This window comes from Mesocricetus auratus, unplaced genomic scaffold, assembly GCF_017639785.1.
Source record: "Mesocricetus auratus isolate SY011 unplaced genomic scaffold, BCM_Maur_2.0 Super-Scaffold_15014, whole genome shotgun sequence".
Taxonomy (NCBI): domain Eukaryota; kingdom Metazoa; phylum Chordata; class Mammalia; order Rodentia; family Cricetidae; genus Mesocricetus; species Mesocricetus auratus.
The window spans coordinates 35,181,494-35,308,979 of NW_024429186.1; the positions used below are offsets into that span (position 1 = coordinate 35,181,494).

At 46.4% G+C, this 127,486-nt stretch overlaps 1 protein-coding gene, 1 long non-coding RNA gene and 1 pseudogene across 3 annotated transcripts; 2 read left to right on the top strand and 1 right to left on the bottom strand.

The window, feature by feature from the left end:
* The first annotated feature begins 6,970 nt into the window (after positions 1–6,970).
* Positions 6,971–77,911, top strand: Map3k9 (mitogen-activated protein kinase kinase kinase 9). 2 transcript variants are annotated; one of them, XM_040742814.1, is made up of 12 exons: positions 6,971–7,488; positions 13,997–14,410; positions 47,575–47,755; positions 57,444–57,592; positions 58,275–58,450; positions 60,589–60,829; positions 62,694–62,816; positions 63,342–63,495; positions 65,738–65,806; positions 67,100–67,212; positions 68,087–68,899; positions 70,228–77,911. In XM_040742814.1, the coding sequence occupies exons 1-12, from the start codon at positions 7,101–7,103 to the stop codon at positions 70,710–70,712; spliced, it is 3,306 nt and encodes a 1,101-aa protein (XP_040598748.1). In that variant the 5' UTR covers positions 6,971–7,100; the 3' UTR covers positions 70,713–77,911. The 2 variants fall into 2 exon arrangements, with proteins under 2 accessions (XP_040598748.1, XP_040598749.1); XM_040742815.1 differs by lacking the exon at positions 65,738–65,806.
* On the bottom strand, positions 44,780–49,033 carry LOC121139306. Its single transcript, XR_005876229.1, has 3 exons — positions 48,878–49,033; positions 47,544–47,582; positions 44,780–45,445 (listed from the first exon to the last, which is right to left on the bottom strand). It is a non-coding gene; the product is annotated as an uncharacterized LOC121139306 (long non-coding RNA).
* Positions 77,912–109,415: 31,504 nt separating the features above from the next.
* On the top strand, positions 109,416–109,513 carry LOC121139666 (annotated as a pseudogene).
* The last annotated feature ends 17,973 nt before the right edge of the window (positions 109,514–127,486 follow it).

A 127,486-nucleotide genomic window follows, 5' to 3' on the forward strand; every position in this document is an offset into this window, starting at 1 on the left:
ACTCAGAAAGCTAAGATTTTGATACTACTTATGTTTGTGATACTGTAAAAAGTGGTTTTCACTACTCTTTAGCCATCATATTTGTACACATTTTCATGTCATTTATTTAAATGCTTTATAATGATATACTACTACTTTTTATGGTAGCCTCACTTTTTAAATAAGTCTATGTATTTATTTTGAGATAGGGTCTCCCTATGTAGTTCTGGATGTCCTGGAACTCTCTATGTAGACCAGGCTGGCCTTGAACTCAGAGATCTGTCTGCCTCTGCCTTCCAAATGAGGTTAAAGGTGTGTGCCACTACTCCCAGCCTCTGTTTAATTTTATTATTTTAAAAAGTGTGTGTGTGTGTGTGTGTGTGTGTGTGTGCGCCTGTGTATAGGAGTGTAGTGCCTGCCATGACCAAAAGAAGGTTTCAGATTCCCCTGGAACTAGAGTTACCGGCAGTTGTGAACCTATGAGCCTCCTGATGTGGGTTCTGGGAATCTGACTCTGGTTTTCAGCAGAAGTATGTGCTCTTAACCTCTGAGCCGTCTCTTCAGCCACCATCTTTTAAAATATTTTTTGGAGGTGTTTAGAGACTGGGTTTCTCTGTGTAGATTTGGAGCCTGTCCTGGAACTAACTCTTGTAGACCAGACTGGCCTTGAACTCACAGAGATCTGCCTGCCTCTGTCTGCTTCCCGAGTGCTGGGATTAAAGGCATTCACCACCACCACCTGGTCTTTTTTATATTTTAATTAACAAAATTTGTATGCGTATGATGAACAATGTTTTGCATCTTGTGGAATTTGTGGACAGGCTAAATCAAATCCGTAATTGTGTGTTCTGTCACACACACTTGTGGTGAAGACAGTTAACATACTCGATGATTTCCAAGTGTAAAATATATTGTTACTAGTTAATATTCACTCTGCTTCACACAAGATTTCTTGCTTCTTTCTAACAGGGATCTTGCATGCTTTGGCCAGCATCTCCCGGATTCTCCCAGCCTCCAACTCCCAGCCCCTGGTCTCTTGTCATTTTACTGTTTCACGAACTGAACTGTTTCAGAGTCCACATGTAACTGCAATCATGTAGGTATGTGTCTTTCAGAGTCTAACAAACTTCCTTTCTACTTAGAAAATCTGTACATTTTAATGTAGAAACTACTAAATAAGGTAGGATGAGGAAAACAATTGCTTCTAACCCCCTTATTATCTAGACGGAGGTGGCTGCAATTTGCATTCAGATACATTTCTTTCAATAACATTGGTTATTGACACCAATTTTCACAAAGCTAGGAATATATCTCCTCCAGATTTACTGCATTTAAAAGTATGACAGAGTGTGAGCTTGTCTTCACTTTTTGTGATTATTTCCCCAGGCAATACATCTTCTTTATTATTAGTTATGAGGGTGACTCCTTTGTGGGCCTCTCTCGCCCTTCGATTGGACCTATTTGACTTGCAAGACTCACACGAAGTCCCGCAAGCCTAGTGTTTCATTTCACAGAGAGTTTTCACCGGGGCTGGCTCTGTGTGGCACCCACTCCTTCATTAAAGGCTCTGATCATTGCTAAGATGGGACTCTTTGGAGAATGAATGCATGAGACGCTCTTGTAATCTGTTCCTTTCCTGAACCTAGGTCTTCACGGGCAAGATTTGTTACCATGTTGATGATTCGAGGCGCATGAACCCAGACGATAAGCACACTATCAATTGCAACGAGATCTATAAGTACTTCATCTACACGAGTGATTCTCAACCTGTCTAACACTGCGGCACTTTAACACAGTTCCTCATGTTTGTGGAGACCCCCCGACCATAAAACTGTTTGCCTTGCTACTTCATAACTGTCATTTTGCTACTGCCATGAATCATAATGTAAGTATCTGTGTTTTCCGATGGTCTTAGGTGACCCCTATGAAAGGGTCGTATGACCCCCAAAGGGGTCAGACCCCACAGGCTGAGAACCACTGATCTATAGAAACCCATTTTTATATACCTGCCTCTTGTGAATAGTGAGGAAAGTGGGAACGTGCCTCACTGGACTCTTCTCCCCAGCCAGGAACCTGAGCAGGTGTCCCTGCGTCCCAAACTTCTGTTCCACCATCCTGCCCCACACATGCGCTTCAAGTCAAGACCCATACACGCAGCGTTTCTGAATTCAGAGCTAGGAGTCCTTCCCTGAGGTGGCGACATGTGGGGAGTGAGGGACACATTGTCGACTGTGTTAGAAAAGGTCAGTGTCTGCTTGAGAGATTTAAGCACCAAAGCACTCACTTAAAACTTTCTCCCAGCACTGGTGGGAAGTTAGCGCAGACCCTGTGGAAACCAGCAGGCAGTTTCCTCACAAAACTGAGAGCAGAGCTACCGCACAACCCAGGCAGCTTGCACATCCTGTTTGCTGCAGCATATTTGCCGTAGCCAATCACAAACCAGCTGGAAGTCCATCAACAGGGGACCGGATAAACAAAGTGTAGGATATGCACACATCAGAGTTCAGTCTAACCACAAACCAAATCAGGTCTTTTTCAGGGCTGGTGAGACGGCTCAGTAGACAAAGGCATTTGCCATGCAAATCTAATGACCAGAGTTTTGGTTCCTGGGACCCACACAAACGTGGAAGGAGAGAACAGGTTTCACAAAATTGTCCTCTGACCTCACACACACACACACACACACACACACACACACACACACACACACACACACGACAGGAAGGCAGAGGGTGATTAGGAAAGGGTGAAGGGAGGGGAGAGTGAGGAGAAGAGAGGGTGGGTGATGAATGTAGTTAAAGGTAATGTTACAGAAGTCTATGTATGTACAATGAATATATGCCAATATAAATTAAAATAAGATGTTCCCTAAAAGAGCTAAAGGGAGAGTGGAATTCACTTGCTAAGTTGAATTTTAGGATAAATAGCGATAATTAGGTGCTAGATCCTGTACTAAGTATAAATCATACATCATGTCCCTTAATCAGTCTGGGAGACCAGAGGTATCACGTTATTATCCTTGATTTTCACATGCGGGATCTGGGCTACAGGGTTTAACTTGCCTATAAATATCAATCAGAATTCAAATTCAAAGCCTCATTCACTTATCAACCTCTCTCATCCCCCCTTCCCTCTTTCTCTTCATCTCTTTCCTTTTTCCTGTCCTGCTTATTTTTAATTTTAATATTTTTTTGAGAACGACCCGAGGTTAGCTTCCATTCTTTTTTTTTTTTTTTTTTCTTGACTCATTACATTCTAAGGTACTGCTAAGGTGCTTCTGAGGGTGGGAACTGAGAAAAGGAAATAGGGCCACCGGATGCTAAATAGCAAGCTTTGGGCATCATGTCGTGTTTAACCCAATAACATCCAAAAAAAGCATGTTCTGTTACTCTACAAATGAGGAAACAGCATCAGAAACTTGTCTGGCCATTTTCGTCAGTGAGGTAGCCAGGGGAAAGGTGGCCATGATCCTGTAAGCAATTCTTTTTTTTTTTTTTTTTGGAGGCTGTCCTGGAACTAGCTCTGTAGACCAGGCTGGCCTCAAACTCACAGAGATCCATCTGCCTCTGCCTCCCGAGTGCTGGGATTAAAGGCGTGTAAGCAATTCTAATAGGCTCAGTGAGACACACACACTCACACACACTCACACACACTCACACACACTCACAAACATGAATGGAGAGGGGACTAGCTAGGAGTGGGAAGGGAACAAGAGAGAGTAATGGGGGTTGATGATAAAAATATGCACAAGTATGAAGTGTCATAATGAAACACATTATGTATAATTAATATATAATTAATAAAAATAATAATTAAAAACAAGACAATAAAATCTTGTCTTGTACAAAGTCAAATGTTTTCAGGCTATCCCACAGTCTGACCTGTTTAATGCTGACTATGACACTTGTCTTCTTCCTGTTTGATTCTGTTCTTTCCAGTGTGGTGGAAAAAATGTTGCTTTTCTGGGGTGACATTCATCAGCCCCAGGCTGAGGAACCTAAAGATGCCAAAAATCTGTCATTTTATTCCAAAGACCTGTTCAAAACCTCCTAGTGCTTCAGCAAGGCTGGCCAGCCCGTGAGCTCTGCCAGTTGCCTGTCTGGCCTCCAACACGAAGGGTACAGGCACACACAGCCACATCTCACTTTTTACATAGGTGCTCAGGGTCTGAACTTGGGCCCTGTGTTTGTGGAGCACACATTCCTACCCACCGAACCATTTCCTTGGCCCTGTGATAACCTTGGGCTGCTAAACAAAACCCAGACTTCCTAGGCTTGTAGCCAAGTCAGCCATCAGGTGTGACTGTGTCCAGAAAGGTGACTAGCTATGAGCCAGGCACTCTGAGATGCCAGGAAAACTGTAAGGAACAGGTTGGACCGGTTCCTGTCCTTATGGCAAACACTTTCGTCATTAAATAATTTCAAATGATCAATTAAATAATTATTAATGTGAATCAAACAATTACAAAGCTCTCTGCAATCCTGTCTCAATAGGTTTCTAGCATTCTTTCTTATCCTTTCATGCCATCAACATGGGCTCACTGTCCCACAATTTCCCACCTCTCTCTGTCCCTTGACTCTTTCCTGCTCCGCCCTGGACCTCTCCGGGACAAGTTCTGTTTCTGCTTCTACCACTGAGCTCTGCCAGGCAACCCTGGTCTGAAGAATCTTCCCTGATTTGAATTCTTAGCACTTATCCATTCAACAAATATTTATAGGGTGATTTGTTTGAATGTTTGGTGAGTGACTCTTCATGAGATCCTAAGTCCACGCTGTGACATTAAATATTAAATTGTGTAGGAAGTTAGTTTTCTTATTCTTAGGGAGCGAGGATCGTTCTCCTGTGCTTCACGGGAAAGAGGTGCTTGTAAGGGCATGCTTAAGTACAAGAACAAAATGACAATTAAAAGTCCCACTTACTCATAACCCTACTACTTGGAGACCCACAGCTAATATTGTTCTTTCTAGTGTTTCGTTCTTTTTAAAAATATTCTGTAAAAAAGTCAGCAATGGTGATATATGCCTTTAATCCCAGCACTCAGGAGGCAGAGACAGTGGGATCTCCGTGAGTTTGAGGCCAGGCTACAGAGTGAGTTCCAGGACAGCTAAAGCTGTTACAGAAGGAAATCCTGTCTTGAAAAACCAAACCAAAATTTCTATGTGTGTGCACCATGTACCTTCCTGGTGCTCATCACCAGTAGAGTGTTAGCTCCCCTGAAGCTGTAGTTACAGGTATTCAGGAGCTGCCTTGTGAGTGATGGCAACGGAACCTGGGTCCTGCGAAGGAGCAGCAATGGTCTTAACCACCAAGCCATCTCTTTAGCCTCTCTAGTATGGAACTTATGTTCCCTGATCTGCTTTCTAAAAGCCCTTTTCACCCATATGAAAATTCTATTAAGTATCTGTTAAAACACTAATTATTTTTCCATCTTCCTTTCTCTTACAGGTGGAACGGTTTCATCTTAATATCAGAGAACCTGCCCAGACTTCCAGTTTATTGTGCACCCCTATCTAACAAACTTGAACATGTTGGGGAATTCACTTCCGGGACTCCATCCCTGGGACTTTCTGGATGCTCATTTGAACGGCACCAGCTCATCTCTTTCCTAAGACCTTAAATGCCCATAGTCACAATCACCTGCAAACCACCTGATGTCCAACCTAGAACCCAGGAGACCTTTCCCTCCGCTCCTCACTTCAGGGGTGAGCATCCAGCAATAAGTGTTCAAACGAATGCCCAAGGTCATGTAGCTGCCTGGCTATTTTTCCAAATTGCTCCAGTTTGCCTAATAATAAACCTCAAACTAAAATTAAACAAAATAATAGTCTGGCTGGGCATGGTGGCACATGCCTGTAATCCCGGTACTCAGGCAGCTGAGGCAGCAAGATTTTGAGTGTGAGGCCAGCCTGGGCTACACAGTGAGACCTTGTTTCAAAAATACAATCAGTGAAGAATAACTGTTGTTAAATAAATCACCTCTATTCCTGCCTTTGGAAAGCTACAGTTTGGTAGCTATCAGGCTGAATTCCTCAGTACTGGTTTGTTTTGAAATATGGAAGCTTGAAAGCACATAGGATGGGTTAAGGTTCACTTATCTTGTTCTTTCTTAATTTTGGGGGAGGGGAGGTTGTAACAAAAGGACATAGCATAAGCTAGCCCTTGCCCAAGAGTGGCGGTACCAGTCTTTACTCTGCTTTAGTCCTTGGTGTGATCTATGTAGCCGTCACCAGGGTCCTCGGTACAGCCAGCTCCACAAGGCAAGCGCACGACTTCCTCAGCCTGCGGAAGCCCTGCTAGGTGACCTCCCTTTCGGAATTATGACAACTAAGGCCTGGAACTTCTTCTCAGAGAGATGTGTGCTACCTTCATCAAGGCCAGTAGTGCAATCCGAAGAGTTCTTCCATCGCGAGCCATAAGGTTCCGCAGTGAGAGTGTGTGCGTGGAGGCGGGAGGGAACGGAAGCGGGTCCCCAGGGAAGATCGGGGCAGAAGCAGATTTAAGAGTTTGGCCATCTGAACCTGGAACTGGTGCAGCCCGTAGCCCCAAGCCACGCAGACAAAGACAGCAGGCTCCGCCGCCGGCTCCCACTGTCCAAAAGCACGTTCAACCTTACCTTCGGGAGCCACCCAATGAGACCTCAGCCTCTCCCAGGAAACGGACAGCAGCGGCGGGCCAATGGGAGGACACACTGGGAGGGGGGGCGGGACTGGCCCACAGGCCCCACCCCCGGGTCCGCAGGGCTGGGGCGGAGCCAGGCTCGCGTCAGGTGGTCCCGGGCGTGCGGGGAGGCGGGGCGCGCGGGGCGGGGCGGGGCGGGGCGGGGAGGGGAGGGAGCGGCCAGCGGGCGGCGGGCACGGGCGGCGCGAGCAGGTGGGAGCCGCGGAGGGGCGAGGCCGCCCGCGAGGGCGCCAGGCGGCGGGCACTGCGCCGCTCCCCCTGTCCGCGGTGCGCGCTCGCAGTGCGCACCGAGCGTCCGCGGCCATCGCGCGCCCCGCCAGCCCGGGTCCTACCTGCGGCGGCCGTCGGGGGCGCGGAGCCCCCAGCGCTGCCGAGCCGCATGAACAATAGGCGGCGGCGGCTCCTGCGGGCGGCCGCCCCGCACCCTATGGACCGGCCGCTCCATGGAGTCCTCCAGATCGTTTCTCGGCTGCTTGGCGAGCGCCGCTGCCGCCCCGCCGGGGGAGGATGCCACGGGCACAGGGGCCGAGGAGGAGGAGGACGAGGAGGAGGCGGTGGCCACAGAGCTGGGCTCCCACGCCGCGCTGCCTTACTGGACGGCTGTATTCGAGTACGAGGCGGCGGGCGAGGACGAGCTGACCCTGCGGCTAGGCGATGTGGTAGAGGTGCTGTCCAAGGACTCGCAGGTATCCGGCGACGAGGGCTGGTGGACCGGACAGCTGAACCAGCGGGTGGGCATCTTCCCCAGCAACTACGTGACCCCGCGCAGCGCCTTCTCCAGCCGCTGCCAGCCCGGCGCCGAGGACCCCAGTTGCTACCCGCCCATTCAGCGTAAGGAGAAGGCGGCACCGAAGCCCTGTGGGGAGGGGAGGCTGAGGCCTGGGGTGGGCGAGGAGAGGTCAGGGGTGGGGAGCGATTGGCCGGGGTGTGGGTGGGTGTGCGGGCTTTAGCTGGTGCCACCGAGAAGCTCCAGAGCCGCAGGCCCTGCCTTGGTCACTGGGCTTCTTTACCTTCACCTGACTCGCTCAACAACTCCTGAAGCCCCAGCGTGAGTCTCCCCTCCCGTCCCTCCTTGTGCCCCTTCAGATCTGGAATGGTTTCTAGAGAGCAGGTGGTTACTGTCACCAGTAACCTTAGTCCCCCAACCAAGGACCTGGCGGACCTCTTCTGTCGCTTGTCCCCGCCTCTTAAAGGTATTTGTCCTGAGAGAAGTGGAGGTGTCTCTCGCCTGCCTGGGCAGGCTCACAAGTCCCGGAAGCATGTGTGAACGAACTCAAGAGTCGGGTGCCTTTGAAATCTCGTGTTGATTTCTTGGGTTCTCGTACTGTATCTCAAAGTTGTACCTTGAGGAGTCTCACCAAATAATATGTTAGAAAAGGTGTGTATGTGTGGGCCAGGGCACAAAGTCATGAGTGGAGAAATAGAGGGAGAAAGTATGTCTCTCCCTCGTGGGAGTTTAGGATCACCAGGTACAGTGGCTAAGTCCCTGCCCCTTACAGCCAAACCTTGCAGACAACACATATTTTTCTCCCTAGAGCCTTGCCTGTACTTAGCGTTGGCCAAATCTCGGGGGGTGGGGGGCGGGCAGGCCCGGGGTTCCCTCCCAGGGCCTCTCTCCCTGTGTCCTGGTTTTCATCAGTTTCCCAGGAACCCCCTATTCCATGCCCCTAGTGAAATTTCCTTTGCTATTTTTCAAAGGAGTTAAATTGCTATTATAACTTCTTAATCATTTGTATCTACTTGGTTATTTTAGAAGATGTGAATATCTCCAAGTGCAGTTTATAGTATTTAAGTTTCCATAATTCCAGTTAGAAGACATTCTTACTATATACTTAGTAGTTAGTTAGTTGTTTTATATACTTTGCATCCTACTATATTTTTTAAGTCACTACAAAGGGCTAACTTTGATACTTAGTTTTACATTTTCATCTTTAATAGTTACCTTTTTGACTGTTATTTATTTTTACATGAACAATTACATTACTTTAATATGAGTTTAAAATACAGTTACAACTTCTTTTTTTTTTCTTCCTTTCAGCCCTTGACTGTCAAATTGTTCAGATCTCTAGTTCTACTTAGATTTGTCCCCTTTCATTCAAAGTTTCTCGTTTATACATTTTGGTATGTATAAACAAGTCACTTTAGATTGTTTCTGGGTGCTACATATTTTTGGCATATTTGACAATACTGGTCAGACAAAGGCCAATCAAAGGTCCTGGCATGGTGTTTGGAATTAATGTTGGAGATGAACTTGGCCATATGTTGAATGAGGTCACAGCAGTCAGGAGCGAACATGACTTAGGTTAAAAGAACCTTTCGGCTGAGTGCCAGACATGTCAACAGCGGGTGCATTCAGAGACAATTCCCTATAATGTGGCCAGGACTCACCTTATTGGAATAGACAGTACCTTGGATAGAGTGGTTTCCTAGGTCTGGAACCCAGATGGGAGGATCTTGTGCTTGGGGAAAGAATTCACTTGAGGAGCTTGGCATTGAAAGTTCTGGTAAGTGCTCTAACTTGGCCTTACTTGGGACTGGCATTATTCCTGTAGTTCACAAAACTCCAAGTCAAGCTGCATTCTTGAGTACTTGGTGAGTGGTGGCTACTATGTTAAGAACTAAGGGATGAAAGGGTGGCAGGAGGTACTTCTGAGCAGGCCAGGGAAACTGGTGAAGTAAACATGAAATTTCGGCCAGTGCTTTGAAGAGATAGGAATATCTCATCTGGGAGCTCTGTCTGCCAGTTGAGTTAGTGTTACTCAGAAAATAAAGATGATTGACAAAACCTTGTCCCCCAGGACTTGGAATAGTAAAGCCACAGACAACTCTTCCCCAGGGCTACCCTTTTAAACGTCCCCCCTGGGGCTTACAGCATGTGATATGTTCAGGATTGCGAATGGAATACCTATGTCTAGTCAAGCAGTGAGAGTCAGGTTTAGTTATACAGTGTTATTTTCCAGTGAAAATTTTGCTTCAAGCTTTATTCAATACAGAAGGAGAAATTAATCTTTTATCAGAGGAAAACATGCTAGTGATAGTATAAGCCATTTTATATCCTGCTTTTATCCCACCGCTGTAGGTATCAGGGGTTGGCTCTCCATGGATGGCATATCTATATAACCTGAGCGATCTCTCATCCTCTGTTTTGTAAAAGGTGAAAAATGTAAAGCTCCAGTTTGGTGCCCTGGGAGATACATAGTCATTAAAATGTTTCTTCTACACTAGTGTTACTCTGCAACACAGAGTTAAAGTCACTGCTAAGTTACATTTGTTTCTCCTGAATTCACTACAAATGTAAGGATTTATTTTTAGATATGTTTAAATGTCTAGAAAATGTATGTGTGTGTGTGACATACATGTGTTTATGCAGATGCATGTACCCGTACACAGGTGTACCCATGAATGGAGGATGCTGGGTGTCCTCTAAAGATCTCTGCCTTATTACCTTAAGATGGGCTCTCACTGAAACTGAAGCATTTTTAACTAGATGGAGGCCAGAAGTTCTAGCAATTCCCACATCTCTGTCCCCTGCCCTAGCATAGGGTTATTTAGTCATTTATTTATTTGCCTTTCTTTTTGAAACAGGATCTCACTATGTAGTCCAAGCTGTCCTTGAACTTACAATCCTCCTGCATCTGTCTACTTCCCCAGTGCTGGGATTACAGCTGTGTTTCACACACTTGGCTCTGTATAGAAGACGTCAAAATGAACAAAGTACACCATTCCCTTGCCCCCAGTCCCACAAGATGGGCTGGTTCAGTCTCCACCGATACAATCTAGAGGAAATAGCATCTTGACTCCAACATGAAATAAGGTTTTGTTGATATTCCTAGAAATAGCCTCCCACAGAAAATTAAAAAAAAATGTGCTGAATGCAAGTTGACCTGATTCTTGCTTAAAACCAGGTCTTGACTGGAGCAGAGACGGAAAGGAGAGCCTGCATGCTTTCTGCAGCTGAAGGTCTAGTCCCTGGAAGTCCTTCGAAGGGACTTCTGAGTAGGGAAAGAAAAAGAAAGTCCCTGCTTCTGCTCCAGGTTCTCTTCGTCCGTTGAAAAGTGATCTTTTATACTTCTCTTGTAGGCTAGCTTCCATATGTTTCTTAACTTAGTAGGGAAAAGCTGAGATATTGGCTTCTTCTACCTAGAGAGAGGTCACTGCTTTCCCTTCGGCTTCAAGCCTTTGTCTGCGCGGCTGCTGCAGGAGCTGTCCTTTTCAGCACCCTAGACTGGTGTCCCATCTTTTACAGCCTCGGGCAAACAATGAACACCTACTGTGTGTTGACAACTAAGCTTCAGAGCCAAGAAACAGAGGATGAGCATTAGAGAAGTAGTATAGTTAATTAATTAATTCAACGATTTAGTTGAAGAAATAAGATGATCAAAAAATTCGTTCAGGAGGCACAGGGCTTTACATCAGTATAAGGGCTGGTAGAAAAATAAAAAGAACATTCCTTGCCTCCAAAGACCAAGTAGACATGTATCTTTCAAAGGGGTTTCTAATTTCTCTTTAATGTCTGCATGTTTTCTCATTCATGTGGATGACATCAGGCAAAAGTTAGTAATTAGGATTCATTTTTAGGACTCAGAAACATTGCAGCTATTTTAAGCAAGAAATGGATTCAGCACAGGAAATTGGGTGCTCACAGAATTGTTGGGAGGGCTTGGAGAAGAGGCTCTTATGGGGAGAGCTCTGGGCACTGCAGAGCTGAACCAGCAAGCAAGTTGGCACTGTTCTCACAGACGAGGGTCAGCATCTGGAGCTGCTGCTGGAGATGGCAGCTTCAGGGATATCTTCTTGTGTCTGCAGCCTGGAGAACAGGCAGCCACTTCACTATGGAGCATTCATTACACAGCTACAGAGCTAGTGACTGGACACTGGCATGTTGCTGCAGTCAGCCATTCTTGCCAGGAGAGGCAGCCAGAAGATGGTCTTCATCTCTCTCTGCTTTGCAAATCTTGAATGTCACTTAATTCACATCCCAGTGCCTTTGCCATAAGGAATCCTGGGATTTGTAGTTTCTTAGCTCTCTAGCCTCTGATATTAAAAGATGAGATTCCAGAAGGATATTGGGATGGGTGCTGATTGCTAGTCTGCAGCTTCTGCCACATTATTTGTTTTTCAGGGGGACCACTCCACATACCCCACAATAGCTTTCCCCTCTTTTCTGTATTTCCTGGTATCAGGGATTAAACACAGGACTGTGCAAATACTAAGTATGTACTTTGTCAGTAAGCTAGACTGCATCTCCAAGGGGTTAGTTAGTCTTATGTAACTTTGAGGGTTGAGATAGAGTCTGCATCTTGTGTACTTTAAAGATAGTCCACATGACTTTTCCTGAGTTTTCTTTGTGCAGATTGGCAGTTGCTTCTCAAAATACAAGAAAAGAAGATTAAAGGTATTATGGTTAAGTAAGAGCAAAAATGTGAGCCCCATCAGACATCCAAATAGTGGGGTGTGATGAGGCTGGCCATGTAAGGAAGAACAGCTGTCCAGTTTGCTCTTGCCAAAATCTAGAAATACATCTTCGTTTTCCTAGGTTTTGTTTTTTGTTTTTGGTGGAGTGTGGGTATTCTCTCTTCCAGAAACCCTGTTCATCACTTTCCCACTCCTTTTAAACAGATATAAATTTGTTTATGCTCTACTTAAGTAAATTCCTTTTATTGGTCACCTACTAAATATTTGTCACGATGAGCACAGTCGTGGCAGATAGAATCGCTGCCCTGTGGCTGTCATAGTGTCACAGGTGATAGGCAGTGAGTGAGTAATTAAATAGTGACAATCTTGATGAATCTTGTAAATGGAATTTACTGCAAAGTTGTTTGATGGCAGCTTACCCTCATTTGGTCTTGAGGTTAGGAATTTGTCAATGAAATGGGCGTTTAAGTTCAGATATAAAGGATGAGTTTGATTCAGTCAAAAGAGAGAAGAGAACATGCTTTTAGGAGAGACATGTGAACCGGTGCCCTGCTCAGTTAGTTCTTAACATTCCAGCTCACCTGGGATTTATAATCACTGGGAGTCACTGTTGTCTATCTTTTCTGAACAGCACTGAAGGCTCAGATTCTATATCTTGGGAGCAGAATGAATGGTTGAGGTGACTCGAGGCACCGAGATCCGCAGGAGTCAGATGTTTCACATGAGGCTCCCTCCTTTCCTGTACTTCTCAGCAACCAACCAGATCCTGGTAGAACCAAGTCCTGGAAGTCTTTCACATTGACTCAGGTCTTTCCGTATTGCATACTCTGAGGCTCAGTAAGCTGAGATCACTGCAAGGGCCTCCTTCATGGCTCTTCCTTTTGAGACAGGGTCTCCTTTTAGACCAGGCTAACCTCAAACTTGCTACAGAGCTTAGGTTGACCTTGAACTTGCGATTCTCTCCATCTCCATAGTGTAGGATTATTGGCATGCACCACCACACCGTTTTATGCAGTGCCGTGGATTAAACCCTGAGCTTCATGCATGCCAGGCTCTACCGACTGAGCTGCATCCTGGTCTCTTAGTGGCTCTCTAGTCCAATTAAGAGCTCCAATTACAGGCTCCTTGCTCCAGACTTCCTTTCCCATTTTATTCTGCATGCCTGTCAGGGTTGGCGCCCTTTCTGAGTTGCTTCTAGAGTAACTCTAAGTCCTTCAAAATTGCTCAAAGGCTTCTTACCACCTGGTTACCTTCTACAAGGCTTGAGTCTTAATCTCTTATCCCAGAACAACAGTCCAGCCGCTGTGGACTCCCTAATGCCCTTCAGGCGTCAGGTACCCTGATGTTATAGTACCATGTGCCACGGCACTGCTCATGTCCTTCTCTCTGCTTGGATTGTCCTTACCCCATCCCTTTCATTGCCTAATGAGACCCCCTCTACTCACTCTCCCTCTAGGGCTCTTTTCTCACGGCCCATCCCCCCCTCCACTGCAGGAATTAGTGCCCTTCTTTATCCACTGATGCTATTTCTACAGAGGCTGTTTACCAACCAAACTATAGCTGCTGTGTGGCTTCTTAGCCCTGGGTTGTGTACCTCTCACCACCAAGAACAAATGAACCTAAGCGATTTTCAAAAAAGGTTGCCCTAGTATTCCCTTGAGTTAAAATGGGGTGGTCTTGGTACAAGATTCTCTGAGCAGGATTTACTTTACAGTAAATACCTATCAGATGTCTGCTGTTTGCTAGTCACTAAGAATAATGCACATGAAGTTAACTACAGTCTCCACTGCTTATGGAGTTTACGGTGGGGAGACAGGGAGGCCCTGCTTTCCTACCTTGGCTGTGTTTGCCCATCCAGTGGAAGTGTGGTTAGTTACACAGAGTTCAAAGGGTATGACTGACTTCCTGTTTTCTTCTTTCTCAGTATTAGAGATTGATTTTGCGGAGCTAACCCTGGAGGAGATCATCGGCATTGGGGGTTTTGGGAAAGTTTATCGTGCTTTCTGGGTAGGCGATGAGGTCGCTGTGAAAGCAGCTCGCCATGACCCCGATGAGGACATCAGCCAGACCATAGAGAATGTTCGCCAAGAAGCCAAGCTCTTTGCCATGCTGAAGCACCCGAACATCATTGCCCTCAGAGGGGTGTGCTTGAAGGAACCCAACTTCTGCTTGGTCATGGAATTTGCTCGTGGAGGGCCTTTGAACAGAGTGTTATCTGGGAAGAGGATTCCCCCAGACATCCTGGTGAACTGGGCTGTGCAGATTGCCAGAGGGATGAACTACCTACATGATGAGGCCATCGTCCCCATCATTCACCGAGACCTTAAGTCCAGCAACAGTGAGTATGGAGAGCTTGGCTGGTCTGGGTGTGAAGAGCAGCTACCCCTCACTTTGGCTTCAGTAAATGTGGATTCCTGGTGGACCCTTATATCAGAGCGTTCTGCCATTGAGTGTCGATGCAGGGAAGGGGATGAGGATCTGAAGGGTCTGGGAGTAATTGTGAACTGATAATTAGCAGGCAGTGTTTAAGACTGGTATATGCAGAAATAGATTTATTTTCCTACTTGTGGGAAATGTGTATATAATCCCCCAAAAGAGGATATCCCCTTTCTGGAGCAGCAGAGAAGGCAAGCTGTCTGTCTGATGTCTACCTCCACATTTCAGCTCCCTGGAGAGGGAGCCATCGGAAGAAGTGTGTGTTTAATTGGGACCCAGTACAGGTGGCAGTGTCAACTGGAGAGCATAACCTGACTGGTGGTGTTTTAGACCTCCTGTTAGCCCAGGGGTGCTATTAATGGATTCCACAACTAGTGTGTAATTGCAGGGAGTTGGGAAGTAACTGGGTGTTAAATACTTGGAATCCATAAACTGGACTATAAAGTCAATGTTAGGTATAATTAAATGATAAGTTGGTAGAGACTTCAGTCTTGTACATGGGCTGACAGAACAGCTAGGAATATGCTTCCTGGTGCTCTCACTTGTCCAAACCGACTGCAGAGTGGATACATGTGATTAATGGTATGCATTTAAGATTCTTTTGAGTAGGGTATTTTAGAACTTTAGGGGTGACATGGGATCTTGGGACTACTCTCTGAATCTGTGTGCTTTGAGCCTAAACGTTCTTCAGACTTAGTGTTTGTTTCTTTTTCCTCTCTGTCTCTGTCTCTCTCTCTCTGTCTCTCTCTCTGTCTCTGTCTCTCCCTCCCCTGACTCCTGCATGTATGTGTGCTTGTGTGTGTGTGTGTGTGTGTGTGTGTGTGGCCTTGGAACTTGCTCTATGGACCAGGTTGGCCTTGAACTCACAGCCAGATTTTATTTTCATCTGAGCTGTTCCTAACATGGTTTTTATTTCTCTGTGGGTGCTGTTGTAAGAAGGGATGTTTCCTTTTTGTTCTTTTTATTTATTTTTTTATTTTTTTGAGACACAGTTTCACTTTATAGCCCTGGCTGTCCTGGAACTTGCTCTGTAGATCAGACTGGCCTCAAACTCAGAGATCTGCCTGCCTCTGCCTCCTGAGTGCTGGGATTAAAGGCGTGCGCCAGCACTGCCTGGATGCAATTTCTTTAAAATGACCTGCATTTCTTTTGTCCCTCTGTCTGTACTCTCTGCGCCTTTAGTAATAGAAAACTTCCTTGGTGAGAATATGAACATATACTTTAATGGTGAGTGTGAAAGATTTGAGTTGCATGAGGGAAAATCTTAACCTCCCCTTTTCTCTTTGCTGTGATTCTATGGTTTTCTCATCCCTTCTCCAAAACTATGTTCTTTAAGTACATTAGCTGAGTTGAAACTTTTGGTGTCTGAATGTCAGCCCAGAGGCTATTTGGGTGGTGGAATAAGACCCAGATGAGTTGGTAGAAAATGAGAAGTAGAAGTTGAGTTCTCTTTAACTTTTCCCTATGTCCTTACTATTCTGAGAGAGCTAGGCAGGGTGAAATAATGTTATATAATTTGGCCCATTGAGAAACCTGGGCCAGGATAATGGAAGTGTAAAAGTTTACAATTTTCTTGATCAAGTTTAAACTTTGACCATAATCTGAAGCTACACCTACAAAGTTTTACCTTGTATAAGATTGCTGTTGTGAAAACAAGGCCCTTGTGAAGGAGACGTTGCCTTGCCAAGTTGTGCTGCTTGTAGGCTAAGGCAGGAGACTGCATGTCTCTTTCCCTGGAGCCAGGGCTCTGGTTCCCTCCGTCTTTGAAAGCGGAGAGCTTTGAGGGTCAGGGAAGGACTTTGTCAAGACATAATGTGCCACCAACCGCTCTGTTGGTGCCGATGTTGGTGTAGGTTGTAGATCTTACATGTGAGTGATAGTTTGTGGGTGAGTGTTTGCCTGGGAGTGTGTATGCCAGCACGAGCCTCACTGCAGTCATTTCAGAAATAGTGTGCCACCACTTTGCTCATCGCTTCCGTTTTGGGAATTGTGACTTCTTCGGTTTTGTCTTTATTAGGGGTTATGGAAAGTTGGATTTTTGGTCACTGTCATATGAGGGCAGAATACTAGAAAGTATATGTTAGCTGAGTTTGAACTAGTTAAGAAAAGAGTATGGCTGTCTATGTGGAAAAGAGAAAGAGGGGTAGACAGCAAGCTGTTATGGAGTCTTAGTAAAAAGTGGCTGATTAACATGTTCTATTGCCTCGGTCACCTTCTTCAGTCATCTGCTGTTTGCTGGCAGTGGGATGGATGTGTATGGGGTGGAGTAACCTTCGTTAGCATGTAATGTCGACTGGACTCTGTGTACCTAAAAGCAAACAGTGACAGCAACTGAGAGATACACCTTTGGGAAGAAGTCTGAGGATTTCAGGGCAGCTGCACAGTGTATTTCTTATGCTGCCATCCTAGTACCTGGCTTCCATCCCCACTGTCTCCATCTGGTCCAAGATAGCCATGGAGGGTACCAATTATTTGATCCAGGTACAGGCCTAAAGGAGGAGGAAAAGCAGACGCACAAAATACCTGCTTCCCTCAACTGAATCCATGCCCAGTGGCTTCCCAGAGACTCCGTTTAAACCCATGTTCTTGCATTAATTGGTCAGAACGGGCTAACTGGAGAAGGAGCTTAGACCTAGAAAGGGGACCCCACTAATAATGAAGGTCTGTCACAATGGATGGGCACCAGTCACGGAAGAAGCAGCCAGCAATCTCACGATGGAGGCTTCATACAGGGAATCCTCTTATCTCAGTTGTTTAATGTCACATAGCCAAGGAAGTCAGCCAGGCCCTGAGATGGAAGACCTCTTTTAAAACTAATGGCTTGTACTACTTTACAGCATTACATCAGTGACTTGAGCATCACGTCTTAAAAGTACTTGGAAAAAGCCACTGCCTGTAAAAACAGATCTGTGTCGGCCTACTTCTTCAAAATTGGGAAGACCAGTTACTTGTTACTAGGGGCGCTGGAGAATGATGATATGTTAATGGAAATCTTGTCTTTAGGGGGTGGTAGATGGATGTCAGGATTTTGTGTGGTGGGTGGTTTGGTATGAAGGCATTCAGCATCATCGTGGTTGAATAGTTCCACAAAAAGCTACAAGGAATGGCTGGTGAGATGGCCTAGCAGGTAGTGGCACCTGCTGCAAAATTTGATGAGCTGAGTTCAGTTCCTGGGACTCATACAGTGAAAAGAGAGAACTGACTCCCAGAAGTTGTACACACACACACACACACACACCACCCACCCACCCACACACACACACACAGAGAGAGAGAGCGAGACAGAGTGAGTGAGTGAGTGAATAAAATAAATGTAATAAGAAAGTTACTATTTTTTAAAATTATGAGGTTGATGATACAGCTCAGTTGTAAGGTACTCACCTAGCACACACAGGCTTTGGGTTCAAGCCCCAGGCTTGTTCAGAATAAAAGTAAAGTGAGCCAGGTGGTGGTGGTACACACCTTTAATTCCAGCACTCCATATGCCGAGGCAGGTGGATCTCTGAGTCTGAGGCCAGCCTGGTCTACAGAGTGAGTTCCAGGACAGCCAGGGCAGTTCACAGAGAACCCTGTCTTGAAAAACTGAAAGGAGGGTGGTATGAAAAGGCTTTGGGGAAATAAGGACTTATAAGGGAAGATACTGTTGCTACTTCATTTTAATTTAATAGCTTCTTTCCTTCCCTTAAAAAGCATAGGTTAAAACAATGTTTCTAGTTTTTTTCTGTGTGCTTATTAATTTTTAAAACGCCTACTTCTAGTATCCCGATAAATGCACTGCTTGGTGTATGCTTTTCTTCCTGGTTCTGCCAGTTTGCTTATTATATTCCTGGTGCTTGCCCATTCCTGTTGTACAGTGGAATATCTAACTGTTCCTTTATGGACAGTGCCGTATCTCACTGTTACTCTGTGGACAGTGGGGTATCTCACTGTAACTTTGTATGGCCCTTTTGTAAAGCTTAAATTTTTATATTTATGAATAATAGTCTGTTTGCTGATCCATAGCATCTAAATTGTACTCAAGTTTAGTTTATCTCCTGTTTGTGCCTTCTGTAGATCTCAAGTAGGTTGTTTATGTTTGTTTTTAAGTTTTTGAGAGTCTCCTATAGTCTAGGCTGACCTTGAACTAGCTCTGTAGGCAAGGCTAAGCAACTCATTCTTTAATCCTTGCAGAGGTAAATGGAAGTGTACTAGTTACAGCTGACGCCCCCTTTTAGACGACAGCTTGATATTCTTCTGAGGTCCTTGCTTGCCCATCTCTGTCTTCCTCCAGAGGCACTACCTACCTAGAGCTGTCTCCCAGAACACACTGTCTTTTGTTCCCAGCATGGTTCCAGGGGCATGCCATGGCCTTCAGTATGTGCACATGTAGAGTGAATGAATGAATCAATGGTCACTTGAAGTGGATTACTTATAGTTTCTTAAAATGTAAAAAATCCTTTTATCCAAGGATGTCATTTACATCTTACTTGCATAGAGTTTGCTTTTAATTCTCATTGTAATCCCCAGGGCCTTGACCCTTTCCGTCTGCATCCACCAGCCTGATCTGGATGCCTGAGTGTAGCACTAAGCAGTATATTCATTCTCACGCTTGAATGTCTCTGCCTTCTGTCTCCATGTCTTCCAAAGTGCCAGCCCGGCTAACTTGCTGTTCAGTGTCTACGTGGGGGTCAGCCTGTGGCTGCCAGGCCCTGCTGGAACGGCTACTACTACAGTGTCATTGGACTTCCTACCCGTCTGCTCTGGCCAGCCTCAGCTCTTCATACCAACTAGGGGATTGCTCTCCCAGCCCTTGGCACCATCCTTTGTATACTTTGTGTAGCTTGACTGCTGCTTCTCTTGCAGCTCAAAGTCTGAGTTCACCCACCCACCATCTCCAGTCCTGTGCTCATGTGTCTTGTGCTACTTCTCTTAGGGTTCACAAACTCAGGAAGCTGAAGATGAGTTTTCTTACAGCATGGGGACTCAATTACCATCTTTCCATTGGCCTCTTGAGTCTTTTAACTCTGGAGTATCTGGGCCAGACATTAGCCAAAGTCTCTGCCTGATTCTCCATGTAGGATTCCCCATGAGTGCAAGTTTGCTGGTTGATCCACTAGATTAGTATTTTGGTCCTACTTCTGATAGGTCGCATTCCTGCCTGTAGATGGAGCATGTAAGGCATAGGCACCCTGAACAGGGATATTTTGGCCTCAGACTTGCCTGGAAGAGGACAAAGACTAGTCATAAAAGCCTAAAAGTCTGGTGATGGTGGCACATGCCTTTAATCCCAGCAATCAGGGAGGCAGAGGCAGGCGGATCTCTGAGTTCAAGGCTAGACTGGTCTACAGGACAAGTTCCAGTACAGCCAAGTACAGGGTACAGAAACCCTGACTCAAAAAATACCAAAATGGGGGTGGGATGGGGATGGGGGGTTTGGAGGCAGATTTCCTGTAGGTGAATAAAATAAGAAAGCACAAACTAAAAAAAAAAAAAAAAAAGGAAAGTAAGAAAGAAAGCACAAGCTATCTCAGAGTGGATTTGGGATTCAGCAAGAGATCAGCTGAAGGAACCAGCTCCTCATCTTCCTTGAGAGGTAGGCAAGTGTCTTTGTATACACCTCAAGAATGCACTCCCATGCTATCAGGATAGCTCAGTAGGTAAATGTGCTTGCCACCCAAGCCTGAGTCCTACCCTGTAGAGGTAGGAGAGAACTGACTCAGTACACTTTTCCTTTGCCCTCTCTATACATATGTGGTATGCACACATGTGCGCGTGCACACACACACACACACACAGGCCATACACAAACAAATGCATAATAATAATAAATAGAACCTTAATTAAAAAAAACACAAAGAGCACATCCCCACTGAGAGCCCCCCCATGCCTAACTCACATGCTTCTGGATCTCTCCCCATTCTCTTCATTGGGGTCCATCGCTGCACTGCAGACCCCTCTTTTAAAGAGTTAGAAAATACTGGATTTTTCCGATTTTACTGGGAAAAGAATACAGATAGTAAAATCCTTGGACTTATCTTTTGGTCACTGGAGGCTATGTCTAAGTCTAGCTAGTGGCTACAGGCATGTCCCAGAGCATTGTGTTCAGTTGATGGGAAGTACTTCCTGCAGCCAAAATGCATACATAATGGAATAAAGCCAGAGTGAAGCAAACAGCCAGCCAGCAGAAGATGACTCTGCGGAAGAAGACTGTGGCCAGTGACTTGTGGGGATGCTGACTTTCCCTTTCTCCGGTCCTTCCTGGGTCTCTCCTACCCAGAGCTGCCTGCTTACCAACTTACAGTCCACCAAGCCTCCTTCCCTGCCCCCTCCTCCTTTGTTTTGGTGGTACTGGAGACTGAGCCCAGGACCTCGGGTAGTTCTTTACCACTGAGTGATACCCATAGGTCCTGACTCTCTTTAGATGTTAGGAATATAACATCTAAACAAGCTAGAACACAGGGTTAGGCCCTGCCCTCAAGGAGTTCCCTTGATGAAGGACCTTGATGAAAATAAACTCACACAGAGGTTTAAAGTGGGGGAGGAAAGGGGTGCGAGAAGGCTCCAGAAAGAGAGATACCCACGCACATGTGAGATTGTGGCTTGGGAAGGCAAGTGTTGTTGGCATTCCCTTTGGAGTCTTTTACTTCAGTTCCTAATTGTCACCAGCAGTGCTGAGGAACTGTTGGGCCTGAGGAGGCACACTGACCCTTGGGTACCCTGCCTCTGTCTCCCTACAACCCTGCTTGCTTTCCTGTTCGCTTTCATCCATTAGAGGCTTCTTTGCAGTTTCCACACTGGGGCAGGGAATAGTTCTACACCTTGGACACCATTTAGGTACTAGCAAAGCCTGCTTTGTGGTTGGGGTAGAAGGTTGCTGACCTAGTTAGGGTTTCTGTTGCTGTGAAGAGACACCATGGCCATGGCAACTCTTATAAAGGAAGACATTTAACTGGAGCTGGCTTACAGGTCTTAACTTCCAGTTTCAGAGGTTTAGTCCATGCCAGTATGCAGCAGACATGGTGCTGGAGAAGGAGCTTGGAATTCTGTTACCAGATCAGCAGTCAGCAGGAAGAGAAAGTGAGCCACACCAGGCCTGGCTTGGACATCTGAGACCTCAAAGCAAGACCACATCTACTCCAGCAAGACTATACCTCCTAATAGTACCACTTCCTGTGAGCCTGTAAGGGCCATTTTCTTTCAAACCACCATAGTTGCCTTGTGTGGAAGACCACTACTCAGAGAGTTAAACATATTATATTCCAGTCCCATCCAAGTATCCTGTGTATAGACAGTAAGTAATAGTGACCACCATTTTCAGATGGCCTATGGTCACTATGGTCATGTATAAAAAGTCTGCCCTTTTCCCTCTTTTCCTTCACATCTGTTGGATAATTTTCTATCCTTTACTTGGTTCTTCATCTTATTCTCTTTGTGATGTAGCTCTGGGACACAAAGCCGTGAGATCGCAGTCAGAAGAATGTAGCCTCTTCCCTAGGCCCACAGAACACAGCCCCGAAACCCTCTTGTAGAACTGTACTCTGCTCCTCTCACTAAGTCAGGGTTGGTAACTTAGGGCCTGTCTACCCTGGAATCTCTGTTTTTATTAGCACAATCATCAGAGATGGCCACAAGCGATCGTCACCAGAGAGACCTTGAATTGGGCATCTGTCTTAGAGGTGGCCCAAGACAATGGAAGAAATATGAGTACCAGTTGCAGCCTTGAAATCAGCTGGCTAAGTATTGTTGAATGCACCTAGAAACCTCACATTCTTCCTCTATAAAAAGGGGTTTGGACAAGATGGTGTCTGAGGGCCTTCTCAGGATTAGAGTGGATGTCACTGTAGTTGGGGGCAGACAGTGACTACATGGTTTATCTGCATTCACTCAGAAGATTGCAGTATGCCCAGATTCCCCCGCTTCAGGGCTCCTTCAGGGTCTAGGTCCCCTGAAAGAGCCCCTTGCTGCGTAGTTTAGTTGACCCTTTGCTGGGTAGTTTAATTGACAGGAAACTCTGTCCTCATTGCAGCTCAGGCTGTGACAGATGGCCTTTCGGAGACAGAAGATGCTCTGTTCACATGACTCATGATGGGATTTACAACAGACCAAGGACAGTTGTCATCCTAAAAGCAGGACACAGTTAGCTGTCTGCCACTTCTGTCCTTGGAGCTAAGCAAGGGGTGTTGGTGGCTCAGTCTGCCTCTTCACATGGGGCTCAAGACCATATGTGTGGTTTTAATTGTGTTTTTCTGTATCCTCACCAACATCATTTCAGGAGGACCTGGGGCCCTGGTCGCAGCTCTGTGAGAGTAACAGAAATTGAATTGTGGGTTCCTTTCCCCCCTGACTTCCCCAGGCTTTGCACACTTTGTGGGAGATTAAGAGGTTTTGCTAGAAAGAACAATGACTTGGGAGTCAGATAGATTTGGAATGATCCTAGTTAGGTTTTGTTTTATTTATTTATTTTTTAAATCAGCTTTATACAAGCCAGGGCTCCCTGGGAATAGGGAACTTCAATCGAGAAAATGCTTCTATCAGAATGGCCCTTAGGCACATCTGTGGGACACTTCTTACTGTGGGTGGTGCCACCCCTGGGCAGGTGGTCCTGGGTTATGTAAGAAAGCAGGCTGAGCAAGCCATGGCTAGAACAAGTCAGTAAGCAGCACTCCTGCACGCTCTCTGCTTGAGTTCCTGCCTTCAGGTTCATGCCTTGAACTCCTTCCTCCTCTGACTTCCCTAGATGATGGACTGTGACATGGATATGTAGCCAGACAAGCCCTTTTCTCCCCAAGTTGTTTTTGGCTGTGGTGTTTATCAAAGCAAAAGAAAACAAACAAGGACAGATCAAAATCTTTTCACTTCTTAAGTACCTAACGCTGTCCAGGATTCTTACCTATGAAATGTGGACAACACAGATGGCAGCAGTGTTGTGGAATAATAATGGCCAAACGAACCCCACCCAGGCGTCATGTTCAGTAAATCACCTGTTCTATTTTTTTTTCTTTTTCCAAGAAGTAGGAGAAACTTGCCGCCATCTCTGGTCATTTTAGATAGGCACAGGATGTAGTTGGACTGGACTGAATTACTTTGCTCGAGTCAGGCGCCTCCTCCCTTCTGAGCTGGTCCGGTATAGTTTTGCCTTCACACCAAGACATGCAGATTTGTTTTCCTCGGAAGCTGGAGAAAGTGCTAGAATTCACAAACTCCAATGATGGTCAAGGCCCTCTTGTGGAAGAGCCCCATGATTCCTGTTTCCTCTGGACTCCGCCTTAAGCCGGGGTACTGGAAAATGCTACCCATCTCTTGCCCCTAGTTCCTTTATGGGTAGTTTACAACTGCTCCTGTCAAGGTGCATTTGTTCTCTTTGAACCTTTGTCTCCCCTTGCTCCTCTGTGTGCTCTGTAGACCAGGCTGGCCTTGAACTCCCAGAGATCCACCTGTCTCTGCCTCCTGAGTGCTGGGATTAAAGGCGTGTGTCAGTGTGCCTGGCTTGAACCTTTGCTTTTGGTAGCCCTTCCATAGACTTTTTGGGTGCCCGGGACTCTGAGGAAGGTGTTTCTTGGATTGTCTTACATAGTCATATGCCTGGTGTTGGCCTCTCAGCAATACTGTTCACACATCCCTCAGCCATCAGGGCAGCGGGTCACCATCAGTGCTAATCCCAGTAACGTTTATCTGTGAGTCTTTGTGATGGCTTTCAAGTGAATGTGCCTGTAAAGCAATGTAACAGCCAAGAATGTTGACACGAATCCAGTGGGCAGACCCAGCTGTCTGTATCTCTCTATATATTCGGTTCTCTTACTCCTGTCTGGTGCCTCATCTCCTGTTTAAGCCGTCCTATACTTGCTGTCTGAATACTTACAGCTTCTGGTTTCTGCATCCCATTGATCTTAGGAGGAAGAAGAGAAGGACCATGGTAGGAAAAGAGTGATAGTTCTTAGTTTCCAGGCATTCTTAACTTTCTGTAGTTGTTGACATGAGTAGAGCTTATAGAGCCATACAGCTGTCATTAGAAGCTGAGTGGGTTGCCAGGGTCATGCAGTTGGCATTCCTGAGTCCTGCGGTGATACTTTAACATTGCATTTTTAAGATTAATTGGTGTGCACCCAGGCACCTCTGCCACCTTTAGACCTTATGGTCCTAAAACGCAAACCGTCACATCCCCCCTCTGCCCAGGCCCCTTGCCCTAGGCCCCTCCAAAAGCACAAAATGAATCTGTTTTGCTTTTGCTCATATTTCTCCTAAACTAAAATTGTTTCTACATGTAGCTCCTCAAAAGATGGCCTAACTTACAAGTTCTCACTTTGTTTTCACTTGAATTTGTGTTGTAGTTTTGTTTTTAGTTAAACCAAGGAAATATAAGTAGATTTCTGATAATTCTTTATAAAATTAAAAAAATTTAGCCTGAAAACGAATGCAAACATTGAGAAGTTTGGACACCTTTGCTAGAGCCCTGGGGTCATTCATGTGTGAAGGAGAGGCAACCACCCTGGGAGCAGTGCCATTACAGCTGAGTATATCGTCAGGTGTCTGACCAGTGTGACTGTCCCTCAGGGAGGGGAGCTGAGCGTGCCCTGCAGTGCCCACTCTCCGTGTTTGGGTTAATGTTGTGAGAGAAAACTCTGTCCTCACCATTCATTCCTAATGCTTCCATTTGGGTCTGCTGCTGGTGAAATAGCCCAGTTCCCAGTGAGAATGTTGGCCTCACTGCTCTGGGACTTCTGAACTTCTGTAGTAGAAGGAAGAGAGAGGGGGCAGTGACTAGACTCCTGCAAAATTGTTATGGCAGGCTTTCTCTCTTTCTCTCTGTGCGTGCCTGTCTGTCTGTCTTTCTGGGGGTTTGAACCCAGGACCTCACAGGTACTCTATACATACTCAGCCCCAGAGACAGTCTTTAAAATGGAATTTGAGCACGCCGTGGAGGAGCTCCTCTACGTGAAGACAGAGAGGGACTGAAAGGGAGCATTTGAAGCCGTGCTACTCTGGATGCTAAGGAGAAATGAGTCAGACAAACCTACTTTAAAATGTTGTCTTCCCCCTTCCTTCCCCTGATTGGACACAGCACTGCCCTGGGGTTCTTGCATGTGAGTCTTTAGCTTAGGTGTGACGAGGTTTGTGAGCCTTGAATCTGGCCAGCTGCCGTTCTTTATAAGCTTTTCCGTGCTTCAGTTGATATGTAGTGTGTTGGAGGAGAGGCTGGGGACAGGAAGGCCAGGGATAATGACTTTCCTGAAGAGTGAAGGTGTCCCTTCTTGGGGGAAAGGGAGACAGTCCTCCTCCTCCTTCTCCTCTTTTTGGTTAATTACATGTATTCATTGACAGTTTTATACATGTATGTAATGCATGCTGACTTCTGGAAAAGAAGTCCTACACTCCTTTATCCCCTCCCATCCCTATCTAGATCCATATCTTATTTGTTTGTTTTGTAACCCACTGAGTTTAACCAGGATTGTCTGTGTGCCACTTGGAGTTATACCTCACCGGTAGGTACACAGTTGAAGGCAGTGACTCCACACATACCAGAATCTATCCTTAGCTAGTAGTTCATCCTTAAGGGGTGAGCCCTTCCTGAACCCACGCCTGACTGTCCAGGTCTATTCCTGGTTGGCAGTGAACTCTAACTGGCTGCAGAACCAATGAGGCAGCTGCAGCTGGTGTGAGTTCATGATTTCAGTTGTGTCTTGCCCAGAAGATGGAGTTTCACAGCCCTTAGATTCTTTCTTCTCTCTTGTCTGCAATGTTACCTAGCCTTAGAAGGATATATATCCTTCAATGTGTGTATGTATATATATATATATACATACATATAAATATGTATCTGTCTATATATAAATAAGTAAATAATATATATAAATGTCTTGCTTAGGACTAAGCAGTCAACATTCAATGCTGAGCACCGTGAGCAGCCATATGTGTCTGCATTCATTGTAACCTACTGGAAAGAAGGGTCTACTGATTAAATCTGAGGTAGCATTTGTCTGTGAGTGTAGATATAAGCATCTAGTAGGCAGTTTTTGTTTGGTTGGTTTTCATTGGACTTACAAATCCAAGCAGGGTTACTTCTCATAGCCTCAAATCCAATCAGAGAGGGATTCGTTATCCCCAATAACCGTGCTTGCCAGTATTGTGCGAGCACACGTGTCGTCTTGCTGCCAGTATTGTGCGGGCACACGTGTCGTCTTGCTGCCAGTATTGTGCGAGTGCACGTGTCTTGCTGCCAGTATTGTGCGGCACACGTGTCGTCTTGCTGCCAGTATTGTGCGAGTGCACGTGTCTTGCTGCCAGTATTGTGCGGGCACACGTGTCTTGCTGCCAGTATTGTGCGGGCACACGTGTCGTCTTGCTGCCAGTATTGTGCGGGCACACGTGTCGTCTTGCTGCCAGTATTGTGCGGGCACACGTGTCGTCTTGCTGCCAGTATTGTGCGGGCACACGTGTCGTCTTGCTGCCAGTATTGTGCGAGTGCACGTGTCGTCTTGCTGCCAGTATTGTGCGGGCACACGTGTCGTCTTGCTGCCAGTATTGTGCGGCACACGTGTCGTCTTGCTGCCAGTATTGTGCGGGCACACGTGTCGTCTTGCTGCCAGTATTGTGCGAGTGCACGTGTCGTCTTGCTGCCAGTATTGTGCGAGTGCACGTGTCGTCTTGCTGCCAGTATTGTGCGGGCACACGTGTCGTCTTGCTGCCAGTATTGTGCGGGCACACGTGTCGTCTTGCTGCCAGTATTGTGCGAGTGCACGTGTCTTGCTGCCAGGTAGCTGTCGTCGTTTACAGGGTTCACGGGTGGGTCCGGGTGTTGACACCTTTTCCCCCTCAGCAGCCTGCTGTGTCCTCTGTCACTGTGACAGCCAGCCAGCATGGAGGAAGTCTCCATCCCAGTTCCAGCTTGACTTCTTTACGTCTTGCCCTCAAGGTGTGTAGTGTCTGAAGGAGCAGGATCTTACTGCCCAGTTCTGGTGGACTACCAAGACGGGTGGCTGGAGCCTGCCTCTAAGACTTCCTTAGCCATACCTGGAACTAGAATTTTTGTTTAATAATCAATAGCTTCTAGAAGCAGCATTATGGAGCCTTTCAGGGCATCTGTATGTGTGTTTTTGTATATGTATCTTTTAAAGATTTTTAAAAAGATTTATTTATTTCTTATGTATACAGTGTTCTGTCTGCATGCATTCCTGCAGGCCCGACAGGGCATCAGATCTCATTATAGACGGCTGTGAGCCACCATGTGGGTGCTGGGATTTGAACCAGGGTCCCTTGGAAGAGCAGCCAATGCTCTTAACTGCTGATCCATCTCTCCAGACCCTGTAGATGTATCTTTTTAAATTGGCTTATAAGATACTACATCTCCCTATGACTTTCTAAAAAGATCTATTTTAAAATTAAAATAGAAACACATGACACCCACTTCCCTTTTCTCCCTCCAGCTTCTCCCATGCCCCAGCTCAAATTCATGGCCTTATTTTTCTTTAATGATTTCAGCAACTATATATGTGTGTGTGTTGTATATATGTGTACACACCCATGAATATATAAATAAAGCCTGCTGACTCTGTTTAGTGCTGTTTGTATATTTCAGGGATGTCCACTTAGTATTGGATAACCAATTAGGGAGCTCATCGTGGGAAAGACATCTCTCTCTCTCTCTCTCTCTCTCTCTCTCTCTCTCTCTCTCTCTCTCTCTCTCCTAGTTTTCTGTAGTTCTTTTGTTTGGAATGGGACCCTGGGAAATTTCCTTCTTCTACGTAGACATGTCTATTGGTGTTATCCTTGTTTAGGTAGCCATATTATTTAGATATCACGGGCACAGCTCCCCTGTCCTTTCTGGGAGGCAGATGTCTTGGTCCTTCTGCTCTTACAGTCTTCCCACCCTCTTCCCTAAGTGTCCCCTGAACTCTAGGTGCAGGAATTATAGTTGTATGGACAGGGGCTGGACACCCCATGATCAGTTGTTCTCTACATTCTGACCATTTGTGGTTTCCCGAAATATACTCTCCAAATGCTGTAAAGAAAAGCTTCTTGATGAGGGGTGGGGGCTATATTTACATGTGAGTATAAGGATAAATATTTAGAATGTATTATACTGGTTTAGTAATGTGGTGGCAGTGGGCTCTCCTTGAAGATCTATTACCTATAACTATGTTCTAGTAACAGGCATGATTTCCCTTCTGTTGAGTGCATCCTAAGTCCAGTTAACATCTGCTGGTTCCAACCAAGACAAGAGTGCCGCTATTGCACCAGCCTGCAGGCCACAGCCCCTGAGAACCTAGGTGACAAAGAGGACCCTAAGACAGACAGACACACGCGGATCCGCCTAGGAAGGGGAAAAGCACAAGACATCCTGAGTAAATTGTGAACATGGGGGGTAAGGGGGAGGGTGGAAGGGGAGGGGGGAAAATATATAACTCAATAAAAAAGTAAAATTTAAAAAAATTAAAAATTACACAAATAGAAATTAAAGAAAAAAGAGTTCCATTATTGCGCCTCTAGGAATATCTTGCTATGTATGCTCTTATTGTCCCTCCTGGCCTTATTCCCCCCTCCACCCCACGAAGTATTTTAAAACCCCCTCATTTCACCTGGGAGTTCATTCTGGACAGGGAATAAGGCATTAGAACATTTCCTCAGCAGGTTTTGAGTATGTTAGGTCTACCAGCATTCCCACATGGAGGACAAAGAATAGACCTTGCCTCTTCTGCCCTGGATACTCCGTAGGAATCAGTAGGATTTGGGGTTTGCCCAACCATGCTAGCTGGACATGTTGGTTACTTATGATAGGGTACCAATCAGGAAGTAGATTGCTCCTCTAGAACTGCAGCCAGCCCCCCCCCCAGTGCCTCTTGGAGAAGAGGGCTTGTTTGGAGGGAGACTGCAGAGGTGTATATACAAGCTTGGTCTTCCTTCTCAGCAGGTGTGGAGGTGTGGGGAAAAGCAGAAAGGCCTCCTCAGCATCGTGTGGAGGACCGAGAGTGAGCAAAGCTGGAGTTTGGTATTCCTGGTCTTGGATGGAGAAGATGAGAATGATTCACAGGGAACTTTACTCTGTATGTCACAACTTTCCATAACCATTAAACACTGTGGTTCAGAATGGCACCTCCCAATGTTTCAAGCCTTTGGCCGGGCCTCCTTGCCTATGAGGTCTGTGGTGTCTGTGGTGTATGGCACTGCTTCCTCAGCCCTCAGATCCTTTCTCTTCTCCATACTCCGGATGGTGTGCAGGTGACAGCCTGGAGCGTTTGCACTGTGTGTGAGTTATGGTTCCTAACCAGTTTGATTACCTGGCAGGTCTTCATGAAAGCAGGGTGTGCTTGCTATTGCGCAGATGTTGTAGAACATGCAATGTGTCATCTGTCATCTACATAGCATAGCCATTACTGCCATCACATTCTTTCTGGCCTCTGGAGGCATACTATGTAAACACACCCCAGACATCCAGAAAATGATGTGTGTCACAGTATAAAATAGTTTGCCAAAAATTTATGGCTTAGATGTAGGCAGAAGGAGAACACAGAGCAAGGCCTCAGTGGAAGAATTAGGTTTTTAAAAGTAGGGTGAAATTTTTGGAGGTATTGGTAATAGGGTGGGTAGGTAACAGGGAAGGGGGCTTAACCCAACCCTGATGGGGCCAAGTGTTCATTGATGTTATACCACAAGGCAGGAAGTTCCCAAACATGAAATGCTGAGGATGAACACAGTGATTCCACATAGGTAAGTCTTTTCTGTAGACAGCTTGTCTTGTTGTGGCCCGTTCCAGTGCTATGGGTTCTGAATCAAGCAGTCTGGCTTTGGGCAAAGCCCTCAACCTCTAAACCCATTTCCTTTTCTGTAATGAGGACAACCCTACTATTAACTCAGCAGCATATTGAGAAGTAAATGAAGTTATGAACACAAGCTCTTAGCATAATACCTGACACCAAGCAAGTGCTCCTTTATTATAGAGTTTATGTCTAAGAGCAGCTGCTTCTCCAGTAGCTGCAGATAAGACTAAACTTACAAACTGTCATTCACTGCTTTCATTATCATTGCTTGAGAGTCAGCCAGCCAGAATGAGAGCTTTTTATTATGTTCATCGGACCTTGGGTCAGGAATTTGTAAAGGGTTCAGTAGGATGTCTTATTCCTCCTACTTCTTGGTTTTCTGGGCTTTAGCTATGGAAGACTCAGGTGAGGCCACAGGTAAAGACAGGGATCGGTCATCTGAAGATTGTTTCCTAAATGTCTGGTGCCTGGTTCAGGAGGCTTTGAAGGCTAGGAACAGGGGCTTGGCCCAAGCCATTCACCTTCAGTGTTAGCTCAAGGCTGCAAGCAAAAGTGTATCCACGAGCAGGGTAGAAGCTGCACCATCTTTTCTGTTGGAGCTTAGAGGCTGCACAGTACCATTTCTATGCATTCCACAGTTGTAGGGATCCTCAATTCTAAGCAGGGGCCAGTGGAGAAGACAGACCCACCTCAGCACAAATGTCAAGGTCACACTGGAGACAAGCACAGAGGGTAGGAGATGCATGTGAACACGGAAATGCATTCTTCTGTGCTTGCAAGATCCTAGGAGTCTCTTCAGCAGCCACGCACTGTGCCATCATTCCAGGAAAGAGGAACATGCTGACAAAACCATCGAGGGCCCAGTCTGCTTCCTCTTTCTTGGTTATTCTTATCCTATTTATAGCTGGGTGTATCCAGGCCTGAAGAGACGGGCTGCCCTGGCCAATTTGAGCTGGTAAGGCGGGAGAAGGAAGCAGGACAGGAAGGTGTTTGACGTGGTATTTTTCCCCCTTTTAAGACAGTGGCTGCCTGAAAACCCTGCTTCTGGCTTTCTGTTTCCCACTAGTGGTGTCTGTGTCTCGCTGGACTCGGGGCTGAAGCCCCAGCTGCGTTATCTGGGCTTCATTTACACAAAATGGCAATGACTGTAGATGTCTAAATTTCCGTCTTTTGAAGCAGTTGTATTTTAGGATGAGAGAGAGGAGACGCATGGTGGGCTGCTCAGCTGGAGCGCTAGCACCTACTTTTCTGTTTGAATCACAAAGCAGCTTTTTCCCAGCCGTTCAGTGGCCAGGAGGAGATGAAAGTGGAGACCCCGTGGGAAGCTGGGGCTGGCCAGAGTCACTTTTCAAGACTAATGGATGAATTGTGACCTATAACTGTATCAGTTCCCTGTCTCGTCTCCTGCCCTCCAGCTCAGGAAGGCCATGGATACCCACGGCGTGCTGTTAGTCCCCTGGCAAGCACAGGTGTGGCACATGAGGAAGGCGGGCGCTTTCTTTGACTTGTTTCTCATCCTCTGGTCCACCCGGGTATGCCCAGTTGTTTATACCCAGTTGTGTATGCCCAGTTGTGTATGCCCAGTTGTTTATGCCCAGTTGTTTATGCCCAGTTGTTTATGCTCAGTTGTGTATGCCCAGTTGTGTATGCTCAGTTGTGTATGCCCAGTTGTGTATACCCAGTTGTGTATGCCCAGTTGTGTATGCCCAGTTGTGTATGCCCAGTTGTGTATGCCCAGTTGTGTATGCCCAGTTGTGTATGCCCAGTTGTGTATGCCCAGTTGTGTATACCCAGTTGTGTATACCCAGTTGTGTATACCCAGTTGTGTATGCCCAGTTGTGTATGCCCAGTTGTTTATACCCAGTTGTTTCGCTTTGTTGTTTGTTTGCTCTCCATGGCACATGCAAGACTTTATCTGGAACCCTGAAACTCTTGAGTTTGAACTGAAGCTCCAGTATCGTAGTCCCATGAAGTAACTACCCTTTCTGGACACCAGGAGTCCCAGACAGTGTCTTCCAGGGATCCCCCAGCTCGGTCTCTGTATATAAATTGTGTCCTTTTCCCGGCTTAGCCCCATCTGCAACCAGTAGTTGGCCTCAACCATTTTATTAGCTGCTGTTCTCATCGCTGAGACAAATGGCTGACAGAAACAGCTTAAGAAGGGTTTATTTAGGTTTGCTTTGAGGAAGGTGTGATGGTGAGAGTTGCCTTTTTGTCCAGTCCAGAACTCTCCAGCCCATGGGATGGTTCTGCCCCCACTGAGAGTGGGCCTTCTCCCCTCAGCTACACCTCCCTGGGAACACCCTTGTGAACACCCGGAGGTGTATTTCCTAGGTGACTTGAAGACATCCATTCCAGCAGTCTTCCATCTAGACGGTTGTTGGGTTGTTTACTGTGTCCTTCCCGCCCATCTTGTTGAATATGTCTCACTGCTGCCGTGGTGGTTACACTGAAACTCAGATCTCACCACATCTCTTCCCCGCTTAGAAACCCCCACCACTCACTCTAGTGCAAATTCTAAGCATGGCCTGTAGTCCTCTAGTCCTATTCCCATCCCCCACTCCACCCCTTACTATCCTGAAGGAGTGAACTTAGGGCTTTGTACACTCTACCACTGAGCCATACCACAGCCCCACATTCCCTTTCCTATTTTGACTGTGCTGCCCTGGCTGGTCTTGTGGTTCTCCCACCCAATCCTCCTGAGCAATTAGGATTACAGGTCTGTACCACCAGGCATGGCTTCTCTCTTTCACATAAGTTCTGTTCCAGCTGCAAGGGACTATCTATCTCCTGGATGTCTTCACACTCACCTTATCCTTTGGGCTGGAATCACATGATTTCCCCTGAAAGCTCAGAGTGGCTTTCACTTGATTTTTCTCCCTGGACCAAGCCCTATCCTTTCTTTACAGCTCCAATAGGGACTCTGTCTTCCTCCTAAGCACTCCTGTGTTTCAGTTTCCCCCGGGACCTTCCACAGTAGATTTTCAAACAAGATGGGTGGATAAGGGAGAGGAGCAGGACATCCCATTCACAACTTGCTGCTCATGACACTTAGGGGATAACTGCCTCTGCGGCATCTGCAGTTTAGAAAGTATTTCTGTCAAGGTGTTCCCGTGAGCCAGTTATGTAGAGATGCTTTGCATGGAATGAGTGCTCGGTACGGTACGTAGCAGTGAGGGTGGCGATGCAAATGGCACTGTGGCCGCTGTGAATGGGAATGTGAGACTGGGGATGCTCCTTCCCGTCTTCCTGTGCGGGACCATCTGTAGGTCCCTCTCGCTTCCTCTGCCTGTGCGGACTGCTGACCTTCTTCCAGTGGCCAGAACAGCTGGTTCTTTTACTTGCCAGGGCCTGTGAATTCTCAGGTACAAGTATTGTCTGAGAGGAGCCTTGATTTCTTGGAGTAGCAGCCTGGATTTTCCTCTTGGCTAGGGACTGTGTTTTAGAGACTTTGGCTAGCTCCAGAACCCTTTGAGCCCCAGTTCTCATGGGTAAAATGGGGATGCCGTGCAGGTTGCAGGGCTGCTGAGAGGAGTGGATGAGGTAGTTTGGATATAGATTCCCTAAGTAACGTATGGCATATAGAAGGCATGGAAGAAGTAGCAGCTGCTACTGTTATTGTTGTGACTCCTTCCCAGAGAACCGAGTGGACGCTGCAGCTAGGCAGGGTGGGGCACTGATGTTCTACTCATTACTTCTGAGGGCAGAGCTCAGTGTGTTAAGGGTCAGTGTGCTGGGCAGGTGACTCCCTGGGCAGAGGGAGGGCCTTGTGCTCCAGGGCTCTACCCAGCTAACCTGGTCACTTCTGCTGGCATCAGGATGGGTGACTAAAGTCCTCTAGCTCTTACAGTCTTTCTGCCTCCTCTTCAGCATGGATTCCTAAGCCTCAAGGGAAGTGGTTTGGTGAAGGCATCTCAGAAGGGATCAAAAAATACTATATGACAAAAAAAAGTATAGGTGACTAGGGCAACTTTGGGCTGGGATGTGAATGAGAAAGTGAAATATAAGGAGGATACAAAGACTCCTAAAGTATGGAGAAGGTTTTTATTGTAGACAGAAGAGTCCAGGCTGAACATGGCTGGCAGACTAAACTCGACCATGAGAGGAGAGATGGGGCGGGAGAGCAAGAGAGGAGCCAAAAGTGGTGGCCCAAGGCCAAGAGGCCAAGAGAGGCCATAGCCAAAATGGCATAGTTATACAGGATCAGGCTGGGGAGGGGAAGCAGAGACCCAGCCCTTGGGAGGGAGAGGTCTAGGGTAGTGGGTGGGGTGAGAAGTTCTGGGAGGGTCCCACAGGGACCTAGTGGTGCTGGGAGAGTTGGCCTGCATCAGCTTTGATATGTAAATAGGCACCTCAGTCAGCCATTTGTGACCTGAGAGGATGGGGTAAGGAAGTCCATTTCTTGTGAATGGTGTGAAACTGGTGGCATAACTGTTCTATGGTTAAAGGAAAGTTTTTATTGTAGATATGAAAGAGAGACCAAGAGAGAGAGGGAAGGTAGGGGAGGAGGGAGGGAAGGAGGGAGGGACTATGAATGAGAATGCACAGCCGAAACAGCAGGGTTGTAGAGAAGGAGTAGCTGTGTGGAGGGAAGCCCTGAGCTGGAGGGTGTGAGAAGAGCTAGGAAGCAGCATGGACTCTGAAATGTGTGACAGGTACTTGTGACACTTGAGGGAGCCTGGAGTCAGCTTGCTCTTTGGTATGCTGACACACATCGTCATGTGTCCCTTCTGCCTTTTAGAATCTGGGGAAATGGAGTTCTGTCTGGTGGGGAGTGAAAGAGGCTTCTTCCTGGGGTGGGTGGGCAGTGAGTGATGTTGCCTGAGGCTGCAGGTCCACAGCGGGGCTGGAGTCTTGAAGGCTGAGCCTTGACACCTGCTCCTTGCCTTTGTGCTGTGTGCTGAGTCACCACTCTCTCGAGGCCCTTCCTGCTGTGCTAGGGTAGAGTCACTGGCTGAGAAACAACATTTTAGAAGAGAGAACAGGTAGTTTGGCGGTGACTCACCGTGGGTGGAGGGCAGTGGCTTTTGATGGGAAAGGGTAGTGGGATAGGAATTGAAGAGGCCACAGGGCCTTAGGGGTCAGTAGGGAATGTGAGATGGGTCAGTCTTGTCTTGCAGTTCTCGTAGCCTAGGGTCTGAAGAACTGATGGGAGATGGTTCTGGAAGTCAAGACAGAGGAGGTCCTGGATTGATGATGTTTGTTTTAATTCCCAGCTGTGTTAGGCCTGTGGATTGTACATTCCCATCATGAGAGTCACATTTTCATGGAAAAAACAGGTCTTTAGGGTCCTCTGCTTTGCTTATCCTTATCTTTGCATTTGTGAGCATCTTAGATTTAGCAGAACACTGCTGTTCTGATGGTTTGCCTGGATTGCCAGGTAGAGCATGTCATGTAGAATTTACAGGGTCTGGTACCACTCACAGCAGGACTCAAATCTTCTCTGATGGCTTCGCACTTGGTGTAAGGAGGTTGCTTGTCCTGTCTATTGGCTCTGTTATTCTGATTCTCAAGCTAATGTATTGTCTTGACCCTGGTGCTTGTCGCACATGTTTGTCCTGAGTTGTGCCTGGATGACTGGGAAAATGTCTGCCGGCAAGCTTTTACCACCACGATTGCCTAGAGCTGTCCTGGTTTGATCTTACATGCTTATGAGATTCCCAAACACTTACTTTTAACCTGGGTATAAGAGGCTGGCACAGAACCCCAAAGTTGTTAGCATGGGTGTATTGCCCCTGTCTGCCAGGAGCTGCAACACTCAAAAGAACAGACCCTGCACCTCACATGAGCAGGGCAATGGAGCCAATCCTGTTGGCAGAGGTGTGGGTGAGCCAGCCCGAGGTTGTGAGCATAGAAGGGCTGTCCCCATCAATGCCTGCAGCAGGAGGGAGAACTAGCCCTGAGACCATATGGGTGGGAGAGCTGTCCCTGGCCCTCACCAGCTGTAGCAAGCTTGGGCAACATAGTAGGGCTGACCTTGAAGGTGTAGTTGTGAGGGATTTGATCCTGAGGTCGTGAAAGCAGGAGGGGTGAACCCCCCACAGGACAATGCAGGAGAGCTCACCCTGCTGGTGAGGACAAGGGAGAGCTGATTGGCTGACCAACCCAGCCACTACCCAGGCCTGGAACCAGGGTTATGAGTTGGTCCACCTCAATATCCAACCCATCTGTGACCTGCTGGAGTCTATGAAGGGACCGGTCCTGCAGACCCAAAGCTGCAGGATCTCCACAACACTGGGCAACAGCAGGATCACCAAGAGGAGTTCCAGTGAGGGCCCAGCATTGATAGTGTAGCAGAAACCAGAGGCCTTGAACCAGACAACTAACTCACGTAAAGATATATGGATAAAAGGATTAACTACATGACTCACTGTGTGCTTCTGTGATGGGGATGATTTTTTTCCTTCTTTTTTTTCTTAAATTTTATTTTAGGGGTAAGTTGCAAGGACAGAGGTATGAAGGGAGAGGTGAATCAATGGGATGGAGATGCATGACGTGAAAGACACAATAAATAAAAAGGAAATAAAATATTCTCTACAGTGTTAAAAAAAAAAGACTGGTACAGGACAATACATAAGTAATTTGCTTTTAGACTAAGACCCCCAGGGTTCCAGTGGAAAGAGTTGTGCCCTCAGGTGTATAATTATGCTTGGTAATAGCTTTGGTAGCAACTCTGCTAATTCCCTTTCCTTCTAAACACAGGTTTTCTTCCCTGTGTTTCTTCAGTGAGAAACACTTGTCACCTGGACTGTGCTATACAGAAAGCCACCTGTGGTCCTGGTGTGTCCCTCAGAGATACAAGCACTAGTCTGTTTAGGACAGTGGTTCTCAAACCTGTGGGTTGTGACCTCTTTGGGGGTCACATACCAGATATACCTCATCAGATATTTACATTATGATTTGTAACAGTAGCAAAATTACAGTTATGAAGTAGCAATGAAATAATTTTATGGCTGGTGTCACCACAACATGAGGAACTGTATTAAAGGGTCTCAGCATCAGGAAGGTTGAGAACCAGTGGTTTAGAACACAGGATTAGAGGAGGCTCCTGCGCAATTTTCTATAATCGGAGCCTGTCCATGGCAAGAAGATGTGGTTCCAGTGCTGTAGAGAAACGAAGGTATTGTGGAGACATAACTGCTCAATGTCTGTCCCATGTGGGGTGCTAGAGGAACATGGACAGAGAAGCCAGAGTGACATTCCAGGCCTGGCTCTTCCTCTTAGATGTGGAAAAGTCACTCAACTCATGGGTGAAATGGGGACGCTGTGCAACTTGCAAGGATGCCAAAAAGAGTGGATCAGGTGGAATGTATGTGGAATTCCCATACAGCACCCGAGATAGAGAAGACATGCAAGCCACTGTTGCTATTAAGTGACTTAAACTTGCATAATAATATAACTCCATGTAGAAATGTGATGACTTTGACAGAATGGATGAACATAAAGAAAACGTGTCCCCTAGACTCCCGTTACGTAGAGATCCCTCAGGGTTAACATTTTGACAGATGTCCTTCTATGTAATAGCAGACAGACAGAATAGCCTTAACATTTAAACAGAACTATTTATTTTTGCATACTACTTTTCATTATGATGTAGCTATAGATAGTATTAAATTGCCCACTTTATCTTGTATGTGTGTGTAGGGTGTGTGTGTGTGTGTGTATTTGCATGTGTAGATGTAGGCACACACATGTCATGGTGCACATGTATGTGTCATGTTTCAGTCTTCACCTTCCACCTTTTTTGAGACAGGGTCTCTTGGTTGTTTTTCTGCTGTGTGGGCCAGGTCAGCTGGCCAGTGAGCTTCTAGGGATCTCTCTGGCTCTGCCTTCATCCTTCCATAGGGACACAAGGATTACATATACTCATGATATGTATCTTGCCTTTGCTTGGGTTCTGGGGACTGAGACTAATGCTCTCATACTTTCATGGCAAGTGCATTAACCCACTGAGCCATCTCCCCAGCCCCTACTATATGTTTTGGACATAATTTTTGTTGTTGCTGTGCTGGTGTTGAACTCAGGATCTTGTGCACACTAAACAAGTGCTTTACCACTAAGATACCTGTCTATCCATGATAAAAGAATTCTAAGTAGCACTTAGATGATCTTGGTTAAAAAGACAAAGCAGGTCATTGCTGCTTAGGTATGTTTTACATTGCTAACACATTCTAATTAGATGTAAATTTCAATACTACAGAATCTCTTTAAGGCAAAACAGAAATATAGCCAGACACAATGGCATGCACCTGTATTCCCAGCTGCTTGGGAGTCTGAGTCAGGAGGATTTCATGAGCTGAGGAGTTAAAGGCTAGCTTGTGTTCACCGGTTTACAGTGAATGACCTTCTTATAAAAAGGACTAGGGAAAGTGAGCATGGTGATGCATGCCTGTAACCCCAGTACTTAGGAGGCAGAGGCAGAAGTATCAGGAGATCAAGACCATCCAGGGCTACACAGTGCGTTAAAGGCCAGCCAGGATTACATGGGATCCTAATTAAAAAAAAAAAAAAGTGGAGAGAAAGCTAGAGAAGCAAAGCATATACATGGCTTGTAATAGCATAGGTCTCTGCTTTCTTCCTGACTAGTTAAACATCTTTGGGAATCCTGGTTCGTTTTCTTACCCAACACCCAGTGCTTAGTGTGGTGCCGGATTCATTTGGATTTTCAATATATGGACTTTTTTTCATCTAAGAAGGTTTATATCAAAACTTATTATAGAATGTGACATAATACTTTAAAAATATACATCCGGAGCATATGTTTCAGGTTGGTTCATTTCACAGCAGCACGGAGGGGCTCTGCAAATCTCTGTACTGTGGTTTGGTTCACTGGGATGTAGCTTTTGTTTAGACATGGGGTTTTAATCCACATATGCTGTGGTTTGAATGTGAAATGTCCCTCACAGGCTCATGTGTTTGCACATTTGGTCCTCAGCTGGTGGTGATGTTTGGGGAGGCTATGGAGCGCTTTGAACGTGGAGGTGTAGATGGCAGATGCTGGACGTAGGGTTGGGGCTAGAGTGATGGTCTAGTCCTGGTTCCTTCCCTAGCTCTGTGCTTCCTGAGTGCTGGTCCTGTGTACTCCCACTGTGATGGGCTTCATCCCCTGAGCCATGAGCCCGGTTAAACCGTCTCCCCTGAAGCTGTTTCTTTCGGGTACTCTGACACAGCAATGGGAAAAGTAACAACACAGAACATTAATCCTGAGAAACGGAGCTGCTGCGGTGATGAGTCCGACTGTTTAGGTCAGGCCTCTGGAACTGGTTTGTGGGAGGAGTGGGGAGGAGTTCGACGCTGTAGGCTGCAGGAGTTGTACACAGAGCTTAATGGGATGTTCCGGTAGGAGTTCTGAAGACCAGAATGTAGATAGACTTGTAGACAGCGGGCCAAACTCATGATGTTCTAGAGGGGAGCAAAGACTACTTTTGTGGTTAGTGTTTTTGTCAATTTGACATAAGCTAGAGTCATCTTAGAAGAGGGAATGTCATTTGAGAAAATGCCTCCATCGTATTGGCCTGTAGAGGGCCTGGCCTACTGTGCATGGTGCCACCCATGGGCTTGTTGTGGTCCTGGGTTGTGTGAGAAAGCCATGAAAAGCAAGCCAATAAGCAGCACTCCTTTAGTAAGAAGTTTTTTCTCTGGGGGGGACTGCCACCAAGCATCCTAATAAACCACACACAGAGCCTTATTCTTTGTTATGAATGTCCAGCCTTAGCTTGGCTTGTTGCTAGCCAGCTTTTCCCAACTTTAATTATCCCATTTACCCTTTGCCTGTGGCTTTTCCTGTTCTCTTACTTCGGTCATCTGACTCTTACTCCCTGGATTGCTGGGTGGCTGGGTGGCTGGGTGGCTGGGTGGCTGGGTGGCTGGGTTGGCTGGGTGGCTGGGTGGTGGGTGGCTGGGTGGTGGGTGGTGGGTGGCTGGGTGGTGGGTGGCTGGGTGGCTGGGTGGCTGGGTTGGCTGGGTGGCTGGGTTGGCTGGGTGGCTGGGTTGGCTGGGTGGCTGGGTTGGCTGGGTGGCTGGGTTGGCTGGGTGGCTGGGTGGCTGGGTGGCTGGGTGGCTGGGTGGCTGGGTTGGCTGGGTGGCTGGGTTGGCTGGGTGGCTGGGTTGGCTGGGTGGCTGGGTGGCTGGGTGGCTGGGTGGCTGGGTGGCTGGGTGGCTGGGTGGCTGGCCCCTCACATCCTTCTTTCCTTGTTCTCTTGCTCTCTCTTCCTCTATTAGCCCTGCCTATCTTTGCTCCTGCTTTGCTATTGGCCGTTCAGTTCTTTATTAGGACCACCAGGTGCTTTAGACAGGCACAGTAACACAGCTCGACAGAGTTAAACAAATGCAGCGTAAAAAAAGTCACACTCTTTGAAATAATATTCTACCATGTTCTTCCATGGTCTCTGCTTCAGTTTCTGCCTCTAGGTTCCTGCCCTGACTTTCCTTCATCAGGGACTGTGAGCTGTCAGATCAAATAAACCCTGTCCTCCCCATCTTGCTTCTGGTCATGGTGTTTATCACAATAGAATCCTAACAGGGCTGGCACAACATCTCTATTCCGTTAACATCTCAGCCGGCTGTGAGGTATGGTCCTGGCTTGACGCTCCTAGATGGTAGCTGTCACTCTCCTCCTCCAGACTGCACAGTGTAGGGATGGATGAAGGTTGAGGGCCAAAGGCTCTCTCTCTCTCAGCCGAAAGCCACTCATTAGTTAGCTGGCTGTCCTTGGGACAAGGAGACTGCATGATGTTGTAAGTCACCATGCCCTTCCGAAACTGTGTGTAAGTGGCTCCTGTTACCGTGTGAGGAGAGAGAACAACCGAGGTGACCAGCAGTGGGTCACAGCTTTCAGGGTCTTCCGGTCATTAATCCCAGCCCTTGCATGGTAGGCTGCCGGGATCACTAGTGCCGCAGTCCATTTCTGCTTTGTTTTCAGTTTGGCCTCTCTCACTGGCAGTGCTGACTCTAACCTTCTGCTTTAACCCTTACCTAGAGTTCTCTCTCTCTCTCATTTGTTAACACCTTTGGAGTTGGAGGTCTAGGGATGCCCGCATGGGTGGGGAAAGGCGGCAGGCAGACAGCTGTCTTAGAGGCTGGGATGTGCTGCCTTCAGTTTACCCAGTTTCTGGTTAAAGCATTGAAATGAATGTTTCCCTTCTCGTTTTCAAATGTGCATAGGTGGTGGTGGTATGTTGATGAAATGTGAATTCCCCCTAAGTGTTCTCTTAGGGCTGCACAGTGGTCTGGAGCCTTGACTTCGTGATGTCTGGCTTCTGCTTTTCCTGTGGACCAGCCTACTTGATTTCCAAGCTCCATATCTGAAAGTAGGCTTAGTAATACACCTGCCTTCCTGTTGGGAGGATTAAAGATGATGATGGGTGTAAACCACTCAGTGCAGAACCTGGCACTGAGGCCCCCATAACCATTAGCTGTGGCTATGTTCTCCTCTATGTTGGTGCACCCTGTAAGTAGCACTGTAAAGACATTTTCTAAAGTCACAGAAAGGACATAGTTTTAAAAGTTAGAAATCATTAGTGAAATTTCTTAGGTGACTGATGGAGGGCCCTAGAACAAGTATTTGTAGCCCAGTGCCTGAAGAAATTTAAAAGGAGCAATCTGTGTTGGCTTGCTTTTTTTTTAAAATTTAGTCAGTACACATGTTTATAGAGTACCTCGTCTATGGGGGAGAGACCATTACAGTTCAGCTTGCTCTGGCTAAGACCTGAAGAAAGGTCATTGCAGTAACTATTCCTGGCTTTGCGCTTACTTGTCTGTTCATTTTGATTTCCTCTTCTATCCCAAGAGTGGGTGGATCTTTAGTGCCAAAAGACTCCATTTCCCCACCCCTCTGTAGGTCTGGATGCTTGTGGGGAACCCAGCTTTGCTGGCTATGCAGGTGGAACTCAGTGAGACTTTGCTGACAGCATGAACCTAGCCAGGGCCCCCGCTGCTGCTGGCATCTCTCTGCCATGCTCAGGCAGCACCACACCTCTGCTGAAGCCCGGAGCCAGGGAGTCTAGGCAGTGAATCACTTGCCCAGTAAGCAAGTCTGGTGTCCCTTGGTCATGCCTGAAGGGATAGAGTGGGCAGAGGGCCAGCACTGGGAGAGGCTGGGGGACATGCCCTGGCTGTACTGATGTGTCTGGTAGTGGTCCCTGGCCAGGCTCTCCTGTCGGGCTCTTGCTGAGTCAATACAGAGGGGCTGCTCCGTGTTAGCAGCTGCTCTGTGGGCACTTGCAGCTACTGGCTGTGGTTGGGGTTCTGGATTATTCCTCTTCTTCCCTTGGAGGCATTGCGGTACAGGAATGAAATGTTTCAAATATCAACTTGGGCACCCTAAAGACTGCATGGGATTTTTAACTTTTCCTCTGCTGCAGGGTCATCCCCCAACTCATCTTTACCCTTAGGTTTTACCATTCTTATCTCAAGACAAGTTGGCAGAGCTCAACTGAGTCATGGGAAGACTGATGATGCTTTTGGGGGAATTACAGACTTTGAGAATAAGAGGTAAAGAAATGGAGTCCTGGAGAGGATTTCACAGAGGTGGCACTAAGACCCGAAATCCTGGGTCTGTGTCTGTTGCTGTTCTCGTCTTCCTGCCTTCTATGGCTCAGGGGTAGCTTTCCTTTAGGTAAAAGAGACAATTGACACTGTGATGTGCCGTCCCCCCCCTCCTATGGAAGGCAGTTCCCATGTGAAGAGAATAGTATTGTTCTTGTACTCGGCCTCAACCATTACCAACTCACAGCTCGTCTTCCTTCTGTCACCCGCTCCTTCCCAGCTTTTGTTGAAGGAAATCACCAACACCCTGTCAATTCATGTGTAAGTATTTCAGTGTGTGCCTTTAAAACGTAAGGTACACCCTTTTGAACACAAGCACAGCTATGTGCTGAGTCACATCGGAGAGTCAAGGATGAGCCTGACTCAGCGAAGTACTCTAGAGGCTAAAGCACAGACTGAGAAAGCCCTTCAAGAAGCTACAGCCGTGGAGAACAAGCAAAAAGACAGGGAGGAGGCATTAGACCTATCCTACAGAAGCAGCTGCCACCAGGAACATTTGTACTTCTCACCCCAGAAAACAAATGAGAAAATGAGAAAGAAGTTTTGCAACCCAGAAAACCATGATGGGGAATAAAAACACAATTGAAGGGACAGGAGGCAGAGCGACATAGCTCAGAAAGAAAAGAAAAGCAAAGAATATGAAAAACTTAGGCGAAGAAAGAGAAGGAAATTAGACTGACTTAGAGCATAAAGGGCTTGCCACTAAGACCGATGACCTGAGTTTGATCCCCCGTACCAACATGGAAAGAGAGACCTGATTCCTGCAGCAGACCTTCAACTTGTACTAGCCTGCTATAGCAAGAGTTTCCACACACGAATATACAAATAAATATATTTTTAAAATTTTTAAGTCTGGAGAACTAGTCCATAAAGCCCATTACTAAACTGATAGGCAGCGGGTGAGCCTCTGGGACATGGGGCCTGGCTGTCAGAGGTGGGTCACTAAGGGCAGGTTTGTAGTTCAGTTTCTGGGCTGTGACATGACCACCCACTGCCACTCTGTCCTCTGCAGTGAGCACTGTGCCCTCCCCACTCTGGTGGGCTGAGGTCCTCTGAAACAGAGAAACTGAGTAGATTTCTCCTCCCTTAGGTTGGTTCTTTCAGGTATCTTGGCCACGGGGTGCCGAAGTAACTGGTGCAGCCACTGCAGGCAAAATCTCGAAATGATCCCTTCTCCTGGAGCCCACATCCTACATTGCATCAAGATATGTTGGTCACTGGGGAACCCCTGATCGAGGCACTGCTCTCTCTGACTCTGCTCCCCTCTGCGTAATCATCCGGCAATATATTTCAACATTAACCTGGGGAAGCAATCGTCAGAGAAAATGCACAGGTATACCTCAGTCAGTAACTGGCCAGACAGGAGGGAGTTCTTGCCAAGAGCCTGGCCCTGTATGTGATTCCTGGAGCAAGATATCTGGATTATAGGAGAGGATGAGGATTTTTATCCGCTGGGAGTCAGATTCCATGGCATTCTAAAGGAAAAGATGATAGACACTTACATGCCCCAGCAGGGAGTATTTAGACATGTGAACCATTGACTTGTGTGCAATTGGTTTTGGCTGCTGAGAAAGAAGTAGCAACGGGATAGCAAAGAACATGAGTTAGTTGACCTTAGCATTGAGGGATTGAGTTAAGCCTTCAAGACAGAATTTCTTTCTCATCTCCGGTCACCTGGCACAGAGGTGGAAAACAAGGCGAGAGGTATGGGTTCTGCTTCTGTTCCTATCCCTCATCAACCAGACCTAATCTTTACACATCTCTTTTGATTGGATGAAACTGGCAGCATCATCCCCCTACACCGAAGAGACAACTGAAGGACTCAAAAAGGTGATGTTAGTTACACAGCACGTGATCTAAAATGAGCAGCCGGTCTTTTTACGAGTATAACAGGAACTTATTACAATGGAGAAGTATTGAACTGTAATGTGACAAATCTCGAATACCTTAAGTGAAATAAGACAGAGGTCGTACTATATATCATTCTACTTTATGAAATATTCCCAGTGTGTACGTCAAATGCAGACTGGTGGTATCTCGTGCCTGGGAGGAGAGACGAATGGGGAATTTTTGCTTAGTGGTTTCAGGATTTCCTTTGGGGCGATGTAAATGTCCTGGAACAGATAGGGGTGGCAGCTGTGCACTGCTGTAGATGAGCTATACTCCACTGGATGGTTGGCTGTACATTGCTTGATTTCATGTTTCATATTTCATCTCAGCTAACAAGTGTCTAGTAGCATGTGAAGAATACAAGTGCTGGTGCTGGGCAGACTAGTACGTCAGAACACGATGGCCTGCTACTGCTTGCCGAGCTAGCAGACTGGTTTCAGATTATAGTCCTTCTTTGTTGATGAGGGTAGGACCCTGGGTCGTGGAGTCCGCAAAGGGTAAGTGTGTGAGGTCAGCTGAGTATGAGGTGGGCGGGACCGTGGTGAGTAGGTAGAACTTACCTGTGGCTAGCTGTACTCCTCCACGCAGATACACAGTCATGACTGACTTGTGGCGGGTTGTACTCCTCCACACAAACACACAGCCATGACTGACCTGTGGCTAGCTGTACTCCTCCACGCAGATACAGTCGTGACTGACCTGTGGCTAGTGTACTCCTCCACGCAGATACACAGATTCTCGCCCCATCATTCTTGCATCTCATTTAAGCCCTCAGACAGACAAATATGAAACGTCATCTCTCTCCTTGTTGCACCCTACCCCAGCCACCTACGGCTTTGGGTGACAGGACCTCACTCCGAGTATTTTCAGGGAGGCACTCCCTCTGAATTTCTGGTATATGAGCTGCTCTGAGGACAATTGATGGCTGGTGGCTTCCTGAATAGGAATGGGGAATTTCCTTAGTGTCACTTGCCTGGCTATTTGAATGTCTGCTTTCCTGATGTTTCTGCCTCTGAAGATTCCAGAAGGTGTTTTTGTTATTGTTGTTTGTTTTTTGGAGTTTTTTTTTTTTTTTTTTTGCTACTAAATGTGTAGAGGAGGGCCTTTTCTTCTCTTGTATCTGCTCAAGCTCCTGGGTGGGGAAGCCAGGGTGGGGAGGGATGTGTCTGGCTGGAGTAGAGAGGGTGTGGAGGAGGAGGGAGGCTTTGTCCATTAGGTCTAGGGTGGAGTTGTTTTCTTTCCAGCCTTGAGCTCTACTGGTAATCCTGGCACACTGCTACTTTTCTGAGAAACACGTAGCACCTGGAGCTCTTTGGCCCACATCCCTTCAACATAGGACAATTCAGAGGATGGGAGTAGGGGTGGAGAAGAGCGGTGTGACTGTGTCTAAAAGTACCCCCTCCCATCCTTAAAGTTGACCCAAACTCTCGTCCTAGGCTCTGTTTTTTAGGTACGGAGGGGTCTTTGCTAGCAGGGTCTGTAATTTAAGACGTACAGCCTGCATAAGAGGCCCCATGGTACAACGAGGGTTAATGGAAAACCTCTGGGTCAGCTCGGTACTGGGCTGAGGGTTAACTTGTATTGTTTTTACTGTTTTCCTGAGCCTAGCTGAATCCCTTTTAAAATTTAGTTGCTACACTGTCTCCAGCATCCTCACAGGATGAAGAGGGAGACTTTTTTTTTTGCTCTGAACTCCCACATACACAGATTCAGGCAAGGCTGTGTCAGGCTAAAGAGTCCATGCTCAAGGCTTTTCCTGCATTTATCCGGACAGCTCCCTAGTTCCCCTGTCCCCCTCCACTCAGCAGAGTTTACAATATGGCCCCGTAGTCGGTTACGTTTGTGGTGATTTTTAAGCTTGATTGTCTCCCACCAGGTCACGTTTATGGCTGGGACCATCATATGGGTGAGGTGACTGCCTCAACTCCCCTGGGAGAGCCGGGCTGCCTCCCACACTGCAGTGCTCCAGCACTAGCTCCTCTTCCTTAAGCATGCTCACTGAGGACGTCAAGAGTGTGCGCATGCATGTGCCTCTGACTGGCCCCAGCTCATTGACCATTTCTCACTTGGTTGTGGGAGACCTGCCTGGATTATGACAAAATCTCCAGGGCCCAATAGGCAGACTTTCTTAGGAGTGTCAGGTGTGCTCAACCCATAGCATATGGTCCTCATGTGTCTAAGGTAGCTATGAATGTGGTCCAATACAAAACGGTAAACTTACTTAAAACACAGAAAATTGGAGGGTAGGGGATGGGCTTTTTCCAATTTATATTTTGGTGACTCAGTTATATGGTTCTTGAACATGGGCTTTGTAGATGATGTTAGTGTCACAGTGTCAGAAGGTGGGTGGGTATGCTTGTAAGGGTGCTGTGTAGACTGTATCTGAAACTTTGAAAATCCAGCATGCATCTCCAGTCCCTGTGACCTGTGAGTGGGTATGACCTAGGTGTGCTTTGATGGGAGCTGCTCCTCAGAGGGGTCTGTTTGACTCACAGCTCTTCTGTCACTCCACAGCAAGGGAGCAGGCTCTCAAGTCAGCCTGCCTGGGATCCAACCCTGAACTGTGACACAAAGATGGCAATACAGGGCGAGTACCCTAATCTTAAATGTGTGGGACCAGAAGAGTTTCAGAATGTGGGGCCCTTTTAGATTTGGAAGCAACTCTGAGTAGTTTTTGGATAAGGGGTGTTCAGCATGGAGCGCCTGCCTTTCAAGAGCATTGTGGGGACATGAAGTGATACCAACAAAAACGTACAGTGTGGAATGAGCGTGTTGTGGGTGGTTGTTAAGTGGTGTGTCTGCCCTCAGTGCGTGGTGAGAGAACACAGATCCTGCAGGAGGTGGCAGAGACCCTGGATTCATACTTACCTGTTTTCTCCTGTGTTGCTTTCTCTGTCAGTATTGATCCTGCAGAAAGTGGAGAATGGAGACCTGAGTAACAAGATCCTGAAGATCACTGACTTTGGGCTGGCTCGGGAATGGCACCGGACCACCAAGATGAGTGCGGCAGGGACATACGCTTGGATGGCACCTGAAGTCATCCGTGCTTCCACGTTTTCCAAAGGCAGTGATGTGTGGAGGTAAGATGCAGAGGCACAGCCTCCGGGCCTCCAGGTCTGTTTGGCCTGCACATTTCAAGACTTGGGATTGGGCTTGCATCGGTTTAAAGCTCCCCAAGTTGGTCTGTGTGACCTCTCAGAGTAATCTGTACTGATTTCTGTGTTGCTAAGGGATGCTCTGACAATTACGTCATCCCCGCAGGAACTTCATGTGGTAGGTAGCACCTCAGGAAAGGTCAGCAGATTCCAAGGCAGCATGTACCTCCTTCTTTGACCTCTAGGTTGGGAAGTCACCCTATTCCAAGAAGTAGCTTGGCTCAGCCACATGACTGGGCTTCAGCAGCTGCTACTGCTGGACTCGGGGTAAATCTAACCCAGTCTCCTCCCTGTAAGCTCCTGAACCAAAGGATGCTCTTTCTGCTGTCTTTTTCTTGATAACTTGGAAATTATCCTTTCCAATTATCTAGTTATTCTGTTACTCAAGGCTCTGTGTCTTGGACATTTATCCAGAATAGATGGTCCTAAGAGCTGTGGAGTTATAGACTAGACATGATCAGCCATCTCTGCTAGCAAGTGTCAATCCAAGAAGTCACAAGGACACAGATCTAGAAGAAAAAAAAATCATGTTGCCATTAAGGGAGGGTGAGCCACCACAGGATAGACTTTGTCCTATCTGAAGGACAGTGGTGACACCTTCACCTATACAAGAAAATCAGTCTAGGGTCAGGGCTTCCTGAAATGTGGCAGAGTGAGCTCATGTACATGTGTGTATGTTTCTGTATATGTGTATTTCCTTTGAAGTAACTTCCTTGAGATATTATTCATATATCATAAAGCACACCCTTTAAAGTATGTAGGTCAGTACTTTTTAGCATTTATAAAACTGACTTCATGACTGGGATGCAGCTCAGCATACAGAGTAGTGTGCACAGTAGCAGTGTGCACTGGACCCTGGATTCCATCCGCATCACCAGAGAACTGCGTGTGGTGGTGTGGGTATGTAATCCTGTGAGGTAGAGGCAGGAGCATCAGAGGTCCAGCTAGTCAAGGTCAGCCTGGGATAGGCAAGACCCTGTCTCATAAAAACAAAAACCCCACAAACCCTAAGCAAGCTTAAGCAATGAGTAAATTGATGTCACTCACCCCTGTTACCAGCTTCCTACTCCGTAATAGCATGTTTCCACACATCAGATGATGTAAAGCAACAGAGATTTGCTCTTTCATAGCTCTGGAGGCCAAAAGTGTGAAATAGGTACATCAGGACCTCATCCTAAAGACCCTAGAGGAGACCCCAGTCCATTTGTGGATTCTAAGTTCTAGAACATCAACAGATATCATTAGGGCAAGACCCCAATCCACTTATGGATTCTAAGTTCTAGAACATCAACAGATATGGTGAGGGCCATCATTCAACCCACTGTGATCACTGTTTCCACGAGACTTTTCTAACCCTCAGAGAAACCCCGTGCCTCCTGCTTGTCATACTTCCTCTGGGTTTGACCTGTTTGCTGTGTCTGGGTTAGCCTCCCGTTGCCATTTCACATCAGTGGAATCATGCAATACTCTGTCCCTCACCCCTTACATTTAGCGTCATGTTTACAAGTCGGTTCCCCTGACTTTCTGCTTCCGTCCACCACCTGGTGCTGCTGTTTCGGGTGCAGCCATCTAGTCTGTGAAGCAGTATTTCACTGGGCTTTCTGTTTGTTTGTTTTTCAAGACAGGGTTTCTCTGTGTAGCTCTAGATGTTCTGGAACTCACTCTGTAGACCAGGCTGGCCTTGTACTTACAGAAATCCACCTGCCTTTTGCCTCCCAAGTGCTGGGATCATAGGCTAGGTGTGTGCCACCACTGCCTGGCCCTTCACTGCAGTTTTAATTTGCATTTCCTGAGTGACTGTTGAAGTTGAGTCTCTCTGTGTTCATTGAGCAATGTGTATCTTCTCAGGAGATGTGTCTGTTCAACTCTTTTGCCAGTTCGAAACTGGCTTGTCTTTTGTGATTTTCGAGGCTTAAAATAGCTTATTGTTACATGTATTTTAATGCATGAATTAAAATTTTTTCACTCTGGTTTTTTTTTGGATAATTCTCATTAGTATAATTTGAAACCCAAGTGTTTGTTAATTTTCTCTTATCTCATGACTTTCAGTGTCATCCTAAGAAGGTATCACCTCAGAGCCAAGGCTGTGAAGATTCTTAGCTCTGTTTTCTTCTAAGAATTTTATAATCTTGGTTCTTACCCTTGGGTTTCTGACCCATGTGGACTTGATTTTCCTGTGGTGTGAGTCAGAAGTCAAACTTTATATTGTCATATCTATTCACCTATGCCAGGACCACACATTGAAGATACTATTATTCCCTTCCCATTGAAACACTCTAGCCATCTCTGCCAGAAGCTCCTCATGAGAAATGTGAGGGCTTGTTCCTGGGTTCACAGTTCTCTGTTAATGTGTCAATGTCTGCACATAAACCAGAATCACCCTTTCTTGATTAATATGCAGCTTTGTAGTAAGTTTTGAAGTTAGGATATAGGATTCCTCCAATTTTGCCTTTTCAAATTGTTTTGGTCATTCTGAATCCACTGGAATTCTTTACAAATCTCAGCATCATTTTGTTAATTTTGCAAAATAAGCTACTGGGATTTTTATTATTATTTTAAAGACTAGTCTTGTATAGCTCAGGCTGGCTTCAAATTGGTTATACAGGCAAGGATGCTCTTAAATTCCCAATCCTTCTGCTTTTGTATCCCCAAGGACTGGGATTATAGGTGCCATCACCTCAGTTGACACCTGTAATTTCCAGAGGACTTGTATTTAATCTATGAATTATTTGGGGGACTATGGGCATCATAGAAATAGTGTTTTTCAATCCATAAATGAGACATTTTGATTCATTTAATTTCTTTCAGAGTTATTTTGTACTCTGTATGTCCTTTCTTATCTTGCCATATGTCAGTTATAGAGTAAAGTGCCTACTTGGGAGTATGTTTTCCTCCCTGTGAAATGTTTGACCTGATGATGATAGCCAACTGCTGCAGATCCCTAAAAACAGCAGTCCCATTGTGGCTTAACACTTGCAGTGTCTCACCGCACACTGGTGAGACTGATACTAGTTAGGCCTCGTTGATGTATTAATTAACCCAGCATTGCAAGGAGACCCATCGATATGGAAGCTTACATAAGACAACTGTGTTTCTGCTTCAAGGAGTAGTCCAGGCAGCCCAGGCTGGCAGGACAGCTGTGCCCTGCGAGACCCAGGTTCTCCAGGTTCCCTTCCTGTCCCTGTCCCAGTGGTTTAATCTGAGCTGCAGTTCCCTCTGTGTGATAGTCTGCAGGAAAGGAAGCCAAGCTTATCCATGGCCAGAAGCTTGATTTGATGTGGAGACAGTCTGTGTGGTCCCCTCCATCTCATTGCCTGCACTGGCTCATCCACTTGGCTCTGAAGAGCCAAATGCAGCTTTGGCTACTGTGTGTCCCGCTGAAGCTCTGTTGGGAACAGGGACCGCTCAGTCACAGCCCCTGGCACGCTCTCCTTTCCCTTACCTCTCTTTACAGGGTGATGTGCTGATTGTCCTGTCTCGCTTCTCTAAGGCTTTGTTCTTTTTTTTGTTTGTTTGTTTGTTTGTTTGTTTTTTACGAGACAGGGTTTCTCTGTATTGTTTTGGAGGCTATCGGTCCAGCCCAGCCTTGAACTCACAGAGATCCGCCTGCCTCTGCCTCCCGAGTGCTGGGATTAAAGGCGTGCGCCACCACCGCCCGGCTTAAGGCTTTGTTCTTTACTCAGTTGCTTCTGCTGCTGCTAGGATACGGGCAGGCTCTCACCAGGTTCCATGCCATGCCTGTTCTACGTGGGAAGGGAGCGTGGACAACTAATTAGGGTCTTAAAGTAACAGAAGTGTCAGTCAGGAAAGGAGAGGGCTACCTCAGGGGCTTATCTTCCACGGGGCAGTAGACCAGACCCTTTCCACTTTTACCCCGATACCCTGTTACAAGTTTAAGATTGGGTCCTAAATCACTGCTGTTGAATGCTGGTTGCAGGAGCTGTAGTGAGAGGCAGTAGAAGAAATTATTCATTCCCTGATGGGAACAGCTTAGTGGTAAACTTCAGATCAGCGGAAAATATCTTCAGGGAAAATATCTTGAGTATTGTCATATGGACTACCAGTATCTTAGTTGGGGTTTCTATTGCTGTGTTGAAACAAAAAGCAACTTGGAGAGGAAAGGGTTTCTTCAGCTCATGCTTCCTCGTCACTGTTCATTGTGGAAGGAAGCCAGGACAAGAACTCCAACACGGCAGGAACCTGAAGGCAGGAGCTGGGGCAGGGGCCATGGAGGTGCGCTGTTTCCTGACCTGCTCTCCATGGCTTTCTCAGCAAGCTTTCATTACAGAATCCAGGACCACCTGGCCAGGGGTGGCACCACCCGCAGACGTCACTAATTAAGAAATGCCCTATAGGCTTACCCACAGCCTGATCTATGGAGGCATTTTCTCAGTTGAGATTTCTTCCCTTCAGATAATTCTAGCTTGTGTCAAGTTGACTCTAGCTTAGATTGTACTCAGGGAGCCTGGAGAAATGGCTCAGAGGTTAAGAATGCATACTGGCCAGGTGGTGGTGATGCATGCTTTTAGTCCCAGCACTTGGGAGGCAGAGGCAGATGCCTCTCTGTGAGTTTGAAGCTAACCTGGTCTACAGAGATAGTTCTAGGCTGGCCAAGACTGCCGAGAGAAACCCCGTCTTGAAAAACTAACGAAAAAGAGTGCATACTGCTCTTGCAGAGGATCCAAGTTTAGTTGGCAGCATCCATGTTGGGCAACTTGCAGCTGCCAGTAACCCCAGCTGGAGAGAATCCAGTGCTCTCCTGGACCCCCGAGGCACCTGCACTCACAAATGCACATACCCTTCCCCCGTAATTAAAAAAGTAAGTAAAATAATGAAATTGCTCCTAGGATGTAAGCCCTTGTTATGTCTGGTGAATGACTGCAACTAGAAAACATAGTATGCCTGCTTCTTTCCAGCATTCTTAGCTCCTACGCTGTGGGATTTTTCTTGAAGGCAAAGTTTACAGACTTCTTTATGTGGGCCTTCCCCCATCTCCACTCAAGCAGACTCTGAATGGCTCCAACAGATTTCTCATGCTTCCCAGAGGAAATACCTGCCCATTGCTGTTCATACAGCAACAATTATGTACTGGAAACACACCACCACACAGCAGCACTCATAGACTGGAAACACACCACCACACAGCAGCACTCATAGACTGGAAACACATCACCACATAGCAGCACTCATAGACTGGAAACACACCACCACACAGCTGCACTCATAGACTGGAAACACACCACCACACAGCAGTGCTTATGTACTGGAAACACACCACCACACAGCAGCACTCATAGACTGGAAACACACCGCCAACTGTATACTCTTTTCCTGTGCTTTGAACAGCCTCTTCCAGAATGATGGGCCCACTGTGGCTCAGATGCGGCAGGGGTCCCAGCAAGGGTAGACACATACATGCCTAGGAACTTGTAGAAAGCTGGTTCTAAACTGATTTGTGATTCCTTTACTCCTGCAAGTGCCATGTTTTGAATTTTTACTGTGTGCCATGCACAGGTCTCAGTCCCCATCCTCCCTCTCTTCAACTCTTAAGCCTCTAGGAAGAACAGATCACAGAAAACCAATAGCACAGGCGGGTAGAACTCCCCTCACTGGGATGCTGCGGAGGGTAGAGCCCTGACTCCTCCCTCTTACAGGTGGCCTGAGACTTCTTTATAGGCTACCTAGGTAGGCCTAGTGGGAAACCACCATAGAAGGGATGCCGGTACACAAACCAGGCACACTTAGATCTTTGAAACCCTCTGTATTTAGGGCTTAGACACTAAATCATCTTTGCCTGGATGGAGGACAGGGGGTCTATGGGACCATTGGTTTTTGTTTACCAGTGTAGAAATGGGCATTTAAACTGAGGATGGCAACAGCTCTAACCTGGGAATCTGGGTAGGGTGCCGAGGGCTCTTTGAGGTCATGTGACAAAAGCTCCCAAGTGTGACTGCTGTCTAGTTAAGTCACAGTCGAGGTTTGGCAGAAGTATACTTTTTCTTTATTTCCCACTCGGTCCAGTTCCTCCTTCATTCGCTGTCCCCTGCTGGGGGTGGAAGCCGTGGTTTGTATAAGCTAGACAAATGCTTTGCCACTGAACCGCATCCTCTCCTCTATGGTATAGTTCTTGATGGTTCAGGGACTATGGTAGCACACCCAGCATGCATGCACTCATTCCCACACCTGCCTGACAGCTCATATGTCCTTTGAGAATTTCATACATGAGTGCCATAGTTAGACCTTTCCCATCCTCTCCCCTTCAGCTCTCCTGTGTCCCTCCTACACACTCTGGAATTTATGTCCTTTTTAAATTATTACTGTTTTATACACACACAGCCTACTGAGTCCATTTAATGTTGCTTATATATGCATGCTTTGAGAGCTGACCACTTGGTATTGGATAACCTGTCTGGGAGCTTGTCCCTGAAGAAAACAAGTTCTCCCTCGTTCAGCAGACATTAACTGACTGTAGCTCTTCATCTAGGAGTGGGGCCCCATGAGACTTTCCCATCCTCTTTGACATGTCGGCTGTTGTCATGTGTGTCTTGTTTAGGCAGCCATGTTGTTGAGATTTCACACTTGTAGCTTCGCTGCTATGTCTAGAATACACTATCCAGCAGCAGGAGTCCCAGTCGTCTGACTCTTAGAATTTTTCTGCTTCCCTTTTCACAATTTTTCATGAGTCTTAGGTGTAGAGGTTGTACTGGAGATGTGCTATGGTTGGACGCCTCTAAGTCACTTTCTTTACATTTTGGCCAGATGTCTGTAATAGTCTCCATCTATTCCAAAAAGAAGGTTCTTTGATGAGAGGTGTTAATCTGTCTATAGACACCTATTGTGCCTGAGTGAGAGCCCTGAGAATTCGAGGATTAAAAACTATTACCATTATGCCCACTCTTTAGGAATCATAGACTGGCAAGCACACAACAACAATGCATAGCAGTTAAAACATAGGATGCCTTAATAAATATCTGCTGTTCTCATTGGCTACCAGCTAAAATCTAAATCCTGTAGACAGACAAGTCTTAAAATTGGCCATTTACTGTCAAGATTCATAACGAAAGTGACAGTATGTAGAAGTCTTCATAGAGTAAAGTCAGGATGGCTAGACCACTCCAGGGGGCCATTTGTAGGCCCCCAGACTCAATGCTCTGGCACATAGGCTGGCATGTTGTTTGGAGTGATGCTAGATAATCTGGAGTGTTTGTTTTTGTTTTTTTAGCAAACTGTGTCCAGTCATCTTTATGTGCTTGGTATTGGATAACCTGTCTTGGAACTCTTTTGCTTGGAACTCTGACTTTCCTCTTTCACATAGCAGTCAGGAATTAGCTCAAAGGTTAAGTTTTTCCCACGCTGGCCTGGTCTAGGGATTTATTCTTTGTGCCCGAGTATGTCTGTTGTGGCTTATCTCTGTATCCTGTCCTAGGTTTGTTTGTTTTTTTCCTTTCTGTACTTCTCACTAATTTCCGTGTGGAAGCTCTGTCTTTTATCCTGTTTTCCAGTGTCAGGAGCTGGGCACTTACATATATCACTAAACCCATCTAAGACTTCACTTTCTTCACTCGACAAGCTGTGCTCATACTTGCCCACACCCTTGCAGGGATTCAGGATGTTGTTGTGAAATGCCATACTCCCTGCACATCAAAGTATCATGAAAGGTGCTGGCCGTGGTGGCACACGCCTCTAATGCCAGCACTCCGGGAGACAGAGGCAGGTGGATTCCTGAGTTCGAGGCCAGCCTGGTCTACAGAGCAAGTTCCAGGAAAATTCAAGGCTACACAGAGAAACCTTGTCTTGGAAAACAAACAAGCAATAAAGAAACAAGCAAAGTATGACAGGTTTGGCAGAGGGACACAGTGTCAGAGAACTTGCCTAGCATGTGCAAAACCCTAGGTTCAGTCTCCAGCATTGCATGAAAATATGAAGGAAAACAAGAGTCTAGTGTACTGACACACACCTCTAATCCTAGCACTCAGAAAACTGGTACAGAATAGGAAGTTTAGTAAGGCCCTTTAAACAAACAGGGCATCCTGATAAATACATACTGGGTTGCTAATTATTGTCATCCTCATTTTGCCTTTACAAAGTGATACTTTGATGTGCAGGGAGTATGGCATTTCACAACAACATTTACAAAATTTTAAATTAGATTTATTTATTTTATTTTATATGTGTGAATGTTTTGCCTGGATGTATGTGTACATGTCTGTACTATGTGCATGCCTTGTGCCCATGGAGGCAAGAAGGAGGTGTCAGATCCCCTGGAACTGGAGTTATAAGTGGTTATTAGCCACTATCTGAGTGCTGGAACTGAATCTGGTTCCTATGCTAGAGCAACAAGTTCTCTTACCCTCTAAGAAATCCCTCCAGATCCATCATTATCATTATCATTTAATTAATCTGACCTTTCTGCGTGCCTCCGAGGAGGATTACAATAAATCTAAGGTTGGTGTGGCAAATGCAAGTAGAGCTTTCCTTCTGAGTGTTCATAGCCTTATGCTTTCTTGTCCTAACCTATTCTTGGAAGGGCTGAATGCTGTGTGGTTTTCCCTGGTTTTGATTGTGGACCTATAGACTAATTCTTCCATTATGCTTTGTGTTTCACATTCCCTGACTCATTGGTGATAAAGAATTGTTTATGTGGGGCTGGAGAGATGGCTCAGTGGTTAAGAGAATGGACTGGTCTTCCAGAGGTCCTGAGTTCAATTCCCAGCAACCACATGGTGACTCACAACCACCTGTAATGAGAACTGTTGCCCTCTTCTGGCCTGCAAGGACACATGCAGGAAGAATGCTGTATACATAATAGATAGACAGACAGACAGATAGGCCTTTAAAAAAAGAAAAGAATTGTTTCTGTGAACTTGTTAGGTTGAGAGACACTGATGTTCTCACAGCTAGTATGCTGCTCTGCCCTGATGACCCAGTCTACCCCCATGGAACTTTACCCACAGAACTAGACAAAGGCCTTTGTGAAGGGGTCAGAAATGTGTGTTAACCTAGTGGACATTTAAAGAAATCTTTGAATCTTTGGCAGGAGCAAGAAATCCAAAATGTATCTATGACAAAGCTGTCTAAAAACATTCTATTCAGGAGAATCTCTTCTAGGGCATATTCATTAATGATAACAGAGTCTGTCATGGTGGTGCATGCCGGTAATCCTAGCCCTCAGAAGGCTGAGACAGGATTAGGAGCTCCCGACCAAGGCTAAGCTATAGTGAGACCTTGTTTTAAAACAGTAAAATTGCTGTGGCCATTGAGTACTTATTTAAGCTCTTAAAGACTCGTTTAGTTCTGTGGCAACTTGTGAGATTAATAGTGTTATTTGCCCTCTACAGAGGAGGGACTAGAGGCACAGAGCAATGTAGTGGTTTGCCCATGGAGTCACAGGTAGGGAACGATGGAACAACACTTTAAACCAGATGTCCTGGCTTCAGAGTCTCTGCTTTTAGACAGTAGGCTTTGTGACTTCCCTTTATGTTAGTGTGTCTATTTCATTAGTCTTCCTGCGGGTTGAAGATGATGTAGGGTGCCTGGAAAAACCTTGGTAGCTATTTTGGTGAGGTGGTAGATGTTATTTCTTATGTAGTTTCCGTCTTTGTCCTCTCCCCAGCTATGGAGTGCTGCTTTGGGAGCTGCTGACTGGCGAGGTACCCTTCCGAGGCATTGATGGCTTAGCAGTGGCTTATGGAGTGGCCATGAACAAACTCGCCCTTCCTATTCCTTCTACATGTCCAGAACCTTTTGCCAAACTCATGGAAGGTGAGTAACTCCTGGCCTGAGGAAAACTGATAGCTGTGTACCTTTACACAGCACTCAGGTGACATTTCCTAATGTCATGAGTTCTGCTGGAAAGAGGAGATGAAATATTAGCCACCCAGAGGGAAGAGTTGGGAGAGCTGTTTCTAGATAGTGACCACACCTTGCCAAAGCAGGTTCATTTCTGCAGTGGCTATAGAAATTAGTAACTAAAACCTGCTATCTTGCATTCCAGTGTCTTATTATGTAATACAAAATAAGCTCCCGTGGCATCTATTCCCAGACTTGAGTATCTTGTGTGTAGAACTGAAGGTCATCTGGGAAGAAAGGGACTCTAAAGTCACTGAGTTGGAAACATAAGTTTCTGAGAAATGCAAAGCTAAGCAAAGTGAAGAGGGAAAGTGCCCACTGTGTTGGTGGAAAGGGCCCACTGTGTTGGTGGCCAGGCAACTACTGGGTAGAATTTACTCTTCCTGACTCACCTTGATGCTTCTCTTGGGAACGGCAGCTTGTGTGTGTGTGTGGTGGGGGGGGTGATTGGGGCATAGTCACTGCTGGTGTACTTGGAAGTATAAACTGGAAGCAGGTCAGGCACCAGAAGCTTTGTTCTTGCTGTCCTTGCATGGACTCAGCAGAGCGTACAGGACAGTGCGGTTTGACTTCCAGTTTCCCCTCTTCCGTTCAGACTGCTGGAATCCTGACCCCCACTCACGTCCATCTTTTACGAGTATCCTGGACCAACTCACGACCATAGAAGAATCTGGTTTCTTTGAGATGCCCAAGGACTCCTTCCACTGCCTGCAGGATGACTGGAAACATGAGATTCAGGAAATGTTTGATCAACTCAGGGCCAAAGAAAAGGTAGAGAAGAGGAAAAGGCATGCTTTGTCTTGTCGGAGATGTTTCACGGGGGCTCTGGACTGGTGTGCCCAAGCTCTGACACCAACACCTTCCTCCCTGGGGTCTGCTTGATTGTCCCCAGCACAGAAGCAGCTGTGGGCAGCTCCCAGCAAGTGGCTCCTGCTGCTACCTCAAACGGGACACTTCTGGAAGGGTGTCCAGGTTCCACAGGGGACTTCTAGGGAGAGGACCATTTCATAGAGGGGGGTGTTAGCACTGTGAGCTGCTAGCAGAACATCTTCCTGTTGTCTTTCAGAGTTGGTCAGAAACAGGAGAGGAGCCTGAAACTGGTACTTTTATGTTTTTATGGAAAAGGTCTGAAGAGGAAATCATCTGGGGTACTTTGGCACTCTTGGCTTGCTGGAGTCTGCTTCTGGGTGTGGTGGTCATTTTTCCAGTGTCCCCTCTCTTTTTCTGTGGTATGACCCTAGCAGTCAGGGTCCACACAAGTGAAAACTGATTGTGTGCAGTTGTATGCCCTGTGCTATCTGGGCAGGGCTAAACCCAGAGGCCTGAAAGGTGGTTATGTAGTCTTGGTTAATTTCCTTTCTTTTTCTTCTCACTGTACTATGGAAATTTGGGGGAGTTACTAGTAGTGTGATAGCCAGCCATGTTGGTACTTGCCTGTAATCTCAGCCCTCAAGAGGCTGAGGAGGGAGGGTTGTAAGTTTGAGACCAAACTGAAGGATATCGTAAGTTCTGGGCCAGCAAGGTCTATAAAGTGGTTTCAAGGCTAGCCTGGGCTACAGTATAAAACCCTGTCTCAGGGGGTTAAATGAATAATGTGATAATAATAGAATCTGATTTTGTTTCTCACTTTGTTTTCACTTGAGAAGTTTCATGAGACCTCTTTGCCCTGTTGGTATAATAGTATGTGTGTGTGGGGGGGGCAGATGTAATTGTTTATATCTCACAGCTGAGGGCCAGTGGCCTCCACCTTTGTAGAACTAGTAGGTGAGGATCTAGGTCCTTGAACCTGGGCCATCTGACTCTAAACCCTGTGTTCTTTGCAATACCATTGTTATCCCCCTACACAAATGATTTGAAAATATTAGTCTCCTTCAAGGCACAGCTTGGCAGGTCATTAATGTGTACTGGTGGCTGGAGGGAGCTAATGGCAAATCTTTACGGGTCCCTCTGGGTGAGCCGCTGATGGAGCTCCTATCACTACTACTTGTCTCAGCCAGGAGAACCTCCACAGGGGCTGGCTTTTGTTAAGATTGCTAAATCACCAACTCATGGCCACCTCTCTTTGCTTTGGATTGATAAAATCATAATATCATTTATAAATTACACAAGCCAGTAGGAAAAATGAAAATTGGATCTTGTCAATAAGTAGTTACAGTAATCCACCCCACCCTGCATCCATGGGTTTGCTTTCTGTGGCTTGATTTAACCACTGTTAACCACCGTCCATAAACATTAAGTGGAGCATTCCAGAAGTAAACAGTTTCATGTTTTAAATTGCATGCTATTCTAGGTATCATGACCAGTCTTGCTCTGCCCTTCCTGGGAACGGTCATCCTCCTGACTCTGTGCACACTGCCCAAGCTCGATAGTATATTGATTTTGGGTTTCTTGTCGGCTGTTGTGATCCGGCAATTCTGAGTTCAGGCAACCCTGATTTTATTTAATAATGGTTCCAAAGGACAATAGTAATAATGCTGGTGATTTTAGTATAATATGTTGTTATCATATTATCTTACTAGTTGTTAATCTCGTATGATGCCCAATTTATAGGTTAAATTTTACGATGGAGGTATTTTAGAGGAAGACAACATAGAACCTACAGAGTTGAGAAGAATCCGGGGTTCCCAACATTCCCTGTGGTCCAAGACACACTCCTCACGGATAAGGAGGCACTGCTGATCGAGGAAGGGTCAGCCCCCATCTCCGGGCTTGCTCTAGGCATTAGCCTCTCTAGCTGTATTCACCGTATGGCTGTGTTGCACTTCCCTTACCCAGCCAGCTTCTTACCAGCCAGCTTCTGAGTGTGCTCTCCCTCCTAGGCACGTGGGAGAGCTCACCAGGCCGCCTCACCCCAGGTGCTTTCTGGACTGAAATCCCCTCTTCTCTCTGCTGGCTCCCCCTGTCTACAGGAGCTCCGCACCTGGGAGGAGGAGCTGACACGGGCTGCGCTCCAGCAGAAGAACCAGGAGGAGCTGCTGCGCCGTAGGGAGCAGGAACTGGCGGAGCGGGAGATTGACATCCTAGAACGAGAGCTCAACATCATCATCCACCAGCTGTGCCAGGAAAAGCCCAGGGTGAAGAAACGCAAGGGCAAGTTCAGGAAGAGCCGCCTGAAGCTCAAGGATGGCAACCGCATCAGCCTCCCCTCCGGTCGGTGGCAGAAAGAGAGCGAGGGCTGTGGTGGGGGGCCTGGTGTGGCAGGGCTTTGCGGGAGTCAGGCTGGGTGGGCTGGGGTGGCAGGGCTTTGCGGGAATCAGGCTGGGTTGGCTGGGGTGGCATGGGGTCTAGTGTGGCAGGGCTTTGCGGGAGTCAGGCTGGGTGGGCTGGGGTGGCAGGGCTTTGCGGGAGTCAGGCTGGGTGGGCTGGGGTGGCAGGGCTTTGCGGGAGTCAGGCTGGGTGGGCTGGGGTGGCATGGGGTCTGGTGTAGCAGGGCTTTGTGGGAGTCAGGCTGGGTGGGCTGGGGTGGCATGGGGTCTGGTGTAGCAGGGCTTTGTGGGAGTCAGGCTGTGCTTAGAAGCACAGACCGTGACTCCGAAAGTGAAGCCTGTTGGAAGGGCCATCTTGTGCAGTGGATTACAGGTTTTCTGGGGAACTGTTCATTGTGAGTGACAGCAGAGGAGATCGTGATGACAAGCCCACTAGGCCCACAAAAGCATACCTCACTGTAGGCAAAGACGGGGGAAGGATGGGGATCCCCAGGGTGAGGGGATTCTGAGGTGTTCACATGAGAGAAATCTTAACACTGCAAAGTCGTTCATCTCAATTTTCTTTAAATAATTAGCCCTTGGTGCATTTAACATTAGGCTAAAATGTAAAAGTTTATATATAACATTTATATATAGCTTCTCAGAACTGCTCCATAAAGGTACAGTTTTGGTACTTGTTACCTGGGGGAAAATGCAAAGAAATAGGAAAGTGTGAATCAGAATCTTGATGGAGTATAGTGTACCCAAGGGGGCAGGTGAGTCTTTCTGTAGATTAAAAACATTCTTGGTGTTCTGAGTCTGTAAGGCCTTGGGTAGCAAGTTTATTAGAAGTGTAAGGAAGCATTTTAATCCCAGCACTCTGGAGGCAGAAGCAGGCGGATCTCTGTGAATTCGAGGCCAGTCTGTCTACAGAGTGAGTTCCAGGATAGCCTCCAAAGCTACAGAGAAACCCTGTGTCGATATCAATATAAATATCTATCTATCTATCTATCTATCTATCTATCTATCTATCTATCTATCTGAAAACAAAGAAAAATAGCATAGTCAGAGGGCTATGGGTGATGTTTAAGCTTTGGAATGGTGGCTTAAGCAGGGACCAGGGAATTAAGTCATCAAATTGAGAGACTGTGCTGATGGGAGTGTACACTGCTACCCTTGTCACATATGATATGTTGTTGTTGTTTTGTTTTTGCAAGTATTTAGTTACCTCTGGAGCCCCTGGGCTGTGCTAGGATGCTGCTATCCACTAGCAATGCAGATAGGAAGCTGCTGTTCCCATCTGCAGGGAGAGTTTAGTCTAGTGGGGAGACCCCAGTGCCTCTGTGTTAGATGAGGAGGCCGAAATCCAGAACTTAAGAACTGAAAGTTTTGTGTTTTCACACTGTATCAAAACTACCTTTGAGGTGTGTGAGAGCCGGGGTCATTTCCTCATTTCTGTTGAATCCCAGCATTCCCACCATGGGATGGTCTTAACCACTGAGCCATCTCTCCGGCCATACCATGGGCTGGGTCTTTATACTTGCATTCTGTCTGTACTTTGGGAACAGCATCAAAAAGGACACTGATAGTGACAGATTATCTGAAGCATAATGCTCAAGTAACATTTTCTAGAACAGTCTACAAGGCAACACACACTGAGAAGCAACTCCACCAATATCCATTACAGAGAGAGCTTTATGAGGGCTGCCATCTTCGTAAAGATGTGTGTCCATCTTGTCTAAGGCCTGTCCCTCAGGAGTCGTCAGATTTCTTGCATGCATTTGACCGTGTGACAGTTCTAATGCTTACACTTGTCTCTCCCCAAGCAGATTTCCAGCACAAGTTCACGGTGCAGGCCTCCCCCACCATGGATAAAAGGAAGAGCCTCCTCAGCAGCCGATCGAGCCCTCCTGCAAGCCCCACCATCATCCCGCGCCTTCGAGCCATCCAGTGTGAGACAGGTTTTCAGAACACACCAGGGACGCTTGTTGCCCTCTCCTAATTCAGGCCTGTTCCAGCTGTCCCTTCTGCCACCTCCTCAACCGTGTGTGCATCCCTGCGCGTGCATTGGCAGACCTCAGCCTTCCTGCTCCTTGTCCCTTGTTAGCTTCGGTGCTGTCTCTCCCACTTCCAGTCAGAGGTCGGCACAGGGGCTTGTGGGCAGAGGCAGCTCGTCAGTGAGTTGCAAAGCAGTTTGGGCTGGAATGATGTCCATAGATCGGCGCCCACCTTGAGGACCTCCACCCTGTCTGCCCTGCTGGGTGTCATTGCCTTTCTTCTGCCTGTATTTCCGAAGCTGAGGTGTTCCAAAGCCTTCGTCCCATGAAAGCCCATCACAGCTTTAGCATGTGCCAAGTCCAGACTGGCGTTATTTTTACTTCAGTGTTTGCCTGAAATACATGTGTTATGGGGGAAGTGGAGGGGCCTGTCTGCCAGTTTTGGAGAGACTTTTCTTACACAACCTTTGCTGTTTGCAGTAACACCGGGTGACAGTAATAAACCCTGGGCCCGGAGCTCAGTTGTTCCAAAAGAGGAAGGGGAGGAGGAGGAGAAGAGGGCCCCGAAGAAGAAGGGCCGGACGTGGGGACCAGGGACTCTTGGGCAGAAAGAGCTCACCTCAGGAGATGAAGGGTAAGAGCTAGCTGATGTGAAATTCTCTCACATTTAAAGGTGCACAACATTTTAAAATGTGATAGGAGTCACTTTCGTTTCTCTCTTGTGTGTTTTAATACACTCTGGGAAAGCGTAAGGGGCTTGTTTTACTTTTTTTTTAAAAGATGGACTAACCCAAGCTGTCTTCAGGCTCTCCATCCTCTTGCTTCCACTCCCTGAGTGCTGGAATTACAATGCCACCACGAAGCTCTTCCTGACCTTTCTAGTTTTCCCATCGCCTAGATCCTGGGTTCATTCGTAGGGCAGGAATTGTCAAGCTCTTTCCATAAAAGGCCAGATAACATTTTAGGCTTATGGGTCAGCATGGTGACAGAGACACATAAAAGCTGCCCTAGACTTTGAGTAATACATTAATGAATGAGTCTGTGTGGCTATCTTCCAGTCAAACCTTACAAGTGACAGGCAGGGTTGTTGGATTCAGTCTGCTGTCTGCTGCCCCCTGCAGGTGGTCTTTCAAAGCAGCAAATAGCCCAGATAGGAAGGACATGTAGGAAGTTGGGCTAAGTGGTCTACTTACACCTGGATCTTCCCTAGAAAGCATCTGTTCAGAGGAAAGGGAGGAGATGAGGGTGAGCAGGGCTTTCCCCTGTTGGCCTGTTAGACAGAGTCAGGCACCATCTCTCCACCGTACCTGGTAGAGCACTGGAATAGGGGGTTGCTGGCCCTCTTTCATACTTCCCCTTAAATGTGCCGTCCTCACTTGTAGGCTTGAGGCCTGGGAAGCAAATTCTCCGTGTCAGTTTTTCACAGGCCAGGGAGACTTCTGCCCATGAGACTCAGCTCCATATATAAATGTGGGAGCTCATGTTTTCTCACCTACAGGATGGGCATAAGACTAGCCCCCAGCTTGTGGAGTGGCTGTCAGAGTTCTTTGTGAAGTGCAGCTGTTAGCTGACTCGTGGTGAACACACATAGTTACCAGCTGCCTTTCATGCCACCTACTTAATACCCAAAGTGTGGGCATCATGGTTTGTATTTCTTCTAGGATACCCCTGGCTATTCTAAGTGTGAGGATAGTAGTCCTATCAGTTTTCAGTGACTTCCCATTAGTCACTGAATGGGACCTCCAAACCTGTCAAGCTGGCTTTGGTAATCTTTTGAATACTAACATTTCACGTTCTAACTCTTCTTGTGTCTGAGCTCAAGGGGGGAAAAAGTAGCAATTTGATTTATAAAGAACTAACTCTGTCAAGTGAGGCTTTGAAACCACAAAGTTCATTTGAATAGAAAATGTACACTTGTGGAACACGCCTGTGCTGTATGTGAATGCAGAACTTAGGGCCTCGGAGATCAGGTCAGCAAATCTATAGAACTCAGGAGGAGGGTGAGAACCTTAAAGTCTGTCCTTCAAGGCCTGGCTCAGAGAAACTCAGTTACGCTGAATCATTTGCTGTTTCTGACATTAGTCTAATTCTGAGGTTAACCAGGCTAGCTATGGATTCTGGTAGTTAAATTTTTCCAACTAATTTTTCAGTGACCGCACAGAGTAATGGGTTTCACGGTAGCATTTTCATACATATAGGTCATTATAGTTCCTACTTCCTCACCACCTTCCCCAGCCCCCTTGACCCTTTCTTGCAGGTCCCTTCCTCTCCTCAGATTGTTTTGCTCGTTGTCTGTTGTTTTATAGCAGATTACTTCCTCTTACGTTTCACAGTGCTGACTTTGCACTTTCCTTCCTGCTTACATAGATTTGTCTTTGCAGACTTTTGAGACAATTATGAAGCATGTGCCTTGAGTTTTCACTATTTTCAGTTCTTTTTGAAGAAATGAAAGTGTATTCTAACAAACTTGAGTCCAGATCTCTTTGATATCAGAAATGTTAGAGATCTCTCCATGATAGTATTTCTAATTTTAGTGCCTATTGACTGAAGAAAATTTATAATGACAAAAACCTTGAATTCAGTAAAGTGAATTCCCATCTCCCCTTTTTATCCAACAGTACGTATCTGTAGGAAACAATAGTTCGCTGTAGGCAGCTTGGGTAGTTTTTGATTCATAGCCTTATGGTTGCCCTCTGGCTATCCGGAGACCTTTGTCCCGTACGCTGGAAAGGCCTAGACCTGAAACAGCTCTGATATGTCGGTCTTGTCCTGGGGTGGGTTCACTGACTGGACCAGCCTGGGCAGTCTGAATTCGGGAGAGGGTGAGCTGACGGTGGTCTCTACTGCCTGTTGCTGATTCTCGTTATTCATTGAAGATCCCCTCAGAGACGGGAGAAATCTAATGGCTTAAGCACCCCGTCCGAGTCTCCACACTTCCACTTGGGGTGAGTCTGGTCTCCACCCATCCACAAGCTGCACCAGTAGCAACTGCCCTTCCATTTCCTTGGTTTCATGCCTCATCGCTACAGAGGATAACGATGTTTTTAAGAGCAGTACCTTTGTGCACCTTGGGAAAATCCCTCTGTTGACCCACCCCAGTTGCTGGGATGCTCCTTGCCCACGTTTCTAGAGAAGGCCACTTGGCTATATATCCCTGAGCACTGGCTTTTATTTGCTAATCTGGGCTTTCTTGAGCCCCTCGGACTAGAGGGAATGCTACAGTGTTGCAGTCAGGATCCCAGGCTATGGGTTTAGCAGCCTGCTTCCCTGCAGCTGTGTTCTATTTGAAACCAGCAGAGTCTGGCATGTGCCTTAATTCTCCAGTGTTCTGACAGAATTTAAGAGTTCTGAGGCCAAGAAGAAAATTGAGCCTTCTCCCTCCCTCTGGTGGCTTGGGGCTGCGAGGGAACAGGCTTTAAGTGAACATGTAGATTCTCCTCTGATTGATATGCTAGACTTTCAATACCACCACAGCATGCAGATTCATTAATGCCCCCTTTTATTGCCCTCTAGGGCAAAGACCAGTGCTTCCAGACCTCAGATTCCCCTTTGTAAGGGATGGGGGATCCATTCTGTCTCTAGATTGCCCAATGAACTGATTGGAAATCGAGCTGCTGTCCTTTGTCTTCCTGCCTAGACAAATGGAGGGCTTGAATACCACATAGTGTCTTCCTCATATAGGTCTGGCCCCAGAGCTGGGCTGGTGCAGCTTTGTTGCTTGATTTTGTTTTTCTCCTTTTGAAGAGTGAATGGCTTTGGAAGCTTAAGCATGCGAGATAGAGGTGTGGAAGGAGAACCTGAGGAGCATTATGAGTGGAGTGGCCCGGGCCATTTCTGCCGGCTCACCTGCCCCATGCTTGCCTTGCTCTGCAGGTGTTTGCACTGAAATACTCGTAATGTTCTGAGTGTGTTGTGTTCAGATCCTATGGGCGAATTGCCCTTCCATTGAGAATGCCTCAGACAAGACCTCCCACAAGCTGAGTCCTTACTGTCTGCTTGCCGGCCTGCTTACTTGATCTGTCCATGGCTCCACGGCATGGGAAGGGCTGGGTTACACCATCGCTTTTCATCTCCTAGAGCATGTGCACTTGTTTGTGAAGTAGGTGGACTTGGGACAAGTTGTCTGGTCCCTAATGCTTTTCAGTGTGATTAAGTAGACAGATGTTTTCCAGATGCCCATGGAGGCTAGACCAAGAGAAATAGCCAATGGTAACAAGTCTCCTCCCCCATTCCTTCAGCCTCAAGTCCCTGGTAGATGGATACAAACAATGGTCATCCAGTGCCCCCAACCTGGGAAAGGGCCCCAGGAGTAGTCCTGCCCTGCCTGGGTTTACCAGCCTTATGGAGATAGGTAAGTCTTGATTTTCTTACTGTTTCCTTGGAGAATTCTTGGCCAGACTTCCAGGATTGTTTAAGGATTCCTAGTAGGGTTTGTCTCCTTTTTGTTCCCAACCTCTGATCCCCTACTCTGTCCCTTCCATTTTGTTAGGTCTTCCTAAACCAGTTTCCTTGTATTATAGCCATGGACTCTATCTTTGGCTTCCTGCCCCAAGAATCCAGCAGTGATCACCCCAGGACACTGTGCAATGTTGAAGACTTGAACCAGACATTTCCCCTTCCCAAGCCTTTCCAGTGTTACTCTCTGGCTATGAATGGTGGCTGAGTTCTCTAGAAGCATCCCCAGTATTCTTTTCTCTGTAGATGTCTGAGTTGTAATAGGCCCATCAGTGGAACAGATTGCCCTTCACCCCATGTAGAGGATTCTCATTTCTTGTGCAGACCATGGTGCTAAGCATTGTGCTGGGAAACCAAAGCCCTTCCTTAAAATAAGGTTCAAAAATATTAGAAATGTTTCTTTTATCTAGTGTTTTAAGAATGCATACTGCATGTTCTTGTAAGAGTACCTATGGTGCTAAAGGTATAGTGTACTTGCCTAGTGTGTGTGAGGTTGTCTCTGGCATTATACGCATACTCAAAAGAGTCCTCATTAAGGAGGCAGCAAAATAGCAGACCCGCCCCCTTTCTGCAAGTAGAGAAACGGACTCTGGAATGTAGATGAGTTTCCCATGTTGGTCTCAGTTGAGTATGGCAGAAAACAGGCCTCCTTGACTCCATGCCCAGTTTCATGTCCTCTGTCTCTGACACGGGATCAGGGAAGCCCAGGTCTGGGAGAAGGACCAGATGCTTCATTCTGTATTTCTCTGCTGTTTGCCTTGTTTTCACAGAGGATGAAGATGGTGAAGGCCCAGGAAGTGGAGAGAGTCATCTACAGCATTCGCCCAACCAGTCCTACCTCTGTATCCCATTTCCTCGTGGAGAGGATGGGGATGGCCCCTCCAGTGATGGAGTTCATGAGGAGCCCACCCCAGTCAACTCAGCCACCAGTACCCCTCAGCTGACGCCAACCAACAGCCTCAAGCGTAGTGGGACCCACCACCGGCGCTGCGAAGCGGCTCTGCTTGGCTGTGGAGCTGTCCTGGCCGCCACAGGTCTAGGGTTTGACTTGCTGGAAGCTGGTAAGTGCCAATTGCTTCCGCCAGAGGAGCCTGAGCCACCAGCCCGGGAAGAGAAGAAGAGGCGTGAGGGTCTTTTCCAGAGGGCCAGCCGCCCTCGTCGGAGTACCAGCCCCCCCTCCCGAAAGCTCTTCAAGAAGGAGGAGCCGACGATGTTGCTAGGAGACCCCTCTGCCTCCCTGACACTGCTCTCTCTCTCCTCCATCTCCGAATGCAACTCTACCCGCTCGCTGCTGCGCTCTGACAGTGATGAGATCGTAGTGTACGAAATGCCCGTCAGCCCAGTTGAAGCTCCACCCCTCACCTCGTGCACCCACAACCCTCTGGTTAATGTCCGAGTGGAAAGCTTCAAGCGAGACCCCAATCAGTCCCTGACTCCCACCCATGTCACCCTCACAGCCCCCACGCAGCCCAGTAGCCACAGGCGGACTCCTTCTGATGGGGCACTTAAGCCCACAGGGGCCCCTCCAGCACTGTCAAGCCGGAGCCCCTCCAGCAATGGGATGAGCCCCAGTCCTGGGACAGGTGAGTTCTGGCCACTTCCTCTTTTCTGTTTGCTTTTGTGGCCCCCAGGGAGTAAAGAAGTTTGTAGGTGGTTCTTTCTACTTCTGGATTTGGATGAGTCCAAAGAAATTTGAATTTCTTCTCTTGCTCAACCATGCAAGAAATATGATCTGGGATTGGCAGGGTGTCCAGAGCTGGCTGACTTCTCTGTCCCGTACCATGGGCATCTTCTCCTGACTTTGAAAGGAGACAGGCTGGTTGTAGGAAGAGCCAGACATAGGCCAGTGGCGCGCTGAGACCCTGCTCTGGGGCAGGGCAGTGGGGGAGCATCCAGGGGCAGCAGGCGAGCTTTGTCCTCTGGAGAATCTGCAGCTATGAGACAGGAATCTTCACCACACCTAGGAAGGGTGTCTTCTGCCGCACACTTGCGCCCCTGCCGTTGTAGCATTAGTTCAGACACACACGGCAGGTCAGCTGCCACCCATCTGCCATGTTCTCCATCACTGATCCTCGAGTCACCTGGAGTCATGCTCAGTGAGTGGCTGACCACACGCGTCAGCTTGCCCTCCATCTGACCCCAGAGACACCTAACACTTCACTGCCCCCATTCCTTCCTCCCTAAAAGACCCAAGTCTGGCTAAGAAACATCCCCTGGCAAAAGTGGTCGCACGCTTCTGGCGAGATTTTAAGTGTACGTGCCGGGCGTATGCCACCATTTGTCTGACTCTTCCCGTGTAGGTTTGTTTCTTATACTCAGGTGTGTAACCTCTTTGGGTTTTATGGGTTGTATAATCTTTTTTTTAACTACTCACCTGTAAATGAAAAGCAGCTACAGAGTGTATATAAAATATGTCCCAATAAAACTTTATTTACACTGGGCATTGGTGGTGCATGCCTTTAATCCCAGCCCTCAGGAGGCAGAGGCAGGTGGATCTCTGTGAGTTCGAGACCAGCTTGGTCTACAAGAGCTAGTTCCAGGACAGCCTCCAAAACCACAGAGAAACCCTGTCTCGAAAAAACAAAAACAAACAAACAAAAAATCCAACAGCCTTATTTACAAGTATAAGTGACCATCTTAAGAGTACTTTCCCAACATCTGCCTTAAATTACTTCATTATGCATGTGACACCCCCATGTCACTATTACTTGACTCAAGGCCTCTTGGTTTCTAGTTCACTACCATGTTCCTAGCACCTCACAGCACACTGCATGGCACACAGTAGGTGTTCTTTAAGCATTTAATTCTTTTGTCCCAGTGTCTAGACATATGACAGCACGGGGAAGGTGCATTTCTCACCTGGAAATATGATGCCATCATCTGATGTCTTTCCCATTGTCTCCCTGACCAGGAATGTTGAAAACTCCCAGTCCCAGCCGAGACCCAGGTGAATTTCCCCGTCTCCCTGACCCCAATGTGGTCTTTCCTCCAACTCCAAGGCGCTGGAACACACAACGGGACTCCACTTTAGAGAGACCCAAGACCCTGGAGTTCCTGCCTCGGCCACGTCCTTCTGCCAACCGGCAACGGCTGGACCCTTGGTGGTTTGTGTCCCCCAGCCATGCCCGCAGCGCCTCCCCAGCCAACAGCTCCAGCACAGAGACTCCCAGCAACCTGGACTCCTGCTTCGCCAGCAGCAGCAGCACTGTAGAAGAGCGGCCTGGACTGCCAGCCCTGCTCCCTTTACAGGCGGGGCCGCTGCCCCCTGCTGAGCGGACGCTTCTGGATCTGGACGCAGAGGGGCAGAGCCAGGATAGCACTGTGCCTCTGTGCAGAGCCGAACTGAACGCACACGGGCCTTCCCCTTTTGAGATCCAGCAGGAGTTCTGGTCTTAGTGTAAAAAGGGTCAGGGTGGGCAAGGGGGAAGCCGGAGGAGATGGAGGGAGCTGGCTGGCACAGCCCTGTCTCGGTGAGGCCCCCTGGGATCCAGACCTCCTCCTTGCACTGCGAATGCACTTTGAAGATGGAAGGGATGGGAGCAGGGCCAGCCACTTCAGAGGGTCTCCTGCCCTGTAGGATCTTTTCTCCATGTTCACTGGGGTGGGGGGTTGTGTCAGCTCTGGCTATGTAGGAGAGGGAGGACTTGTCCCCACCCTCTGGTCTTCCTCACCTTTAGGGTGACACTGCAGAGTCACTTAGCCAAATCTGTCCACTGCCTCTTCTCCTCAGCCAGAGCTGTCCTGGAGTCCCTTTGTCAACCCTGAGTTCCACTGTCCATGTACCAGTACTGATGTTCTGTGACTGATTTGGTGTATCTTCTGCTCTTCCTGTGACTTGGTGTCTCCTGTGGTATGCAATGAATGTCTTGTGTCCTAAGTCTTCTTGTGCTAGCTACTGGGGACAGGTTGGCCTATGGGGTCCAGAGGGCTTGGCAGACCTGGTACTGCCTACCTGTGTAAACCTCAGTGTGAACCGAGAGTACAGGGAGGGAGGAGAGAGGAGGCAGTCGGGAAGCAGTCAGGTTGGGTGGGAAGGGTGCCAGAGACACTCCTTGGTTTGCGTTTTAGAAACAAAGGCAGAAATCAACACCTGTTGAATGGCTCCATCTACCCCCTTGGGTTCAGGCCACGGCGACACCAGGTTTGAGTCTAAGCATATTCATCTCAGGAATAGCTGTTTGGGAGGCATACTCACTGATGCCAGGTCTGAGGTCAGACAAAGCGCCTACATGTACCTTTGGGACTCTGTTCTTTCCTCCAGTTCCTGGAATGAGTGGCCTTTAGGTCATATGTGTCAGGGTAACATATGGGAGTGGGTGCTGGACCTTAGGGTGTGGAACTGTGGGGATTTCTTCATCGGACTCGTGCGTCTTGTGATGCCCTTGCGGTAAATGGAACCCTTAGTAATAACCTTTGGGTGTATGGAGGCAGTAGCGTGATTCAGTTCTTCAGGTGCTTAGTGGTCTGTTGATGGGCACTGACCGAGGCCACCTCTGTCTCAGTGCATAGACAGCCCTTGTGCTGGGCCCTGCACTGTGAGCTGGACCCCCAGACCAGCCAGAGAGGCTAGTGCTGCCTTGTTTGGTATTCGTTTCTTGAACTTGAATACTGAGCTTCATCTAAAGCTTTCTCACGTATTTTCTCCACTGTCGGCTTCCTCTGAGTCCCTGTGTCGTATGTGCACCATGGCCCCTATGTGACAGTAGCAGTCAGTCCCCAGTGGTGTGGGAGTCAGTCTGCATGCTCCTCATATTTGCTGCCTGGATGCCCAGAGGGGTTAGAGTGGTGTGCATGGTACAGGTGACAGACTTCTCTGAAACTGATAGGAACCCTGCCCTGGAAGCACTTGAGAGATGACGTTGGTTTCCACAAGCTCTTTATGAGCCCGTTTGTCCTTTGGCTTGACCCTGCCACCCCCTAGGCCCCGACAGGGAAGTGGAGCTGCTGATACCAGCCAGGGTCTTGGTGTAGTATCTCATCTTTCCCCTTGGTCCCGTGAAATGAGAATAGAAGTGATTACTCTTGTCCCTGTACCCTGACCGTTCAGATCGGAGACAAGAGCTTGCGAGCCCTCTCGGTAGTCCCAACCAACCTAGTGATGACGCTTCATTCTTGAGGAGTAGATAGTCTGTTGTGTACCCCTCCCCCCCCCCCCCCCGTTCCTAAGCCACAGTGTACACGTATGCACACCGCAGCTGCACCGAGGCTTTGGGGGAGGCTGCAGCTGGCTCCAGCTGTAGGCACGGACTTTTCCTGTCCGTGTTTGATTGTGGCCATCTTTCTGGGAAGATGTAGTGTTACAGGTGCAGTGTCCACCGTGGGACAACCACCTGCCATTGAGCGGCAGGTGTAATCTGGTTCTTGTGTCCACCCAGCGTTCAGAGAGAGGAAGGCCTTGCCAAAGAAATGATTGTACCTGAGAGAAGAGGAAGCAGGGCTGTGAGCATGCGTTGAAACGGGGGGATTTCCGGTTCTGGTCCTCCAAACCTGTGTGGTGCCGGGCTGGGATACATGCTAAGGAAGTCGCAGGTTGTGTGACTTAGGTGCCTTCCACCTGTGTCGCGGTTGGGAGCAGGCCTGGTGGCTGTGAACAAGCCCAGTGGAGTAGCAGCTTCTCCCTTTTCTTCCCTCAAAGACCGGCTTTCTGCTTAGTGTGGGGTTTGTTCTCCTGGAGCTGCTAACAGCATCGGGACCGCTCTTTGCTGTGTCTCCTTGGGTCTTCAGTTCCCAGGACTTATCTTTGCGGAATCCCTATGGTTAGGAACTGAGTAGATGTCTCCATCATCCTTACGGCTGTTTCTAGAAGCTGTGGTGGATGCTCTTAGCGTGGCGTTCTCCGATATCCCTGTGATTTGGTAGGCATCGTAACAATAGCCCACATTTGGACAACTGAGAACAGGGCTAGCTTTTCCTTCTTTACAGAATGATGTCATTTTCCTTCACGTTCGACACGCTTGTCTCAAAGACGGACAGGCAGGCAGGCAGACGGACAGGCAGGCAGGCAGACAGACAGACAGACACTGTTTGGATGATTGAGTCTGGCTACCAGGCTCTGAGGCAGTACAAGTTGGTCCTAGTCCTCTGTTCTGCTTTTCTTGCATGGCTTCGGTCCTGGGTCTTGACCCCTCTCAGGTTTCCTTGTAAAAAACCTTCCTCATATACTTCCCTTTCGAGGTCAGTGAAATGCTGTGGCTCCCTGCCAACTCCAGGGGCAGCTTCTTCCCTTGCAGGATGAGCGTGCTGAAGCTGACAGTGTGGTTCTCAACACCTTTGCCTCAGGGCATTTGCCTTAGTTTTATCCTTTGGCTTCTGGAAGAGGAGTGATTTGGGGTTGGCCTAAGATAACTAATGGGCACCCAGGCCAGGCATATGCTTTTCTACCACATTACATAGTCCAGGTGACAACAGCAGCATTTATTTTCTAATTCCCTCCCTCACTTAACCTGGTCAGCGGGTGTCCTTACCATTTGTAAACGTTTTGTTGAGGAAATGGGAGCTTGGTGACAGCGTCTGAATGGCAGTTTGCTGTCCCTGCTTTCTGAGGATCATCCCTAGGGTCAGATTTGATAAGAGTTTGAAATCAGGCCAATTCTGGAAGAATCTTTGGGAAAGGGGCCGCTAGCCCATGGGACATCATTGCCAAAGTATGATGCGCCCCCACCCCCACAGAGTCCCTTTACCCTCAGGGTGTTTGTTGCTCAGGGACACAAGACATTGCAGACTGTCTACTGTCTACACCTCGCCCTTACTTCATATTTTTGCCTTCATGTTGTAGACATTTTTTGCCCCATCAGAAGGGCCACCTACCCACACCCATCCACACCCATGGCTGGGTCTCCCACACGCTAGGCAAAGACCTACCAATATCAAGCTTACTTGGGCCCTGAAGGCTGGGTGACTGTGAGTAGACACCTCAGGCTATAAGTGTCCATCTGTCCATTGGTACGCCACCATGGATGCAGAACCCTTTTTTGATCACCTGTTTATTTGATCATGTGTCTTTGGGTTGGTGTGTGAGGAATGGCACAGTCTGACTGGGTCAGAAGCACATATCTCATTGCCTTCAGAAGGCCTGGGAGGAGAGGCAGGTCCTACTTGTTGGGGAAGTGCTGAACTTTTCCTAAGGGTTTGTGCAGACTGGATTCAGTGGCAGAGGTAAGAGTTGCCCTCAGGGAGCTATGGGTGGCAAGAACCTGGCAGCTTAAGGTGTCCGTTTTCAAGTTGCAAATTTGCCAATATCTGGCCCTCAGGAGCCCTCCTGTGAGCTGGGGGTAATGCTCACTTTTCCTGTTTAAAACCCTTCTAACCTTCAAGGCTACCGTCTTAGCTAGGTTCAGCGATGCATTCTTGGAAATCTAACTACTTAGGAGACCGAAGCAGGACAGTTGCTTCAGTCCCAGATGTGGTGTCAGTCTTGGGCAACATAACAAGACCCTGTCTCTTCAGTGTGTGGAGCCCCAAGTCTCCACCATGAAGATTGTTTCCCTTGGTGGAGAACAGTGTGGATGTACAGACGATTGGAGGTCAAAGGCCAATACTGGCCATTTCATGGGGCTCAGTCATGTGTCACTTGTCATTGTCCTCTCCTGAGAATAACTCCTTGTCAGGATGCAGTGGCTGTTGGGAACGCATTTCTAGATGGCAGAGCATTATGTTCCTGGTTCACAAATCGCAGTGAGATCTGCACGTACCAGGAGAAAGGCCTTTCTCCTTGCACTCTTCCTGGTGTTGCTGCTTGGACTCTCAACATCTCCGGTACTGAGCTGAAGGGCAGGAACCAGGAAGGGGAATCTTGTTTGATTAAGGCTAGTTAATGCAGGCCTAACTCGTCTACCCCAGACCTAGTTCCTGGCTGGCTCTGCAGACCGGGTGAGTTTCTTTTCCTTTTTCATGAACTGTTTCCGGGTATTCCCATTCATTGCCTTCTCTGTCCATTTCTGGTCGTGGACCCTGGAGGCACCCGGGGCTCCCTAAGCTGCTGGAGAAGCTCTAGGCTGCCTTTTCAGAATACTGGGTTCTCCTGAGCTCTGCCCTGGGACTGACTGCTCCTTCTTGCTTTCTTATTGCCTCAGTCCCTGCCTTCCCTGGAGTCTTGTGTTGGAAAGAGAAGATCCTGGGGATTGGGGAAGTTGTCTGAGCTCCATGTTGCTCTAGTTACCTTGCCCTCACTTCCCTTCTGATTGCTCTGACACGCCCTTTAATATCAGGTGTGAACATGACAGCTCGATGGTGTCTCTGGGTGAGAAATTCTAATACGAATCTAGGGTTCAAAGACCAGTCTTTCTTTCTGGGACAGGAAAGGCGGTAGCCCTACTCAGAGGTCAGAATGGCTGTAAAGGAAGCCCTGACATGTGAACACACCATGGAAGTGATACATGGAAACTCAAGACCAGGTTTCAAGAGTCCTGCGTTACCCTCATTCCTGAAATCTTTCACACCTTGCTTCCTGCACAAGCAGCCATATGGCTGAGCACTGACCACGTCGTGGATGGTTTTATTAATTTTGGTATAGAAAATTATATTGAAGTATGGTTTAGCCTTTGATTACTGCTTTTTTTTAAAAAAATTATTATTTTTGACATCCCCTTGAAATTTGTATCCAACACAAGTGCCTGGTTTGGGCCCTGCTTGCCTGTCTCCTGGATCTCCAGATAGGACTGTGGCGTTTGACATAGGTTGTATATTGTGTTCTCGTTACCACCCCACACAGCACGTTCTGTGTCATCCCCTGGGAGCGCTTGCATTCAAATACAATGGTGAGACACCTAGTTCTTACAGTTGGCACTGTAGCTGGGTGACTTTGCCTTCCTTCCTGTTCTGGCTGCCTTTCGGGCTCTTGGAAGCCACTTTCTGGATGCTAGTGTGTTCCAGAAGGAAAGTGATCATGCAGAGAGAAGCCTGTACATTCTTTACCTTCTCTGGGAATTCTAGAAGTGAATAGACAAAACTCTTTCACCCAAGATCTCAGAAGGGAGTGAATGGAGGCTTTTCTGTTGCTCCCCCCCCCACGTTAAGTTTTGCAGTCTCTTCCCCTACCCAGCAAGCCTTCTAATAGTTCCTTCACGCCCTACCAGTGTCGGCTTCACTGCCATTATTACCCTCCTCCATCGTCATTTCACTCATGACATTTATTCTACCTCCAGTTTGAAGGCCACGTCTGCTATGGCTTTTATTTTTTATTTTTATTAGTAGTATTACTTTGGACAGGATCTCATATGGCCCAGACAGGCTTTAAACTTGCCATATAGCCCAGGATGACCTTGTATTTCTGGTCCTTCTGCCTCCACTTGCTAATTGCTAAGATGACAGACATATAACATTGTTTTCTTCATTACTGTCAGAATGAGACATGGGTTTATCCTGGCCCAGATATGGAGTTGAATGATAAATCTTAAGGAACCACTAAATCTTCCACGTAGGAGGCTGGACAAATATGCAGACATTTTGTGATTTCTTACAGTACTTCCCCGAATTGGTGGGTATTGCCTACATCCAAGAATGTGTGAGCAGACACGGGGTGTTCATACTGCTTGCCTGAATCACAGAGCTGAGAAGCGAGTCACTGCTCTGCTCTGTTTAAGATATGAATTTAGTCTGTGGGTGCCTTTCTAGACCACTGTGGAAAAGCCTTGAGATGACATTAGCCCGGTTTGGACCGTGGAGGTTCTGGAATTACCCTCTTCCTACGGAGTTGTGTCCCCTGGCTGACCTGTGATATCCCCAGAGCTCAGCAAACTTCATTTTTTGCTGATGGTGGCTCTTTCTCCTTCTCAGTTCTGCAGGGATTCTGAGCTCACTGGGATGTCTGGATCTCCCTTCCCTCCCAGCATCACTGAAGGCTCTGTCTCTTTCCTGTTTCCAGCTCAGAGTTTCCCTGATGTTGCTCCTCACTGTAGTTCCGCTCCCCTTTGTTTTCAATTCTTTGAATTTGGAAGCTTATTCCAGCTCCTGTCTTCTAGGGAGGGATGCTGTGGCCCCTCTGTCACCATGAGCCTTGGTCCCAGCTGCAGCAAAGCAGGGAGGTGGTGAACCCACGAATGTTCTGCTTCCCCTGTCCCCCATCTGTCTCACTTGTTCATAACTACAGCGCCACAGACAGCGTCTGAGGCTGATGGAGGGCAGGTGTGGGGGCAAAGGCCTCAAGGTTGCAGGAGAGGCATTGGTTGGGCTCTGGTTTTCTGAAAAAGTTTTCTTGGGGCTTTCTCCCTTAGGACCCTTGAGTCTAGAAAGTAAAGTGAAAGCTCTGTTTGTTTCGTCCTCCAATATCTAACTACAAATTTCCTATGCCGGTTTCTTCCCTTCTCTGTGTATCCTGAGTCCCTCCTTGAGTTCCTATTTCCTTTGGAATTTAAATTATTGTGTGTTGTCAGAAATATTTAAAGAGGGAAATGTCCTGAAGGAAGCGTATTATCAGGTTCTTTCCTCTGGCTTTTTCTTTTCATTTCTTTCAAGGTACTGTACATTGTTAACGAGGGATGCCAAGCAGGCTTGGTTCAGTGGCCAAGCCTCCCACTGTATTACAGTGTAATGCTGATCTTGGCCTGGTCCCAACACCAGGGCTCTCAGAGACTTGAATAAAACTGTCATAATGGTTACTCCTGGGTTGCAGTGGTCCTGTGTAACTTGTTCTAACCCGTTCTCTCTTTAACTAAACCCGATGTTCCAGTAACCAGTCTGCCCCCAGGGAGTTGCTACCTGAAGGAAAAGAGTATGGAGCGATAGGAAGATGCTATAGGAAAAAAACATGGGTGAGAGGCCTCTGTGGGTCCTTGAGACCCCAGACTGACCATAGGAGCCTTAAAAGAGGGATGCTGATGGAGGGCAGGTGTGGGGGCAGAGGTCGTGAAGCTTAACATGCAAGAGAACAGAAAAGCCTCGGTTGATTCCTTCCACCAGGGGCTTCTGGGCACTCAAACTTAGGTCATCAGGTTTGGCAGCAAGTACCCTTATTATTTGAGCCATCTCGACAGTCCAAAGAAAACCCGTTAATGAGATATAGTCCGTGCTACAGTGGGATGCTGTGGGGTACTATGCTCTGGATGGAGTCTGAGCTGGTGCCTCACAGACAACTTCAAAGAGAGACGTCCCCAAGAGCCCTGGAGGATGGAAGGGAGGCTGGAAAAATATCTCAGCTGGTGCCTTGCAAGCATCAGGACCTTAATTTGATCCCCAAAACCCACATAAGGAAAGGTGAACATGGTGGTGCATGCTTGTAATGCCAGTGCTGGGGAAGCAGGGATAGGCAGGGCTCACTGGCCAGTCAGTCTAGCCTAGTTGGTGAGATCCAAAGATCCAAACCAGTGAGAAATTCTATCTAAAAAGGGGAGAGGGTGGATGGTACCGGCACCTGAAAATAATACCCAGGGTTGCCTGATCTCCACATACATACGTGAACACACGCACATGCACACGCACACACTGTGAGCGTGAGTGGGGGAAGGAAGGAACAGAACGGCGAGGATCCAGGGGAAAGGCAGGAGGGAGGAAACGATAAAATGACTCCCTCTCATATCAATCTGTCTTTCGGTTTTTTGAGACAGTCTCCTGCATAGCCAAGCCTGCCTCAGACTCCTGCCCCAGCCTCTTCAGTGACAGGATTACACGATGCAGAACCATGCTCATGCCTCCCTTTGTCCTGGAAGTAAACCCTGCTTCACCCCTGGCTCATAAGTCTAGTTTATCATTGACTGTGCTGTTAGAGAACCACTAAGATTATTCAAGAATAATTGAGAAAATGGGTGCGTGCCCGTGGCAAGTTAAAAGACAGGGCATAAAAACTGTCAAGGACAACAGCCAAGTGAGGCAGCGCATGACTGCATCCCAGCAAACGGGGCTTAGGCAGGAGATTCACAAGTTTGAGGCAACCTGGGCTACAGAATGAAACTAACTCAAATAATTGAAACAAAAACAATACTGGGGAAAAAAATTGGTCCTGCAGGGCAGTGGTGGCTCATACCTTTGATGCCAGCACTCAGGAGGCAAAGATCTGAGTTCAAGAACAGCCTGGTTTGCAGAGAGAAAGTTCCAGGATTATACAGAGAAACCTTGGGGGGGGGTGCCAATTTTATATAATCCACTCAGATCTTTTAAAAAATACACTTTTATAGGCATACCAGAAAGACTGGGAAAGAGCCAATTATGATGTCTATGGAAAGGTAACATGAATAATTTTTGAATGTTCTTAGAATCTTCTAAACTTACTTGTTTTACAGTAAATATAAGTTGGATATTTACTGTAGCTTGGAGATAATTTCTCTGATACTAACTTTCTCTTCAGATATTCCAGAGACCCAGACTTCTTGAGTCAGGGCTTCCTCTTGCCCTATGTAGTAAGCTGGCGACTGAAAAGCCCAGTTCATAGGAGGCAGAAGTGGAGCTTGGCAAAGGCACCCCCAATCCTGGTGGAAGTCCCTCCTACCCCTCTTCTTTGTTCCTTCCTCCCAAAGGAGGGATGGCCAGAGTGTGAGTCACCCACAAACCACAAGCAGGTCTTAGAGAGGACTTGTGAGCAGAGAAAGTTCTAGGAAGAGATGTGCTGGGCCAGTCTAGAGGCCTCAGCTGAGTAGGAATGGCAGGGCCGGGAGGGGCAGACAGCAAGCTCTTACAGCAGACCTAAGCACACAACCCTCAGCAAGGAAGCTGGGCTGGGCCCACCTCTGCCGCGCCCTGTTTACCTGGCTGTGGAATGTGTTTCATTCAAGAGTGATGCCTAATCCTGAGCTCTCTGTCCCCACCCAATCTAGTCCAACTAGCTGAAGTTGGAGAACACGTTTTTGGCACAGGGAAGTGAAGTTGGGAACGTGTTTTGGCACAGAGCAGTGAGGTGGTATGCATGGTAGGTACCTGCTGCTCTGCCAGATCCTCCTTTGCAATCTAATCAGGACAGCCCGTGGTAGGAGGCACTAGGCACTTTTTTGGAAGAGACATAAAATCAGCCCCAGGAAATAGGGAACAGGTCACGTCTGTTGCAGGAGGCTTGTTTGTATTGTCATTCAAAGATTGCCAAAGGAGTTGGGCCTTGAGTCAGAGGGTGAACTCCATGTCCCTCTGGCTGGAACGAACCATAGAGCTTTTCTGGGACTCAGAGAGGCATAAAGAGGGGCTTGGAAAGATTCGCGGCCTTTTTCTGATGTGAGGTGGGGAGAAAGGCAGCTGATCTTTTTCTCCATAGCTCTGTGGATCTGTCAGGTAAGTAAATACCCTAATATCTGCCCACTCCCCCTGCTTTATTTATTAATAAAACAGTAAAAGAATTCACAGTATCTGGCATCTAATGTGTGGCCTTAGATCATGCCAAAGTGGTGCAGGGCAGCCACTGCAGATGCCTTCCTCCATAACCCCAGACCCTCCCCTAGATGTGCACCGGCTGCTCTCTCCCAGGCATGACAATGACAGCCTGCAGAGTTTCTTTACACCCTGCTGCTCACAGCAGGCTCCGTCCCCTCCCAGGCTGAGTCCTAGCTGGGGCTTTACCCTCTGTTTCCCTAGATTCGCACTTGAGGCTGCTCACTCCAGTTCCCTGCGTGGCACATCCTGTCCATGCAGCTAGCTGGGATTAAAGGAGTGGGCCACCAGAACCCAGCTTTGAATCTCATGTTTAACCAAAAACAAAAAAACAAACAAACAAAAAAAAAAACAAGAAAGAAAAGCCGGGCGTTGGTGGTGCATGCCTTTAATCCCAGCACTCGGGAGGCAGAGGCAGACGGATCTCTGTGAGTTCGAGACCAGCCTGGACTACTAAGCGAGTTCCAGGACAGCCTCCAAAGCCACAGAGAAACCTGTCTCGAAAAAAACCAAAAAAAAAAACAAAACAAAAACAAAAATAAAAACAAGAATCTCATGTTTATGATGCTGCTTTGATAAGATGAATAATTTCTAAAAATTTCAAGAAAAATCAAAAGGTCAGATGTTTTAATTTTGGTAAACAAGGTCAACTGAAAAGGAATTGTAGGCAAGGCATTCCTAGAAACAATGTTTTTTTTTCTAGAGATGATCCAAACAGAAGGCCCCAGCCTTCTGGCATATATAAAAAGTGCAGCAAAGACTGGCATTGGACTAATCAATGCAGAACAAAAAGGAACAGGCAAGGTAGCATTTTGCCATTGGGAAATGCCTCCGAGGGCCTCTCTCATAGGCCCCAATGTCAAATTTGGTTCAATTGTCCCCTGTTGACATAGGGGAAATTCCTCTACAGAGCAATTAAAACACTTAATGCCTATTGTTAAAAACCATACTGCTCTGGATGATAGAACAGCTTCAATAAATAAAACAAAAATTATAGGGAAGACCATAAAACAAGTGTTTTGGCAAACATCTATAAATGATCAAAGACCAAGAACTAAAAATACAAATAAATGGCATGTGCATATGTAACAGTAATTTCACCAAAATCTTAGCATCGGGATTGGCATCTTCGGAGGTAAATGTTCAGCTTCTAGGAAACGGAACTTTATCTCAGGGAAAACAAAGTACAAGGAAGGTCGAGAGTATAGGGCCAGAAGGACAGATAGGGAACTTAAAGCCATATGTGGCTAACATAACAGCGAGTTTATGGTGACATGATTTGTTACAGCAATGGAAAACACAGATTAGCATTCCTCCAATCTCAGAAACAAGCCATAAAATTGAAAATGCTTCTGATAAAATTAAAAGGTATTATCCAGAACAGCCACAGACCATTCAGGTTGTACATAAGCAGGACACAACAGCTGTTGAGCTTTCAGAGGTACCAACAACCCTACCTTTAAATGGTTAAATGACAAATGTGTCTGGGTGGAGCAATGGCCTCCAACATCAGAAAAATTACAGGCACTAGATCAGCTGGTACAGGAACAGATAAATGCTCAACATACTGGAGAATTGACCAGTCCTTAGAATTTTCCTATACTTGCCATTAAAAAGAAAGTTGGAAAATGGAGAATGGTATTGGATCTAAGAGCTATTAACAAGGTGATACAGCCAATGGGCTGTTTACAGCTTGGATATCATGTGATTATTTTGACGTTTGAACAAAATCATAAGGGCTTTGAATCACTTTGCCTATTTTCCCTGACATATGCTGCCTTTCCTGATTTATTTCATCAGTATAGAGTGTGGAGGCTCCAGAAATTGGTGTTCCTCATACCATGTAAAGAAAAATCCAATATGGAGAGGGAGTGGGAGAGAGAGAGAGAGAGAGAGAGAGAGAGAGAGAGAGAGAGAGAGAGAGAGAGAGAGAGAGAGAGAGAAGTCTTTTGCTTTGGGATATTTGTTGTTACTCTCTCCCAAAAAATTACTGTAAGTTTTTTTTTTTTTTTTGCCCATAATAAAAGGATCCACAATTTTTGCTAGGTCTATTCCTGTTAAGTCTCAATTTTCCTTTTAGAATCAATTTATAAACCTTTTTTTACATAGGTATTTAATTTTTTTCTACCGTTTGCGTGACAAAAATATTCATTGTAAAATATGATTTTCTCTCTGAATAAGAGTATCTGTAGGAGGATGAGTAGGAGGTAAAATAACCAGGGTACAATCAAACCCTGGATACAAGCAATCCACAAGTGCAAGTGTCAGGGAAAATAGGCAAAGTGATTCAAAGCCCTTATGGTTTTGTTCAAACGCCAAAGTAATCACATGATACCCAAAGTCTAGGAATGGATCTGTATTCCTTAGAGTGTGAACTGTGGGGCTCCCCAGCTTATCTTCCCCAACTCCTGTCACAATTTCTCTCTCTTCCTAGCTCTTTTCTCAAGTTTAAAACTGGACCCCCGTTTCTTATATCTTGATTCTCTTGCTTGAGAATATCTGATGCGCTTGCCTACATGGGTACATATGGAGTCTGGAGAACAACCCTCACTCAGGTGTCATCCTCGAGGATCTACCGCCGTATCCTCACCAATTGTGTACTGAAAAACCCCAACCAGGGCTGGTGAGGGAATGAAGAGAGGTCAGACACGACCACAGCTAATCTGGGATTGGGTGTCTGGCCCTGATATGGATGAGGGCAGCACTCTGGAAACTATTTTTTTTATATATAGATGAGTGGGGAAGTGGGACCACTGCATAGAGCTACACAAGGAGGCAGGGATATTATATGTAGACAAACAAGGAGGCAGAGTTACTACATACAGCTAAAGGAGGAGGCAGGTTTAGCTAGTGTCTGTAGCAGTTTCTATAGGGGAGCAGTCTTCAGACCATGAGCAGCACTGCAGGGAGGTGGACATTTTCTTCCTACACTGTCAATATTTGAACTCAGAACAGAGAAAGATTTTGGGGGATCCCTCTGAACATCTTCTGGGGGTAAGTCTTGGCCATTCCCATGGGTCTGAGGCATGGGATCCTTGACACGGCCATGCCCATGTCAACAATACACATTAACTCAGGACTTCACTCACTCCATACAGTCTACCTCCTTTGAGACAGAGTCTCTCAATGAACCTAGAGCTCACCAATTAGGATAAACTGACTGGTCAAGAAGCCCCAGGGATCCTCCTGACTCCACTTCCCCTGGGATTACAAAGCATGTACTACTTTTGAACATGCTTGACCATTTTGTGCATAGGTGCTGGGAACTAAACGCAGGTCCTCGTGCTTGCTAGGCGAGGGCTTCACTTCTCCAACTCCCTAACACCCCCAAATATTGTCTTTCTTCTAATTGCTTTCTGCTATCTATCTAAGTGTCTGGGAAGACTATAGCCCAGTTAAACAGTCCCTAAATTACATGGTAGAATTTGTGTGAGAGAAAGCAGAGTTGCTATACAAGAGAAAGAAGGAAGAAAAACCCAGACTAATGTTTACCAAACACCATGGAACAGTCCTGAGGGTCATAATTAGAGAAAGGTGGACAATTAAGAAACAAGGATTTCCATCTTGTGTGCCTTAGCCAAGAAAAGATTCACTCTCTGCTCCTTTCATAAATAAGTACTAACATCCACTGCAGTATGGGAAGCTGTGTGTATGGCAGCTCCAACCCTGCTTGAAGTCATTCAGGTTGTATTGAGAGGATAAAACTCGGCCAAGTGGGTAGGTACCTCTGGCTGGCCCTGCCAAGGTATGCCACTAAGAGAACACTCATGGGCAGCAGAGTTAGTGCAAGAGGTTTACTGGGGGAGGGGGAGAGGGAGAGTGTAAGAGCCATGGGCCCTCTCTGTGTGGGATCATGAGAGAGGCAGGCAGGCAGGCAGGCAGGCAGAGGGAACAGGCAAGAGAACCAGAACAAGAGAGAGGACTGACTTGATGGACACTTAAGGAGTGCAGGGGTCGCATGGCTGATGGTGGAAAGGCATCTGGCGGGCACCTGGAGCAGGTGATGTAACTGCTATGGCCAACAAGGCAGGTGCAGCAGGAATTAACGTGCATTCTTTGCTTTTCTCAAGACAAAGAATCTGACAGACAGCTGGAAGCTTTATCAGGATTCATGGTTTCAAAGGGTTCAGTCTTTGGGGCTTGGTGCTGTGTACTTGAGTAGAATACTCTTCTGGGAGCATATCATTGAGGAACCCCCCACCTTCAGGTGTACAGGAAGAAGAGAGAGGGCAAGGACCTGGGGACTAGGCATTACCTCCAAACACATGCCTCAGTGGCCTGTTTCTTCTGTAGCCCTGCCTCCCAAAGTTTCCACTGTCTCCAAAAACAGTGCCACTCTCTGAAGAGCATTTGAGAACACATCCTATATAAACCATAACATTCTGTCCTATCCCCCCCCCCGCCCAGGGCCATGCCCCTCTATCTCATGATGCCAAATAAGTGAGGTCTGTATCCAAGAGTGCTCAGTATTTTTTTTTCTTTTTGGTTTTACGAGACAGGGTTTCTCTGTATTGTTTTGGAGGCTGTCGGTCCAGCCCGGCCTCGAACTCACAGAGATCCGCCTGCCTCTGCCTCCCGAGTGCTGGGATTAAAGGCGTGCGCCACCACCGCCCAGCTAAGAGTGCTCAGTCTTAACAATTCCAACATTGTTCAGGATTCCTAAGTGAAAGTCTCTTCTGAAACTCAAGGAAGCACATATTTCTAAGCTATGACATGACAGAGTAACATTTCCCTCCCAAAGAGAAGAACGGGAGGGAAACAGGGAAGCATCCAGCCAAAGCCGTCCCAAAGTCCAACAGGGTAAACATTAAATTCCAGCATCTGGGCTATGCAGTGTCATGATATGAGCTCCACAAAGGTCAGGTAGCTCTGCCCTGTGGTTTTCACCATAGTCCACATGGTCTGTCTCTCTCTTGAGCTGGCCTCATTCATTGCTTGGAGTTTCCTGTTGTGTGACTTCTCTGGGAGATGTGTGAGCTAACTTCTCACTACAGATAAGACACCAAGAACAGACCAAAGAAACGAGTCTACCAAAGGCCAGCTTGGTGAATCAGTGGGTTTATTGGAGTTACAAGGGCATGGAAGACTCAAAGGATACTCCGTCACCAAAAAGCCAGTGGCAGGTTGAGCGCCGACTTACACACAGATGCTGTATCTCTGGAGGTCTCTGTACAACATGATCAGCAGATCAGAGAACCCTCTTTCCTCAGCCGTCTTTGCTTTTTATGTCATTGGAGAGGAAGGGGCTCTGTGAGTCTTGTAACTTTTGAGACTTGGGAGTTGTTCATTTCCTAAAACTTCAGAAGCCTTCCTTCCTTCAGGATGGAATGTTGGAATTTGGAACTTCCTATGTCTTAGCAACCTTCCCTCCAGGAGAGAAATGTTTCAATCTGGTGGACCTTATTCTACAGACATCCCATGTTTGGCATCTCCAACACTCTGGATTCTTCATTGCAGCGTTGGATTTATTGTCACAGAACCATGCTTTCCCCTTTCGGTGCTGCCTGCAAGGATCCTGATCTTGCTGTATACATTGTTTGTTCTGCCAGGCCTTCCTTGGAAGCCTCTATGATCCCATAACTGTTAAACTCTTTATATCTGCAATAATCAACGTCACATGAATAACACCAATGTCTACCACCAAATATAGCTGTGTACTCTTGGACCAGAGACACTGATAGCTGAATCTGGGAAAATACTTACCTCATACTGTAAATGGAGCTTTGTCTCCTGCCTGCCTGTTTCCAATTTCCTAGCAGCTGTTTCCCAAATTATCACACAGAGGCTTATATTAATTATGAATTTTTGGCTCCTAACTCAGGCTTATTATTATCTAGCTCTTACATTTAAATTAACCCATTTCTATCAATCTATGTATTGCCACATGGCTGTGACTTTACCTGTCCTCTGGCATCTTGCTTCTTGGGCCAGTCCTCAGTTTGTTTGTTCTGCCTAGCCTTGTCCTGCCTTGCTGTGGGTCAAACATCTTTTATTATTAACCAGCGGGAGTAATACATATTGACAGCATCATGTAATCAGGGAACCCTGGCTCTCTCTTTCCCAAAGCTAAGTCTTTCTGGGGACTTAAAACTCTACCTTGATCCTTTGCTGGGTGGAACATGGCTGATTCCTGCGGTGACATTAAGGCATCCCCCCAATGTCCCAATGTAAAGTACTTGATTTCCTCTTAGGGGTGCTAATCTAGCAACAAGCTCCCTGTCTGCACCTTTACACACACACACACACACACACACACACACACACACACACACACACACACACACTCCTTTCTTTTGTGGCTGTACTGTACATGTTTAAGTCCTTATATTGCAGGCTGATCGCAATTCTTTTTTTTTTTTTTGTCTTTAATTTTTATTTTACATCCTGACTGCAGCTTTCCCTCCCTCTTCTCCTCCCACTCCCTCAACTGTTCCTACCAGCCCCCCCATCCATTGCTCTTCCGTTTCAGTTCAGGAAAGGGCAGGTCTCCCATGAATATCAATAAAACATGGATTATCAAGTTGCAGTAAGACTAAGCACCTCCCCATGTATTAAGACTGGGCAAGGCAGCCTAGTATGAGGGAGTAGGGTCCCTGTTCCAATTCTTACTGTAAATCTGGCTAAGAGCAGCCATGACACCGCCTGAATGCTGTGTTGGCCTAAATCTCTCTCCACCACATTAACTGGCACGTTATTTTTAAATTCAGCTTCACGCAAAGTCTCAGAACACAAGCCAAATTCAGACTTTACTTTCCCTCTAATCTAGTTGTTGACAGAATTCCATGTTCCCACCTGGGGTCTCTGTCCACAGTCCCGCCTGTAGTCTGGCCTCTTCAACTCCCACCAAAATCACTCACTAGACTTTGCTTACAGCGTTCTAGGTCTTCTCTAGCCTAGACTCCAAACTCCCAAGTCCAAGTCCAAGATCAAGGTTAGCCACAACACCTACCCCACTTTTCTGTTCCTAATTCCTTTTTCTGTCAGTTACTATTGTTATGAACAAATGCCTGACAGAACTATTTAAGAGGGAAAAAATTTAAAAGGTAACAATAATTAATTGAAATATTAAAAAGAGGGGAATATTTATTTGACTCATGGTTTCAGAGAGTCTGCTGTATGATTTCTTGGCCACATATTTGGCAGTGGGAGGGTGTGGTTGAATGAAAAAGGAAAAGGAAGGGTGTGGTGGAAGAGAAAGTTTATTGGAGGTGTGTGGAACAGCATAGCCAGAGGCAGAGGCATCTGGGAGTAGTCAAGACCCTAAGCCACGTGGGGAGAGGGGAAGGGCTGAGGAGAGGAGAGAGAGGGGAAGCCCGTGCAGCAGTCAGGAGGCCAAAGGTACAAAGGGGGCAGGTAACCAAAATGTCTGGATTCTCCAGGGAAGAGCCTCGGAGGGAAGGATAGCCCAGCCCCTGGCCCAGAGATTTCAGGGTAAAGAATGAGGTATGCCAGCCATAACCTGTAACAGATAGGGACTGAGGGATGCTGGGAGAACCTGGAGACCGGGTTCCCTTTGTTATGTTAAATAGGCACCTCAGACACCCCAGGTTTGAAACATAACAGTGGTGAAGGATCATCTTTACCTCAAGGCAGACAAGAAGATGGAAGAGGGAAGGGAAGGCCCTGGAACCAATTATTTTCTTCAAAGGTACTCATACCCTCAGTGATCCATTGTTTTCAGCCAATCACCACCTCCCTGGTGTTTCTACCGCAAACCCAAATAGTGCCAACAGCTGAGAACCGATCATTCAACACAGGAGCCTTGGGGGAGGGGCAAGGACTCCATATCCAAACATAAAGTAGATTAGCATCTGAAGCATCCAGGATAAACAGATGCCATGGAAATGATGCTGAGTGGAGAGACATACCCCCCCGGTCTGAAAGCATTTGCCTGAAAACTTATGCTTATAGACAGGGCATCCCTGTTTAAAAACTATGGAGAGTTCTTAGAGCGAAGGAGACAGAAAAAGCACTGCCATTGGGAGCTTATTATATAGTGGGAAAAATAAGGTCAGACAACAATGACAGTACTATGAGAAGCTGAAGCTGAATTTCCCTATTTGCATATTTACCATTTCTATGATGAGGGAGAAGTTGAAGGAGTCATAGAAGCAAATGAAGTCTAATTTAATAGCGTCTAATTTAATGCCTGAAAGATGAATAAGACTATTTAAGTCCCTGGGTGCTGGTGACAAAGATGGCTCGACAGACTGGGATCAGCTCTGTAAATGGGCTTTAAGTCCTCTCTCTGCCTGTGGGGCTGGAGAGGGAACTCAGGGGTGAAGACCATAGGCTGCCCTTACAGAAGACCCATGTTTGATTCCCAGCACCACAATGGGTGGCTCACAACCCTGTAACTCCAGTTCTGGAGGATCCAGTACCCTCTTCGGGGCCTACATGGGCACCCACACTCACATGGCATGCGCATACGTATAAATAAAATCTTCAACAGCAGAAACCTCTGCCATCTTGTTCTCTTGAATTCCTCAAACAGCAGGGTTCCTAGTTCTGCCAATCTTTCCTTCACCACGAGGATCTGAGTTGGGCAAGACTGGAAGAGAAAGAAAAGTAATTTTTTTTGTATAGGTGGAGATGGAGCAGGTACCAGGCTCCACCTGTGCTGAGAAGTCTGCCCTGGAGAAAGGAAATGGCCTCTCTGGAGAGACTGTCTGTGAGAATAACGGGAAAATGTGTGCAACAAGGAAATCAAATTCAGTCACAATGAATCTTTCACTTGGTCCCCACTCCTAGCAAGTTAAAGTCAGAAAATAGCTCCCCCCTCCCCATTACTCCTACAACCCATCTTAGGACTTTGCCTGTCAGCCACAGCTTTCCACGTTTGGGCTACTAGTCCCTGGGATCCATGGGACAAAACTATTTTCCCAGCCAGGGGTAGTGGTACATGCTTGCAGTCCCAGCCTCCAGGAGGCCGAGATAGGATTTCCATAACGTTGAGGCTATTTTAGGCTACACAGTTAGTTGAATTCCAAGGCATCCTGGACTAATTAGTATGACCCTGTCTCGGAAACCCCTCTTACCATAAAACTATTTCCCCAATCGCACTCAACAGTGGCTTGCCTTTTTCAGTGTGCTGACATGGTGTGTGAAGTCCTTAGCACACGATACGGCTCCAAACCAGGCATCATTCTGTGTGATTCACTACAGGCTCGCAGGATATCAGCCACTCCTAAGAATGTCCTTGACAAAGGCTCACCAGGTAATGAGGCCCATTTCGATGCAAAAGAGTCTTTTATTGTGGTTGTTTAACAAGCTAACCCCATTAGCTTGAGCCTTTCATCCATCCACCATTGCAGATGGCTGGAGAAAAGAAACCACAAGGCAGGGAATACATTGGATAAGGGGAGTGTCCAGGGGTATGCTACAGTTTCAGGACTGCTGTGCTTCTGGGCTTGGGCAACCTGTCCTGTATAGATTAGTCAACTGGTTGTTATGGCCTATAGACCCTGGTTGCTATGCTCTGCACATCACTGTTGTGCACTTGTATGGAAAGGGCTCCCAGAGTCATAAAGCACAGCACAGCCAGCTAACTTCTGATTGGTTCCTTGCCAATCTGACCTCCTAGTGAGTAGGACAGGAGGGGTAAGGTCAGGCGAGCAATGTCAGCCTGTCATGGCTGCTAAAACAGGCGGCTGGTCCCTTCAAAGTAAGGTTGCTAGTTCAAATAAAACATCTATTTATTGACAGTAATAGAAGTTAAGCCTTTTCCATGAAAATAAGAATTTTGGAAAAATGTGTCATGAGCTTGACAGTTAAAACTTCTTGATACTTGGATTTTTTTTTTGAGACTGATAGCCACATTAATGAATGTGAGTTTTTGATGTCCTGTAATGTAATGTTTCAATATTTAGAATATTTGCATGTATCAATGAATCAATATTGTCCAAATGACAGCAAATGAAGTTACAAAATCCCATATAAATGCAGAGCCCATGTGGCTGTCTGCCTCTGGTTCCTGTCTGGAGACACAGGAACCCACAGAGCAGGCTAGCAAGGACTAGCCATATTAGCAAACTCTGGGTTTGATTGAGAGACCCTGACCCAGTGAATACAAAGGAAGAGTGATCAGGGATGATTTCCAACATCAACCTTGGGCCTCCACGAGCATGTATGTATACACACATGCTTGCACACTCTCATGCACATGCAAGAACATATCAACATGTCCACAGCACACTGTCGACCCCCACAGTGACTTTTAACATAACATAGTATAAAAAGCCCACAGACAAAGTTTCAGATTCTGCTATTCAACTAAACTTTATGAATGAAGCCATAACTTTCGAGTCTGGATGTAACATCAGAGAAGAATACACATTATTATTTGAAAAGGCATTAAAATACTTCTACATTTTCCAGTGTCTTATCTGTGCAGTCCAAACTGAAGTATTAACCAGAACAAAGACACTGAAACAGACTTAATATAGAAATGGATGTGAGCCTGGCGTAGGTGGCGCATGCCTTTAGTCCCAGCACTCGGGAGGCAGAGGCAGGTAGATCTCTGTGAGTTCAAGGACAGCCTGGTCTACAAAGCAAGTTCCAGGACAGCCTCCAAAACTATATAGAGAAACCCTATCTCAAAAAACAAAAACAAAAACAAAAAAATGGGTGTAAAATTTTGAGTTTGTGTATTTTTTTGTAAAGCTAAGCACTAAGAGAAATGCAAAAGTTTAAATAATGTTCTTCAAAAGTTCTTCATAAGATTTTGATTTTTTGGATTTGGTTTGGAATTTTTTTCACTAAAATATGTTAAATGGCTGGCAGAACATGCCTTTAATCCCAGAACTCAGGAATCTGAGGCAGGCAGATCTCTGAGTAAGGCCAGCCTGGTCTGCCGAGACAGGGCTGTTATACTGTTACACAGAGAAACCCTGTCTCAAAAAACCAATGATGATGATGATGATAATAATAATAATAACAGTTAGATGTTTAGTGGACATATTATCATTTTGCAATTAATTGGTAAATATTTAAAATATTTTTACTTATTTTAGAATAGGCTAGATAAATATGATCATCAAAGACAGGTACTTTTGGGGGTCTTCAGAAATTTTTTTGGAGTAGTAAAACATGTGAAGTGCCACTAGATGGTGCTGATGAGAGTAAAAAGCAGATTGGGAGGTGCAGAGGAGTGGAGGTGGGGTGAAGGAGAGTTGGGATTTGAACTGGCAAATTTACAGTCAGTTTCTCTCTTTTTTTTTCTTTAAATGAGAAGCAAGCTTGCCTCACATGTCAGTCCCAGCTCCCTCTCCCTCCCTTCCTCCCCTGCCCCTCAAACAGCTCCCCCATGCCCCCACCCAACCCCCACTCCATTCCCCAAGGAGGGTGAGGCCCTCCATGGGGGATCTCCAGAGTATGTCATTTCATTCAGGGCAGGGCCTAGGCCATCCCCCAAGAGTCCAGGCTGAGAGAGCATCCCTCATTGTGGGATGGGCACCCAAAGTCCTTTTGTATGCCAGGGATAAATACTGATCTTCTACCTGAGGCCCCATAGATTGCGGAGGCCTCCTCACTGACACCCACATTCAGGGGGTCTGCATCAGTCCCATGCTGGCCTCTCAGCCATCAGTCTGTTCAGGTCAGCAGTTTCTGTGGGTTTCACCAGCCTATTCTTGACCCCTTTGCTCTGACTCCTCCCTCTCTGTCACTGGGTTCCAGGAGTTCAGTTCAGTGTTTAGTTGTGGGTGTCTTCCTCTGCTTCCTTTTGTCACTGGATGAAGGTTCTAGGATGGCATATAAGGTAGTCGTCAAACTCATTACCAGGGAGGGGCATTTAATGTAGTCTCTCCATTATTGCTTAGTTTGCCAGTTGGTGTCATCCTTGTAGATTATAGTCAGTTTCTTAATAGCAATGGTATTTGTAGATTCCATACAGGGCAGAAAGTGATAGGCCTGAGACGTAATAGGTTTTTCACATCCTAAAGAAGAAAGGTAATTTATGCTAAGTGGTGTATTGAACTTCGGGCTTTCTTAATTCCTCCTGACAAATGCTATGCACATTCCACAAAGCAGCTTCCTGTCACCCAAGCAACTAAGCAGATTAAGCAGAAGGTGTGGGAAAGAGCCCCATCTTCTCCGCTCTGTGTTCTAATAAGATAATATGGACCTTTGGGGCTTAAAGGCAAAAGGAGTCTTTCCCAGAAGAAGTGCATTTTAGAAGTCTTGCAGCTGCAGCCCCAAACTCCGTGGCAGGCAGCCAAGAGCCCGAGGAAGTAGCTGGGGTGAAGGCTGGTGGGTGCCGGTTACCTTTGAGAGAGGTGGCTAGACTTTCAGGTGACAGAACAGTGTAGATGCCTTCAGCTTTGTGTGAGGAACTTCAAATGGGGGCATGGGTAATAGGAGCGAGAGCTGAAGCTGGGAACTGGCTGAATAAATGGGTTTCTGGACTGACGGAGAAGTGGGTATCATGTGCCCTTGCACCTGCAGGGGTTTGTATTCCCTGATATCTACCCACTCGTTCATAAATACTTTTGCTAGGCACCATGCAAGATGCTGCGGTTGCAGCCGACACTGAAACAGGCACGACTTTACTCGGCCTGGTGTGCTGTTTGGCAGAAACAACGCCTATCTTGATATGTAACTTCATGCCAAGCCCCACCCCCCATGCCTAGCTTTAAAAGTTTTCAAAGTCCACTTGGCTCATTCTCTAAGATATCACAAACGGAACTGGCCGATCTTCCACACGAAATGGAACTGGGACTTGTGACTTCGAGAAGCTGACAGAGAGGGACATCAGTGACTCTGTTTAACCACGGTTGCTCTTTTTGTTTCCCCTGTGCTCCATCTTCTTTCCACTGTTGCCTACTAAGCATCTACTAAGAAAAAGGTGCTGAGGCAGCAAGGCTTCAGAACACAAACATCTAAGCCTCCTATATGCTTATGGTGCCATGTGAACAGCAGGTTGTAATTGGCACTAGGAAAGGTGGGAACCGATTTTAGGTCAAGATGGTCACATAGAGTCACCCCCAAGGAAGTTAATTTAAGCTGTGGATTTTAAGTCTTGGCACTACAGACATTTTGGGAAGACAATTCTTTGTTATTGGGGGTCATCCTGTACACTGTAGGACACTTGGTGGTGCCACTGGCCCCTGCCCACTGGCTGTAGTGGTAGTTCTATATCCCTTTCTGGTGACAGTCAAGGATGGCTCCAGATGTTGTCAACTATCACTTGAAAGGCAGAATTACTTCCAAGTGAAAACTACTGGGAAGCCCATCAGGTAGCGTATATGGAGGCGTGGAGGTCACAGTAAGCTGTTTTTATTTTAAGTAGATGTCAAAGATTTTCAAGCAGGGGGTGACCTTATCTAATTTGGAAGTTTCATTCAGACTTCAGAGTAGAGGATGGGTCGGCTGGTGTGATGTTGATGCTCATAGGAGGTGTGATAGTTACCGTCAACCCTCAACCTGATACAGCTTAAAAATCACTTGGGAAAAGAGTACCAATGAGGAATTACCTACACTGGATTGGCCCGTGGGTATGCCTGTGGGGGGTTGTCTTATAAAGTTGATTGACATGAGAAGAACCACCCATGATAGGCGGTACCATTCCCTAGGCAGGGCTTCTTGAGCTGTGTTAAGAATGGAGAAATGGACCTGAGCATAAGCACACAGCGAGAGAGCATGAACACCTGCATTTCTCTCTGCTCTGGACTCTGTGTGTCCAGTCCCTGACATCCTGGCTCCCCTGCTGTCATGGAACTGACAACACCTGGAACTGTGAACTGAAACAAACCCGGTTTCTCTTAAGCTGCTTTCTGTTGGGGTATTTTATTACCGCACTGGAAATGAAACTAGGAAGGGAGGTTATTGCAGTTTTCCACCCCCAAACCAGGAAAGATGGCAGCCAGGGTTGGGATGCTGATACCAGAGATGAGAGAGGGAGGCAAATGCTAAACATTTTTGGACTAGGATGTCCAGGTCATGCTGATGGTTTGTCATGGCTACCTCAGCCTTAAGCAAAGTTCCACACAGTGCCTCCTTTGTTGCTTGGTAAAGTGGAAGCATTGGCTCAGGGGTTAAACTTCAAGCCTGACTACACATCTGCTTACTAGGAGCAGGAAATTCAACGCCCTCTTTTGACCTGTCACAGGTACTGCAAGTGTGTAATACTGCCCAGTTGTGCATAAACAAAACAAAACAAATAAAACAAAACAGAAAATCTAATCAGCATCCCCACTTCAGTCTAGAATTTCATGGTCCTCAGCGAGAGGTGGGGGATAGAGGGCTACTTAGCCACTATCCCCTTACCTAGGGAAGGAACAAGATAGCTTATGGATGTGAATAGCATCTGAGCAAGAGTGACCAATGGCTCCTGACCATGCCACAAGCTGGACAGTGACTACCAGGCATTTGGGAAGAGAACTGAAGCGCTGTAGTAAAAGCCTTGAGTGTTAGAGGGGACTGGGTGAACAGCATGAAGATCTCTGACCATTAGGGGCATGAGTGAAGCCTGTTTGGTAGTTTTTAATGGCACAGAACATGGCTGCCAGAATTTTAAATTGTGGGTCTGTGAGCATGTGATTGAAGAGGGCTCAATAGGACCAGTTGGGACACCAAGCTGTTGATGCAGCTTGTGGTGATAGTCTTCGGATAGTAAACTTCAGGTGCTGAGTCGTCTATGTCCCTAGTTCTGTTTGTGAATTTCACCTCTAGACCTCTAAGTTCCAGGCAGAAATAGCTGGCCCCTTCAGAATGTTTTTCTGCTGTCTGTGTGAACAATCCTATCTGGGGTTTGATGGCCCTTGCTACTGAGACGCTTAATAGAGCATTTTCTTGATGCCACACACAGGTCCCTCAGCTCAACTCCGTTGCCACCATCCCCATGTCTCCTGAGGTCCCTGCAACCTCTTTTGTTTAAAGCCACAGTATTCCGGCCCTGAGTGGATGCAGTAACTATGTTCTTTTCTCTGTAAAAGGCCTGAGAACAAGCTGGGGTGGTGGCTCATGCCTGTAGGCCAGTGTTCAGGAAACTGAGACAGGAGGATAAAGGCTTCAAGGCCAGCTTGATTTCAAACTGAGTTGGAGATCAGCCTGGGCTACATAGCAAAACCCTGACTCAAACAAGAAAACACAAAATCTGGGGACGGGTTTCATCAACTGAACTTCTCTGGCTACTGAGCTGTTGGGGGGGGGGGATGTTGGGAAATGAGAGGCACTAGAATCCAGACCCACACTTGACTCTAGTATAGCTTCTTCTCTGTCTTCACTCTCGTATCCCTCCCCCTTCAACAAAGAGCTACAAGCTCTTGGGACTCTGTGCTGTTTCCTCAGGCTTTCTGTCAGAAGCGTGACCTGCTGTGCCTGTCTCATGGACTGGGGGGTGGGAGGTGGGGGGTGGAGGAAGTTCTGTAGCCCAGGTAACCAAATGCCTTGTGAAAGGGCAGGTGACAGTTCACTTTTCAAGTCATGAGGGAAGCATTTAACCTTGGCAAAGACACTTGGTGGACTATAATATGCTGGAAGGGTTCTGCCCCGCCCCAAAAGTGAGCAATTTCCTCCTTCAGCTCTGCTTGCACAGGCCCATGACATCATAACCACCCTGTGTATTTACCCTGCAATTATCTGGAGTGGCAGCCAGCCCTTTCAAGAGATTCTTTGATCCAGTCCTAGAACACCCTCAAAGGTAGGTGGCCAGATGGAGGTCCTCTTCCCAGAGAAGGGAAACCAAGGCAGACAGCTTTGGGGTACACAGCAGGTGGTAAAATTGACCTGAAATGGGGACTAATTTTCTGGAGCCACCTGGCCATCTCCTGACCCCGAATTCTGTCAATTTGAACTTTGTTGCTGCCCTAATAGGTAGAGAATTTTCAAGGAGGCCAGCTTCCCCACCCCCAGGTCAGTGAAGGTACCTATCAGAGTCAGCTAAACATACAATATTCCCCGGCTTAGGGGATCAAGAAGTATTTACCCTGGGTGTCTTGGTTTCAAATATTCCATTTGCCAGCACCCTGCCCCCTTTCTGTTTTGTATGGAATTAGTCTTATTATATAACCCAGGGTGGCTGGGAATGTAACAATCTTTTTGCCTCCACCTTCCCAGGTCTGGGATTACAGATGTATAACACCACATCTGGCTCTTAACCTGTTTTATTTGATCATGTAGCTGAATTTGTTTTAAATTGCACTTTATTCTCTCTCTCTCTCTCTCTCTCTCTCTCTCTCTCTCTCTCTCTCTCTCTCTCTGTGTGTGTGTGTGTGTGTGTAGATCAGAGGACAGCTTGCAGAGGGGTTGGTTCTCTCCTTCCACCAAGTGGGTCCTGGGGCTTGAACTCAGGTTGTAAAGCTCGATGACAAGCACCTTCACTCACTGAGTCATCTGGTCAACCAGATCCTAGGGTTTTCAAATTTATATCTTGGGGTCTGAAAGAAGCCACATCGTAACTATTCACAAATGGAATTCTTTGTCCTCTTCCTGGTATCTAACTTTGGGTTCCTCAAAACCCTTTTCTGGATGATCCATCCAGTCCTTGGAGCCTGTTGGCTGGTCCCCATGGTGAGGCAGAGCTGGGGTTGGACCATACCTTGTGGTTTGTTTGTTTGGTTTTTGGAGACAGGGTTTCTCTGTGTAATAGCTCTGGCTGTCCTGGAACTCGCTCTATAGACCAGGCTGGCCTTGAACTCCCAGAGATCCTCCTCCTTCTGCCTCCCCAGTACTGGTTTTAAAGGTGTGCGCTACCACACCCAGCTCAGATCACAGGTTTTAATACCATGATATGCAGTATTACTTGACTTCCTTGACCCCTCTCTGTACTCTTCATCTGGCAGGACTGGTTTCTAACTCTGTCCTGGTACTGTAGTCCCTCTGTATCTACAGGAGACTCTCTTGAAGATTCCCAAATCTTCAGATGCTTGAGTCCATCATACAATGGTGTACTGTTTGCACACAACCTACAGCACCTTCCCGTATACTAAATCACCTTGCTCATTTATAATACCTAATGCAGGGAAAATGCTGCCTAGATAGATGTTATTCTGTGTTACAGAGGGACTATGATGAGAAAAGAAATCTATGTGAGGTCAGTACAGTTACATCCCCCCCCATGTCATTTTGATTTGAGCTTTTGGAATTCATAGTTGAAGGTGCAGATCCCTGCCCCCATGTGGAGACTAACCACACTTGGTGCATGCCTCAGGGGCTTTGCACTCACATCTCTCTCCCCGGAAGGTCGATGTGCTGATGCATAGCCTTTCTTGACCTTGACTCAACCTTTTAATGACCATTTTTTCCCTAGACTGAAGGCATATCCCAAGCATTTCATGATCACTTACACTTTCTGTTCATTGCCTGACTCCCCCAAACTTGGTATAAAATAAAACTTGCATGAGGGCAGGTTTTATTTTTACTTCATATGCATTGTATTTTGCCTGCATGTATGTCTGTATGAGGGCACTGGATCCACTGGAACTGGAGTAACAGACAGTTCTGAGCTGCCATGTGGGTGCTGCCAATTGAACCCTGGGTTCTTTGGAAGAACAGCAGTGCTCTTGACTGCTGAGCCATCTCTCCAGTTTCCCAGCCCTAGGTTTGTTTTTGTTGTTGTTGTTGTGTTTTTATTTTTATTTTTAATTACGTGTACATGCATGTACATGCAGTGTCAATGGTGGCTAGAAAAAGCTATCAGATTCCCCCAGAGCTTTACCGGAGTTTTGAGCTGCCAGATGTGTGTGCTGGGATCCTTTGTAAGAACAGCATGTGCTATTTACCTCTGAACCATCGCTCTAGCCCCAGGAGCACAGGTTTTTGTGATTTTTATTTGCTCTGGAATCCCCAGAACAATGATGGAATCCTTGGAAGATGATTATCAAATGTGAATGGAAACATATTTGGGTAAATAACTGAGTTCATATTGTCCCTTGCTTAAAAAGGAGGCATGAAAAATAAACAGGAAACTGCTGCAGATAAAAATGATCAATAACATAAACCCAGGGCTTATTCAATCAATGTCTGCTTTGAAATTTAGTGGGAGCTTCCCATGGATTACCTCGCTTAATGGACTTTTATCTCCATTTTGTGAACAAGGAAGCTGAGGATTAGGAAACTGGAGTCACTTTTCAAGGTCACACAGAATTCGGGTTCATTTTTGTCTGAGCTCAAACCCAGGACTCTTAATCCTCAAATGTACAGTTTAACCCATGGTATTGGGCCTCTCTAAGTCATCTCCTGTGACAGATCTGCCGGGTCTGTCTGCTGCTCCCCTTTGCCAGTCCATCCCTCCACTGCAAATGCCTTGGAAGCATTCCTTGCCTCAGGAGTCAGTGTGTAGGGGCCAGGAGATGCGACTCTTGTTAGAAAGGCTTGCCTCGAACTTATGTGCTGTCTGGACGATTTCTCCTCCCCTAGTCCTGTGTGTTACTCAGCACTGAGCTGTCTCCAGGCTCCAACACTCTGGCACAGGACAGCACACCTCACTGAGGACCCAGGCTGTGGTTTTGAGCACTTTGCTCCATAATACAGTCCAGCCTGATTGCTGGACTGTCGCACTTTCAGCTCTCACAGCTCTTGAGCTTGGATTTCAGGCTGTGGATATCAGCAGGAGGGTGAAGGAGGCAAGTCTAGTCTCTTCTCTAAGGTGACACAAGAGAGTGAAATAAGATGCGCGGAGATTTTTTCCGCCCTCCCAGGAGAGAACCCAGCCTCCCAAAGACCTCAGGGTCTGTGTTAGAAGGGTCTGTGTCCACTAGTCCCTTTCCAGTCCCTGTGATGAGCCTGCTAATGGTCCTAAAGACCCACTTATTTGTTGTCCCTGAAATCAGCTCATTCTACAAGTTCTAAACTGGAAAGTCATTTTCCTCCTTGAATAAACCAAACTAGTCTAAAGGCTTGGGCATTTTTTCTCCATTCATTTATCCTTTCATACAACTGTTCAACATTTATGGCTAGACTCCGCCATAATTAGCTAGGTCCTGACAATTTAAATTGAGTGATTGATAATGTGAGGAGGGCTTTTTTTTTTTAAAGCTTGAGAACAATTATATTAGAATTCAAAAGAAAAGCCACACCACAGAGCAGGCGAGCTGTAAATCCTGGCAGCTGCCTGGAGGGAAATGGAGAAGGGTTTGTTTTCTGGAGGTAGGTATGGAGGGTCAGCAAGCAGCCAAATGGCCAGTGGAAGGGAGCTTCAGAGAAAAGGTGAAAAAGCCCAAAGTACCAGAGAAAGCACAACTAGTCTCTGGCTAGCATCAGAAAGAAACAGAAATGAGGAAAAGGAAAAGTCCTCTACAAAGCAATACAAAGAAACCCTATCTTGAAAAACCAAATAGATAGATAGATAGATAGATAGATAGATAGATAGATAGATAGATAAAGTCCTGACTCAGAAAGATGGGCTGTTGTGGAATATTAGTTGAAGATGTGTTACATTTGTTTATACTGTGGAATATTTGTTTAATGATGCAAAGATGTGTCTCATTTGTTCATGTTGCATTTGTTTAACTCTGTGAAGCTGTGCTACTTTGCCTGCCTAAAACACTTGATTAGTCTAATAAAGAGTGAACAACCAATAGCTAGGTAGGAGAGGGATAGTTGGGGCTCTTAGGCATAAAGAATAAATAGGAGGAGAAATCCAGGTTGGGAAAGAAGAGGGAGAAGGAAGAAAAGGTCCTGTGTTAGTAGTGCTGTTTCAGGAGGTTATGAAACTTTGAGGAGGTGGACTCTTGTTGGAGGAAGTATTTAAATGGAAACAGACAGAGAGAGAGAGAGAGAGAGAGAGAGAGAGAGAGAGAGAGAGAGAGAGAGAGAGAGAGAGAGAGAGAGAGAGAGAGAGAGGTAAGGGAGAAGAGAAGATGAGAGAGCATAAGTGGGCAGGGGTCTGCCCTTTAAAGGGGTTCTTTGCACCTGCGTACAGACTGGTTCTCATGGAACTCTGGGCTGGCCAGAGAACTGCCTGAATGCATTCTGCCAGGTCACAGGGACAGGTCAGCATAATGCCTGACCCTTTCAACAGAGGAAGTGGTGGGGGAGGAATAAATGCTCCTGAGGAACAGGGGTGATGCTAGCTGATCTCTGCGTTATTCTAGACAAGGTTTACAATGTGTAGAACAGTCTCCTAGAGTACTTACCACCCCCCTCCCCGTATCAGCACTTCTGAGGTACTGAGGTCTAGTCTACTACTGATCACCTCATTTATTGCACCAACGTAGAAAGTGGAGCTAAGCAGAGATGAAAAAGAGGCACAGGAATGGCTCGAAAAACATTCCAGGAGGCTAAACTACAAGAAAGATGAGCTGGAGAAGGAGAAACTAAGACCATCCTAACCTTAACCCTGAGTCGTGGTCCAGGGAGAGGCAGGAAGGGATTCAGGAAATGGAGAGAATGTAAATGCAAGGGGGAAGAACTTGCTGACTAGGAGCTTGCAGAGGAAGGGAGAGGCAGGGGGACGGGCAGACAAGTCAGGATGACTCCGATTTTCCGAGTTCCTCCTCCTCCCTTACCTTCCCACTCACCCTGTCTCCCTCTGGGTTCCACATCCAGGCTTTTGGTTCAAGCTCCCATGCCCATCAAATGCAACTCGGAAAAGTCTGTGTTTCCTCTGCTTTGTTCACAGTGTCATAAACCAACAATCCTCACCCCAACCCCACCTCCCCTCCCCAGCCTCCAGCAACAACAGACATTCGCACATCTTTCTAAACTTGCTTCCCTCTTCATTTCCTGTTTAAGAACTTCCACCAGTGCCTAGGACAGACTCCTGGCTCCTGAGGGAATCTCAGGGGAATCTCTAATTTGAGGGAGGAGGAAGGAAACCCTTTGTCTCCGTTTTCTCTGGAGTGATTTCCAAAGGACACTGCCTGTTGACAAGGAACCCCTGTGGCCTTGTGGTTGACTCCCTGGCCCTTCACCCACACTAGTCCAGTCATCTGCCATGCCTGAGTCCTGCTGGCAGGAGCAGGAATCCCCTTGCAAATTCCAGGACCTGGAATTTGTTGAGAGGCCACTGGTGTCTCAAGCTTTTGGGAAAATTCGGTCAGTAAGAAGCCTGAAGGACCGGGGATGTAGCCCAGTTGGTAGAGTGCATACAAGAAGAAGAAGCCTTGGGTTTGATCCCCAATACCACATAAACCAGGCACGGTGGAACACACCAGCAATCCCAGTACTCTAGAGGCCAAGGCAGGAAGATCAGCAGCTCAGTCTTGGCAACATAGTGAGTTTGAGGCCAGCCTGGGATTCATGGAGCCCTACGTTAAAATAATATAATAAAATAAACAAAGAAGACTGCAAGCACGAGCCAGTTGCTACTGTCATTTATGGCTTAAACTGCAGCTGTCACAGTGGATCTGAGGCTAGCCCTTCTGTGTCCCCTTCCTCCAGTCCTCACGCCTCACCTTCCTTTCTTCCTATCTCTCCTAGTTACATCCCCCACAGCCAGGAGGGTGGAGGAAAGCCAGTGTCACAGACACACACACACATACACACACGCATGCACACACACGCACGCACGCACGCGCACACACACACGCACACGTGCACACGCACATACGCACACGCACATACGCACACTCGCTCGCGTGTGTGTCTACTTGTCACATGACCTGTTCTTGGAAAAAGATTGGACATCAGTCTTTGTACCTGTGGTGGTCTGGTGACACAGTGCTCTGGGAGACAAAGCACTCTGGACTTCAACAGCCTGGGTTGGAATCTGGGCCTTCCTCCCTACTGGGAGCTCTGGCTGTATCCTTCTACTCCATACTCAAGCTTCCTCAGCCTATACATCGGCACTAAAAAGAGCGTCTGCCTCACAGAGTTGAACACAACGAGCTACTGAGAGGATTATGTGAATGAGCCAAATAAAAACAGTTTGGACAAGGCCTAGCCCAGCAGTTCTCAACCTGTGGGTCTTGGCCCTTTTGGGGTCGAGTGACCCTGTCGCAAGGGCCACATATTAGAAACCCTGCATATCAAATATTTATATACAATTCATAACAGTAGCAAAATTAAAGTTATGAAGTAGCAATGAAAATAATTTTGTGGCTGGGGGTCACCACAACATGAGGAACTGTATTAAAAGGTCACAGCATTAGGAAGGTTGAGAACCCCTGGCCTAGCCCTTGATACGTTTTAGGAATTGTTATCTACGTGAAAATAAGTTGGTCTGCTGCAGCTTTGGAAGAGGTTCTGCTAAAGAGTCAGGAAAGAAGAAAGGGGGAAAGCCTTGACTTAGAAAAATGACCAGACCTCTCAGCAGCATGCTGAGTCAGCAGTCATCGGAGAGTGGTGAGCAGGAAAGCCTGAACCGGATGACCTAGTTAGCACAGTGGCTGCTCCTGGGGTCACTGTTGGGAAAGGAGCATTGCTGAGGTAGGAAGTCCAGTCTAGATGGAGCTGTGGGAGGAGCAGAAGGCTGGTGACCTAGGGGAGCAGAGAGCTTGATCAGCTGTCGGAGGACTGGAAGGAGATGTGCTGCCCTGGGGATGTGTACAAGGGTGGGCGGATGCAGCCTGTGTGAGGGTGGGCAGGTGGAACTGGAACCTATGCCAGGGTATAACACTTGCATCTGACCTCTGAGGGCACAAGTGCACACAGGGTTCATAGGCATACTTGTAGGCAAAACACTCATACATAAAACAAATGGCCGGGTGGTGGTGGTGCACGCCTTTAATCCCAGCACTCGGGAGGCAGAGGCAGGCGGATCTCTTTGAGTTTGAGGCTGGGCTGGACCGATAGCCTCCAAAACAATACAGAGAAACCCTGTCTCGTAAAAACAAAAACAAAACAAAACAAAACAAAAAAACAAATGGATAAATCTAATTTTAAAAATAATTTGAAAGGGAGATAATATCTTCACCCTGCAAGTAAGCCAATTACAGATCCAGGATATCCTTCTTGGGTCCTGTCTCAGTAGGACCACGTGTCTCCAAGGGCAGAGTACTAGATGGTACCCAGGGCCCACACCCAAGGGTTCGTGAGCACCACCCATCAGGGAACATCCCTCACGTTTGTGGTCTCCAGAGTCACACAGGTGTAGAGTGGCCATGGACCCTACTCTCATCAGAGATGCTGCTCTGCCTTGGGGACCCTTCCCTCTCTACTTATGGGTCTCTAGTGAAGTATGGGTTGGAGGAGGCAACAGGAATGCAGAGATGAAGAAGCTGCTGCTTAGAACAGGAAAAGTTATATACAGTGGAGGCTAGAGCAAGCCCAGAGCATCCTCTCCCTCACCTGCTCTGAGCTCATGCCCAAGGGTGCTGTGCCGAGAGGAGTAGAGGGGTAGGTATGCCTGACCAAAAGCTGACAAGCAGCAGCTTGCAGCGATTATATTCTGGAAGCTTCTACTGCACTGCCAAGCTAACGGCAAGAACAAGTCAATCAGATGCTAGGAGTCACAGAAGACTCAAAAGAACAGTCATAGGTGTACCTAAAGTGACAATGCCCATGGCCCAATATAGACCCTTTCTGCAAGAGCTCAGGAAGGAAACAGACTCCCACACAACAGGTCAATCCCATGGCAGTGCAAACTGCAGTTCTGGTGACTCAGCAGGAAGAGAGTTGTTGGCAGGGAGCTTGCCCAAGGAATAGCCAGGGCTGGTGTGTACTGGCTGACTCGTTCACTGTTTGCTTTTCCATACTCTATCAGCAACGCCCTACCTGCCCCTCTCCCCATTTATTTTTCAACCTTGAGTAAAATACTAGCAAAAGCACCCTCAAATCCTTAGTCAAAAGATACTTTTCATTAATAGTACCAGACAGTAATCGTTTCATGGCAGGCTGTCTAGGAGGTCCTGTAGTCAGGGCAAGAGGCCTCGGGTGGCTCAAGGAATGGCAATTTACCAGCCTGGAAAAGAACACTTGAGTATTTTTAAGCATCTGCAATTATGCATGAGTTGGCTACATGGCAATCTTGCTTACTTTACACCCTCAATACCCAGTTGCATAAGAACTCTGGGCCTTGCCCTCCACTGAGTATTAAATAAATTCCACTCCTTGTCTACTTGTCCCTGCTTCTTCCCTCAGTGAAAGCTGCAGGAGACTCATAACTAGAAGGAATATCTATGTCTTGACCAATGTGCTTTCCAAGGCTTCATTTATTAATGTAGTTATGACTCCCTGTTCACTAGTCCAGACTTTCCTTTCACCCACCATGCTGGAGTCAAAAGGAAATTTCTGAACACACCCTAAGCATTCCTGTCATTCTGCATACCTCTGCTCTTGACATTTTTTTCTCTCCATGGACTGTCTCTCCTTTCCTGCTGTGTCTAACACACATCCTTTCTTTAAGTCTATTCAAATGCTACTGGCTCCATGAAAGTCTTCACCTGTTCCTCGCCCTCTCTAGCCAAGCGTGGTGATGCATACCTGCAATCCCCAATCCCCGCACTTCTGATATGGGAGTAAGAGAAATCCAGCCTGAGCCAGGGAGTGAGCTCCTGTCTATGCACACAGCAGATACTTTCTTTTTTTTCTTTTCTTTTCTTTTCTTTTTTTTTTTTTTTTTTGGTTTTTTTGAGACAGGGTTTCTCTGTAGCTTTGGAGGCTGTCCTGGAACTCGCTTAGTAGTCCAGGCTGGTCTCGAACTCACAGAGATCCGTCTGCCTCTGCCTCCCGAGTGCTGGGATTAAAGGCGTGCGCCACCAACGCCCGGCTAGCAGATACTTTCTTTCCGTCTCCTGGCATCCTAACAATTTTTAAAACCTTAATATGACAGGCTTTTATCGTCATCATTGCCACCACCACCACCACCATCATTGTCATTCCTGTTCTGTCCTCCTCCTCCTCATCTTCACCACCTCCGCCACCTGGTACTTTGCTGAGCATCTGTTTGTGTGGTGAGAATGTCCTGTGCTTTTCTAGTTTGTGAAATAATTATTTATGCATGTTTTCTTTCTTTCCATGTTGCAATAATAAAACAAAAACAGAATTTGGAATCAAACTGTCTTGAGTTGGTATAGTGGTTTTAGTTATTTTATTATCATCAGTAGAATTTTTGGGTAAATTAGCCTAAGAACCAACCTTCTTGCTGACAGAACACAGACTGTAATACCTGACATGGGACAGTTGTATTACATTAAATAATAATCACCATCTCTTATGGAATGCATATTATGTACTGGGCGGTGCTTCAAGTATCTTTTCTCCATTATCTTATTGAATAATTTAAATCCCCACAACAACCCTATGAGGTAAGAGTACTTACTTTACAAAGAGCCGCTTAAGGCAGAGAAGCCAGCGAGAGAGCCACGTAAGGGCTTTGACTTTAGAATCAGTAGTTTTAATCCTGACCAACAGTTGCCTCAGTGTTGTGGGCCATGCCCAACACGGGCTGCGTCCTGTCTGTACAATATTAGCCAGGTACCTGGAGAGCACTTTGGAAATGGCTGCTGCTATTCTTACTCCCATTTTTATTGCTGAGGGCCGGAGTTTGTCCAGCACTTTTCTGCTTCCCCAAGGCACCTCAGCACAGTAATAGCTTGCAGTAGTTAAGCCTTTTGCTCTTGATGTCCGGAGCGGAGTCTCCATCCTAGCAAGTGAACAAATGAATGATTGAATTAATGAGTCAATGAGAAAGGAGGGGGAAACCCTGGAACAATAGGTGAAGATGATCGGAAATGAGGATTGTTAGCTAGGCTGGAGAGGTGGAGGGGAGGCCCCAGGGACCTGACTTATACTCAGCATTTAGCAGTATTTTCATTAATGACTCCAAAGATGGAGTATAAAGTGTGCTAATCGAATTGGTGAAGCCTGTGAGGTGAAACAGAAGCCGAGCGCTCAGGAGGCAGGCTGGAGTATGCAGACAGTCCTTGACAAATTAGAGAAATAAACAGAGTCAATAGACAGAGCTCCGGGAACTGCAGCTTGCAAGTGTTTTCAGGGCAGCCACTTCTGTGAATGGATCTGCCCAGAGAAACCTTGGACCCATTTTCCTATGGGCTTCATCCTGACGGGATTGATCACTGGACCAAGCCTGGGAGGTACCGTGTCCTTGATGGGGGACATGATTTAGATCTGGGAATCTGCCCCGTTTAAAAGACTCAGCTCCCCTTTACCTCTGTGCCTTGTCACTATGGAGATGGCTTTATTTGTTCCCCCTACAACTTACACTCAATAAAAGTTTGAACTCACCCGTGATGCCTCATTCTGACACTCCGAACAGTGCTAACCTCCCTCTGCTTCCCCCTCACCCTCTGCCTTAACCTCCTAGCTGATTTGAAGGCTAGCCTGACCTCATTTTCCACTAGGAAAATGTCTGTGTGTGAAAAGGGGAAGTGAGGTCTGTTGGTGATTCCCTGCACATCCCTGCCTGCCTTGGGCAAGGAAAGTCCTAGTGAAAGTGGCAGCCACAGAAATGAGTGAGTCCCAGCTTCACGCTTCTAGACTGCATGGTCTTAGGTCAGAACCGTAGTTCCCCCGAGGCAAGCTGCTTTGTTACAAGTATTTGAAAGCAACTTGACTTACCTTACTCAGAGTATTTAGGGCTGGGGATGCAGCTGAGCAGTAAAACACGTGGTAGCAGGTACAGGGTTTGGGGTTGATCCTAGTGTGTAAAATATCTGGGGCGGGAGTGCGGCTGCGGCCCACTGCTGTGTTATCTTCTCTGGCATTATGAGGTGATGCTCTGGTCTTCACAACAACTAGAGAATTTCTTTTTTTTTAATTTTAAAAATATTTTATTCAAATAAAAATTTTAAAATTTATTTTACATACCGACTGAAGTTTCCACTCCTTTCTCTCCTGCGGGTCATTCATGCCACCCCCCCACCCTGTGCCCTCTCATTACCCCCCCTCTTTGCTTCCCATCTATCCCCCTCTCCTTCTACTCCTCCTGTGTCCCGGATAATCTCTTACCCATTGGTCTGGGGCATCTGCACCCAGACACCAGGCCTTCAGTCCCGAATTGTGGAAAGGACACATATCTGACGAGATCAGGCACATTCAAGGTGGCATGGCTTTAGATAAGGACACATACATCTGAATTCAGCTCTGCCTTTCTAAGTAAAAAGGAACAGACCAAATCCACTAGGTCCGGTTTTTGCCTTGGCACTGTCATTCACAAGTGGCCTGTTGGGTGGAGGACAGGATATCCCTAGCACCAATGTGCCAGCAGAGCCCACCTTTATGCACTCGGGAAGGGCCTTAAAGAAGTGAAAATGGACAATTGATGTGGTGTCCATGGGGCTCAGTGTGTTGTCTCCGTTCATACAACCATGTAAACACAGGATAATTTGGCAAACAGGGTGGGCAAACGGGGTGGCTCAGTGGGAAGAGTGTTTGCTCTGCAAAGATGAGGCTCTGAGTTCAGATCCCAGCACCCATATCCAAGCAGGGTGTGGTAGCTCCCTGTAACTCCAGCTCTCGTGGGCACAGATAGGCAGAATCCAGAGGCTCTCCAGGCCAGTCAGCCTAGCCTAAACGGTGAAATCCAAGTTCAGGGAGAGACCCTGCCTCAAAAAACAAGGTAGAAAACAGACGATTTAGAAAGATACCTTGGTGGGGCAGTGGTGGTGCCTGGCTTTAATCCCAGCACTCGTGAGGCAGAGGCAGGTGGATCTCAATGAGTTTGAGACCAGCCTGATCTACAGAGCGAGTTCCAGGACAGCCTCCAAAGACACAGAGAAACCGTCTCAAAAAAAAAAAGTAAAGGAAGGAAGGAAGGAGAGACCTCAATTCAGAATATGTCTGTCTTCATAAACCCTGCCAATGACTTCCTCCTCTCTCAAAGTAAAAGCCAAGGGCTGAAGAGATGGCTCAGAGGTTAAGAGCACTGACTGCTCTTCCAGAGGTCCTGAGTTCAATTCCCAGCAACCACATGGTGGCTCACAACCATCTGTAATGAGATCTGGTGCCCTCTTCTGGCGTGCAGACATACATGGAGACAGGCTGTTGTATTCATAATAAATAAATAAATCTTTAAAGTAAAAGCCGAATTCCACACAATTTCAACTTCTACAGTGTTCACATAAGTGCATGCTGACTTCATCACTTGTCCTGTCCACCCGCCTCATAGAGTCCGCGGTAGCGCCTGGCAGACTCCCACCTCGGGACTGTTGTACCCTCTGTTCCATTTACGCACAATCTCCTCCTCCCCCTCCCCCAGGTAACATGGCTCGCTCCATTGTTTTGTTTTCAAGGCCTTGAATCAAAAATTCCCTTTTAGTGACACCGTCCTGGCTACTCCAGTGAAAATGTTAAAATTCACCGGCCTGGCTGACATTTCATATGCCTCTTTCCTGCTTCCTTTCTTCTCCTCGACTCTTTCCGGGAACCTACATTCTACTTATTAAATTGCTGTCTTATTTTTGTCTTTCTTCCTCACGAGAATACCAGCATTCTTGTATCTCTAGTACTAGGAGAGTATGTGGCTAGCAGATACTCAACAGACATCTGCTCAAAGAAAGAATAAATGAAAAGACCACTTGATGCACTTAAGCCTACGACACAGTGGCCCTGACTTGCTCCTAGCGGGGGAATTGGGGTTTTGCAAATTGGCTAGTTTTGCAAAGAACAGGCAGGGAGGGATGTGGCTGTGGGTCCTGTGGGACTGACCCAGAGAGTGAAGTGACAAATACAAGGGTCCCTGCTGGGGAATATTATTTTAAGGATGTGTGACTTTTGTTTATGCTCCATTTGTCTAACTCTGTGAAGCTGTTACTGTGCCTGTCCAAAGCACCCGGTGATCCTAATAAAGAGCTGACTGGCCAACAGCAAAGCAGGGGCAAGGATAGGCCAGGTGGGACTAGCAGACAGTATAAATAAAAGGAAAAAAACCAAGGAAGAGAAACAACAAGAGAACAAGGAGAGGAGGACATCAGGGGCCAGCTAGTCAGTCATGGAGTAAGAAGGAAAGTAAGATATACACAAGTAAGAAAGATAGTGCTCGATTCGGCAGCACATATACTAAAATTGGAACTATACAGAGAAGATTAGCATGCAAGCATGACATGCAAATTCGTGAAGTGTTCCACAAAAAAAAAAAAAAAGTAAGAAAGATAAAAGCCCACAGGGAAAGGGTAGATGGGATAATTAAAGATTTAAAAAAGCAAAACAAACAAAACCTCCCAAAAAACACAAGCCAAGCTAAGGCCGGACATTCACAACTAAGGATAAGCCTCCGTGTGTAATTTATCTGGGAGTCGGATGGTGGCCCTCTAAGGACAAAAAGTAAAACACCAGCAGCAGGTCCCAGGATGGAGCTGCCACACTGAGAAGTGACCTTCTGACACAGGGGTAGGCACTGAACTTGGCTTCCTGGTCCTGCCCTCAGAGACCTCAGTGGGTTTACAAGGGAGTCATGCAGGAATGTGACAGCCAGCCCTAACCTGATGGCACTGTTTTCCTCTGCCCAGAAATGAACTGCTCTGTCCCAGTCATTAGAGTGCTCAGACTGGAGTAACAATTCACACAGGTCCCCTGTGGTGGCTAAAGAAACTAACAGGGAGCCAGGCATCCCTTAAGGGCCATTGACCTTTTGCCCTGGAATGCCTGTGGATCCTAGCAGCCTGCAGGAGAGATGAGAACAGGATGCTGGTCTGTGAGGTACTCAGCTGCCTTTGCTTCTGTAAAACCTGCCATTGCTGTGGGAAAGGGGTGACATGGTCTCTCTGTTACTACAATGCAGAACGTCAGAAATATCTGAGGGAAGTGAAACAGTGTTCCTGCCCAGCTGTGGATCCCACGGATCATTGTAATGTGCACCTCCCTGATGTCCACCTTAAAACCTCTGGTCAAACCCCTCCTCTTCCACTCAGCATGCTGTATTGGCTCTGAGACTGTCGCCCTTGTGCCAGAAGAAAGAAAAATTCATTTAATCTAAATTTGAATTGAGTCTAAGTCTTGGTTTCTCCCAATGGATTCAAATGCCACAAAGTATGAACTGGAAACATTGCCTCCCCCATGGTTTATTATCTGGGATATTTGCTTCTCTGGGCTTCAGAGTCTTCGGATTCCTCCTTCTTTTAACTCGAGTCTCCTATATATCCAGAAAGATAGATGACTTGCATTTTGCTGAGACAGTAAGATGACAGACTGGATGCGTTTGAGCTAGACCTCAGGACAGGGCTTGAGAATCCATCACCCTGCTGTCACCAGGCCTGACTTCTGAGCTTAGACAAAGATACAGATCAGAGGCTGGAAGTGAGTAAGCAGAAGTCAGAGCAGAAGTTGACACCTGCAGTCATGTCTATGTTCCCATTTGTCTTTACTCTCACGTTTCTTTCAAATGGTCTTTCTCTGTCAGCTGGAGGACTCCGTGTGACATGGGGGAAAGTGTCACTTTTTATCTGGGAAGCACTGGCCATGTCCATTTTGGGGGTGTTAGCAGGTCCCTTCACTTCCATCTTTTGGACTATTAGCCTGGTGGAAGGGCCTGTTGAGAAACAATTTGACCTCTCTGAGCTGTGGACTCTTTTCTGTGTTGACACAGAGTCCAGGAGCTGTTCCTTACAAGTCAAAAACGTGACAGCTCCCACCTCCCCTTCAGCCTCCTGAGCTGGACCGGATTTTTAGACCATTTGTCCCGAGTGACCCCATGCATTGGAGACAATTTTATTCTGGCTACTATTTGTGGGGTCATCAGAGGGGAGATCACATACTATACACTGTTTTTGTTTCGATTTTCCTCAGCTGAGACTCAGTGAACAAGCTGTGTCAGAATTATAGCCCTAGGATTAGGGACCACTAGGAGTGATGCTTTTGGGTGATGTAGATGGATAAGATACACAGGCAGATCAGTGGGACTGTGAAAGGCTGGGCTTTCATTAGGGCTGCTTAGGGCCCAGTTCCCTCATCTGAGGCTTAAGGCAGGTGATTTGTAGAAACAGTTTTACCTATCCAACTTCTTGCCCTTCATCTTTACTACAAATGCTTATTCCTGGGGCTGGAGTGATGGCTCGGAGGTTAAGAGCACTGGCTGCTCTTCCAAAGGACCGAGGTTTGCATCCTAACACTCACAGGGCAGCTCACAACCATCTGTAACTCCAGTCCCAGGGAATCTGACACCTTCTTCTGGCCTCCATGGGCACCAGATTGCATGTATGTACACAGACATTCATGCAATCAAAACATCCATATACGTAAAAATAAATACATCTTTAAGAAATAGTAAATGCTTACTCCTAAATGATGAGAGCCCTGTGGGCTATTACTGACCTATCATCAAGGATGCAAAAGCAAGCAAGATACACAGAACATCTGCCTTTGAGGGCACAAAACATACTAACAGCAGCATACTCAACATGTCACTGAATAGTTGGGGATTATGTTAAATAAAGAATCCTAGGTTGTATCCAGGTCACTTTTAAAATGTTCTGTGAATAAGAACCTCTGTTTTTTTTCTAATATGATCCTATACTGTGTTTTATTTGAGACAGAAACTCCAGGCTGGTCTCAAACTCACTACATAGCCACAGATAATCCTGAACTCCTTATATGCTGTTGTCTCTACCTCCCAAATGCTGGGTCTATGGGTATGTGTCACCATGCCCAGTCTATGTAGTGCTGGGAATTAAACCCCAAGTGCATATTAGCAAGCACTCTACCAGCTAAGCCACATTTTCCCATGATGCTATACAGGTTAAATGACTTGCCTCAAACACTTACCATACTCTTATTCCACATTTTACTGTTTGAAAGTGCAAACATTTTCTACTAAACACCCATGCTTGCTCTTTCTGTATGTAATAAAACACTTCATAGTCAAGGAGCTCTGGTTGTCACTCCAAGAGATACTTAGATGTTTTAGTAGATGAGAAAGAATTGGCTACTAGGCTCCTATCCCCTTGCATGGAGTTCTACATTATTCTATTCTATTCTATTCTATTCTATTCTATTCTATTCTATTCTATTCTATTCTATTCTATTCTATTCTACTCTACTCTATTCTCACTTCCATTCAGAGGTGCACAGTTATCAGGCAATTTTAGACTTCCCCAGTTGTATACTTCACGCCAAAGCTCCTTTGCTGTTATCTTGCTTGCTGACTTTTAGAATTAGTTCCCATAATTCAGACCAGTGAAGGCCCAGAGAGTGGAGACAGGAAAATGAGCTGCACAGACATCTCTGGGCCTACTATGACACACGTGAACTCATGTAACTCATCACCAAAAATTCTAGGTTTTTTCTGAGCATGGTGGCAAATATCCCAGCATTTGAGGAGAGCCTGGAATATACAGATAGACTTTGTCTCTAATAAAATAAATTATCTGGGTCCTAGTTCCCATTCCTGTTTGTTCTCCAGGGATCAGAGACCAGATCCCAAGGATGACATAGCAGTGCCAGAAAGATGAACTCTGAACTCTGTGCAAGTTTAAATAAACAAGGCAGCCATGTCACCTCCAATCATTGATTCTTTCCTTCCTTCTTTCTTTCCTTCTTTCTTTCTTTCTTTCCTTCTTTCTTTCTTTCTCTCTTTCTTTCTTTCTTTCTTTCTTTCTTTTCCCTCCTCCTCCTCTTCCTCCTTTTCTTGTTTGGTTTTTTGAGATAGGTTTCTCTGCATAACCCTGGCTGTCCTGGAACACACTTTGTAGACCAGGCTGGCCTTGAACTCAGAGCTCCTACTGTCTCTGCTTCCTGAGTACTGAGATTAAAGGCATGTGCCACCACTGCCCTATAGGTTTTTCTTTAAGTAGCTTCTGGTTGAATGAGTATTTTGGTTTTAATACTATCTAGCCAAAGGTAAAACCAACCCATCTGCTAAGAAGGTAAGACACTATAAATTCAACTGTCTTTTCTTAGAATTGCATAAAAGGCAGAGAGGCCAGGGCTTCTTCATAGAGCTTTCTTCCTGGTCCCCAGTGGACTTCCTGTGCACCTTTTCCTTCATTGGCTTGTCAGCAGACATTCACCTAGGAACTCTGATATTCTTACCGTCTGGACCCCGCCCCCACCCCTACTTCCTTTCCTCAGTAACCATTTATCTTCCAGACCACAGCTCCCTGAGATAAGGCTACAATGGCCACTTCCTAAAATTCCTGTGCATGTGAAGACACTAATAAATGGTTTCCTAGCTTTCTCTGAAAATACCTTTGATGCAGAAGGCAAGGGTTTTAAAGAGCAAAGGAAGGGAATGAATAGGAGGAAGTGGCGAGGCAAATCCTGAGGGGTTAGGCTGGGAGCTCTGGGAAGGAGAGGGTGAGAGTCTCAGAGGCCGGTTTAGCCAAATCTTCAAGTGCTGAAGATACTCAAAGGGAAAGCCATACATTTTATGGGGACGTCTGAGATTTAATGCAGTTTTAGTCCAGGCTAAGGAGAGGTAAAAGTGGCCAGAGTGAGTTAGGAGCAGACCTAATTTAGGCTGAGGAGAGGAAGGGAGAGAGAGCCCTTGTCATCCCAGAGAGAGCAGAAGGTTTATCCCAGGACCCAGCTTCCTATATCACAGTGGGCCAAGAACTCCAACTTTGGAGTAGGACAGCCTGAATTCGCCTCTTGACATTTTTACTTACTCACATAGCTTCAAGTGACATATTTAACCCATTGGGTCTCAATTCCTTGTCAGTAGCACAGAGGTTAAAATAATAACCACTTCATACTTGAGTATTTACAAGCCTACTGAGAAGAGCAAACCACAGGCTGGCACATGGCATCTGCAGCTGTTTCCTATGCTAGGATTGGATTACACTGGAGGGAAGAACTAAATGATAGTTTGGGGGTACAGATTACAAGGGGTGGGTAGGAGTTGTACAAAGACGGATTTAGTTAACAAGAGGGTCAAGCGGGAGGAGCGTCCTTATTCTGTTTCCCAGGATGTTTAGAAGGGTGGAAATCTCAATCTCCATGCCACCTAAGAGTCCTGTAGGCTGTTTAGAAACAATCATAGATAGATAAGGATATGGTCAGAGGAGTAGTTAGGTGTAAGGGTGAAAACTCTCTGATTTGGCAGAATGTCTGCCTCTGCTCAGTAGGCAACCACTCCGTACCCTCTTAGTTAGAGTGCAGGCCACAGACCAGTTGGGATCCCATTAGCCAGAATCCTGGGCCTCGCTCTAGACTGACTGTGTCAAAATGTACATTTTTAACAAGATCACCAGATGATTCACCTCACATCGAAGTTGGAATGGGAGAGTTAACTTGAGAATTGTGAGGAGAAAAGACCAAATCAAATTGTCCAATTAAAGCAAGCTGTGTTTTCAGGTGTACGGGACTGTCCAGCCGGCTGTGTCACCCTAAATTGAGATTTGAGAGAGCAGCCCCTGGTGGCCTCTTGAGGTCCCTTTTATAGGAGAGTAAGGTGTTCCTAGGGGCAAAAGACCTGACTGCTATTCACTGTTAGAAAGGTACAGTGAAAAGGAAGAAACGAAGTTAAGGGTGTACGCCTTGTGAATGGGGTTGCAAGCAGTTTACATCAGATCCAAGAAACCGGAACTTAGTATTCTTAATTACAAATAGAAACCTTGACTTGCAAGGACTTAGCACAGGGCAAACAGGAACTTGTTCTTGAACTACAAACAGAAGCTTTAACCTGCACAGGACAAACAGAAACTTCGCAATTACAAACACGAACCTTAACTTGCAAGGACTTAATATAGGACAAATAGGAACTTATTCTTAATTGCAAACAGAACCTGCAAGGTATATTATTCCTGTTTTAGTCTTACACTATATGATACCCTGTCTCAGATAAAACAAGATCTGATTGCATTATAATTTTAAATTAAGTTTATACTTTAGTAGCTTATTGTCTCAAATCATTCTCCCCCATCCTTCCCTCAGGTTTGGAGATAGGGTCTTAATAGGCAGTCAGGGCTGGACTCCAGAGTGCTAGGATGGCAGGGAGGTGGCTGTAGGAGGCTTATTTTCAAATGCAGTCTTTGAATTTAGAACAATGCTTGACACATCAAAAATTACTGGCATTGGCATATATGTACACACACACACAAACACACACACACACACACACACACACAGGAGATCAGCCTTAGTCAGCATAAATTATGATCATCAGACAATATCTATATAAGTTGATTTACTAGACATTCCCTAATGCATAACTTCTATTAATAGTCTTATTAAAAATTCCTCTATTGCTACCTGCCATGGAATGCAGGAAACCAACCTAGCTAAGCCTCAGCAGCTCTGGATTGAGTCCTATGGTTTCCGTACGGTGAACCTCAGGAGGTCTGTGAGCAGAGTCCATGTTGTGTCTGTGGCCAGGGTTTCCTCCGTAACTCACTTGTGCCTCAGCTGCTCAGCTGTGAGGTGAGCAACAGGGCTGACGGTTTTAGCTTGTTGAGCGTGCTCGGCTCCCTTTGCCCTTCCGTTTTTCTCCCTTCCGTTTTCTTTTCTTTTTCTCTCTTCCTCCTTCTTCTCTTTCTGTGGTCCTGGGGAAGGAACCCAGGGCCTGGTGCACTGTTATGTAAATGAGCCACACCTCCAGAACTACTCTTCCTTTTTCAAAAGAACCTTGGGTTGCTTTGAAGCTTGTGTTCATGCAGCAAGTGTAGGTGTAGATGGATTTTTCTTTGGGTGGCCAACTCACATGCACAAAAAAAAAAAGACAATAAGACTTATTTTTAATTATGAAATCTCAGTCTATAGCTTAGGCTTGTCCCGCTAGCTCTTATAACTTAAACTAGCCCATTCATATTAATCTGTGTTTTGCCTCGTGGCTTTTTACCTCTCCTGCATCTTGCCCCTCCTGTCTCCTCTCCATGTCTTCTGGCATTTCTCTACCATCTCAGTTTATTACCTCTTCATCTCTCTCTGTCCAGAAGCCTGCCTTACCTCTCCCTGCCTAGCTATTGGCCATTCAGCTCTTTATTAAACCAATCAGAATGTGCCTTGACAAAGACACATCTTCATAGTGTACATAAAGACTATTTGACCAAATGTGCCAGGGCCATGCTTTTCAAAGTCCCTGCATGTCCTTATTATAGAGGTTTCTATTAAGTACCAGTCTTCTATGAATTGGAGACTACGCCTGACCTCAGATTTTCTGTCCATTACCATTGCCTTCATCAGGCTGGCCTCATGCGCTCTCAAATCTCTAGGCCAAGAAAGAAGTCTATTCTTACCTTTGAGCCAAACCAAAGTTCTTGTGCTATTAATATCTGCAAATAGATGCATAGCCTAGAAAGGACTAATTTTACCTAGCTAGCATACTGTAACTTAAAAATGATAAAACCACAAATGTCTTATAGTTCAGTAATTCCCTACATACCAGACGTAACTTCTTCTCTTAGGGGCTCCTGAGCAATACAGTAGGGTCTTGCTGTATTGCTCAGGTTGGTCTTGAACTGCTGGATAGTAGTCCCAGTCTCTTCCACTGAGATCCATAAGAATCAAATGTTATAGGATCCTGCAATTGTGTGTAAATTTTGGCTTTTAAGGAGGATGCTAGGGTTGAGGATTCAGCCTAGGGTGGATCATTTTCTTAGCAGATAGGAGGTCCTTGGCTCCATTCTAAGAACCACAGGAAGAGAACAGAACATTCTTCACCTGGGTCTGTATTTTTTTTAAATGTTCATTGGTAATTCTGACATCTTAATGGATTTATAGCTCTCATCCATCTCTGGATAAAATGAAAATAAAGAAAGCCTGCTACAAGCTGAAAGTCCAACTCAAATATGGTAGTTCCAGGTTTGTGTTTCCTGTAACAGACACCTGCATTTCTAAGTCTGCCTGCATTTCAACGAAATGCAGTTTCTGTACTGAGGATGCATGTAATCGAGAAGTAACCCTTTAAGGAGAGTTTCCTTAAGGTGACCTTTTCTAGAGCGTTTCTCTGAAGGACTGAGAGAAGCCACACATTCCTAGTACCCCCACCCCGTCTGTTCTCAGCCTGTACCCACCCCAAGCCTCAGTACTTTGTGGTTGAGACCCGGGAAGGAACTAGGCATTTTACATGATTTCATGGTCCCAGCAGCTTCTAAATCTAGGAAAATCATTTTTTCTTACAAGCTGCCAGACTCTATTTAGGACTTAGCAAAACAAACAAAATGAAACAAAGCATAATATTAAATCCAAACAGTAGCTTTACCTCAGGATTCCTTAGAGAGGGAACCTTGGGAACCTCCAGACCTTCCCCTGTGAGTGACTGGCATGCTCAGTTCTCTCTCTTGGGACCTCCTACTTTCCACCTAGAGCTCTCTTGCACAGGTGTGACTCTCAGTCCCTCTCCTGAGCCCTGTACTTTCCTAGTACACACCCCACGCTGGGGTCCTGTTCCCACTTCCCTCTTTCAATATGCCGTCTCTCAGATTAGAGTATCCTGAAATAAGACCCTAAGTGAACAGACTACGTAACTCCAGGACACACATCTCTGCCAAACTGGTTATTAGATGGTTATTTTGAGAAACCACATACACAAGGTATCTCTGAGAAGTCTTAAAAGATTTTTGCATCTGGGGTGGGGCAAGCTCAGCAAGAAAAAGCCTTTGTCTGGCAATCTGGGTTTGATCTCTAGAACTCATGTGGCAAAAGGAGAGAATTAGCTTCCAAGAATGACCCCCCCCCACAGACAGACAGACAGACACACACCCCCCCACATACACACACAGAGAGAGAGAGAGAGAAACAAAAATTTCTAAAAAAAGATTTGCATCTCACTTTTCATTAGTTAAAGCTGTGTGTTGAGGGCTGGCACAGTGGTAAATAGCACTTGCTACTCTTCTAGAGGACCTGAGTTCAGTTCCCAGAACCTGATATTGGCAGCTCATGACTGCCTGTCATCCAAACTCCAAGATTCAGCATAATGCCTCAACCTTTCAGGCACTGTACCTGTGTGTACAAACCCATACACACATATATTATATTATTATATTAAAACAACAAAAGAGAGCCGGGCGGTGGTGGCGCACGCCTTTAATCCCAGCACTCGGGAGGCAGAGGCAGGCGGTTCTCTGTGAGTTCGAGGCTGGGCTGGACCGATAGCCTCCAAAACAATACAGAGAAACCCTGTCTCGAAAAACCAAAAAAAACCAACAAGAACAACAACAAAAGAGGTTAGGTGTGGTGTCGCAAGCCTTTAGGCTCAACACTTGGGAGTCAAAGCTAGGTGGAGTTCTGTGAATTTGGGGCCAGCCTGGTCTATATAGAAAGACTGTCTCAAAAATAATTCTGTAGATCACGAAGAGATGAAGGGACTATTCCTAGATAAACTGAGAGACTGTTTTCTTTTCTTTTTTTCTTTTCTTTCTTCCTTTTTTAGTTTTGTGAGACAGGATTTCTCTGAGTAGATCATGACTGTCCTGGAACTTGTTCTGTAGACCAGGCTGGCCTCAAACTCACAGAGATCTGCCTGCCTCTGCCTTCCAAATGCTAGAATTAAGGGTATGTGCCACCACCACCCAGCTCTGAGAGACTCTTACTTCCATAACAAGGTATTACTTTTTTCACAGAGTTTCTTCTTTTCATCTTCTCGATTACAGCCCATACAATCTCTCCTTTCTGTGGCCCAGGGTATAAGCTCCAATCATCTGGTTCTCCTAGAGTCTCATATTTTTTTATGGGACTTTGGTGCATAGTTAAAATGAGCTTTCTTAGCTGGGTGGTGGTGGCACACGCCTTTAATCCTAGCACTTGGAAGGCAGAGGCAGGCAGATCTCTGTGAGTTCAAGGCCAGTCTGATCTACAGAGCGAGTTCCAGGACAGGCTCCAAGACTACACAGAGAAACCCTGTCTTGAAAAAAACAAAACAAAACAAAAATGAGCTTTCTCCTGTTAGCCAACATGGTTTTTGTCAGTTTAATTCCTAGCTCAGCGAAAGAACAGGAAAGTAGAAGACAGCCCTTTTCTTTCCACTATAAATGAATCCAAATAGATCTGGATCCCATCTATCCAGGAGGATGATCCTCCTGTGCTGCCTCTGGCCAGGACTTCTCTTCTGCTAAGCTGCAGACTGTCTGTAAGTACCCTCAGGTTCCTGTGTGGTTCCTATCTACTGTTAGGCTAAGGACAGGGAAGAACTATTACCTTTGAATAGTGCACAGAGTGGAGGCAATCAGCAGCTCAGCGTGGTTGGGGAAATGAGACCAAAGTGCCTTTAATAGACCGTGAAGAAGGACTGAAATCAATATGAGTAATTTACTAGGAATAGCATTGTGGACTAAGATCTAATGCTATGTTATTCTATTCATAGGAATTTCTGTATTTGAAAAGGAATCTGTGAGGCTAGAGAGATCAGAATAGTGCTTGCTCTTTGGAAGCTTTGGGAAGATTGTCTAGGGAGACAGTACGAGGGAGTCCTAGGATAAATTTGATGCTTTACTAGTTGGTTAGTGCTGGACGGAATCCCTTTACACCCGAGAGAGCTGGTCATTTGTGAGTCCTACAGTCTTCCTTATTCTCAAGGATATGTTTCAAGACCCTGAGGGATGTCTAATGTTGAAATTACATATAGCTGACTCTCTTATACACTGTTTTATTCCAATTCATAGGTAGCTGTAATGAAGTCTAATTTACAAAGGAAGAGATTTTGAACAGTAACCAATAACAACAATCCTAATCAGCAATAAATTTACTATAACACATTGCAATGGCAGTTATGTGAATTTGTGATTTGTCTCTTAGTCTCTTTCAGGATATCATATTGTACTTTGAACTTTTCAGTAGAGGAAGCATTTAAAAGCTTCTCTTGGGCATATCCAAGTTGCTAGCTCATTCTTCCCTCACCTTGGGCCATTATTAAGTGTGATAATGGCCACTTGAATGCAAGCACTGTGACACCATGACAGTTGATAACTGAGGTAGCTACTAATGACTATTGGGGGGATAACATATACAGGGGGGATATGTAGACTAAAGGATGATTCATGCCCCATGCAGGTTGGCACAAGATGAGATTTTATCATGCTTCTCAGAACAGTGCCCAGTTTAGAATTTGTGGATGTTTCTCTCTCTCTCTCTCTCTCTCTCTCTCTCTCTCTCTCTCTCTCTCTCTCTCTCTCTCTCTCTTCCTCCTTTCCTCCCCTTCCCTCTTTCCCTCCCTCCCTTCTTTCTTTCTTTTTTTTTTTTGAGACAGGGTTTATCTACATAGGATTGGCTGTCCTGGAACTCACTCTGTAGACCAGGCTGGCCTCGAACTCAGAGATCCACCTGCCTCTGCCTCCTGAGTGCTGAGATTAAAGGCATGTGCCACCACTGCCTGGCTTAGAATTTATGAATTTTTTAATGGACTTTTCCATTTAATGTTTTCAGACACAGTGACCACGGGTACCTGAAATAACACAAAGTGTAAGCATGGATGGTGGTAGGGATACTGTATACATAATTATAATTTAATAATTAAAAGTCAGTGATACAAATAAAGATAAGGCATGAACACACTTTGAACTGTGTGAGATGATCTGAAAACAAAGCCAGGCATGTGAACAGTACAAATGTCAGGAAATCTCTTTCCAGTTCAGTCTGCCGCATTTTAAGAGGGACAATAAAGGACTGAAAAATAAGGAGTAACATGCTGGATTACGGGTAAGCCACAGCCTTGTGGCAACACATAGTTTAATAGAAATGGGTTAATAAGTAAGAGAGAGCTAGCCAATAAGAAGCCTGAGCCATTGGCCAAACAGTTTCTAATTAATATAGCCTCAGTGTGTTTATTTGGGGGCTAAAGGGTGGCGGGACCAGGCAGGACAGAAACTCCAACAACAGCATAGAGCTGGGAAATCTGTGAAATGAAGAAGGGGTGAAGAAAGCAAGGATATACAGGCTGGGGGAGTCAGAGACTGTGGGAGAGCTCAGAGACTGTAGCTGTTTGGAATGATGCCATAGTGAAGAACTTGCTCTGAACAAGGTCAAAGGCTCCTGGCAGTGGAAGTTCCAGAGGACGCCTGCCAGCTCTAGGAGGGTGAATCCCAGCCAGTGGAAGTGAGTTGGCCATCTTGGAATTGGGATTCAGGAATCAGCCCAGAGGCATAAGATTCCCTTGTGGTGAAGGATGTTTCCCAAGAATCTGCTATGGGCTGGGCTCTATATTAAAACAGGGAGAGAGATTAATGATGGCATTGTTGTTTATAATTAGCTAATTGTAAATCATGCTGACTTTGTACTCCCTATGCAGCATTTTGTATGTATTATCACATGCAATCCTCATGGAGATTCTGTGAGAATGGGATTATGATAAACCCAATTTTCTTAAATGAGACATGCACCTGGTAAGCTTGGGGGTCTGAAATGGCAGCTTATAAAGGCTGTGTAGGGTCAACATGGGGCCAGCAGAGGAAAGCTCATGGAACAGGGATTTTTCACCCCATGGCTTCTCCTTGGCTCAGCGGAAGCTTGTGGAGGAGTCTGGGGTTTTGGGAACTCCATGAAGGATTAGGATTAAAACCAGCAAGAAGGTCTCTGCAATCTGGTGACTGCTCCAACTTTGAAGGATTTTTTTTTGGTGAAATGGTAAAATTTTAGTTCTGTTGAGCTAGATAAACTATCTTAATAGTCTTATCAAGATAAAATGTACTGTTGGATGTGGTGGTGTACTCCCTTAATTCTAGCACTTGGAAGGCAGAAGAAAGCAGATCTCTGTGAGTTCAAGAGCCTGGTCTACAAAACAAATTCCAGGCCAGCAGGAACTACATAGTGAAACTCTGTTTCAAAAACAACAACAACCACAAGAATAGAATACACCCATTTAATGCACACATTTCAATAGCTAATAATATATTTGCCCAGTTGTGTATCCATCTACACAATCAATTGTAGGACATTTTTATTACCTCAACAAAACCCCTCACAGCCCTCAGATACAAGTCCTGTGCCTTCCATCCCCTTAATTCTGTCATAGAAGAAATTACTAAAATTTTTTTGTCTCTGTCTTTTGCCTATTCTGGAAATTTCATGTAAGTTGGACATCATGTAATATGGGGTATATTGTGACCAGGTCCTTTCTGTAGTTGAACTTTCTTTGGACTGCTAGCACCCAAATAATGGCATGGAGATTCACTATTAATAATTAGTATCAATTATCAATAATCGATATATTTATTAACAATTATTATAACGAGTAAGAATTAATTATGAAAGCTTGGTCTTAGCTTGGTTTGTTTCTAGCTAGCTTTTAAAACTCAAATTAACCCATTTATATTAATCTACATTCTGCCACATGGCTCAATACCTCTGCTCAGTACTATGCATCTCACTTGCTCTGTATCTGGCTGGTAAATCCTACCTCTCTTCCTCCCAGAGTTCCATCTCTGCCCAGAAGTCCCACCTATCCTCTCCTGACTAGTTATTGGCTTGTTACTAAACCAATCAGAAGGTGGCTTGGCAGAGACACGTCTTTACAGTGTACAAAAAAATTATCTCACAACACCATTCATTCAGCATCTTGTCAAGTTCATTCTGTAGCATGTCAGTACTTCATTTCTTTTTACTCTCTTTGTCATGTGTGACTTGACATTTATTGATCACTGATAAGTTTATGGGCACTTGGTTTATTTTCATATTTTGGTCCCTATAAATAACATTGCTATGGTCATTTGTGTATAGATTTTTATGTGGACATATGCATTTAGGCATCTTGGATATGAGCTTTGGGAGGAACTTCTGGGTGTTACAGTTTCCCTGATACGGTGGTTTGAACAAAAATGGTCTCATAGATTAAAATGTTTGGTCCCCAGTGAGATTCTTTAAGAAGGATTGGGAGCTGTGGCCTTGTTGGGGGTGGTCTTTCAAAATCCTAAACCAGGCCCATTCTTCCTCTGCCTGCACCTTTCAGATCAGGAGCTGCTGTCCCAGCTCCATGACTGCCTGCCTGTTTCCACACTCCCTGCCATGATGGTCATGGACTGGCCCTGTGGAGCTGTAAGCAAGACCCAAATGAAATACTTTATTTTAGAAGCTGTCTTGGCCAAGGTGCCTCCTCACAGCAATAGAACAGTGACTGAGACATATGGGAAATGCCCCCCACAGGCTCCCGTTTTTGAACACTTGGCCACCAGTGAGTTGTGCTGGAAGAATTCAGGATCACAGGTCTTGGCTGATCCTCTGGCTGTATTCAGAGAGCACACTGGTAGGCAGTCACTTGAGGGACTTAACCAGGCACTACTTCAGTGTCTACTGTAATTGCTCAGCCCCTGGGCCTACAGATGTAACAGACTTTACCTCTGTAAAGTAGTGACTTTATTTAAGCCCAGGCTTGAGGAACTGGGGGGAAGACTTGATGGATACCTTGTAACTGTCACACATCTTTTGGGGGTATGGTGGTTTGAAAGGAAAATGGCCCCCATAAGCTAATAAGGAATGGCACTGTTGAGAGGCGTGGCCTTGTTGAAGTAGGGATGGCCTTTTTGGAGAAAATGTGTCACCTGGGGGGAGGGTTATAAGGTTTCAGAAGCTCAAGTCAGGCCTAGTGTCTCTTTTCCTGCAGCTTGTGAATCCAGATGTAGAAACTCTCAACTACTTCTCCAGCACCATGTCTGCCTGCACCCTGGCAAGCTTTCTGTCATGATGATAATGGACTAAATCTCTGAAACTGCAATCACCAGTGAAATAGTTTCACTTATAAGAGTTGCTGTGGTCATGGTGTCTCTCCATAGCAATGGAAATCCTAACTAAGTAAGGCAGGGAACTTATACAAAGGGTTGGATGTGGAGCCTAGCTGGTAGGTACAGAGCCATAGAGGTGGGCTTTGAGGGTATGGGTTGGTTTAGCTGCCTGCTCTCTGATCTGCCAACATGGAATAATGCACTCCAAAAACTCCTGGTGCCACAGACGGAAGCCAGTCCCACCGCTGAGTCTTTCTTGTCATGATGGACTGACTGTACCCTCTAAACTAGAGATGAAAAAGAAGCCTTTCTCCCCTCAAGTTGCTTCTGACAGGTATTTGATCACACTGATAAGAAAAGCAAATGGATGCAGCTGGTCATATGGTAAATCTGTTTGCTGCAGTACCTTTTGTTGGCCATCTGAAGACACAACCCAAAGGGCACGAAGTGGTGGCTCATTGCGGTTTTCATATGCATTCTGCTAATGTTATTGATTATCTGCTAATGCCGGTATTGACATTTGCCTATTTTCTTTGGAGTACCTTGTATTCAGATCCCTTATCCCTTTTTAGATCAGGTTGTTTTTCACTGCCAAGTTGTAATAGTTCTTTATATATTCTGGATACAGTTTTCTTTGTTAGACACACTAATTTTAGAATCCCCCCACTTCTGTGGGCTGTCATTTCTGGAAAGTGTCCCGTGTAGCACATTTTCAGGGATGTTTGGTTTGTCATTTTGTTTGTTTGTTTGTTGCTTGTGTTTTAGAGCCATTACCTAACCCTAGTCACAAAGGATTTTATTTTTGGTTGTGAGCCTATCCCTCCAGCCCCACAAAGGATTTTATAGTGCTGGCACTTACATTCAAGACTGCAGTCCATGTTGAGTGGATTTCTGTTTGTAGTGTGAGGCAGATGGTCTAATATCATTACCTGTCACAGGGTATCTTGTCAACTCAGCACAATTTGTTGAAAAGACATTTTTTTTTTCTTCACTTGGTACCCTTGTAGAAAATCAATTTACTGTGAATGTCAGGGCTTATTTTTGGACTCTCATTCTATTCTGTTGATCTATTGTCCCTCTTTATGTTAGCATTGCATTGTCTTCATCATTACAGCTCTGTGGTAAGTTTTGAAGGCAGGAGATGTTCATCCTTTATTTCTTTTAGCAATACATAGTTGATTTAAGACTGGATGTGTGTGTGGGGGGCATGTGTGCAGGTGTCTTCAGAGGCCGGAAGAAGGCATTGGGTATCCTGGAACTGAAGTCATAGGATGTTGTGAACCATCTAATGTGTGTGCTGGGAACCACACTTGGATTCCCAGGAAAAGCAGGGAGTGTTCTTAACCATTGAGTCATCTCTCCATCCCTGCTCTTTTTTTGTGTGTGTGTTTATTTTTAGATTTGTTGTTCTAGATTCTTTGACTCTGTTTATGAAATTTAGGATCATTTTGTCAATAATAGAAACAGTGTTGAATCTCCAGATCAGACTGGAAATACTGGCATCTGACAAAACCAAGTCTTCTGCTTCACTGACATGAGATATGCTTCCACTTGTCTAAGCATCTTCTGTCTTCTTCCAGCAATGTTAGACAGTATCTGGAGTGTTAATTCTGTACTCCTTTTGTGCAATTCATTTTGAATATTTTTGTTTCTATTAATAGACTCTGTTAATAAAGATTGTTTTCCCTGTTTCTTTTCAATCTTGGACTACTAGAAATAAGGTGGTCCACATTATGTTTCTAATGCACAGTACCACTCTGGATGGAATAAAGAAGCTGAGATGTGAGAACTAGCAACGTCGGGATCTATCCAAGGTGCTTATGAACTCATGTTTGGGAGCTATGGTGTATGAAACCTGTTAGAGGATTTCCTTCTCAGGGAAATGATGTGGAAGTCCTGTGTCAATAAAGCACTGCTGGCCAATAGGAATCTAGATAGGTGGGACTAGGAGTCCAGGAGGACTCTGGGAAGGAGAAACACAGAGAGTCAAGATGTAACGCCATGGGGTAGGAAGCCCGGAACTATTCTCTGGTAAGAGAAATACTTAGATTAACAATTATGGGGTAATTACTTAAGTCAGAGCTAGCCAGTAAGAAACAAGCAAGGCTAACAGCTTCATAATTAATACAGCCTCCTATATGTTTATTTGGGACTGATGCGGCTCTAGAACCAGGCTGGTGGGAAGGCTTCTCTCAAGGAAAAGGCTTCTCTTTACAGGGAAATCATGTATTTAAAAACTTTGTGTGGTGATGTCTGTGTACATGTTCATGTGTACGCATATGTGTACATGTGCATGTAGAGTCCAGAGGTCAACATAGGTGTCCTTTAACACTCTTATTTTCTGAGATAGGCTTTCTCACTGAACCTGGGCTGAACTGTAGACTGGGGAAAGAAAACAGCCAGACTTTCTGGGGCCTGTTGGATACTAGTTCAGAATTGATGCTGATTTTAAGAGATCCCAAGAAACATGTGGCCCTCAAGTTAAAATATGGGCTTATGGAGGCCAGGTAATTAATGGAGTATTGGCTGAAGTCTGACTCACAGTAGGTCCAGTAGGTCAGACCTCATCCTGTGTCATTTCCCCACTTCCAGGATGTATAATTGGGACAGATATACTTAGAAATTGGCATAATTCTCACATTGATTCCTTGACTTGTGGAATGAGGGCTAATACAGTTGGATAGGTTAACTGGAAGACTTTAGAGTTGCTGTGGTCCTGGTGTCTCATCACAACAACTCTTATGAAGAAAAACATTCAGCTAGAACTTGCTTATAGTTCAGAGGTTTAGTCCATCACCATTATCATCATGGCCAGAAGCAAGGCAGCATGCAGGCAGACATAGTACTGGAGAGGTAGGTGAGAGTTCTACATCTGGATTCACAGGCAGCAGGAAGAGAGAGTGAGCCACTGGGCATGGCTTGAGCTTTTGAAACCTCAAAGTCCACTCCCAGTGACACAGTTTCTCCAACAAGGCCACACCTCCTAATAGTTCCGCTCCCTATGAGCCTATGGGAGGTGGGGTGGGGTGGGGCTTTTCATTCAAACAATCACAGTCACTGATTTAGTTAGACTGACTGACCAGTAAGCCCCAGGGATCCTCTTGTCTCTACCTCCACCTGCTGGGATTATAGAGGTGCACCACAGTGAGGCTGAGGATTTGAACTCAGGTCCTTGAACTCAGTCAGCAGTGTTGCTGGCTGAACTATCTTCCCAGATGTGGAAGGCACTAATCTTATATTCAAACTGAACACAAAACAGCTGCTTGAGGGACCTGATCAGATGAAACTGTAGATTCTTCTGTGTGATTTATTTCTTAGCCGTTGGGCCTAAAAAGGTAGCAAAGCATTAACATGAAACCATTACTTGATTCCAGGCGAGAGAAACCAGGAGAAAGGCAGAACCACAGAGAACTCTCTGATATCTCTTCAGTGTTATAGCCAGGAGAGGAGAAATGGGATTGTCACTAGGCCTGTTCTGAATTTCATACATCTCTCCTTTATCATCCAGGCTGTCCCCAGGAAAATATC

Excerpts from the sequence above, each read along its gene's own strand:
- Map3k9 (XM_040742814.1), top strand. The coding sequence starts at position 7,101 with ATGGAGTCCTCCAGATCGTTTCTCGGCTGCTTGGCGAGCGCCGCTGCC. Across the intron at positions 63,496-65,737 it reads CTCACCTCAGGAGATGAAGG|ATCCCCTCAGAGACGGGAGA; the intron begins GTAAGAGCTAGC and ends TATTCATTGAAG. Across the intron at positions 67,213-68,086 it reads TACCAGCCTTATGGAGATAG|AGGATGAAGATGGTGAAGGC; the intron begins GTAAGTCTTGAT and ends TTGTTTTCACAG.